The 144179-nt window shown below is 43.8% G+C and overlaps 1 protein-coding gene across 1 annotated transcript; it reads left to right on the top strand.

The window, feature by feature from the left end:
• Positions 1–81527: 81527 nt before the first annotated feature.
• LOC133348457 (transmembrane protein 132E-like) lies at positions 81528–138810 on the top strand. The gene is made up of 9 exons (XM_061561273.1): positions 81528–82039; positions 86407–87325; positions 100489–100638; positions 101166–101352; positions 118923–119066; positions 130617–130813; positions 132835–133087; positions 135325–135516; positions 137381–138810. The coding sequence occupies exons 1-9, from the start codon at positions 81967–81969 to the stop codon at positions 138398–138400; spliced, it is 3135 nt and encodes a 1044-aa protein (XP_061417257.1). The 5' UTR covers positions 81528–81966; the 3' UTR covers positions 138401–138810.
• Positions 138811–144179: the final 5369 nt, after the last annotated feature.

The following is a 144179-nucleotide window of genomic DNA, read 5'->3' as shown; positions in this document are numbered from 1 at the left end:
AGGTTTCCAGGTATATTAATACAGGTGGAAACAACACAGAGTAACGTGAAGCAGCCAAATTATGAAAACACATCAAAAACAGACTATGTTTTGAACCTCTTTCACACCGTACGTAGTCAACCGTGCTAATAGGAGGTGCAGATGCATCACGTATATGCAAATGTTTTACGAGATTAGCAAATGCAATGGAGGCAAATGAGAATATGGAAAATGCAACCTTTATTTATAATTATCGAACAACCATTACACAATATTGCTCTTATTGAAAGGAAGAAATATAATATTTTGACTGGGTCAGAATCACCTTTTTAATAATGGATTCCCTAAAAAAACAAATGAACAGACAAGTGCATAAACACACTCCGATTAGCGCGTGTATGGTTTTTGTTTCACTGCTTTTTTGTTTCATGTCAGATGCGTTTCTGGTATACAGTAGAATGAAGTCTGATATATAATATGCTTATTACATTCGTCCTTGGTAAACCATTGGTAATATTGGAGAAAATCCTTTTTGATGTACACATTGATCTAAAATGGCAGCTTTCCACACAATGTATTGCGAAAGTATCGATCGAAGTAGACTTTCCTTTGGGAATGGCTGTTTTTGAGCATGGAGCAGTGCGGAATTCGGGAGAGGATTCCTTCCGAGCCCTTACCAGTGGTAACGAACGAGAACCTTAAATCCCACAAAAGGGCAATTTAAACTGTGGCTGAAATGGAATGTTAACTGTAGGACCCATTCGTTGTGACGGTGAACATGTTTACACTGAATGAAGTTGTTCCTTAAATCAACATCAGACAATGATGTACCTATGTTAAATCCTCATTTATTAGCATCCAATATATACAGTGATCCATCGATAGATACTCCCACTGAAATTAACATTTTGGTTTTTGTTCCTGATGTTGCATGTGCAGTATGTAACGTATGTATATTCTTTGGGTCTTTCGATAAAGTCGCGTAGATAGGTTCAAAGAAAATGACCAAAAAATAAGAAAAAACTATGACGTTTCGATCACAACACAAGTGTTCGTCATCAGGAGGCAAGAAAGAGGGGGGAAGCTGCTGAGGCAGACTGTTTTCAAGGTTTAAAATGGGTGTAGATCAAGGGTCATAAACGAAGTGGGTGGGGCTAGTGATGTTAATGTGAGCAATTTGCATGTTAATGTGAGAAATTAGCATGTTAATGTGAGATTGGAGGACGACCTCCAAGACGAGCGTGCGGAGGTGGCTATGTTAATGTGAGAAATTAGCATGTTCATGTAAGATCACAGAGCAGCAACGGTGAGCGAGGTGGCCATGTTAGTGTGGGAAATTTTACCTGTTAATGTAAAATGAAAGAGCCGAAAATAACAACTAACATCGGAAGGTGGTAGGATGGGAACATCACAGCTAGTTATGACTTAAACTGTTTGATAACGTCCTTCCAATCATTGCTCAGTTGAAACCCATCTTCTCAATTGAAGTTGTATGTGTCTGTATATGTGGATGGCTTCATGAACGAATCTTTGATGGCCAGTGGGTTTGCAAAGTACCTTCGTCTAAGAGAAATCAATTTCGTGTGAGCCCACCGCATTAAAACAATGATCAGTCACGGCCGAAGTATTGGTCCTACCGTGTTTCAGATCTGCCTTATGTTCACGAACACGGTCCGAGACATGTCGCTTAGTTTCCCAACGTAACTACTGCCACAGACACAGCTTAGTTTGTAGACGCCGGGGTATTGCATGTCCTTCACAGATGGGATCAGATCAACGTATGTATGTTTAACTTCTTTCGCACCGTACGTAGCCAACCGTGCTCATCGGAGGTGCGAGATCACATTCGGGTTATTTACACATTATGCAAGTGCATTAATTTCAAACCGATGACTTTATATTTTGACGTACGCGATTACTTTGTACGCCGTTTTACAAAAGCCCGCTGTGTACTTTATACAGGTTTGTTATTTGAATTGAAATCGGTTCAAGGTAAATATTTGAACGTCACCAGTCGAAATATAAATAGCAGCATATATCATTATTATATTTTGGTAAAAATACTTGTCGTATGGATTAAATAATGATCATTTAATAATTGCTGGCAATACTGAAAATGTTAACGGAAGAGAACACACACTGCCATTGTTCTTTGTGAAGTGCTTAGGGAACTGGCAGTGAGTTTCACTGTTGTTTTTATTGTGAAGACGTGCGCTTTGAAGTCTATAACAAAGCACATTATTTATGTTCGCATATTTAGACACGGACACCGCTATGTGACTATCCTTTTAAAAGGCACACAAACCCTCACAGCCAAAGTACTGCGCTGCCAATTATCAATTGTACAATCATCGTCCAATGATCAAAGCACGAAAGTATCTACAATTCTGAATGCGAGTTGCGGGTGTATGCAACGTTTAGTGTACAAATGCCCAAATGGCAAATGGATGAAAGTTACAAAATAATAATTCTTAACGCATGGGCCTGGTTTTCTAAATTCGTGTTATATTTAGAATATGGAGCCTCTCCATGCTGAGGTGTGCATTCGCAATTCTTCCATTTACTTTTTTGTGTGATCTCTCTCATCATTATATTAATGTTCAATCGACTATTAATGTTCAGCGCGCACACACACACACGCACAACTTTGATATCGCATGATTAAAGTCCACGCTGACCTTCCAAACGGCCGTGTAGATTCCCCTTCTCATTCTGTTCGCTTCATGACGCCGTGAAGCAAGTTGCAGAACACGACCAATCCACACCCGACGGCCATTTATTGTTAATAAAAATGAAACAAAAGCTTCACGGAGACGCGCACACTAAAGAGTTAAATGACAGACGGAAAAAAGGGACACTTGAATTAGAGAACATTCAATTAGAGACATCAAGCAAGTGGTATCCGAGGCAGGGGCGGCAGGCGGGATGAGACTGACGACAGACTGGTGATGGAATCCGCTCGTGTGCAGGTGCGATGTGGATCTCTTGCATCTCAGGACTGTGAGAGATCACGACAGGCTTTGGGAGACCTTCATTCGGCGATGCTTTAAACATCATACATTTGAACCATATGCTATGCACATATTGGCAGTCAATGGATTAATTCACTTTAATTTCCAAACATTTTCTGTGCATCCAATCAAATTAAGACCCCCTGAATTATGTATTTTTTGGAAGAGTGAGGAAGTGTGTTTCGATCATGATTGTGGTTGATGCGAAAATGTTTTGGGAAGTCGATGCCAATGTGTTCGAATCCCACGTGAATTGGTGATGAAATCCAGCTTCATAGTGCACGGTGTCGTTTTGTGCCCAAAGCTCAAATTTTATTGGGCGAGGGCTTTTTGAACTCTGCAACTCGCATTACTCTGCAACTCGCAATCGAAATGTAAATATGTGTCAATGTGCTTGTTATACTGCAAGAAACATAAATGATTTATCATCATCAGTCATGGCATATTCACTGCTGGATGGAAGCCTTTCCCACGTTGTCATCATCCCCCACACTCCATGGTGGTCATCCTCTTGGGCGTGTTCTGTACTTTGGCTGCCATTCCATTACCAGTCTTGCCCATTGGCCATTGACGCTGTTATCAATGTATCGTGCCCGAGCTTACTCACTTTTCTAAACAGTCAATGTGGTGTTTTCCTCTGCTTCCAAGTCTAATTCTCAGAGCACCTTTGCCGTGTTTTTTGCAGAATGTTTGTTTGCTATTCATATGCAAAAGCAGGCAAATGCGCATTGATTGGATACCTTCAACTTGAACACATTGGAATGCCGCTTCTCATTATCACATATCATTTTCTAAACGGCATCTTCCTGCTCTGACTGACATTTGTATTACATTCTTTGATTCTGAACAACCTTCAATAACTTCCCTTGATATGTACACTCTTTTATGTCTTCAAAATGTGTCCTTCCAATAATTATTTCATTTTTTCATCAAAATAAAATAGCTAACATGAATTTATTGTGACCTTTTAAAATTCCTGCCTCCACGATCATCATGATCCCAGTGTAATCATGATCCCGCACCTCCAATGAGCGCGGTTGGATACGCATGGTGCGAAAAAAGCGCAACGTACACAATGCATCGTACGTTCAGTTTTTCGTACATTTGGCCATTCATCAGATCCGTGCAATGTGCAATGTCAAATATATTTTCAAATAGAGATGGCTGACAAATGTGGAAAGACGCATGTATCTCATGGTCGGTTGGGTAAGAGTACATCACTTAAAAGGGATGATGGCTGATGGACAAGACCAGTAACAATATTCCTTTTGTTGTTTCGATGACTCGGGTCACTCGCCTGGTTGCACAACATAAACTTGAAACTCGATAATGGCGTGCGAAGGAAACTAACACATGAGAGGTTGACTACCACAACAAAGTGTTATAAAATCAGCACGTGCAAGAGGGAGATGGGATATGGCATCAATGTACAAAGTAATATATAGTATCGTAATTGTATAGTAAACATATAGCAGTGTAATACACATTAGGGTGGGTAGAATAATACATAGTGTTATATTAAAATGTATAAGGTATAGGGTGGTTTATAGCAATACAGTATATAATTTAATGTTGGGTTTGTCTATGGCAGTATATAGTACGGTGTAGACTCGTGTGATGTAAGAGAATAAAGTTTAGATGGAAGCATATTATATAATTTTTACGACGTAGAATTGTAATGTATTACTTACTGTTAGTAACTCAGCTTATTGTAGAGTATAGTAAGTATACTGATGATGCTATGTAGTTTATACTTTAGTTGTTTATGTTAGTTTATACTTTAGTTTTCTACGTGGTTGTTTAGTAACTGCAGCTACATACTATTAACATTCCTTTCCTTTGTTAATGCTACCCCCCTTCCCCCCCCCTCCCTTTGATGCTGCTAATCCTGCATAATGCACAGGCATAATATTAATTTGAAACCCCCCCCCGCCCACCTCCTACGCATTTTCCATATGCTAAATTCCTCTTGATATGCAATTTATTTTGTCAAGGCTCTCTTCTTCCCACCTCCCCCCCTCCAAACCAGCTTAAATATACGCTCCAAGCTTGGTGGTGTTTCATTCTTCACCTGAGGACGGCTGCTTGCGTTGTGGCCGAAACGTCGTGAGAATTATTTTATTATGTTTTATTTTTATTATTTTATTACTTCCCTTCTACGTGACATTACCGAAAGAACCAAGAAGATGAATCCCTGCAGTCACGAAAGTTTTAAATCGAGATATGTAACTGCTACGTAACTTTATGCTGTCGCAGACTCAGCGAGCAATATTCTTTCAAATGTACCACTTTGTTCCAATGAAACAAAGTTGCCTACGTTTTATTCGTTTTATTACAGCATTGTACAGTACGTGTATGTACTCATGAGTCTTCTACCCATTGTGTGTCTGTGAGATTTTTCCATTTAGGCGTCAAACAATCTATTGCCTTCTCTCGCTATTATAATTTACCGTGGCTTAACCAATACCAGTAACTTGGATGGACCTTTTGTGTTGGAAGTCCATGGCTTTGGCAAAGGCTGGCTTGCATAGTCAAATCGATTGTTAGTCCAAGAAGAATAAGTATAACCCATAAAAACAAAGTTTTTCACTCTAAATCTTTTATATGCGTGGCGGCTAGAGTCCTCTCGTCCTTTGGCTTGAGATGGCTGCCACCTATGGGTCAGATGATTGTCTGCAGTATTAAACAATTGGTAATTAAATATTTAATTAGTTTTCCCTAAAAAGTGTAAAATTTTGGAATAAATTTTCACGAACATTGTCTCGCACAACGAGTCTGTGTGCAAAATGTCAGCTTGATTGGATCACGGGAAGTGGGTTAAAAAACGACCGAAAGGTTTGCACGGTCGTAAGCAAGCAAGCAAGCACGCAAGCACGCAAGCGAACTTAATATAAAGGATTTAAAAAGGGCACCATTGCACGTCTGACACACTTCCAAGGGCAAATGTTATTTCTCAGCTAACAGCCTGCTCTTGCTTTCATGTTTTGTGACGGTAATGCACGTGGCAATTTGGGAATGTGATGTAAAATAGTATGGCAAGTGATGATGTTGACAATAATGATTACAATTACTAATACAGAAAAGCAAGCATACGCTCTCGGCTTAGACTTATGGTCTGAAATACATAAACACCTGTTTCAATTGCTCTCTGGTCTTGTTTTTTGTTACATGAATATTCACCTTTATTCTATTCGGGTTTTTTGTTGTATGTTTTTTTTTAAATACGGGTGTAAAATTGGAAGATGTGCTTTAAATATTACATATATATCAGATGTATTCAATAACACATTACGAAAAAATATCAAAGGATAAAACTGAACACGGGGGTGTGGCATGTTGGAAACAGGGTGGGTCGCACTATTTTGGACGTTTTTCCAGTTGAGCTCTCGGATATCCGACGTTTCGCTCCATATGATTGGGAGCATCTTTAGGAACTGAAGCTCGGGGAGGTGCCAGCACCTGGAGAGAATTGTCAGACATCATTCCCAACAAAATGCGTTACAAAGCCATAAACCCGCCAGAAGGGGGTACATTGTGAATGGAGCAGAAGGCAATCCTGGTGGGGAAATGATTGAGGGCTCATGCGAGCGTGGCAGTTGAGTGAGAGTGGTGATGATGATGATGATAAAAGTAGGGGTTCAAATGTTTTGTAAGTTATGGAAGGTAACGCATACACCCTGTTGGTCCAGGTATTTATTTAGAACGGTTGGTGATGATCACGTTTGCGGTGAGTTTCGCTGCCGTGCAATAGGTATGCAAGGGAATGTACTGGGGGTATGGTACGTTTTGCGTGGGAGGTGAGGCAAAGAAGATGCACCTGGGTGAAGGCCTCCCAAAGCCGTCACCACCCCTCACGATCGATGATGGAACAATCCTCCTACGAGCGCCTGCACGCGAGCCGATTACCTCTCTCTCCCCGGTGGACGTCACTCTCGGACATGTTACCTTTGGCTGCCACCTTCTGTCAATTATTCTTGACCATCGGTCACCATCTCCTTCGAGTGATGATGATGATGTGTGTCCTCCTTCCGGTCAGGTGGACGATGTGGCGTGAACGTAAAGCCACTTTTCAGTTGATTCCGCAAGGAAAATACTGAGTACGAAAGAAGCAGGGACTTGAACCCATTCATTACCAAATGTTGATGTACATGGTTTGTGATGCCCATACATGAATTATGTCCTAAGTTTTGCCTTGTGACAGAATGTGCTGACTGCAGCACAGAACTAAACAGAACCGTGGCAGAATTCATCACCTCTCATGTCTTTGCACTTCCCAATGCCTTTTGATCCTTAGCCAAGACTTAAAAAAAAAATTAAACTGTTATTCAGTGGCACAGTAAGTTTGCACACTGCCGTGAATCTGGCGAACTGAGTTGAATTCTCGGACATGGCTACCATGAGTCACAAGTGACATCACAACTGGTCCTCAGCTCCTGCTTCACGAACCCATACTGACCAGCATGGTGAAGTATGGACGAAACAACCCCCATGACCGATATTGGCATGGGGAGGCCTTTGTCCAGTAGTGGATTGACTAAGGGCAATACCTATTGTTGTGCTCGTTCCATTTATGAAACACAAACATTTACAGCATCCTTCATATGAACCTTATGGCGGGACCCCGGGGTCCCAAATAAAAATCGTAATTAAATCATTTATTTTTGGCGACTCCGTCTCACCACCCACATAAACGCCACGACCCACCTGGCGCGGAAAATTATGTTGTCATGTCGTCCAAGCGCAGCGAGGACGAATGCCGTAGTCATAAACAAAACTTTGATGAGCGCATCGTGTAGAGCTTGTCAAGAGGAATAGATTGCCGTGTCGTTCGCCTTCAACAGACGTATAATGACGTCTCAACACAGTTTATGCGAGTGCCGAGGGCTTGTGGGACCCCGGGGTCCCGCCATAAGGTTCATATATCGGTACAAGAGTCCGACGGGATTTGAAATATATAAGGCCAATGAGTCCAACAAGTATGCACATAAGATAATGTACAATGCTACTTGCAAGCAATGCATGAAGAGCTCACTTTATATCTTGCGTGGTGGCAGGGGTAATAACAGCAAAACAAACTACACTCACAAAAACCCATGCAACAGGAATAATATGCATTTTAAAGATGCGCTTTTAAAGCAGTGATTTGTGGTCCAATGGCTTATTTCTTTAAAAAAATATTTAACATTTGCAAAAGATGAAATTAGTTTAATAGGGCAACCACATATTATGCTGGTACTGATGTGATTTAAGAATACAGACTGAGTTTTGTTTAATGTTTTAGATTTTGCATCTTCAAAAGGGCTTGCTTCTGGGCAGCCAATTAAAAAAATGAAACACTCCTGCGGGAGTGAAAGTATTTCTGCCTCTTTGGCCTCTCTTTGTGCTATGAAGAAGGGTCAAAGACAAAAAACACAATGCCTACATATTTACCTTTCATTTTAAGGCAATGTTATTGACAAGTTTGTTGGGCACTAGGCTGGCGAGATGTTAACTACCTCGCCTAGTATACAGGAGGTTGTGGGTTTGAACCCTGACGCCTGTATATTTGGAGTTTGCATGTTCTTCCCGTGGTCGTGTGTTTTTTTCTGGTTCCTGCGGTTTTTCCCTCCACAATTAGAAACATGCGTTTAGTGTTTGTCTGCTATAAGCCACTTCGTTAAGCTATTAGTTGTAGCCAGGCTGCTTCCGAAAAAATACTATATAGCTTAGTGGCCCTTACCTGGTAAAATAAAAAAAATTATTGTTTAGTTTTAGTTTCATAGTTTTGAGTTTAAAGTATTATAGTCGTCTTTAAAAACACTAATTGTATTTTTCTTCGTGACAACATGGATATTCATGCAAATTGAAAAATGTGGATTTTTCATTATGTGGATTTTAATCAAACACATATTTGTTAATCGTGCGTGCAGGTGTGGAATCGTGTTTTGATAATTGATGGAACTGGGCTTTGTCACTTTCATAATTTACCAGATTTAAACTTTTTGATTTTTCGAGAAAAAAATCAAGCACTCTGTGACTAAGATAAGTACCCGTCTCTAACGGAGACCCAACACCTGTCACTGCCATACATGTTGGTAAACCATGGCCATGTTTTAATAACTTCACACTTTTGTGGGACCAATTTAACAGTCGAACAGTGAATCTGTTTGCCGCTTTTACATTTTCGCACACGTACAGCGTCATTGTGGAAATCCATAACACTGCATAAATGTCACAATCCAGTCGCATTGGATCAAACACCGTAGATTTCATATCTTGCAATTAAAATAATGCATGCCCTGCATTTACATGTGCGGGTGTACATGCATGTTTGTACATCATTATTCAGCTTAGCCTGGCCTTCCCGTAGGGTGACAAAAGATTCTAACAACATTAAAAAAAGTGAGCAGCCCTCCCTACGGACCAGGATAATTCCACACTCACCTCACGCTCACCGGAACCTCAATCACAAATTCACCATACACCTGACACTCGCTGCTCGTCAGCTGTCAACTCACCAAATTTATTTATGATGCACTATATCGTGGAAAGCCTGTCAAGATGGAACAGCTACATTCCTGTCCGTCAGCTTCACGGTGATAATGGGTCCTAAAATTAAGTCTTTCTACAATTTCCTACCTCGTACCAACTTTACAGCTTCGCTCATGTTTAAACGTTCGTACATATATGTTGAATGTGTATATAACCGTGTATGTTGTATGGAATGGGATCACGTAACCCCTGCAGTTGCTGCAGGCTGCTTATATTGACTTAAATATATTTTTTCAAAATCAATTTTTAAATTGAATCATGGCAATCTATCAAATTGCCTTGTTGGAAACAGATGATTGACGGGGGGGAGGGGGGGTGTGTGGGATACAGTGTGGGTACTCCTACCTCTTCCAAGAAACTTAGCCAGTGTGGGAAAAGTCGGCGAACAATATCGCCCAGACTAGAGAGAATCCTTGCAGAGCTACAAACCACACCCACCAGTTGGTGGAGGAGGCGCTGAGGCCGTTCTCTCCACAGTGGCGCGCGAAGGAGCCATTGCAGTCTTGCACCTTTGCCTTTTCCCCCGTACCTACATCCGCGCTGAGGTAACAAAGCATCCCAAACATGGCACGACAAATGCTCCCCCCTCCCCGAGTGTTACACCAGCACAAATATGTACCGTCTTGAATGCGCTTTCTGCAACATTTAATCAGGCCAAGTGGTGATTATGTGTTTGTTTATAAGAGTATTTTATTTCAACACACATTTTCTTAAAATACTGAACAGCTGCGCACATTCTTGAAAACAGATGCTGTGTTGAAGTGGAAATAAAGGCATTTGTAAGTGGTACATCCCTGCAATAGTTTTAGCCACAGTAATCAGTTTGTTAATCCCTTCGGCATGTTATTATTTAGCACTGAATATATAAGTGGTACGTCATTAATTTCATCGCCATATCAAGCACAATGCTCACGGAAAATCATCGCTGAACGCTGTTGAACGCTGTGCGTTGTTGAGGTGCACAAGCACAAATGATGTTAAACTCAACGCATTCGTCAGTAACACTGTCCTGAAGAGAGAGGAAAAAATTAACCCGTAAATCCAAAGTTTTTCACTATAAATCCTTTATATGCGTGGCGGCTAGAGTCCTCTCGTCCTCTGGCTTGAGATGGCTGCCACCTATGGGTCAGATGATTGCCTGCCACCATTAAGCAATTGGTAATTAAATATCTTTTTTTTTTCCTAAAAAGTGTAAAATTTTGGAACAAAAATTTCACGAAAATGTATTGTCACGCACAACGAGTCTGTGGGGAAAATGTCAGCTCGATTAGATCACGGGAAGTGGGTTAAAAAACGACCGAAAGATTTGCACGGTCGTAAGCGCGCAAGCAAGCAAGTGAACTTAATATAAAGGATTTAATAATAGGCGACGTTTTGGGAAAGTGACCTTCGCCATCGCAAATGTGAAGAAGGGAAGAATGCCCCTTCCATAGAAGAGTATTTTTCGTTTTATTCATCCACGACCCATGGGCAGATTTCGTCATTTGTTTTCACTTGTCCCCGTCTCGTGCCCATGTGCTAAAGTCGTGCACATGTTTTCGACACCAATCTCTCATGTCGTCGTCAAGCCATTCTCTGTGAGGTCTTCCTCTCTTTCCGGCTCCTTCGACATGTTTTTGAACAGCACACTCTTCAATTTGGTGTTCTTCATCCTACACATGTCTCCAAATAGTGCCAGTTTCCTTTTCATCACTGCCTGCGTCATCAGGTTTTCTTTTTAGATCTGCAACCTTTGTCTTACATTGGTCACTCCTTAGGTCCAGTTTAGATGCATAATCCTCTTGTAGGAATACATTTTGAATGCCAATATCTTATCTCTGCCAGTCTTCACCAATGTCCAAGTCTCGCAGGCATACAAAGCTGTCCTCAACACGCATGTTCTTAAAATGTACAGTTTGGTCTTACTTCTCCAGACGTTATTTAATAATGCCGTTACTCCGTTTGCCTTTGCGATCCTCGCTCTTATTTATTTCGTGAAATCGTTGTCCCATGTCAGTCGACTTCCCAAGTATACAAATCCCTTTACATTCACAATCTTGCCTGCTTTCTATTATTACGTATTTCTCAATGTCCTCCCTTCCGAAAACCATCGTCTTTGTCTTTTCCACGTTAATCCTCAGCCCTGCATCCTTTCCTTTGTTCAGCGTATATGAACACTTTCCTGCAGTACTATGCAGCTTTCTTCCATCAAATTGATTTTGTTTGGTGATAGTGGATCTCCCTTTCTCATACCTATTGTTGTTGGAATCATTCTCCAATATCCTGTCCAAACTTTACTGTTGACTTTGACCTTTCACCTAGATCCTGCAGAATCTCTCAGTCTTTTCTCCATATGATCTTAATGTTCCCCACGTAATATCTTACTTCGTCGAATCAAATGCTGTCTGGCATCTATGAAACAGCTGTAAACCAGCCGATGTATTTATCTTTGCTTTCTGTGCAATAAGGCTTCACATTAAGATTTGCTGGACTGTCTTCCTATCTTTCCTAAACCCTGCCTGTTCATTTGACAAATAATCATCAGTCTGAACTTTAATACACTTAATAGTACTATCATTAGTATCTTCCCCTTGTGGCTCATTAGTATGATGGTTCTGTAATTCATACAATCGGTGAGATCTCCTTTCTTGGGTATCGTCACAAGTATGTATTTGTCCACTCTGGTATTTTTCCTTCTCTCCATAATTGCTTGAATAGTTCATGGATTTATTTTACAAACTCCTTCCAGCTTGTATCATTTTTTTCGAAGGTTTTATTGCCTTTTCTACTTCTTCGTAGAAGATGTTATCATTTTCATCACCGTCGGTGGTGGGGATATCTTTTTAGAGTTCAACCAGCAGCTCTTTATGCTCTTGGTCCATATCCCTATACAAATCTCTGCAATACTCAGTCCATCTCTGTGTTGTCTCTTCTTTGTCCATCAAGATCTTACCCTCCTTGCCTTTTATCGCTGTTTGCCTTGGTTGCCACTTTCTATCTGTGCACTTGATTAGCTCATACACCTCCCTGGTCTTATATTCTCCAGCGTAGTATTCAATATCGCTACATTACTTTTCCAGCTATTTCTGTGTATCCTTTCTTGCTGATATCCTTCCTTGATTGCATGGCTTTTTGTACTTAGTCGTCATCTCATTTGATTGCTTTATATTTAGCCTTATGTTCTTTTTATTCCTGTGCTAGTTCCACGGTGTTCTCAGTTATCCATTTTCTTATGGGTTTTACTGCTAATGATTTTGTTGGTGCTACTGCTTGCTCCACTGTCTTCTTCAATGCTAATGCCTTGCTGCCTATGCTAAGGTGTTCTATTTTTGCTCCCCCCCCTGATTCTACTCGATATTTCCCTTTCATATTTCCTCCTCGTTCTCGAGTACCTCTATATTATTCTTCTCATATTGTGTTTGGGTAGATTCTAGATTTGAAGCTTTCGTGACTACAAGGATTCATATTCTTAGGTTTTTTTCGGTAAAGTCACGTAGGTAAAAAATTAAAATGCTTGATACAGCAATCGTGCTGTGACGGTTCCACCTGAAGACTGAGCTTGTGTTGCCTCCGAAACGTCGTGATTTTTATTTTACTTTTATTAATTTTAATTTTTTACCTACGTGACTTTACCGAAAACACCTAAGAATTCTGGGTAGATGTTTTCGTTTTAGTATCAAGCTGTGGTCCAAGGACAAAGCGGCTCCTCAGAATGTTGAGCATAGTCCAACTGATGTTTTCCAGCATCTGCTGATCAATAGCGGGTCTATCATATTGGTGTCTGCCATGTCCATTTTCTGTTTTGAAGCAAATTCTAGCAGTGTCTTGGCTCGTTCATTTCTTGCTCTATATCTATATCTTTGCATGATGCATTCCCCGTCCGATGTTATCCTTTCCACATTTTTCATTCCAGTCTACCACAATTATCTTGATTTCTTTCCTAAGCATTTACATTAATGTGTTTTTTAACATTCCATAAAATTATTCAATACACTCTTCTGCACTGATGTTGGTGCATATAATTTCGATGGCAGACATATTTATGGGTTGCCTATTAAATCTCACTCCAATTACTGCTGGGCTAAGCGGTATGTATCCCGATAATGATGCTTTGGCTTCTGCGCTCAACAAGAAATTCTACTCTTCTGGTGTGCACGTTATCTTCCCCTGAGCAGATCACTTCACCCCCCCCCATTGATCTCTCGCTTCCTGACCATCTCATTTCTGCCAGTCCGAGGATGTCGTACCTGTATCTTTCCATTTCCTTTCTTAGCAGCTCTAACTGTCCCATTGCCCATATTGTTCTCACTTTCCATGTCCCTGCTGTAATCCCATTCGCCATGCTCAGCCTCTTCGTTGTTGAAGAATTTGGCTGCTTTGTTTCCTAATGGTGTCGTAGCTGCTGTTGTTTTCAGGTAGCTAATTTTTTGACCCAATCCCGGTTACTCGATTGGGGACGCGGACCTTGTTGACCCGAGCGATGTCCGAGCCGGTATCCTTTTTCTTCTGTGGTCATCATGCGCATTGGATTTCTTTCGTCTTTTTTCTTCACGGCCGAAGTATCGGCACCCTTTCTCCCGACCCTCCTCCTCTCTATCCAGGCTTGGGACTGGCTGAGATATCCACTGGATTGTGGACCCGCAAGGCAGCGTTAGTTTTTCAGCTATTAAGAAGGTCCATTTCCCAAAGTGTAATCTATTTTAATGTGCACAGTATTCTCTCGTTATTCGTGAGGGATACGTTCCAGAAATGCTCGTGAATATAAAATGTTGCGGATAGAGACACTGGCTGACAGATATCTTAAATAAATATTCATCGTTTTAATGAATTACCTGAACTAAATACGTAACCAAGCTATTAAATACATTAAATAATATCATAATACAAGGGAAAATGTTGTTATAATAAATCTAAAGTAAATCTCAATTAATAATCATGGTATCCCATCACATTATCTTGCATCACATTCTCTCACTTTATTTTTTTCTCTCTCTCAGCGCAGTCGTGTAGGGTTCCAGATGCGATTCGCAGATCATCAAAATCGTGGTCAGCCAGTTCATGAATAACGAGGGAATACTGTATGCATATTTTTCCTCTTTAGAGCAGTGAATGTGTGTACATGTGTAATAAAAGGACTTGAGATGCCGTTTCACTTCTGACTCCAGTGTAATAAAAGGACTCAGACACTTCTTGCTGACTCCGTGTCCTTTATTTGGGGTTCGCGTTCTCCTTCCCACACGGCACTCCTCCTGAGACTCTCTCCCTGGCAGCCCCACATCTGCCTTCGCTCCCGTAGCCTTCCACGCTCCTGCAGCTCCGCTGCAGGCTCTTGGTACAGCCCTCTGGCTGCTCCCCCAGCAGCTCCATCTCTGCTCCCTGTTCCTCCGTGTGTGGCGATCTTGCCACCTCCCAATGTCAGCCCTTCGTGGCCTCTATGGCTATCTCGCCATTTCCTACCTCAGCCCTTCGTGGCCTCTGTGGCTATCTCGCCATTTCCTACCTCAGCCCTTCGTGGCCTCTGTGGCTATCTCGCCACTTCCTACCTCAATCCTCCACTCTCTCTTCCACCCCGCTGGCTGGCGCCGTCATGAGCCCCTCAGCCACCAGGCTGAGGCACGGCGACCACCCAACGCGTTCACCACCCTTCACTCCCCCGACTGACCCAGATAGCTTCCTGTCTCCCCGCTATAACTTCTCCCCCACGTCACCCTGACTCCTCCCTCTCGGATCGTCATATCCGCCCCGCCCATTTACGCCCGCATTACACATGCGACCGAGCATACTGCTCCTGAAGGTTCCAAAATAATAATTCTGCCATTTAATATTTTTGATTAAAAAAGGATACATTTTCATTGGTTTAAATGCACAAGAGGCTAATTTTTAATAATTTTTGATAGAAAAACTGAAATATCTCGTATTGAAAAGAAAAACGATTAAGCAAAATTCATTTTGTGCAACAAATAAAGCCATTACAGTACTGTATGAGTTATTTCACAATATAATTGTTTTGTTGTGGTTTAATGCAATTATCAAGATCATCGAATCTTGTAGGATGAAGCACATTTTCTTAATTTTGTTTTAATTCTGCCACATTGAAAGTGCTCTTAACTCAGCAGTAGAGATCTTGTCATTTGTTTTATCTAATCATTAATGTGCACATTAAAACGTACTTTTTTAATAATCCTTCAAATTTTCTATTTCTCATGGGTAAGGAAACACTTTTCATTAATACACCTGAATGCACGTTACACAATTAATAAAAAAAAATTCACATGTATGCCTGTGTATCAAACATAGATAGTAGAATTACACTCATCCGTGACCATAAAGCCCTTAAATCCGATTATTCGTGGGAAAATCGATTTATCCCCCATAATGAAAAGCTACATATGACTGCTATCTACAACTTAGTATGCAGATGTGCTTATTGTTTTTGTGACTATGATTTTTTTACAGCATTTAATAGGCCCCACATGTATTAACACAAAATGTATACCAACCATTATCTATTATGACATTGTAGAGCTGTATATAACTAAGCAAAGATGAACGTTCGTACAGCAAATTTAAATCAAGGGCACTCTGCTCCTGAGTACACCTGCTGAGGTTTATATGCATTGTCTACTTGCTAATGGAAATGTCTTGTATATGTGCCATGTAAAAAAAGACGAACAATACAGTATTAAATATAATACCATGAACCAAATCCTTGAAGTGCCTTCCCCAGATGAAGTAATGGAAATGTGAATAAACTTATTTCGGAGTCATTCAGTTCGAGGGCTAAAGGGGCGTGTAGCATTGTAGTATCCTAAGTACAAAGGCGTTGAATGGAAGACCAGTGATACGATTATGAGCGTGCATATTCCCGTCACTCCATCTTAGCACTAACACTCAGAAGCTATTGTTTTCTGGAGAGAAATCGCATTCCTGGTGATATACACTGGTGTGGAGTATTTAGAAAACCATTGGTGAACACACAACCATTGTTCCAAAGTGATTAGATATGATTGTAATTATTACCTACGGCCTCTATGCGAATACATGACCAGAATAGGACCTCCCCATTCTGTATCAGTCATGGAGGTTATTTAACTTACTTCACCAACACGGCCAGTGCAGCTTGGTGAAGGGGGAAGAGGCGCAGGACTGGCTGGGATTCAAACTCAGATCGCGGGATTCAAAGCACAGCAACACTAATTAGCACATCACTGCTCCCCAGGCCATCTTGCTGTAGCTGTTTGAGAAATAAATGATACAGCCGCAGCACAAGCACTGATCATAGGGGAGCACTGTAAATGTTACATTTTGAAGTGCCGACTCATTGCACCTGCTAGGTACGGACTTTGCATTAACTATATGTGAAGCTAAAAAACAAGTGTTTTTAGGTAAGACTTTACAGGCAGGAAAAGTAATATATTGTCAAGTTAAATGAGCAATGTCAGTACCATCAACAGTAGGTTAGAGATTTTGAAGGCTAATGAGTATTTTATGACATAAATGTTATGACTGTTGAAAAGTTCACATCTTTACGTGATAAAAAAAATCATCTTACATGAGTAATACATTTACATAAAAATAACATTGTAACATGATGGTGTAATATTCAAATAGATGCTTCGTGTACTGTATTAATATCCCTACATGATAATACATTTTACATGTCAGTGCAGGTTTCTCAGGCAGCGTAGTTTGAGAAAGGCCTGAGTGTGTGCTCACCTACACATCTCAATAGTCAGTTTTTAACACGCAGGCTTTCGCGACCAATATTTTCCATAATATAGGTTTTTTTGGGTTAGATTGCGTAAATATAAATTTGTTGTTAAACCCTCAACCACCTGACACAGTCAATTAGTAAGGTTTGTCATGTAAACAGAACATGCCAATTCGTTACTACAATTTACAATTACTCGAATTGTAAATGCTGTGGGTTTATTCTTCAACACACCGGTGTGCTGTACTAGTGTAATGTGAGAATATATCCTGGTGGTTGATGGATCACACCTCTTTACGATGATTGGCTCTACCGGTCCTGGCCCATAGCCAATGGGGGGAAGCCTAGGGGCGTGGCCCTGACGTAATGGAAAGGTGGCATCTGTATTTATAGGATTGGATCTGCTGGCTTTAGCCACAGCCAATGGGGGGACGAGCCAGGGGCGCGGTCCTGGGATTGCACGATGAAATCTAGAAGATTCCATGGAGGTTAACCAGGATTGGTGGAAAGGTACCACGTGACCCGGGTATTAAAAGGGGTGGAGACGGACAACACGTGGTCAGATCTGGAACGAACAGAGGGTGAGGCCACGCTGGAGCGGGGTCCAGGCTGCCACGTGGCAGCGCGTGTCTCTCTCTTTCACGCTGTCTGTTAGCAGCGTGAAGGAGTAAGATAGGAGTGTTGTGAACGAAAGACAAATAAAGACCGGATTCCAGAAGTCGCTTCCACGACCTTTATTACACTAGTAACGAATTGGCATGTTGTGTTTACGTGACAAACCTTACTAATTGGCTGTGTCGGGTGGTGGCGGGTTTAACGATAACACATTTATATTTATGCAATGTAACCCAAAAAACCTTATGGACATCTCAATCGTGTCGGCACGTCGCATTGTTTCGCCATTATGTGCATTTTGAGAGTTTTGTTTCTAACCAAAGGTCTCTACGATGCTAATGACACTCACTGCACGGACTCTTATAGTGCTTGACTCAAGATTCTTAGAATTGATAAATCTGTGGGTAAGTTCCTCACCATGCTCCATATGGTTGAAGTTCACATTTAAAAACGTGTTTCAATGTTGAGCATGTTTCTTCAATAAAGGATTCCGTGTTATGGAATAATATATTACTTTGCTGTGGGCTTTGCTACTGACATGACTGTCTTTTTTGTCAGTTAATGGTGAGAATTGCCGTGGGGCATCGCGAATATCTCTCAGCTGCTGGCATGGAGTTTCCGACTTTTGACCTTGGCAGGATTGGGGATTCATTCACATCTGTCATATCATGTGCTTATTTAGCAATGGGCTATGGTGAGCTACAATTGTTATATTTGTAAAAAAAAACGATTTGAAGCAGTCTAATGGTTCAGCCATAATGAAGAATTCCCTAAAATCGTACAAAGGAAGCTAAATCATTTTTAAAGGAGCCACAATATATAACGTAGAGATGACTTGTGTACATTTGCTTAGCGCATTTATCTCTCGAGTAGAAGTAATAGAAAATTAAATGTCACTCACACCATTGTTTAAATCCTACAAGACATAACCAATTAAGAAACAGTGGAGTGGAAACTAATCCTGGTTTGCCTTGTTTAAACAAATGCTGCTTAGATATATTTATCCCTTATGCTTGCTGGTCTAGAATTTAAATTATTTTTTGCCTTTTGCTTTATTGTAAGCACTAAAGGTCGTAAACAAAAATACGGAGTTAATCATCAATATACTGTACACATTCCAGTTGCGCTGCAACCCTCTTAGTAAGCCATTTAAAATGGATTCATGAACTCAGTGACCAGGGCATGCCGCCTGGCCAAGTGGCAAAAGTGGATTTTTCAACCCATGGAATGGTCCTGGGCCACTCCGGTACATTGTGAATCCTGTCCCAGTGCTTCGTGAGCCACACACAACTCGATGAACTCAGACTCTCCTCCATCTCCCTCACACCTCCCTTTCCCTTCCATTTGCAGCCAGCAAGAAGCGATTGCAAGAAAGCTATTCTTCAAAATGACACTTAGCACATGCTTCCGTGAGATTAGGCTACGCCAGCAAGAAGAGCAGGAAATACAGAAAATGAAAATAACACCGTCAAAATACAAAGCAGGCAGATTGTAGAGGGCGGAGAAGAGAGGGGAAGATAGAAGCACACAGCATAGCTATACCTCAGGAGACCTGAAAGCCATGCAGTGGCGAATTTAAGAGGGTATGGTGCCTCCAATTAAAATGTCCACCCAATGGTAAGACGTGATTTTCCTATGCGTTGTGCAATTGCCCTATGTTATTGCACAATTTATTACACAATTTATGTATGGTGATTCAAGCAAAATTCTTTATTTTACAACAAAAACACAGCAAAAAAAATGTGCACGCACGTGGGGATGAATGGGTGGCTTACGGAGCTTATCAGTGCCGTGTCGGACAGTGTGTCAGAACATCTGAGATCATAGCTTTAAGCCCTTGATCTGTATGTTCCCCATAGGGGCTTTATAATGGACCTGTCAGAGCATCATTTCAGCAGCACTAATATCCTAGGTTCAAGACCTGAGGGTGAGTGTCTCTCTCTTTGGAACGTTCATAATTGCTGTGTCAGAGCTCCATTTCAACAACTGATAACCCAAGTTCAGGCATTGGGGCTGGGTTTTTCTGTCGTATGAGGTCCATAATGGCAGAGTAATCACTCACCACCAATATCCTAGCCTAAAGCCCTGACAAAGGTGTGAGGACATAGGCAGCAAGAGTCAAAAGCTGCCCACCTAACTGTAGGCCTCCAAGGCCGGTCAACATAGGCCTCCATAAAATAATTGCCTCCTAGGACCAAAATAATTATTATCATCAGCAATACCAACACCACCACCACAAACACCACTATAATCAGCAGCACAACTACCTACATTCTCAACAACAGCCCTACAACTCTACCAATAGCACCATTACCAATAATCCACCACGTTAACCGACACCACCAGCGAAATGCATTTGTCTTTCTTCCTCTGTCTTTATGCACCTGGACTTTGCTTCTATCCTCGAATTCTAAAAATCCACGCTAAGTTCACGAAATGTGCTAGTTGTTATCAGCTCTGATATCTGCACTTAGTGGCCACTTTGCGTAGGTCTGTGGTGAGCAACTACGTACAACAAATACTACCACCGACAACACAATCATCACCACAACCATCACTTAGCACCAAGGCAACAGCCAAATAATTTGTTCCGCATGCACATATTTCTTCCAAGGTGCATTTTATGGGTTGTGACAAATTAATATACAGAATACAGAGTTTTGAACTATTATATTGCTTTTACAAAGTTGCTAAGTAGCTAATGTCCACGTTATATCACTGAGTGACTCTTTTCAGATCCTGGGCTCTAAATAAGCCAGGCATGAGGCATTAAACCAAATTCCCAAGAATAATGAGTTGACAATCTCAGCTCAGTCAGCGATGACTGCACAAAAGTAATTATATTACTCTGGCCAAGCCATGTGGCAAACCACTCTGTACAGCCTATGCAGGAATTGCGCATGATGGTGGGTAAGGGAGGCTTTTGGAGCAATGCTGGAAAGACTCCTGGAGCAGTATATTTTTCCAGGTTGGTTATTGTTGCATTTATGACCTCCCATACGTGATGTAAGATGTGAGGTGGCTGTGCTGGCTATGAGCAGTTCCAGAGTGCGACGTTCATATAATGAACGTTGCTCTCATATGCAGAGTGGTTTGGGAAAGTTGTTTAGGACCCAGAGGTCATGTGCAAATGGATTTCATCAGAAGGTGAGGCGCTTCCTCTAACGTCAAGGGGTTGCGCTGCTCTACGAGAGATTCAAGTGGATTTGCCCGTCTCGTGATACTTCATCTCGTGATGCCGATACTACGATTTGGATATAGAATTGTGATTTGTTTTCATATTAACATATAAACTTGTTTGTTTAAACATATAAACCTCCCGTGTATGACATGTTTCCACTAGTACATTGCCGATTCAAATATTCACTTTTCTCGTTGGACTGTTTTGGATATTGCTTTAGTGTAGATAGTTTTTTTTATATATAATGTATTGATCTGCAAAACGGTGTAATGTGGAATTGCCAGTGCCCTGTGAGTTAAGCCTGGAATGCAAATGAAGTTGATGGTAATCCATTATTATCGTCCCTATAGATGTCTGTTTTAATTTGAGTATAATACATGTTTAAAATGTGGGGGGGGGGGGGGGCTTTCCAAAACAATTAATGACTCCGTCTTTTTTTTAAATAACCGTTTCCAATAATTATTGTTTATTTTATCACTATAAATAGTGTGGGTGTGTTTGTTCAGTATTTCATTGTAGAGGCTTTTGGGTTAGATTACGTAAATATATCAATGTGTCGGTAAAACCCGCCACCACCCAAGACAGCCAACTAGTAAGGGTTGTCACGTAAACAGAACGTGACCAATTCGTCACTAGTACAGCACACCGGTGTGTTGGAGAGCCAAGCCACAACATTTACAATCTGAGTACGACGTTTCGCCAGTAATTACAACTAGCTTCATCAGGCGACAGACAGATTTGTGGAGAAGTCTTACTGTTTCGTTCCTTATATAGAGGCGTCGATGTGTTGACCACGCAGCTGCGCTCTTGCACAATGTTTCTCTAATCAGTCTTGGCCACATTATCAAAATCAATTGAGTGTCCTTGTTGGCACGCGTGTTCTGCTACTGCTGACAGTTGTATTTGGGGGAATTTAATACAGGGAGGAACAATGTTCCACACTGCCCACCAGGGATTATTTAGCTGTCTGTCTGTCTGACTGTCTGTTTGTCTGTCGTACATAATATATAATACACACAGCTCTTTGATTGGTGGAGACCTTACAAACAGCTCTTTGATTGGTGGAGACCTACTGCCGGGTATGGAGAGGGGAGGTGCCTAGGGGAGGAGGGTCAGGGGAGGGGCCTAAGGAAGGGGGGAGTCAGGTAAACAGCTCTTTGATTGGTGGAGACCTACTGCCGGGTACGGAGAGGGGAGGTGCCTAAGGGAGGAGGGTCAGGGGAGGGGCCTAAGGAAGGGAGGAGTCAGGAGAGGGGCCTGAGGGGGGGTCAGGGGAGGGGCCTGAGGTGGGGGTCAGCGGAGGGGCCTGAGGGAGAGGGGGTCAGGGGAGGGGCTTAAGGATATGGGGGGGGGGGGGTGCTCAGGGGAGGGGCCTAACAGAAGGGGGGTTAGGGGAGGGGCCTAAGGGAAGGAGGGTCAGGGGAGGGGCCTGAGGATATGAGGGGGGGGGGTGGTCAGGGGAGGGGCCTAAGGGAAAGGGGGTCAGGGGAGGGGCCTAAGGGGGGAGGGGCCTAAGGGAGGGGGGGGGGGGGCGATAGTTCAGGGGGCTGTCTGCCTAGCTACCTAAAGTCAAGTTATCTTGTATACATACAGGTAGGAACAACAGGTTCCACACTGCCCACCAGGGATTATTTGTCTGTCGGTCGTGCACGAATGCGCTGTCCAACCAAGTTCCTACCTGCCCACTCCGAAGGAACGTGTTATTTCTCTGATGTTCTTTTAGTCTCGTGCTGATCATTCGTCCTGTTTGCTCAACATAACATTTACCACACGTGCAGTTAATCCTGTACACACCTTCTGTTGATAGCTTCGGTAATACATCTTTTGTACCAGATATTAATTTCTGTACGTTATGTACCGTGCCAAATCTGACTCGGATGTTTTTCCAAACATCTGGCTAGTGTATCAGTTACTCCCGCAATGTACAATATGTTGATCGTTTTAATTACTTTGGCACTTCAATTCTCTTGTTATTTTATTTGGTTTTGGTATTCAATGTCCCGTTGATTTGTGCATCATTGTAACCGTTCACTTGCAGCGCTTCTTTAACGTGTTGAATTTCACTGCTCAGACAGTCACCATCTGACACTTTCTTAGCACGATGAATGAGCGTATTGATAAGAGCAGATTTCTGTGCGGGTGATGGTGTGACTCTGCATTCAGATAGGTGTCAGTATGCGTTTTCTTTCAGTAAACACTGTGTGCTATTTTACCATTTGTACCCCGTCCGAGCAGAATATCCAGAAATGGTAGAGTTCTGTCAGCTTCCACTTACATCGTGAACTGGATGGATGGGTTTCGCGAGTTGAGATGATTTAGAAATGCGTTCCGTGTATCTTTGCCGTGTGGCCAGACCACCAATGTGTCATCCACATATCTAAACCAAGCAGATGGTTTTAGTGTGCTTGAAGCTATTGCTTTTGTTTAAAAATCTTCCATGTACAAATTCGCTATCACAGGAGACAAAAGAAAGCCCATTGCTGCTCCTTCCTTTTGTTCATAGAAGTCATCTTGCCACAAGAAGTAGGTGTTCTTTAGACAGTGTTCAGCTAGTCTTGGGATATCTTTGGCTAAACCTTTGTTCGTTACCAGAGTGTCGAGTAATTTAATTGACTCGTTGACCGGAACCCTCGTGAACAGAGAGGTCACATCAAAACTTACGAGAATATCATTAGGGTTAAGCTCAATATCTTTAATTATGTTTACGAAATGTCCAGGAGTTTTTGATGAACGAAAAGGTCCTACCGATGTAGGGCTGTATTTGTTTCGTTACGTATTGTGCTAATTTGTACGTGGCAGAGCTTATTGTACTAACTATGGGTCTTAATTATTACCAACAACAATATTTGTATAACACCTCTCAGGATATAGACCTCAAAAACACCTCCAAAGTACACAAAGTCCCGGTTATTTATGCCATAGCTGGTTGTTCTTGTTGTGTTCTATAGAAGTATGTATTCGTAAATAATAATCAAATCAGTTGGTTACCATTACCCAAAACATCAATGTTGCTCGCTTTGTTATTTGTATTAGTGTGTATAATGATAACAGTATAATAACATTGAAAGTACACAGCTTTACTAAGATACACAATAACTGCTGCTTTTTTTTTAAAGCAACCGTTTAACAAGATAAATTGTACGTTTGTGGATCCGTATCATATTATAGCACTATGTAAGTAGACATCGGTTTTAGTTTCGCACTCTTTTGATAAGTTTTGGATTAAATTTGCATATAAATAACGCTGACGTAACTGCATCAACGGTGTGTTAAACTTTCTTTTACACTTTAGGCAAATAACATTGACAAATATGCTCATCTTCCTTGGTGTTTTAAAGTAAACATACATTATAGAGCAGATGTGAGTTTACCTAGAAAAAATGTATCTTACATAATTCATCATTCAACGGACATTCATTAACTGCAGCCTTAATTATGCTAACCTTTTACTACAGCACTGTTTAATTTAGCAAATCATGCATAATAATGTGCCTTCATAATTTTTATTCTTGCTATACCACGGCAATATATTACGGTGTACTTTGCAGAATTATATTTGTCAGCTATTTATATTTTATTTGTATTTTTAAGGATTGCCTCTGAGATAGTGTTTGTTATGTTCCACATATTAACTATGCCGAGCAAAGAGGACAAGGAAAATAATATTATTATTATTCTCTTCGAGACTTGGAGAAAGTATAGCTGATAAGAATATTTTATTGGCTCCATTTCATTCTTCAGAATGATTTTGTTACATTGATGTTTGTTTTTTTGCGATGTTTTGACTGTGCTATAATTAATCGTATTTTTTTGTTATTTTCTTTGAACCTGTCTACGTGACCTTACCGAAAGAACCAAGAAGATGAATCCCTGCAATCACGAAAGCTTAAAATCGAAAAATAATAAGACACTTAAGTAATACTCTATCGTGTCAAAAGCTATTGGTGGCTATTCATCATCAAGTCCTGTTCCATCTACTGTTGGACGATGGTCTTCCGATAGTTGTTGCTACTCCCCATGGTCCTACAATGTCCACATCTCATCGCTCCATCTCTACAGTGGAGGTCCTCTCAGGTTCAATCTCTCCACTGGATGCCATCAATCCTTCTGGTGATGTGTCCTGCCCACGCCCACTGTGTTCCCCTTTCTTTTTGTCAATGCAATTCCCAGAATGCATCTCTCCACGCTTCTTTGTGTATTTTTCAGCTTTTGTTCCATTTTGTCAGCGTCCAAGTTTATGATTAATGTCATAGCCGGCAGTACACGATAATTGAAAATGTTTTTCTTAAGCAATGCCGGTACGCTCCTTTTCATTATCAAATTCAATTTCTCAAAAAGCACTCCAACCTGCTCTTGTTCACCTCTTTATTTCATAATTTTGATCTTTGTCCACCTCATATAATTGCCCTAGAAACACATACTGTGTTTGGTTTTCCAGTTGGGTCTCTGCAAAATAAATTTATTTTGTTGAGAAAACTTGCAGATACTTTTTCACTTTGCTTGTATTCATGTTCAACTCAACTTTGCAGCCTTTTGTGTTCAGTTCTTCATTTATTTCCTGGGGTTCATTTCCATTTGTGGTGATAATAGCCATGCCATTGGCAAAGCTGAGATGATTCATACAGTGGGACAAGCTGTTGCATTAAGAGTAGCAGAACCTGTTTTATATTGCATTTTTACACAGAAATGAAAAATTTCGAAAATACTACTATGTTCTAACTATTTTTCTATGTAAAAAAAGGATGAAGAAACTGATTTGAAGAATGGCAGATCCATTCGCCTCATCACGTGATGATAAATTGGTCGCAAAGATCATAGCAAACTAAATAATTGACAATTTATATCCCAATCAAATACACGGGCAAAGCTGTATTTAGAAAAGATTGCTCTTCCATTGACAAAATGCTATCAATCATATTTTGAAAATGACATAAATATCACACACTACTATGTATAGCTTTGTCGACTAAAAAAAGGCATTTGATTCAGTACAAACTTTGTCAGTCATCCAAGCTCTGACAAACCGAGGCTTCAATTAAAATATATAAGAATTATCAAAACCATTGTAAAGGTTAGCTACACAGCTACGCTGAGATTTCAAGAAGAGAATAATAAAATGTAAATCAGAAAGGGAGGTATGCTCTCCACAAGACTTTGTCAGTGACTTAAGAAGATATTTTGCAAACATTTGAAAGGAGTAATATTGGCATGCACATAAATGGATATAAGCTTAACCCTACAAAGGGTGCTCATCGCATACAAATTAAACAAATGTTTTTATACTCAGAGCTGGAATCGCCTCCATTAGCTAATACACCAAATGTCATGTGTTGAGTTTTTTCAACAGTGTAGTCAGTCACAGCATGCCAAATCTATATATATAAAATCGTGCATGTCTGTCTGTCTGTGTATGTGTGTGTGGATTTCGGACCATACGCACTTTCATTGGACGGCGGTTGCCCCTGGCAACAGCTAACGACGCCTTCGCCGCTTTCATTGGACGGCGGTTGCCCCTGGCAACGAGTAGCAACTTTTCGCCGCGGGGTGGACGCCATTTTTAATAGCGCGGGGGGGGGGGGGGGGGGGGACCGGCACCCGTACCCAGCGTTCACCGGGTGGAAAAATCAGGCAAGGCGGGAGGCTCTGCACGGTGCTAGGCCTCGACACCCAACACGCCACTCTGAGGTAAATTCATACAAATTTCACGTCCTCTACAGAGTGGCGAGGGAGGCAGAGTGGCGAGGGAGGGACTCAGCCTCAAAACGAGTAACTGGTGTGGCGTATTAACATCGCCACTGGGGAGACAAAGGCGGCCGGGCGTGGTGGATACAAGTCCCGGGCAAAGCCGGGTCATGACTATGTGTGTATGTGTTTATGTGTATGTCTGTGTGTCTGTATGTATGTGTGTATGTATGTGTCTGTATGTGTTTGTGTGTATGTATGTGTGTGTCTCTATGTATGTGTGTGTGTATTGTGTATGTGTTTGTGTGTATGTATGTGTGTGTTTGTATGTATGTGTTGCCGGACAGTGTTGCCGGACGGGCAACACTGTCGTGGGCAGTGCTGTGGGGGGAGGGCCAATGCCCATTGGCCTCTCCCCTCATGGCGTCTGTGACCACCACAGTGGCTAAACGGGGGCTCTGGATGGGTGTGAGGGGCTGGTAACCCCTCCACCTTCAATTAACCACCACTAAACCACGAATTAAACATAAACCTGTAACAAATAAGCTTGTGCCGGAGGCCCCGGGGGGTCAGGCTTTTATGACGTCTCCTGGCCAAACCCCATTTGGCGGAGCCAGGAGATTGAATTTTCACCCTCGGGGCTCCTCCAGAAACAACAAAAAACCATTGCGGATGGCCACGTGGAATGTTCGAACGCTCACTGCGGAGGAGAGGCTGCCACTCCTCTGTCGGGAGCTGGACCGGTACCGCCTGGATCTCTGTGGCATTCAGGAGATCCGGTGGACCGGTTCTGGCTCCTGCCACCATGAGGGGTGGACAGTCCTCTACTCGGGGCAGGAGACTGCCAAACAACAGGGTGTGGCTCTTCTTCTGAACAAAAGAATGAAGGGGGCGTGGGAGCGTGGCGGTGAGGTGTGGGAAGCTGTAAGCCCCAGGATACTTTGGGCTCGCCTTCCTTTCAACCAGAGGCGAGGAGTGGTGGTCGTGGTTACTTATGCCCCCACCGAAGACGAACATCCGTGGAGGGATGCAGGCAAAACCGATGAGTCAGACTCTTTCTATGACCTCCTGTCACAGGTGCTGGCTAAAGTGGCCACTCGGGACAGAGTCATCTTGTTGGGTGACTTCAATGCCCGAGTTGGTCATGATGCTGATACCTGGTCTGGAGTGATTGGAAGGCATGGGCCAGATCAGCTCAATAATAACGGTAGGAGGCTGCTAGATTTTTGTGCAGCCCATGGGCTTGTAATTACCAACACGCTCTTCCGGCATCGGCGCATCCACACAACATCATGGATACATGCCGGGTCCAAGCAAGAACATCTGCTGGACTACATAGTGACGGACCAGCGGATGCGAACCCATGTCCTTGACACCAGGACCTACCGTGGAGCTGATCTCTCCTCTGACCATCGACTAGTCATCTGTAAGATGCGCCTGCCTTTCTTCCACTCCGGTGGTGGGTGTACACCCAGGATCCCATTCCAACCAAAAGTGGCCTGGTCTCAGTTAGCTGATGAAAGTTGCAAGCGAGAATTTCATCATCGCTTGCAGCTGGGGTTGGCATCGTCCCCCACTCCACCTGATGTCAAGGGGAAATGGGCGAGGTTTAAGACTGTGACTCATGCAGCTGCAATGGCTGCTTTGGGTACGCGGTCCAGACCTCCCCAGAAACCCTGGCTGACAGAGGAGGTGTTCAGGTTAATTGAGAAAAAGCGTCAGGCCCACTCTCATCGCCTACAGCATCCCACGTCAGAGAATGAGGAGGTTTACCGCAGCCTTCGCTCAGAAGTTCGGAGAGCCGTAAGGCGCTGTAAGGATGGGTGGTGGTCGCGGGTTGCTGAGGAGATGGAGTCTGCCTCAGTGGCCCGTGATCACAAATCACTATTTAACTCCATCAAAAAAGTAACCTGCAGCGCCACACCTATTACCATCATTAGAGGAAAAAACGGTGATCCAATCTCCGACCCCCAGGAACAGGTTTGCAGATTTGCTGAGCATTTCTGTGAGGTCCTGGGGGAGGGAAATTCTCTCAGCCAGGAAAACATCATGGCACAAAGTGGTGATAACCCTGCTGAGGCTGCGGTGCCTCAAATATTGGAAGAGGTCACCCCCTGTGAGTGGCTGGCTGAGGTGCCAGCTGTTGAGGAAGTACTGAGGGCGATCCGGAGTCTGAGACCAGGGAAGGCATCGGGCAGAGATGATCTCCCAAGCGAAATGCTGAGGGAGGGTGGCGTTTGTGCACAGACTGCCCTATATGACATCATAACAACAGTCTGGACCACTGGACGGGTTCCGCAGGACTGGAAGGATGCCCTGGTGGTTCCCCTCTTTAAGAAGGGGGACCGTACCGACTGTAACAACTACAGGGGCATCTCACTCCTCAGTGTGCCGGGTAAGGTCCTGGCAAGGATTATTCAACATCGCCTTGCTAGGCACGCTGAGGAGAGGCTTGCGGAGCCCCAATGCGGTTTCAGGAAAGGGCGGTCCTGCACAGATGCCATATTTTCTGTCCGTCTGCTACAGCAGAGGTGTAGGGAATTCCAAAAAGACCTACATCTCTGCTTTATTGACCTGGTCAAGGCCTATGATACCATCAGTAGGCCTGGGCTCTGGGTTGTTCTTCGTGCTTTCGGAGTCCCTGACCCTCTGCTCACGATCATTAAGGACCTTCATGATGGTGAGCGGGCCCGGGTAAAACTACGTGGCCGGGAGTCGGAGCCTTTCCCTGTACACCTTGGGGTGCGACAGGGATGTCCTCTGGCTCCCACATTATTTAACATCTATTTTGACCGCGTAGTTCGTGAAGCCTTCAATAGCTGTACCGGGGGAATTTCCATTTGGTACAGATATAATGGGAGGCTGATCGACGCCCGGGTGCGATCAAAGGATGGCTCCCTATTGGTCAACCACGTTATGTATGCCGATGATTTGGTAATAGCTGCTCACTCAGAGGAGGAGTTGGAGACGCTGCTGCTGAGACTGGAGCGTGCCACTAAGAGGTGGGGCCTTACCATCAGCCCCACCAAAACTAAGCACCTGCCTGGGTATTTTGTACCATCGGACACTCCACCCCCACAACTCCCAATTGGTGATGGGGCAGTTGTGGAGAGAGTGGAGAGTTTCCCATACCTGGGCAGTGTGCTTATGACCGGCTCCAGTCTATCAGCAGAAGTCTCACTCCGAATCAGTCGAGCGGCAATATCTTTTCATCGGTTGCGTAACGCTGTGTGGAAGCTACCTGGTCTGTCGCTCCGCACGAAGCTTCAGGTCTTCTCGGCCACGGTCATTCCCTCCCTTCTCTACGCTTGCGAGACGTGGACCCCCCTGGTGGAGCATCTTCGCCGGTTGGAAACATTTAGGCTGGCCTGCCTACGATCCATCCTGGGTTTAACCAGGCTGGATTGTGTGAGGAGCTCACAAATCCTTGAAAGATCTGGGCAAAGTCCCATCAGTGAGCTCCTCCGGCAGGCAAGGCTGCGTTGGCTGGGTCATGTAGCCCGCATGCCCAGCCACCGCATGCCTAAACAGCTTTTGTTCGGCCGGATCGAGGGGGCTAGACGGGCGCGGCACGGGCTGGAGAAGAGATGGAGTGATGTGGTACAGGAGGACGTGGAGCTGAGTGGACTTGCCGATGACTGGTACCAGCGGTGTCAAGATCGGCCTCAGTGGAGGAGGCTCGTGAAGGACGCTACTGGGCAGTTGGAGGCAGTCGCCCTCCAACAACAACGGAGGGCGGAGGAGCGACGCTCACAACAACGAGCGGAGCGCCGGGTGGCTAAAGCACAGCAAGTTGGCACAGTAGGGGGCACAGGTGGTGCATCAGCCAGTCATCTCGGTCATCTCGGTCAGTCGACCCGTGGCACCTGCTGGGTCTGCCCCGTGACCTCCTGCCAGCGGGCTTTCGACACTTCACGTGGCCTCAAGGTGCACTTGGCCTGGCACAAGCATCGTGGTGACGTCACCGCCACTTAGTGGCGAATGGCGGTTGTTGTTGTTGTTGTTGTGTGTGTGTGCGCGTGTGTTGTGTAGGGGGAACGGTAGTGTAGTGCTTAGCGTGCTGCCTGTGTGTGTGTGTCTGTGTGGTGTGTGGGGAGCGGTAGTGTAGTGGTTAGCGTGCTGTCTGTGTCTGTGTGTGTGTGTCTGTCTGTGTGTCTGTGTGTGTGTGTGTCTGTGTGTGTGTCTGTGTGTGTGCGCGTGTGTTGTGTAGGGGGAACGGTAGTGTAGTGCTTAGCGTGCTGCCTGTGTGTGTGTCTGTGTGTGTGGTGTGTGGGGAGCGGTAGTGTAGTGGTTAGCGTGCTGTCTGTGTCTGTGTGTGTGTGTCTGTGTGTGTGTCTGTGTGTGTGCGTGTGTGGTGTGTGGGGAGCGGTAGTGTAGTGGTTAGCGTGCTGTCTGTGTGTGTCTGTGTGTGTGTCTGTGTGTCTGTGTGTGTGTCTGTGTGTGTGTGTCTGTCTGTGTGTCTGTGTGTGTGTGTCTGTGTGTGTGCGCGTGTGTTGTGTAGGGGGAACGGTAGTGTAGTGCTTAGCGTGCTGCCTGTGTCTGTGTGTGTGTGTCTGTGTGTGTGTCTGTGTGTGTGCGTGTGTGGTGTGTAGGGGGAACGGTAGTGTAGTGCTTAGCGTGCTGCCTGTGTGTGTGTGTGTGTCTGTGTGTCTGTGTGTGTGTGTCTGTGTGTGTCTGTGTGTCTGTGTGTGTGTCTGTGTGTGCGTGTGGTGTGTAGGGGGAACGGTAGTGTAGTGCTTAGCGTGCTGCCTGTGTGTGTGTGTGTGTCTGTGTGTGTGTGTGTGTCTGTGTGTGTGGTGTGTGGGGAGCGGTAGTGTAGTGGTTAGCGTGCTGTCTGTGTGTCTGTGTGTGTGTGTCTGTGTGTGTGTCTGTCTGTGTGTCTGTGTGTGTGTGTGTGTGTCTGTGTGTGTGTCTGTGTGTGTGTGTGTCTGTGTGTGTGTCTGTGTGTGTGCGTGTGTGTTGTGTGGGGAGCGGTAGTGTAGTGGTTAGCGTGCTGTCTGTGTGTCTGTGTGTCTGTCTGTCTATGTGTGTCTGCGTGTGTCTGTGTGTGTGTCTGTGTGTGTGTCTGTGCGTCTGTGTGTGTGAGGAGCGGTGGGTGTAGTGGTTAACGCTACGCTGCGCTACCAACCCGGCGAACCGAGTTCGATTCCTGCTCATGGCCACCACCGGTCAAGATTATTTGAACCTCCCATAGGTCGACTCAGCCTCAAACGAGTAACTGGTGTGGCGTATTAACATCGCCACTGGGAGGACAAAGGCGGACGGCCGTGGTGGATACAAGTCCCGGGCGAAGCCGGGTAGTACAGCTAGTATCTTTATATTTGTAATGCGGGCGTGGACGACCTTCCGGAGGTGACGTCATGGGGGGAGGAGTTACGTCACGTGGGGGAGAGGGTTCAGGTCTATAAGGGGAGAAACCGGAAGCAGTAGGGGAGTGATCAGAGACTGGGAAAGTGTGAGGCCACGCAGGGCGGAGTGGGGAGGAGAGAGTGGCGAGATCGCCACACACACAGACCCCGAGGATTGGCACCGTCGACCAACGGTGACCGACCCCGGGGCTGGAGGAGCAGCGAGGAGACTGCAGAGAGAGCAGCGGGTCTGCAAGGGTGGAGTTGGGCAGCGGGGGTCTGCACGACGAGACAGCAGCGGGTCTGCAAGGAGGGAAGTGGGCTGCATGAGCGACAGCAGCCTGGGGCTGCAGAGCGAAGAGTATATAGGAGAGTGCTGTGAAGTGGGCTACGTGAGCGATAGCAGCCTGGGGCTGCAGAGCGAAGAGTAAGGGGGAGAGCCGTGAGGGAAAAGAGATCGAACCCAAATAAAGGACACAGGACAGAGAGAAGCGTCCGAGTCTTTTATTACACTGGTGTTGGAAGTGTAACGGCATGGCAAAACAACTGAGAAAAAAGAATATTCCATCTCCGGCATCGGCTTCTTCTTCCGACGACGAAGACCTTCCTCCTACGGTGGACCTGACTCCGGCAGAGGAGGAGATCCGTGCTGGGACGAGTGCCTGTCCGGGGGTCCAAGAGGTCGTCGCGTCGGCGGACCCGTCTGCACCAAAGGACGTGGATTTAAGATGGAGTCAGATGGCGGAGCAACTTGAAACTCTCAAGAACGTACTTGCACAGTTGTGTGAGCTCGTCACGCCGAGAACGGCGTCTGGAGGAGATGTTGGTGGTCCGCAGGAGCCCGGGTTGTCTTCGCTGTCGACGCCATCAGCCACGCGGCGTGAGGACGCCATCTTGGGCGTGGCGCACGAGGAAAGGCGGGAAGCCGCCATTTTGGGCTCTTCGCGGCGTAAGGCCGCCATCTTGTCGACACCACGTTGCGACGCCATGTTGAATCTGCCACCCGATGAGTCAGCGGCTGGAGGAAGCGCGCCAAGAGGTCGCAGTCGTCACTTGACGCCTGTAAAAGAATTCTCCATCGGGGGAGATTGGAGTGCGTTCGCCTGCAGATTTTTAGCAGCGGTACGCACGGCGAGGTGGACTGACGCCGAGGCATTAGAAGTTCTTCCGACTCTTCTCGATGACGAGTCTGTTAGATTCTTTCGCTCAATAAAAGCCTCGAAGAAGAAAACGTTGCGAGGTGTATTCGACGAAATGGCTGACGCTTACGAGCCACCGGACGATGCTCATCGCCGGTTTGTGCAACGACAGCGCGCACCCGAGGAGTCTCCGGTGGTGTATAGGGGCGCGGTGCTGGAACTGGCTATGGCTGCATACCCGGAGACGGAGCCTGACCTGCTGGAACCTCTCATCCTGGGGAAGATGCTGGAGCTGTCCCGGGATCTCGGCATTCCTATGCCGGTGTGTGGTCATGAGAAGCTCACCTCCCAGGCTGCGGCCAAATGTCTAGATGCCCAGTTTAACCTGCGCCGGTGGAAGCAGGTTACGGCGTGGACGGGGGGGCATATCGTCGAAGGGGGAGCCTTGGGTTGGGACCCCAAAAAGGCAGTTTATGTGCCAGACGACAGGGGCCCGCAGGAGCTGTCGGCTGCCGCGGCTCTGTGGACGGGCCGAGGGGGGCCGGGGCCACGGGCTGCGCCGCCGACACGGCCGCGTCGGGACGGGGTGTCCGCAGCGCGCCGTAACGACATCGACTGTTTCCGCTGCGGGCGTAAGGGCCATTACGCTCGGGACTGCTGGGCCCGCGTTCCGGGTCTGCCCCAGCAGGAGGCCTCGACTGCGGCCGCTCCAAGAACGGATTCGCCAGCACAGGCAAGTCGGTGCGCACCAGACACCCGGCAAGGCTTGACACCTCATTCATCACCGTTGTCATGCGATCCGGGTGTTGTTAAGAACGGGAGGCCATTGACTGCGCCTTGTCGCTCGGTGACGCAGTGGCGTAAGCTGGCTCGGCGGGTTGTCGCGGCCGCTACCGGTTCGTCCACCCTACCTGGGTCGATACAAGGGGTGGACGTACGGATTTTGGTAGATTCTGGAGCGTCCGCGACCATTATTTCTGATGTAATATTTCATCTCTTGAACATCCCACCAGAGGCCGTGAGTCCAGCTTACGCTTCCTGCGTCGCCGCGAACGGGGGTAGCATGGGCATTGTGGGCCAGGTGAACGCTAACATCGTTATCGGGGGAGTGTCGGCCTCGGGAATTGTGTTAATTTCGAGGTCTCTTGCGGTTCCTTGTTTGTTAGGGACCGATTTTCTGGCCAAAATGCCCATTCTGATTCGAATTAATGAGAACTGCATTGAACTACCGGAAGGCCGAAAAATTGCGTTTTTGCCGTCGCCCTGGGGGCGACCTGATCCTGTCGCCCAGGTGCAGGCGTTGTCCGAGGTGTCTGTCGATATTCCACCTGGCTCACAGATACTCATTCCCTTGCGTTATCGGAAGCCTGTACCTGGTCGTCAAGGAGCGATTGGTGTTTTGTTGTCGCCGTCCGCCGCTATTACGGGTGGATCGGCGCTGGTTGGGGCACAAACTATTGTCCGGCCAGACCAACAGCCGTTTTTGCAAGTGCTTAACGCGGGTACCGAAAGCGTGTGTGTGCCGGCGGCTACTGTTGTGGCACATGCCACTACTGCGTTTACAGCTCATGATAATCTGTCCAGCCGGGGGGTTGTCGGAGGTGTTTCGGGGGCCGGAGCTGCAGATGATCGCTGGATCGCTGAATTGTGTGCGGAGAATTCGGCTCTTTCCGGGGAACAACGTTGTGCGATTCGTAAATTATTATTGAGCTATTCTGATGTGTTTAGCTCTGACGATTTGGACTTGGGGCGCACCTCGTTGCTTTACCATCATATTGACACAGGGGACGCTGCCCCTATTCGGTTAAACTCGCACCGGATGAGTCCGGCGGAGCGCGAGCATGTTCGAGGGGCAGTGGATGACATGTTGGCTGCGGACATAATATCTCCGTCTAACAGCCCATGGGGCGCGCCTGTTGTTTTGGTCAAAAAGAAAGATGGCAAATTGCGATTTTGTGTAGATTTTCGTAAATTAAATAAAGTGTCGGTGGCAGATGCGTATCCCCTGCCGCGTATGGACGACTCTCTCGATGCCTTGTCGGGGGCGAAGTTCTTCTCAACGCTAGATCTCTCTTCGGGCTTCTGGCAGCTTCCCCTTGACGAGTCCTCGCGAGAAAAAACTGCTTTCCGTACGCCGCAGGGGTTATTCCAATTTAACTGCCTTCCGATGGGGCTGAATGCGGCTCCTGCCACTTTTCAGAGGTTAATGGAGTTGGTATTAACAGGGTTGCAGTGGGAGACGTGTCTTGTATATTTAGACGATGTTATCGTCTTCAGCCGCACATTTGACGAGCATTTATCGCGGTTGGAGGCTGTGTTCGCCAGGATGCGTTCTGCTAATTTGAAATTTAAGCCTAAGAAATGTCACCTACTGCAACACTCCGTGCGTTATCTGGGGCACATCGTCAGTGCGGATGGGGTGGCCACGGATCCGGACAAGACTGCGTGCGTCCGTGACTGGCCAACCCCTGCCACGGTGGGGGATGTGCGTCGGTTTTTGGGGTTCGCCTCATATTATCGGAGGTTTGTTCCAAATTTTGCTACGATCGCGAGGACTTTGCATCTCCTTACGGGAAAAGGACATAAATTTGCTTGGGGACCGCCAGAGGAGGCAGCGTTTCGAAGCCTACGTGATCTATTGGCTACGGCGCCGACGTTGGATTATCCGGATTTTGAACATCCCTTTATTCTGGATACGGACGCGAGTGACACGGGTATTGGGGCGGTGTTGTCTCAGTCCAAGGGTGGTGTGGAATGCGTGGTGGCGTATGGTAGCCGGGTTTTGTCTCCCGCTGAGACCCGCTACTGCGTCACACGCAGGGAACTTTTGGCTATTGTTTTTTTTCTCCGCCAATTTCGACCGTACCTGTACGGTCGTTCGTTTATTGTTCGCACGGATCATGCGGCCTTGCAGTATGCTCTTAAAATGGACCAACCATCCGGCCAGCTGGGGCGGTGGTTGGACACGCTGCAAGAATTTTCCTCCCAAATTCACCATCGGAAGGGAGTGCGTCACGCTAATGCGGACGCACTTTCTAGGCTGCCGCAGCGATCCCCTTGCGCGTGTGCGTCGGGGACGCATAGGTGTGGCCCGATTCAGCACCCCCCTCAGCCTGTCGCGTTGGCAGTCGAGGTGCCTGAAGCTCCGCTTGAGCCGGGGCCGGCTGATGGGGGACCGACTGATGGCATTTTACATCTTCTGAGGTCCGTGTGGATCCGAGAACAAATGTTGGATGATTCTTTGGTGACATTACGCTGGCGTCTTGTTGTACCGGCGTCATTGCGGTACGAATTGATTAGGACTCTGCATTGTGACACGCTTTTACATCTGGGGGTGCAAAAGACCCTATTGACGCTGCAGCGAGATTACTATTGGCACGGCATGACGACGGATGTCGTCGGACACGTTCGTGCGTGTCCCGATTGTGCCCACCGTAAGCCACCTAAACATCCATATGTGCCACCTATACAATCTATTCAAGTGTCTCGAGTTAATGAGTTGGTGGCGTTAGATATTTTGGGACCCTTTCCGCCATCCGCTAGGGGAAATAAATATTTGCTGGTAGGGGTGGAGTACCTCTCCCGCTGGCCGATGGCCTGGCCCTTGCCTGACCAGTCAGCGGCGTCTATCACAGACGCCTTTCTATTTGGGTATGTTATGGACAAGGGGGCGCCGGAGAGGCTTCTTACGGACCAAGGCCGGAATTTTTCGTCTAAATTGTTGGGGGAGGTGTGTGCGGCTCTTGGAACAAAGAAAATTCGGACATCTCCCTACCACCCGCAAACGGATGGTATGGTGGAACGGCTAAATCGGACTCTGTCCGCCATGTTGTGCCATACGGTTAGTGAAAAACAATCGGATTGGGATTTGCATATCCCTGGGGTGCTTTCTGCGTACCGAATGACGCCGCATGCGGCTACAGGATATTCGCCGTTTTTTCTTATGTACGGTCGTGAAAACGTACCGCCGATTAATGAACAGTTGGGAACCGGAGCGAGGGGACCTGCTAAGCCTCTTCCTGACTATATTCAGGACACCGTTCGCCGAGTCACTGTGGCGCGGGAAGGGGCCCGCATGGCTACGGCTCGGAATGAGAGGTGTGCACGACGTTCAAAAGGGGAATGCCCCTGGAAACCGGGGGACCTGGCCTGGCTTCATTGTCCACAGGTGCGGCCAGGTACCTCTCCTAAGTTACACAAACCATGGCAGGGGCCGGTTCGCCTCATTGAGGTTCCCAACCCACAGTCGGCGCGTGTTCGGTTTGGATCTCGGCGTTGGTTCGTCCACACATCTCAGTTGAAACCATACGTGGCCCCTCGACCTGATGCGTCATCTCCTGAGATTGCCTTGCCGGGGTCTGTTGCTGCCGACGCGCCTTCGCCTGTGCCTGCTGACCTTGCAAGAGCGCCTGTTGTGCCTTTTACAGACGAGCCGGCCGTAACGTGGCAGGGGAAAGAAGACTCAGCTCGGGGTGCGCCTAACACGGCTGCGGAACCTTTGAGACCCGCAGCCCTTCCAACCCCGCCGCGGACGCGATTGCGGGACGCCCCTGATGCTGCGCCGGCAAGATTGGGGGACCGGGACGTTGCCAGGCTTCCAATAGCGACAGACGAACTTCAACCTGTCGCTCTTGAAACCCTGCCACGTTCTCGTTCAGCGGGAGGGCCGCCGACCGTCCGGGACGGTCCGGCGACCCGCACCCGCTCAAAATCCCTCACATTTCGTTAATTATTGTGTTGTGTTCTTGTTCTTCGATATAATATTGTGTGTTCTGTGTCCTTTTTCGTATTCGGTCGTGTTCGCTCGCATTGTTGTTGGAGTTGTGTTCAGCCGAGGTCGGCTGGATTTTCTCTACAGGGGAGGGTGGTGTAATGCGGGCGTGGACGACCTTCCGGAGGTGACGTCATGGGGGGAGGAGTTACGTCACGTGGGGGAGAGGGTTCAGGTCTATAAGGGGAGAAACCGGAAGCAGTAGGGGAGTGATCAGAGACTGGTAAAGTGTGAGGCCACGCAGGGCGGAGTGGGGAGGAGAGAGAGTGGCGAGATCGCCACACACACAGACCCCGAGGATCGGCACCGTCGGCCAACGGTGACCGACCCCGGGGCTGGAGGAGCAGCGAGGAGACTGCAGAGAGAGCAGCGGGTCTGCAAGGGTGGAGTTGGGCAGCGGGGGTCTGCACGACGAGACAGCAGCGGGTCTGCAAGGAGGGAAGTGGGCTACGTGAGCGACAGCAGCCTGGGGCTGCAGAGCGAAGAGTATATAGGGGAGTGCTGTGAAGTGGGCTACGTGAGCAATAGCAGCCTGGGGCTGCAGAGCGAAGAGTAAGGGGGAGAGCCGTGAGGGAAAAGAGATCGAACCCAAATAAAGGACACAGGACAGAGAGAAGCGTCCGAGTCTTTTATTACATATTTACTAAAGCTGAAATTTCATTTTCACAACTCAAGGAAAAGTGCAACATTTTCACTAAGTACATTACGAAACATATCAGACATCTACGTATGTATGTTTATGAATGTATGTTTATCTTATGAGATATTTTATCAGACGCAATGTTTTATGACAGTAACATGAATTAACATTTCCTCACCCTCAAAGTTATGCACAGGTGAAATGATCGTCACTCTGGACTTGGAAATCCAGAGGTGTCAACGTTATTGAACTCCCAGTGAGGCAATTTAAACAATGGACGAGTTTATTAAATACCCCTGCATCCATCACCAGTTAGTTCATAACCACGTCGCATGTGGTATGGTCAAATGTGGGTACTCTTCCTAAACGTCTGCACAGAGTGATAGAGTAAGAACAAAATATCCCGCTGGAGGGGATCTCCGGAGCTTCCTCGAGTGGGGGGGCCTTTCCGCCAGCAACAGAGGTCACAAACGGGTTTTGATTCCTTACCCGTACCCGGCCGCACCAGGGTCGCAATCGGGTACCCGATACCCGTACCCTACCGGCTACCCGTACCCGGCCGGGTATCGGGTAGGGTACGGGTACCCGATTGCGACCTCTGGGATGAAGCAATGTTGAAGGCGCGGGTGGGTTGATTCTAGGAACTTGAATTGTGAGAAGAGACAAGACGTTGGGAAATGAGTGACAAACAGTTACTCACCAGTGACTCACGGCCTACCCGTACTCGTACCCGGCCGCACCAGGGTCGCAAACGGGTACCCGTACCCAGCCGGGTACGGGTAGCCGGGTATCGGGTAGGGTACGGGTATCGAGTACCCGGTTGCGACCTCTGGCCCAGCAATAACATGAGCAAGCTCTTGCAGGGACGTACCACTAACTTTGTACTTTTACAACAACAACTACAAAATTTATTTTTTGGCGTTAGTAAATAACTTGTGCTGTACACCATGCTGCATGTTCGGCTCGGTGTAAAGTGCTTCCGTGTTTTATTTTTGGCACAACCTCGTGCAATATTGTACGCGAAAGCCAACATAAATCAAAGCAATCATGAGCAGCGCAGTATCTTTTGTTGGAACTGATTTATGGGTCGGAGTGAGGATGATTAATTGTTCTGTCCATATAGATAACAGCTGCATTTTGTTTTTGCTCCATCCATTATGAAACACTTTGTGACTTCTAGGACAGGGAATAACTTATATATTAAAACGAGGTAAAAAAAAGTACAGACATGCTTTCCATAATCACTGCGTTGAATATATTTTTACGTCAAAAACCTCCCCCAAAGTAGAAAGTAAAAATATTTTCTGAATGGGAAATGTATACTACACCGCATAGATGTTTGCGGTTGTGCTGTCAATCGGCCCGATGAGTATGTAGCTTGTACTGTATGCTGTTGCACACAATGTCTGACGTTTCGCTCTATGTGCTGTGGGCAGCTTCCTCTTCTAGGTACTTAATTCAGGAACACTTCAAGAAGTAAAATTCCTAAAGAAGTTCCCAGTATGTGGAGTGAAACATTGGACATCATGCCGAGTAACACGCAGTACAATCATACAATGCATCGGAGAGCTATTGAAATGTATATATTTGTTATAAATATAATCATAAACTATTAATTATCATATCGATTAAAATAACAAATGGGATACGTCTTCAAATGTATGTTAACTCCCAATAAAGTGAAGCCAGTATTTGTGCAAATTGTTGATGACAAAAATATGTAGCAGTCCGTGTTTAACGTTTATAGGGGGGAGTGATGGTGCTAACATTCATGCTTTGTTGTTCAAAGTAATTTCAAAGTTTAGTCTTAAAAGGGTTAAGTAAGGCATTTCACATGATAATGATTAATTCACAATCAATCAGCCTCCTTCGCATTTAAGGGCATTTCATTTTTTACCGGCAACACTAACAACAATGGGCCGGAACAAGTCAAGTCAACAGTCATGCCTGCGTCAGGTGGTGGAGGGTTACGACACATCTAAACATTACGCGATTTAACCCAAAAACCTTTATTATGAATAATATTGGTCGCGAAAACGTACGTGTTTAAATTGTTAATATTGGACAGTCGCATAGCAATGTAGACCACATTACGTTTAACCATCCTCACTCACCCTGGTCTCCATAATTATCTCCCTGTTTGTCAGTAGATGCTTCATTTTCAAGCATTGTATTTTTCAATAGCTATCCTGATCTAGATGTCTCCATCACATCTTGCATCGCTGAACACTATACTTCCAGGATATATGAGCACAGTCACTTACACCACATTTTGTCCGTGCAATTTGATTATATATTTCTGGGTAAGCTTTGCCCTGCTTACAACTATCGTTTTTTTTTTATATTTTTACGTATCAAGCCTATCTTCTCACTCTATTGCTTGACGATATTCAACAGTCTATGCAATTTATCTTCGGATTATGTGAGCGGCATAGATTAGTAATGTTGGCAAATCTAGTTGCACCTGCTTCAGACTGGATTACTGTCGTGGCCACTTCCCCATGCAAAACAAACATTGCAGGATAAAGAATGCACCCTTGTGTGACTCCTCGACTAACACTGACCCACTCACTAGGCCGACAAACGAAAATCTATTTACATACGGAGACACAGAAAAGAGTAACGTAGAGTTTTGTATCTAAATGCTTTTTTTACCCATAATCCTCCGCAGAAATATCATTAGTTTGCATGCAAGATTATTTTTTGAATTGGACAGGACCACGTAGTTTATATTGGAGTGCTCATGCTTATAACATCGGGTAACCTCAAAACAGTTATGTGACCAGTCTGACTGTTGAGTAGACTTAGAAGGTTTAAATCGGTCCAGAGTGTGCTTGTTTATGTAATGGGTTCAATTTAGGCGTACACACTTCTTGGGAGGCAACACTCATTTATTAATTAACACAACGTTTACTCAACAGTTACTCTTACTCTACACATAGGGTGGTGACCACCGACCTACACTAGCTAACACACAATTGTATTTTAGCTACTCCAGCGTGACCCAGCCAGGTGGCTGCTGGCAGTCCGCTCACTGTAGGCCTTCTCTTCTTGGCATCTTCACGAGGTGTCTTCATTCTTCGCAGGAACAGCCCTGCTCTGCGTTCACACCACGCTTATATCTGCTTTGGCGTGGCCGGCTCCGCCCAGGCGTGGCTGGCTCTCTCCAGGCCACGCCTCCCTTCCCAGGACACGCCTCACTTCCCCCACCTCTGGGAAGGTCCGGATCCCTCCAGCACGTGACCCCCCAGGCACCCCCTTGGGGCCCCCAGCCCTCGTACGGGCCAACACAGTAGTGACCGTTCTGTCACTACATCACCCCCCCCTGTATAAACACACAGCCGTCCCCGGCTGTAACACAACTGTGCAACATCGAAAAGGTGTGCCTCCGAACCAGCAACATCAATAAATGACCGGCGACCGATAAGAAATACAATCACGTAATATATACAGAATCGACGAGGGTAAAAGGGAACCGCATAGAAAACGGGGAATTAACAACAAATATACATGAAAACTGGCTAACCCACTTATGCTCCAGCACAGCCCCCCCCCCCCCCCGTTAGAATCACGCATGCAATGACAGTCACCCGTTAGCACCCCCCCGCCTTTCCGACGTGGCGTCACAACCAGTAGCACGCGTCGGCCATATCGGGGGGGGGAATTTCCATGTTACCACCCCACCGCCTTTCCGACGCGGCGTCACAACCAGTAGCACACGTCGGCCATATCGGGGGGGGAATTTCCATGTTACCACCCCACCGCCTTTCCGACGCGGCGTCACAACCAGTAGCACACGTCGGCCATATCGGGGGGGGAATTTCCATGTTACCACCCCACCGCCTTTCCGACGCGGCGTCACAACCAGTAGCACACGTCGGCCATATCGGGGGGGGAATTTCCATGTTACCACCCCACCGCCTTTCCGACGCGGCATCACAACCAGCAGCACACGTCGGCCATATCGGTGGGATTTTAACCCAGTCTCTCTCCAAGACTCGCATCGCAGCATATAGCTGTACCGACCGAGCTGAGACGACCCATCGTTCACTCACTGCACAACATGCACCCTAACAACTGAGGGAAACCGTCTCAACGTAACAGGACAACTCCACCTGAACCTTACGAATCTCCAGCCCACTGTTTCAACGTGCCTCAGAGGGTCTCAACCTCCGAGCCATCAGGTCAAGCTGTCAGCCATAGCATGACGGGACCACCCTCCCTGAGCCATGTGAGCGCACAGCCCACAAGGCTAGACAAGCCACAGAGTGTCTCGATCTCCGGGCTGTCAGGTCAAGCCGTCAGACACAGCATGACGGGACCACACTCCCTGAGCCATGTGAGCACACAGCCCACTAGGCTAGACATACCACGGAGTGTTTCAATCTCCGGGCTGTCAGGTCAAGCCGTCAGACACAGCATGACGGGACCACACTCTCCGAGCCATGTGAGCGCACAGCCCACTAGGCTAGACAAGCCACGGAGTGTCTCGATCTCCGGGCTGTCAGGTCAAGCCGTCAGCCATTGCATGACGGGACCACACTCTCCGAGCCATGTGAGCACACAGCCCACTAGGCTAGACATGCCACGGAGTGTTTCAATCTCCGGGCTGTCAGGTCAAGCCGTCAGCCATTGCATGACGGGACCACAACGTTCATGTTAGACACGCAACACTCACTGGGCCATCCTGGTCAGGATCTGCGCCCCAAGATAAGTGACAGCCAGCACCACAATTCCAAATCCCTGGCAGCATGTCACCATCGCAATTTAACACCATCACAACACATACAATTTGAATTATGATCCCCCACAGAACTGATCCAATGCTGAACAGGTACGCACAATTTGTGACGATCCCGAATATTCAATGGTCACAACAATACACCTCACATCCCGTATCCGTACACATCATCTCCGAGACTCGCATTGCAGCATGCAGCTGTACCAACCGAGTGGAGAGAGCAACGCAATTTGACGGCAATTAACGGAAACGCACCCCCGATCCATGTAGAACACAAGGAGCATTCCCGCACAAAAGACATCATCTGTGCAACAACGGACAGGAACCAACCAGTGAGTTTGAAACAAACCGAACCTGTCATTTCAAAATCCCCTTCAACATTAACCATGGGACTCAGGGCATTCGAATTTTGAGAGCAAAAAAAAACTATACACAAATCTTAATTTTGGAGCTTTCGTGACTGCAGGAATTATTCTTTGGTTTTTTCGGTAAAGTCACGTATAAAAATAAAATAATAAATTAAATAATAGCATACGACGTTTCGATTGCAACACAAGCAATCATCATCAGGTATAATGAAATAGCGACATAGAATATAACCAGAAAACTATAGACAGACAACTAAGCAGACAGATATCACCAAGATACATAGAGAGAGCAACCCAGGTACAGAGAGAGGTGATCGTCTCTGTGGGGTGGCCTTAAATAGACAGAGGGGGGCGGAGGCAGAGAGAGGGAGGGGGTAGGGAAAACATTTACATGTCAATGAGTACGAAGGGAGGGGAGTAAGGTAAGCAGGCTTAGAGGGAGACAGAACACACTAAATTAAATAACCTAGCAAAGTATCGAAATGTTATGTAAAACGACACAGAGCGTCGGTCAACACACAATTAACGCATTGCCTGGTCGATTACGTATTTTAAAGATTGCTAAGTTAGAATTTAAGTGTGAAAATTCCAAAGAAAGACAAAACATAAAAAAAGAGGAACGGAGACACACAGACAGAGCAGAACCTAAGAACGATACAAAACGAGTGTAGACAGAGAAAATTACACTAAATATACAGGCAGAGAGAGAGAACAAGAAACCCAGAGAGAGAGAAAAAGGTTAACTTGGAACTTCCCCGTAGAAGTGGTTCAATCTTAATTTTGGAGCTTTCGTGACTGCAGGAATTATTCTTTGGTTTTTTCGGTAAAGTCACGTATAAAAATAAAATCATAAATTAAATAATAGCATACGACTTTTCGATTGCAACACAAGCAATCATCATCAGGTATAATGAAATAGCGTACCTGAAATACGTAATCGACCAGGCAATGCGTTAATTGTGTGTTGACCGACTCTCTGTGTCGTTTTACATAACATTTCGATACTTTGCTAGGTTATTTAATTTAGTGTGTTCTGTCTCCCTCTAAGCCTGCTTACCTTACTCCCCTCCCTTCGTACTCATTGACATGTAAATGTTTTCCCTACCCCCTCCCTCTCTCTGCCTCCGCCCCCCTCTGTCTATTTAAGGCCACCCCACAGAGACGATCACCTCTCTCTGTACCTGGGTTGCTCTCTCTATGTATCTTGGTGATATCTGTCTGCTTATATGTCTGTCTATAGTTTTCTGGTTATATTCTATGTCGCTATTTCATTATACCTGATGATGATTGCTTGTGTTGCAATCGAAACGTCGTATGCTATTATTTAATTTATTATTTTATTTTTATACGTGACTTTACCGAAAAAACCAAAGAATAATTCCTGCAGTCACGAAAGCTCCAAAATTAAGATTGAACCACTTCTACGGGGAAGTTCCAAGTTTACCTTTTTCTCTCTCTCTGGGTTTCTTGTTCTCTCTCTCTCTGCCTGTATATTTAGTGTAATTTTCTCTGTCTACACTCGTTTTGTATCGTTCTTAGGTTCTGTTCTGTCTGTGTGTCTCCGTTCCTCTTTTTTAATGTTTTGTCTTTCTTTGGAATTTTCACACTTAAATTCTAACTTAGCAATCTTTGAAATACGTAATCGACCAGGCAATGCGTTAATTGTGTGTTGACCGACTCTCTGTGTCGTTTTACATAGCATTTCGATACTTTGAAAGGTTATTTAATTTAGTGTGTTCTGTCTCCCTCTAAGCCTGCTTACCTTACTCCCCTCCCTTCGTACTCATTGACATGTAAATGTTTTCCCTACCCCCTCCCTCTCTCTGCCTCCGCCCCCCTCTGTCTATTTAAGGCCACCCCACAGAGACGATCACCTCTCTCTGTACCTGGGTTGCTCTCTCTATGTATCTTGGTGATATCTGTCTGCTTAGTTGTCTGTCTATAGTTTTCTGGTTATATTCTATGTCGCTATTTCATTATACCTGATGATGATTGCTTGTGTTGCAATCGAAACGTCGTATGCTATTATTTAATTTATTATTTTATTTTTATACGTGACTTTACCGAAAAAACCAAAGAAGAACTATACACAAACCCCAAGAATCGCCGAATTGATTAATACAGTATATGCAGTATACGAAGTTCGTACAGTCAATCATTTGGCGCAATGTTCCATCCAGTCCCCACATGGCAACACACACAATCAATACTCCAGACAATCCGTACATAGTAAATAGTCACCAGCAAGTACCCAACAGTCCATACACTGTTAACAATTTCAAGCAAATCTCCATACGGTCTGTACATTGGCAACAATGACGATCAAAGTTTCTGACAGTTACAAGTGACAATCACGAGCGAAACTCCATACAGTATACACAATAACAATGGCGATTTCGCAACACAACGATGTAACAACACGAGTTATTAACACGGCAACATACAGGATATCAACGGAGCTCGGGACACCAACAACGAATTAATCATTAACTACACCCAGAAGATACCGATCTCGACGCCGTAATTAACAACAAACACTGGTCGCCGCGTCAATTTCTCACGCACACAACCAGACGAACACGCTCCGCAACCCAGCAAGTTAAAAAAAAAACACACGCGATCGCAACCCGGCACACGCAAGATGGGTGAAGATTATTATTATTTTTCTTGGGGCCGGGTGCTTGTCATGTCACGACTCGCCTTGAAAACTGTGCATAGCGGAGGGCGGTAAGGTGGAGCACTGGGACGGCCCGAAGAATCTTTCATGGTGAACACGGCCTGCTCTTGCGAACGAACTCCCCCTCTGCAGGCGTTGATGTCGGCGGGAGCGGCATTTCGGCAGCAGGAGCGGCGTTTTGGCGGGAACAGCACACCGACCCGCCGCCGAAATGGCGGGAACGGCGTTTTGGCGGGAACAGCGCACCGACCAGCCGCCGAAATGGCGGGAACGGCGTTTTGGCGGGAACAGCGCACCGACCAGCCGCTGAAATGGCGGGAACGGCGTTTTGGCGGGAACAGCGCCCCGACCAGCCGCCGAAATGGCGGGCCCACCGCGTGGCCCGCATGCCCGGGCCTCCCCCGCCAGCCCCCGCAGCGACGATGGTGTCCTCTCGCCGCGGCTCCGTCGCTCCGTTCCCGATGGCGGCGAAACAGCAGTGTGATGCAAGTCCCGCCGCTCCGCGTGCAGCGCCATCTCTCTCTCTCTCTGTCACCGGGGCTGCCATCCCCGGGGCTGTCCGAAGGACGGTCGTCACACCATCCCCGTCGTACGAAGACGTCCAGATGAGTTTTGTATTTGTTTTTCGTGTGCCCATTTTACTTCCCTAGGATAACACCTAGCAATATTTATTTTTCCACAACTTCTGACACCAAATGTAATGGGTTCAATTTAGGCGTACACACTTCTTGGGAGGCAACACTCATTTTATTAATTAACACAACGTTTACTCAACAGTTACTCTTACTCTACACATAGGGTGGTGACCACCGACCTACACTAGCTAACACACAATTGTATTTTAGCTACTCCAGCGTGACCCAGCCAGGTGGCTGCTGGCAGTCCGCTCACTGTAGGCCTTCTCTTCTTGGCATCTTCACGAGGTGTCTTCATTCTTCGCAGGAACAGCCCTGCTCTGCGTTCACACCACGCTTATATCTGCTTTGGCGTGGCCGGCTCCGCCCAGGCGTGGCTGGCTCTCTCCAGGCCACGCCTCCCTTCCCAGGACACGCCTCACTTCCCCCACCTCTGGGAAGGTCCGGATCCCTCCAGCACGTGACCCCCCAGGCACCCCCTTGGGGCCCCCAGCCCTCGTACGGGCCAACACAGTAGTGACCGTTCTGTCACTACATTTAGACAAATACTGCCGAATAATATCAGTCTCGAATTGCCATAGGCTGAATGACTAAAACATACCTTTAATTATATATGGAATGAGACATTTGGTTTTGACAACTGTTTTAGATAGGGATTTTATATTGTACCATTTATTAGAAGTATTATTGGAGTTATCTTGTCACTGAAATTTGGGAATTAAATTATGAAAATAATAATATAACTGAAATTGAAATACTCTCTGGTTCTTTTGGTGAAGTCACGTAGATAGAAAATTAATAGATCACGACGTTTCGATCGCAACACACGCAACCGTCATCGGGTGAAACAAACACAGCAGGAGAATTGCTGACGTAGGAGAAAGAGCTGCTGCAACAAGAGGTTATATAGGCTTTTTGTGGGCCCAACCCAAGGGTAAGTGGGCGGAGCTAGAGAAGGAATTTGTACGTAAATGTAAGGATGGCAAGTTATCATTCTTCAATGTTTTGATCGAGAAGAGACCTGATGGCTCGTTGGGATATTCTGTCTACAGGAAAGCCACATACACGGATTCCTATCTAAAGCCCGACTCCCACCACCATCCAGCCCAGAAGAATTCCCTCATCAAAACACTACACCATAGGGTCCATTGCATCTCTAACCAGCACCACCTAGCCAGCCAGCTGGAGCACAGGATGAATGGATATTCTGACCGTACAATCCGCAAAGCTGTCTCCCCAGCCATAGGGAGACAACCATCTGAGTACCTAAACAAAACCATCACAGAGAGAGAGAGACACACACACACACAGAGACAACCACAAAGAGAGAGACACACATAGAGAGACACAAGCACATTGAGAGAGACACACACAGAGAGTGAAACATACCCCCAGAGACACACATAGAGAGAGACACACACAGAGAGACACACACGGAAGAGAGAGAGACACATAGGGAGACAACCCCACACAGAGAGAGACACACACATATAGAGAGACAAATACAGAGAGAGACACACACAGAGAGACAGACAAACAAACAAACAGAGAAACACAAACACAGAGAGAGACACATACACAGAAACATCACAGCCAGTGAAAAGTCTGTTTAAAAAACGAGAGCTCCCACCACATCGAGGGAAAGGGGCAACGGTAGCTGTGTTAGTGAGACACTTAATCCGTTAATGTAAATACATTTAACCTGGTGATGCACTCAAGAGTCGGAAATAACAGCTGACATGGGCAGGTAGGATGGAAACATCACAGTCAGTTAAGACTTTACTTGGTTAATAACGTCCTTCCAATGATTAGCTCAGTTTGTACCCATCTTCTCGGTTGAAGTTGTGTCTGTGTTTATATATCTGGATGGCTTCATGAACAAATCTTTGATGATAGCCGGTGAGTTTGCAGAGTACCTTCGTGTTGGAAAAATCTATTTCGTGTGAGCCCACAAAGTTAAAACAATGATCAGCAACGGCAGAGGTATTGGTCCTACCGTGTTTCAGATCTGCCTTGTGTTCACGAACATGGTCCGAGACATGTCGTTTCGTTTCCCCAATGTAACTGCTGCCACATCCACAACTTAGTTTGTAAACACCCGGGTATTTCATGTCAGGAATCACATCCTTTACAGATGGGATCAAATCACGGATTTTGTGTACTGTGTTGAAACTAAATTGGATCTTGTGTTTGTTTAAGATTTTGGAAATATTTTGGTAACCCCTGCTATGTATGGCAAGGTGATGGTTTTGATTAGGTGCTCAGATGGTTGTCTCCCCATGGCTGGGGAGACAGCTTTGCGGATTGTACGGTCAGAATATCCATTCATCCTGAGGGCTTGGTGTATGTGCTCCAGCTGGCTGGCTAGGTAGTGCTGGTTGGAGATGCAATGGACCCTATGGTGTAGTGTTTTGATGAGGGAATTCTTCTGGGCTGGATGGTGGTGGGAGTCGGGCTTTAGATAGGCATCCGTGTGGGTGGCTTTCCTGTAGACATCCTTACATTTACGTACAAATTCCTTCTCTAGCTCCACCCACTTACCCTTGGGTTGGGCCCACCAAAAGCCTATATAACCTCTTGTTGCAGCAGCTCTTTCTCCTACGTCAGCAGTTCTCCTGCTGTGTTTGTTTTACCCGATGACGGTTGCGTGTGTTGCTATCGAAACATCGTGATCTATTAATTTTCTATCTACGTGATTTTACCGAAAGAACCAAGACGTATGGATTCCTGCAGTCACGAAAGCTTCAAATCAAGATTGTCATTTAAATATCCAATTTTACCTAAAATCGGGTTCACAGTAAATATATAGGTATATTAGAGACTTTTAATAAATGCTATTCTACTCAATAGACAGATAAGTCAATACGTAAACATGAAAAGCTATTTGACATGTAAGAGCTGCAAATTTTTTACGTATATTCCTTTCAAATGTACGTACATTCTTTTCAAATTACAAACGTAGATATACTTCGCTCAGACAATTAGGGCACATTTTAATACAAACGTACACAGATCAAAGTTTTTTTGTCTTGATTAATATGCTTTGAGAGATTTGTAAATATCAATGTAGCACTCACATTTACATGTAAAGCTTTGAAATCTATAATGTTGACTTTAAAAATGTGCCATTATTACTACCTTTCTTTGTATAAATTGTCCTTAAACCAATGATATCCCATGCTATTGCCATAAAAGGTACAAAAAAATCAATGACAAAACAGCATTGCTTACAAGGTCAAGGCATCCACTCACAAGAGTGACACACGATGGCAGGACATAATGGATTAGGCTTTGATTGTCTTCAAGGAGAATCCAGGCTTTCTTCACTCAAGGCGTACATGCACGACAGGTCATCACAGACAAGGGGACACGTTGATCCACTTTCTGCTGACATTTATAAAGTATACTTAAGCAGTGGTATTGCCGCAGAGTGTAATTGGTCACAAAACCTTGATCAATACCGTGCCTTGTTTACAAACAAAACTGGTAACTCCAGTTGGAGATGTAGCCTTGCGATTAAAGGGCAGAGGATGCGGGCATTCATGGTACAATGGCCACGATTATTGTAATTATGGTCAGGATATGTGAAGTAGCATCAAATTCTGAGTTGATATTGATCAGACGCCACAATGTGCAGACAAAGAACGAGTTTCAAATACCCAGAAGTGTCCTGCCAATGAAATAAAAATCTGTGGCCTTGAAGGTGGTCCCAGCAATGCAACTGGAGAAAAGAAGAGGATGCACGATCAATCCAATAGATAACAGTCGTTGTGGAGTGGTGGGGCAGTGGTTAGGGCACCGGCGATATATAAACCCCAGTAAACCTGAGTCCTGTTCCAGGCCATGGCTAACATTGGTGGTGAATGATATCTGAACCGGTCCTTGGAGCCCCCTTAACCCACCCCCTGCACTGAGCAGCGTGGTAAAATATGGTAAAATCAGCTCTCTGACTGACACAGCATGGGGAGTGGATTGACAGAAGGGGTCAAAATTACAATGATTTCGAACCAATAATTATGGAATCAATGGCTTTTTCCATTATTTATGGGGGAAAAACATTATTACGTCACCACTGATGATTGCATGTGAGTGTTGCAGCAGTTGCCATTTGTTTATGAATATAAATACTATAATCGTATGTATATAAACGTACATAAATGTCGAATAAAGTACATTACTTTACAGTAAATTATTCACGAATCATTGGTAGCATTCGGGTGAGATAGAACACTAGATTATTATGAACACTTAATTATTATCACTATATATTATTCACACTATATTGTTAACACTGTATTATTATGACTATATATTATTAACACTACATGAGAACACTAGAGGTTGTTTTGGACTCGTTTCTTGCACGGGCGATAGAGTCACACGACATCACATCCACGTGCGCGTGATGATGGGGGGGCAGGGGGTGAAATTTGATTCCTCGCTTCCCGCCCCGTGCATGTAGCCAAAGTCCGAGTCGCACCAAGGTGTGAATTTGAATCGGGGAGGGGGGTCGGTCGCGTATGATCGGGTCTGCGTAATCTGAGACCTTACTGCGTTATTATATGTATATCTCTTTATTTATACAGCGTTATACATAATTTTCACACGGAGTCCTTTGACTCTTTGTCAAAAGGTCCCTGTGTTTGAATGTTGGGCCAATTTCATTGATGAGAAACCGGAAAAGAAACGTGGAGTATCCAGAGAACCCCCCCCCCCCCCCTATGAATTTGATGGAGAAACTTGCAAATCTCAGCACGACGAAATTCAATTAATTGACCACTTACATTTTCTTCCCTTTGCTTATTCATTTATGTTTTCACACCCATTGGTAGACAAAAATTAAGTTTTTGTGAAATAAATGTGGGTGTCTGGACCACCCTATACATTGCTGTGCTGCCTACAATTCACTGGCCACTTTGCAGCCCAAGCCGACAATGCCGAGTATTCGCCGGCAGTTTCGCATCCAAGATTAACCAAGCTTAGTCTTTCTTAGCATTAGAGATCTGAAAAGATGGTGTGCATTCATGGTGATCTCGGAAAAAAAGTTTTGATGGGGGGGGGGAATCCATATTATGAAAGTGAAATGTAATAAAATTGTTCATTCATTGGATTGAATGTCAAGCCACTGCATTTGGGTCAAGAAAGGAACACCTTAGATTATGTAATTATTTGGTAATGCTGTACTGCATTGGCAGTGGTGTACAAGAACAAATAATGAACTCAACACGGTAATCAATAGCAGCGCTTTAAAATTAAAATAAATATAATCGGTGATGCTTTGGGAAATGGCCCTTCTTCTATGTGCTACGACAAATAGAAATTGCCTGAAACGTCCCATCTTATATATAAAAGTCTCCGCGCACTCGCGCTTGCGGGGGATTTGGCTCTCGGACGGTGGCCTTAACGTAGAAAAAAATTTGCCGGGCGGCACGCCCTAAGCCCCGCGGTGGGAATAGGCTATTCCGTTTTCAAATCCGTAAACGTTAAAGCAGAGCCGGCCAAGCCACTAAGCGACCCTTGCAATTGCAAAGGGCCCCGTGGCCAGCAGAGGGCCCCCTAGAGTCACTGCTAGCTAGTATAATATGTATATGTTTTTTTCTTCAAAGCAGCGTTATTGATTAATGTGAGTTTTTCTCACTAAATCAGTATATAAGTTGTGCAATTATTAGCAAGATGCCTTGTGCTTAAATTTTACTGGGGTCACAGTCTGATGTTCATTCCTTTACAATTATAATTACTAGCCTGTAACCCATCCAAGGACGAGTGCATTGCAGTGAATCTGAAACTTGCAAGCGAAAAGCAGACCGTGACGTCATATTCATTGCATCCATTCTTGTGCAATTTGTAAGGGCGCGGTGACACAGACCTATTTAATTTAAATGTTATAATCCCTTGTTCATCATGATGTCCTCTTTACTTCTATGTCTCAACAGCGTTACGGAGATCGCGCGGTTCTGCCTTTGCAGTGTGGGTTGTAAGTTGATGCTGAGGAGGGGGGAGGAGGCGTCTCCCTCCCCCCCATGTGGAGTGACGTCACAACTCATGATGATTAATGAGGGGGGGGTCCATTTGGAGGACGTCACCTGTTCATGATTATTTATGAGGGGGGCTGTTAGATTTGGAGTGACGTCACCTGCTCATGATTATTAATGAGGGGGGGGGTGCTCCATGTGGAGTGACGTCACCCGCTCATGATTATTAATGAGGGGGGTTGGTCCACGTGGAGTGACGTCCGCGCTACACAGACATTCTTGGCTCATTATATTAGTGATTAAATCCAGCCCTTTTGTATACTCCAACGTGAAGAAAGAGCTGTTTAAATTAAATATTTGTAATTCTAATGATTATAAGTTATTGAATCCTGCAACAGGTCTGTTTATTTCTGTGTTGCAGATAGCACTGCGTCAGTCATGGGTGGGGGGGGATGCAGGGGCGGTTTCTTCATTAGGGCGATTGGGCGACGCACCACCAATGTCATTCAACCACAGAGTTACGCTAGCCGTTACTGTGCCTCTGGATATAGTCCAATCAGCGCCATGTCACGTTCTTTGGAGTACCGCCTCTTTTTGGGCGATTTCACTCTGGCTGAGAATCGCCCAGAGTGTTCCCATAGACTTACATTCAATGATGTTTTTTTCGAACGGCAGGCGCTCCAATGCATTCTCTATAGCTTCCGGGAGGGCTCGCACTAACGTGCTTACGTCATCATACGTAAGCACGTTTCAGTCAACAATATTATTTGTCGCCACCTAGTGGAATCTTTAATAAAAGAAACTGAGTGGATTGTAATAATAGTGAGAATAGAAACAAACAAGATGTATTGTAAGAATCACTTTATTTTTCATTAATATTAAAGAAGTGAAGTTGCCTTTACATGCTTAAGCTGTTAATTTATCCATTGCATGGGTGGACCTTATCCTTATCAATCATCCAGACATTTGCCCCCCCTGAGAGATTTTGCAGGAGCCGCCACTGCTTGGATGGGTGACCACCATGCATTAAACAGGTGTTGCAGGCTGCTGTAGGGCTACATCGTCAGCAGAGAGCAGTGTGGACAAAAATAAACTATTGTCCTGTAACTTTTATGCTCAAACATATATGCTCTCCACCTTCATCAACCCGCACAGAGCCAACGTTGATGGATTAGTCAAAATAGGTTCCATGACCCCCGCACGGCTATAGAGAAACCCTCGTCCAGCAAGGGATTGATGGACAAAAGCGATGTAACATGTACGTGGACTGTGCAAGACTGACCAATTTAAATACATCACGGTCCATATAAGCGTGTTAGAGAAGCGTACCGGCAGTCAGGACATTTTAATGGAAGGGATTTAACGAGGATTTCATTTTGGGGGGGGGGGGGAAGGGAACAATATGTTCACAGTGGGCAGCAGGAATGCGGGAGAGGCAAGAGGAGGATTAACGGAGTGAGGGGAACAAAAGCGAAGAAAAATGTTAGCAGGAGCCAGAGAGGTTAGTGTTTAAAAATATTACCAGTAGGATTAGGATTAATCAGAGAGCGTGCTGATTTGTAATGTAGAAGAGGGGGCACATGTTGAGAAGGAGGAGACAATCCGCACTGGTTTGGCTGAGCTGAATAGAAAATGTGCTTTGTGAATGAGAGAAGGGGATAACGTGTGTGTGTGTGCAGAAATAAGAGGCCCTGCACAGATTGCAGCTTGTGTATGGGTGCACATATAAGATGGAGATGTAGGTCAGCAGCCTTCATTATTAAAACAATATTATTTGTGTAGTTTTGTTATTTTGAGCAAGCATCACTTTTTCACTTTGTTTAAAGCACGTAACTCATAATTCCAGTCGAGGTTTCACTTCAACAATTGTTTTTAAATTTTAACAGGTAAGGCCCACTCAGCTATATAGTTTTTTTTCAGAAGCGACCTGGTCACAAATGATAGCTCAAGTGGCTTATCATGTGGACATTTATAGCAGCCAAATACTCTAAACACATGATTATAAATGTGGAGGCAGAACGTGCAAACTCCAAATATACAGCTGGCGTCAGGGTCTGGATCTAACCCACGACCTTCTGTATACCAGGCTAGGTATTTTACATCTCACCATTACTTTATCAGAAGTCAGCAGTGATTGTCGATTTTAGAATCCAGCACCCACCATGGGGACGCGGAAAATCCGTCACTGACTTAGGGTTGCCAATGGCAATGATCGCCAATTGAAAGGGATACATTTTGACTTTGATTCTTGTACAACAAAAGGAATCATCTCAGTCCCAAACATATGTCCCCATCACTTTGTTAATCCACTTCTAGATGAAGCCCTCCCAATGCCAAGTCGGTCATTGGAGATTGTTTGATCATACTCCATCATGCTAGTGAGCGTGGGTTGGTAAAGGGGCGGCCAATACTGGTCCAGATGTCACTCACCACGAATATTCGGCCAGGACTGGAAATTAAACTTGGGTAGCAGGTTCATCGCGCAGGCATTCCATCCCAAATCAAATCAATGAACATTCCTCCATCACACGAAACAAAATATAATTACCGGGTGGTATATCTGAGCTATGGAGTGGATGTTTGGAGTTTTGAAAGCTTTCACAAGCTTCAGTGTTGAAAGGTTTTAATCAAATTGAGCACTCGTGAATTGTCGTACTCATTGATTTGTTTCCAAGTTTTAATTAATCTGCTTTAAATTTGGAATAGTTGAGGCAATTGTGATTAGATTGTGAAATACGTTTGGCTGACTTATACGCTATTAATTCGCATTTGATATGCATTGCCGTATTCTTTCCCTGTTCCGTGTTATGTGTAATAAAACAATATTTATAGTGCTGATTTGTTGCCTCATTCTGTTGAGATGCTTATTTGTACTGGGTCGAGGACACGTAGTGTTATTGATATAGTCTATATTTTAAACTTTAATACAACAACATTCGCCTCTGACCAGATATCATAGTAGAGGTACCGTTCTGAGGGAAAGTTACAACAGATATCTGAACATGTTTTCTCATGTTTAGTCAAATATTAGTTTGGTAACATGTATCTGAAAATGAGCAACCAATATTAAAGTAATAAATATCTGCAGTTTCATCAGTGGCAAGGCAAGTAGACCTATATATTTGAACTACTTATCCATGTTTCTCTTTTAAAGAACAAATTCCAAGTGGCAAGCCACACACATCAATATTTTTGCTATGCCTGCTGAAATATTACTTTACATTTTTAAAGGTTTAGTAAAATTACGATAAAAAAAAATATATGTAATGGCATAGTATGGCATATTTTTTCTCTTTCTTGCTTTAGTTAGATGTAACAAATTGGGGTCAATAACATTTCAATATTGCTCAAAATTAGCAGCGAATATTGATTTTGGTATGTCATGTATTTGTTATATATTAGTACCGTATTTAGTATTCTTGTCGTGTTGCCTCAAAATATTTATTTAAAAACATATTTGTATTTTCTCATTACATTTTCCAAAGGGGTTATTTTTTTCAGTGCAGCATTAATATATATTTAATTACAAGCATCACTAAAGCAATTCAGGATTTAGTATTCATGAAATTTCAGAGTGCAGTCATGCTTTTATCTGAGTATATTTAAGAAGTCACTCACTTTACAGACTTAAGGATAATTATATTTTACCATGTTTTATTATTACCATTAAAGGAACACAAATAGCCCATTTATAAATAAAAAATATGTCATGCTTTTGCAATGTTCTTGTGGATTTTGATTAATCACAAATTTAGAATTGTCATTTAACATATATTGCTTATCTAACTGTACATACCAATTATAATAACATAGTGAGGCAGCTTTTTATATTAATTAACTGGGTTTTGAAGAATGTACTGAACAATTTGGAGAAAAAATTGGTACAGGGTTGTAATCCAAAATCGTATATAATTTACAGCCTTTTGTCCAATCCACTACTGGAATAAAGCCTCCCCAATCAATGGCAGTCGTAGGCTACACTTGACCACACTAGTCAGTGTGGGATGGTGAATAACGGGTCCAGAAACAGTTTGTGAATTGCTCACCACTGGTGTTATCCGTGGCCAGCAATATATCTCGGTTTTGCTGGGTTAATAGCATAGCGCGTGAACCATGGCTACGCCGCTCTACCGCAGACTTCTGAAATACCATTGCCCTACAGGCATTGGGCTGTACCGCACAGAGCAGACCAGAAAGCCGGTCTAAATTGTTTATGCCACTGTTCCTGCAGAAATACACAGACAGCTGAGATGAGCTTGCCCCGCAGTTAGGCAGTATGAGTGTACAAAAAACTCAACACGTTCGTAGTTAATAATAACGCGTGTATGTGCTATGAAGAAGAGCCATTTACCAAAACGTTGCCTATTATAAATGTTACCATTGATATCGACAGTGTTATTGGCAAACGTATTGGGTTTTTTTGTGCTTGTGTGCCATAGCAACGCAGTATCACAATTATGCATTTAATATGGGCAGTATATGTTTTGTTTATATTTTAACACAAACATTTTCTGTGCAATGGTGTTCATAATCATCATCAGCCATAATCAATTCACTGCTGATGAAGGCGTCCCCATCCATCACCATTTCTCATGGTGATGGCTTGGGGTGCTGTTGTATGTGTTGGGTTATGAAATTTTGATAAAAATAATAAAAATTAATACTTTTCCAAAAAATGCGCAAATCGCATTAATTATGATAGTGTGTGTATTAACGTGCATAAGTTATGATAATGCATGTAATTATATGCATAAATTATGATAATCGTAGAGATAATCGTAGTAATTTATGCGGATGCTTGCGGTTATGTTAATGTGTGCAGTTGTGATAATTAGGCTCAGCTTCGTTTATCCAGAGTTATATCAATCAGGATAACACGATTATCATCGATTAAACGTTTACCGATTATCTTAGTGTGTTTGTTATTTTTAGGTCTCCAGGTTCAGATCTCATCACAGGATACAGTTATCAAGAATAAGATAGTTCTGCATGGACTTGGAAAGAAGCACTCGAACAGTTGGTGTTAAGCAATTTTAATTCTAAACAAGCACATGACACTCTAGTATGCGAAAGCGAGTATACGTCAATAAATTCATGGGCAATCTTATGCAATTAACGAAATTGAATGACTAAAAATACTTCTTCATTGGCGAAATTATGCAGTTAACGAAAATGAATGACTAAAACATTTCTTATTCATGTAACTCGACGGCAGCAACTGCTTTGCACGATCAGTTGATATTGAACGCACCACCTCGAAATGGCAACCCTTTTTGAAACGCAAAGACAGTTTTCTTTTAAAGTCTTATTCGTGTGCGTGCTGTGTGTGCGTTGTCCCCTTGTAATATTAATTGTGTCTTAGAGTCGGGAGTTGTGTCGTTAGCTTGTGTGGTGTGGGAGGATACGAACAGCGGCCAGCTTCCTCTGGGTGGGGCGTGGCCGCATCGAGTCGTGCTGCTCCCTCGCTCGGCGTGTCGCTCGGCTTTTGCTCTCTCTCTCTCTCTCCACTGCTCGATGACGAGTTGGCACGATGCTGTCCTTGAAGATGCTCGGTCGCTCGTGTCGCTCGGTGTCGCTCGGTGTCGCTCGGTGGCGCACGGTGGCGCCCGGTGGCGCCCGGTGGCGCACGGTGTCGCTCGGTGGCGCACGGTGGCGCACAGTGGCGCACGGTCGCGCACGGTGGCGCAAGGTGGCGCACGGTGGCGCACGTTGGCGCTCGTTCAGCGATCTCCGCCTTTCCTGCGGGTTGTTCGCTGGTCGTCACTCTGACGAGGAGCGATGCTTCGTTCGTGACAGGGTGGACGTTGGCGTCTTTGTTGGCTTCACTCGCAGCTCTGCGACTCGGGGTAGCGATTCTTCTCAGGTGGTGCAGACCTCGGCTTGTAGCTACGCGTCGCTACTCCGCGAACCTCGTCATTCTGAATGACGAAAACTTCTTGACGATCTGTGGTGGAGTCGAAGCCCTGGCGACGAGTTGGGGCTCAGAGCCCTGGCGATCTGAGTTGAATGGATTTTTCCCCGGCTTATATTCAGAAAATCCACTCAATCTTCCCGAGTTGTTTGAAGGCCGTCATATATCTTTCTGTGGGTTGAACACATCTGCGTTCGTGTGTTTCGTGTGTCGTGTGCGTGTTTATTAGTAAAGACCCAGCGGTGTAACCATTCTGGGAGGAGGGGTGGGGAATGTTATTTTGCTTGCGTGTGCAAATCTTGCTGTTTGTGCTCAAAACGTGATCACCCTCCTCTCTCTTTTGCGAGAGAAAAACAAACTAAAACAGAGCGAGAATAAGCAGACATCACCGCGTCCCCTCCTCGCGACCTTCCTAACCCTCCAAGTATTCATGGGCCATTTGTTTGTGCTGCGGGGAGACAAAGGCGGCCGTGTTTAACTCAAGCGTGAGCACCCTCTCGTTTCTCCGCGTCTCTTGCGAGAGAAAACAAACCATGTCAGCACAAACCCCCCCCCCCTCCGCCCTTTGTGACCTTTTTACTCCCTCTTTGCTTGTCAGGCCCTGCTGGAAGACAAAGGTGGCTGAGGAGATGTTTGCAATACATTTATGTGGTCCTGTGTGTTACATTTATTCTTGAATTATATTTTATGAGTTCCTTCGGTCTTGGTATCGGGGTTATCATTCGTCTATGTTTAATGAATATTCGCCATGATCCTCGTCACATTATTATTTTGGGCTTCGCCAAGTTTAGTTCTCCAGAGATTGGTGCTTTATTCTGAGTTAATTTTTTTTATGTCCTGAGGTTAAGTGCACATGCACTTGTAACGGGTTCCGGAGACACTTGTAGATGTAACTTCTTTATTACAATACAACACTCCAACAGTCCTGATACTCTGTTACAGCCTAGGTACACAGCCTAGCTACACAGCCTAGATACACTAGATACTCTACTCTGGCTACGCTCTGGACTCGCCCTCACAAGGTCGTAGCGTCGGGAGTTCCAGAGTCCCAGCGCTGGCTCTCGCAGCATCCCAGGGTCTTCAGATGGCTGGTCGTGGGTCTTGGGTCTTGGGTTACAACTGGGCCCGATCGTCCAGGGAGCTCCGGTTATATGCCCAGTCCCCAACGAGGGGTGGGGCCGTGTGCGCCATCAGACATCCCACAGAGCACACACAGCCCCCCCCGTTGGTGGCGCCCAGAGGCTTAAGCGTCTGGACCCCCTGGGAACCCAGCGCCTGGCGCCCAGGGGATTACGCGTCTGGACCCACCTGGGAACCCAGAGCCTACAGCAGCCCCTCCCTTCTTATGTCACTACATTACCCCCCTCTATGTAGCCTCCAGCCGTCCCGGCTGTCAATAATTAGAAAGTTTAAATTAACGAAAGGGAGAGAGAGAAGAAAAAAAAATACGCGAGCTTCAACAGGAAAAGAAAAGAGAACAACAAAGCAACCATAAATACCATAACCAACCTGTACAACTCTACACTATATACAAGCATCAATCAACAAAAAGGTGAAGCAATGACACGTGAACAAACGACCCGCGGCCCACCTAGCCCTCCTCGGGATCCGCATAGAAAACGGGGAATTAACAACAACAAATATATAGATTCCGACGCGTTGGATGCCCAACCAACACCGGTAATCGAACCGAAATCACACAATCACCGCATGGATGGCAGGGATCCACACCACCCTGCCAGCCTCCCATCCGTCAGGTGGAGAGAAGGCGAAGACCAACATGTCGAGCATCCCTCTACACGCACTTATCCGGACGTCTGTCTACGTCCCGGGTCGAGAAGTCGTACTTCAGGGCCGACCCATGTACTGGGCAAAGAAGTCGTACTTCAGGGCTGCTCCAGTATCTACATTTTAAAAATATATATATATAAAATTTACATGACACAAACAAAATAAATCTGCCTGCTCCTGTCCATAAATGGTGGCCGCACGCATGAACCGCATCTCCAAAAGGCATCCCGTGCTTGCGTCCCAGCAGCCCTCAATGAGGACCACCACCCACATTACATGTCAACCGTTTGCACCCCCCGCCTTTCCAACGTGGCGTCTCCATCCTAAAACCGCGCACGTCGGCCATATCGGGGGGGACTTCAACCCAGTCTCTCTCCAAGACTCGCATCGCAGCATATAGCTGTACCGACCGATCTGAGACCCAACCTCTCTCCAAGACTCGCATCGCAGCATATAGCTGTACCGACCGATCTGAGACCTAACCTCTCTCCAAGACTCGCATCGCAGCATATAGCTGTACCGACCGATCTGAGACCCAACCTCTCTCCAAGACTCGCATCGCAGCATATAGCTGTACCGACCGATCTGAGACCCAACCTCTCTCCAAGACTCGCATCGCAGCATATAGCTGTACCGACCGATCTGAGACCCAATCTCTCTCCAAGACTCGCATCGCAGCATATAGCTGTACCGACCGATCTGAGACGACCCATTGTTCACTCCCTGCACAACATGCACCCTAACAACTGAGGGATACAGTCCCAACGTAACGGGACAACTACACCTGAACACCACGAATCTCCAGCCCACTGTTTCAACGCGCCTCGGAGTGTTTCAATCTCCGGGCCGTCAGGGTGAGCCTACTGCTCCAGACGTACCACGGAGGGTCTCAACCTCCGGGCCGTCAGGTCAAGCCGTCAGCTATTCCATGACGGGACCACACTCTCCGAGCCATGTGAGCGCACAGCCCACTAGGCTAGACATGCCACGGAGTGTTTCAATCTCCGGGCTGTCAGGTCAAGCCGTCAGCTATAGCATGACGGGACCACACTCTCCGAGCCATGTGAGCACACAGCCCACTAGGCTAGACATGCCACGGAGTGTCTATCTCCGGGCTGTCAGGTCAAGCCGTCAGCCATAGCATGACGGGACCACAACTCTCGTGTTAGACACGCAACACCCGCTGGGACATCCTGGTCAGGATCTGCACCCCAAGATATTTGAGAGCCAGCATGACAATTCCAAATCCTTGGCAGCATGTCACCATCTCAAGATAAATGCCCCATACAGTATATACATCGTTAACAATGACAGCACAAGCTATACATTAACAATCACGAACAAAGCTCAATATAAACCATACATTGTTAACAATCACAAGCAAAGTTTCGCACACACATTGACAACACTCACGGGCGAAGCTCCACACAGTTTACCCAACAACAGTCACGACTCCCCGACGACAACGAAGAAAATATCAACAAAAAAATCATTAATCCGGAGCGCGTAAAATGTACGAAGTGTCAGGGGCCTGGTCTCCCGACCTCCAACCTTTGGCCAGAGCAGCAAAGGCGGCGAGCAGCGAGTCGGTCCATGTGCCGGCCCCGGCGCTGGTTACAGTAAGAATGGCGCCCTCACTGTCCGGTCGCAGCGCTGATGACGCGGTATGCTAGGTTGCCAACAGCTGTCACCCGGCGGTGAGGGACGCAGCGCTGATGACGCGGCGTCGTCGGGTTGGCACACGCTGGGCCCGGAAGTGACGTCGCTCCCAGCGGTCACTGCTCCTCTGGTGGAAGTGACGACACACCCGGAAGTATCTCTCACATCCGTGGGGGGAATGGCGGCGGCGGGCTCGGGCGAGCGCCGCGCCGCCTCTCTCCCTCCCGCCGCCATCGGCCGCGAGCACCGCAGCTCGCCCAGGAGGGAGGCGGTGGCGCAGAGCAGCTCTGCGAGGCGAAGCAGCGCCTCCATCTCTGCTCCCGACGCTGGAGAGGGGACGGTCGGCGGAGCAGACAGCTGCTCAGCCGGCGGTGCGGCGTTGTTGTCGGCCGGCGGTGCAGCGTCGCTGTCGGCCGGCGTTGGCCGCCCCATCGCTGCCTGCTCCTCTTCATCGCCGTCAGGACTGAAGGTACGTGGCTTACTCTTGTCTCCATAGCCACTTCTAACACCAAATGTAACGGGTTCCGGAGACACTTGTAGATGTAACTTCTTTATTACAATACAACACTCCAACAGTCCTGATACTCTGTTACAGCCTAGGTACACAGCCTAGCTACACAGCCTAGATACACTAGATACTCTACTCTGGCTACGCTCTGGACTCGCCCTCACAAGGTCGTAGCGTCGGGAGTTCCAGAGTCCCAGCGCTGGCTCTCGCAGCATCCCAGGGTCTTCAGATGGCTGGTCGTGGGTCTTGGGTCTTGGGTTACAACTGGGCCCGATCGTCCAGGGAGCTCCGGTTATATGCCCAGTCCCCAACGAGGGGTGGGGCCGTGTGCGCCACCAGACATCCCACAGAGCACACACAGCCCCCCCCGTTGGTGGCGCCCAGAGGCTTAAGCGTCTGGACCCCCTGGGAACCCAGCGCCTGGCGCCCAGGGGATTACGCGTCTGGACCCACCTGGGAACCCAGAGCCTACAGCAGCCCCTCCCTTCTTATGTCACTACACACTTAAGCTTTCTGGAATTCGTACTCTTTAGTTTTTCGGAAGGTCGTGTAGATAGGAAACATATACTTCTAAATAATATGTATGCGGTGAATATAAGGGAATTACTAATAATAATATTATTGTTTGTTGGTTAATTATCTATGTTAAGTTTCTACTTTTCGGTAAGGAAAACGTTAAGAAAACGCGAGTTTCAACCGTTGTTTGCTCTGCACCTTATCTGTGCATCTCCAGATGTCTTTGGGAGGTTAGTCCATACATCTTTTGTCCATCTGGATGTCTATGACCTCTCTGTCACCGACTTCTTACCAGTTTAATGGCCGTTTCACAGATTCCTGGTGTGTTTGTAGTGGGTTGTTTTCAATTTTTAATTAAAAGGTATATATAGATATAATAAAAAGAGAAATAGTTTTTTTTTCTTAATTATTCTTAATATTAATAACGGAAAACAGGGCATAGATCCAACAGTGCCACGGTGGCAATATGTTAACTATCTCGCCAGGCATGGAGGAGGTTGTGGGTTCGACCCCGACCCTGTCACCTGTATGTTTGGAGTTGGCGTGTTCTCCTTGTGGTCGCGTAGATTTTTCTCCGGGTTCTCCGATTTAGAAACATGCGTTTAGAGTATTTGGCTGCTATAAATGTCCACGCGATAAGCCACTTCGTTGAGCTATCATTTGTGGCCAGGTCGCTTCTGAAAAAGAGCTGTATAGCTCAGTGGGCCTTACCTGGTAAGATAAAAAAAAATTGTTTAGTTTTAATTTAGTTCTATGATCCTGCAATGTTATAATCCTCATAAATCCTTGCGCACGAGCTGATTTCATTGCTCCATCTGCTCAGTAGATGCTCTTTCTAAAAAGTTGTATTTCTTGTCTCTGTATTTTTTATATGAAAATATGTTTCTCCATATCCTGTCTCACATGTGACAGTTCAGCAGGCAACCACACAAAGTAAAGTCACACTATCACAGCCTCACAAAATCATCCTAAGGAAGAGGTGTGATATATGTAATCTTACTTGGCCATACATCCTCATAGACACAATTTCAACCGAGAGGATGGTTATGAACTCGGCAATCATTGGAAAGATGTCATCAACCACTTTGGGTCATCACTTGATTTGTGTTTTCTTGTCAACCTCCACCATCAGCAGTGTGGGTGTGTGGAGCGAGGCGCAATGATTGACTGGAGGCTCTTTTGGTGGAGACCCACTGCCGGCCTACATGAGCTGCCCCGCCCATGCTGCTGACACACTTGAGCTACGCCCATCTCTAAACCTTTATAAACACTTTGCCTTTAGAGGCTAACCCCCTTTACCTGATGACAACTGCTGGTGTTGCAATCGAAACGTTCGTGGTTTTTGTTTTTATTTAATTTTTATTCACTTTATTTTCTTATTATTTTCCTATCTACGTGACTTTACTGGAAGAACCAAAGAATATGAATTCCTGCAGTCAAGAAAGTTTTAAATAAAAATTTACATCCTCAAAGGTTAACAGGTAAATCTTGACTTAAAGCTTTCGTAACTGCAGGAATTCATATTTATAAAAGCAACACAAGCGGTCGTCTTTAGATGACCGCTTGTGTTGCGATCAAAACGTCGTAGTTATTTTCTTTGAACCTAACTACGTGACTTTACCGAAAGACCCAAGAAAATGTTAACAGGTAACACAAGGAATGACAGCTCTCCTGGCATTTGCATATAAGAAAATAATTTTAAAGAGAATTGTGATTCAATAAAAAAAAATGCTGTGCATTAGCTCCCAAGCTTAAAATTTGTGTTTAATAACACATTTTGTTGAAAGAAAACGGGCTTTCAGAAAGAGTCCGAGAAATAAATACCCTAAAGCTTCATGCGCTGTGTGGAAAAAGTTAACGCCTCATGTCATAAATTCACGTCATGGTTGCTAAGAGCATTAGTTAGTTGAATGGCAACATTATCAACAGAGAGAATATGGATTTGTGTTGCATTACACCATAATCAAATGCAAGTAGTTAATTAATCCTGTTATAATATGATTATTGTTGGGATGCCACAGGGACACTATTATGAACAATTGAAATTGCAAAGCAGTACATATTACACTCTAACAATCGTAGAATATGGTCTTAAAATAATCCCACGGCTCATATATGAGCTCACTATATGAGCCGTGCACCGCTACTAAAGAAGATAATGCATGGTTTCAATGGCATGCAAATTAACGTTGTGTCGTGCATGCTTCTCGTTTTAAATTTAAGAAATTGTAATTAAATATTGAAATTAACACTCCTATAAAAGCACATGGTGGTTATACAGCGGGTTTTTTTTAAAGTAATATTTCAGGATAAGTGCTCATGAGGAAAGGTGCATGGCCTAGTTTGTTATGTACCCTGTCACTTCCTTATTAAAATATAGCAAACCACTATTAATTTCCCAGTCATGGAGTCAAATAATTAGTAATACTTAATTGGAGCTTCCATGTCTGGGTAATTTATATTGAGCACTTCAATTCCCATAGCAGGCAGTGAAAGGGTCTGCATGCAATCTCCTTTGCCCCAATAGTTAACCCTTCCTGCTCTCCTTTACCACTTACCACCACGAACTGCGGTGTAGAGTACGTCAACCGCAATTGCAGTTCGGATTTATATATAGCGTCTGAATAAGACCACATCTCATTATGCTGTGGAGAAATGGTGGTTATATAATGTGTCTAGAGAGAGCGAGAGGCAGTCGGGCATGTGCAAACGAAAAAACGACGAACTTAAATGGGAACAGTTGGATTGCACAACACTGAAAGCCGGGCAAGGGAGTTCCAGACTGTGGGGGATTTAGAGCCTGCTGGACAACTTGATGTCTGTTTAGTTGCTTCACTCTTACCTTTTGCGATGCTGTTAGTGCTGATTGTTGCTGGCCAATGGACGTTTTGGACCGTTGGGTCTGTGCTCAGCACAATCTATTGATTTATCTACTGACTTGGTGGTTGTGTTTCTGTTCTATATACATATTACATATACTATATATGAACAGGGATGGCAAAACAGAGCACGGAACGACAAAAAAAGAATGTTATGGAATGTCTAAAATTCGTGTAATTGAATATGACATGGAAAGGCAAAATAAATTAGGTTGTAACAAAATAGAGACGAGAAAACTGGAAATTGATTTCAAAGCGTTCCAAAGACATGTTATTGTGGCAATTGGGAACATTCCAAATATATTAATAAAAATGTACACGTCTTAATTTTAATTTTTGCATCACCAAGGCACTTTTCTTCAATCATCATTTTGGAGATTCTACAAGAACAAGATGAAACAAGAAAGAAGGTTGTAATTCCCCCAAAATCTTATTATGCTCAGCACACCGTATTTGACATGTTTAGTTGATGATAATAAAAGTAGATTCAAAATAAGGAATCATAAAAAATTTTTCGATAGATTCAGAATCTTAAAATGTGTGGAGGAATTGTATGCAGTTCTTTATAACAAAAGTGTACAAATTCCCAGAAATGCTTTTTTTACATGACAGAGAGGAAGTTCCAGATGTCAACAATGCCCTTTGCAGCATTAAAACATGGATAACTGCTGGACTAGTCTAACTATGGATGTCATCAAAGCAGTGGGACCAATCACTGGAACAAAACTATCAGGCGGTTTTCCCTAAATGTTTAAACGTAAATTAAATACTATAATTAATGGAATGATCTCTCAAACATTTTTGTACTGAATAGGGTGATTAAAACTGACTTGAAGAATTATACACCAATTTTCCCCTTGGCACATATATATGATGTATTCACATAGATGATTGAGAACAGAATAACAGAAGATTTAGAGGCCATTATTATTTGGTTCTTTCGGTAAAGTCACGTATAAAGATAAAATAATAAATTAAAGAATAGCATACGACGTTTCGATTGCAACACAAGCAATCATCATCAGGTATAAATGAAATAGCAACAAAAAATCTAACCAGAAAACTATAGACAGACATATAAGCAGACAGATATCACCAAGAAACATAGAGAGAGTAACACAGGTACAGAGAGGGAGATCGTCTCTGTGGGGTGGCCTTAAATAGACAGAGGAGGCGGAGGCAGAGAGAGGGAGGGGTTAGAGAAAACATTTACATGTCAATGAGTACGAAGAACGCGTAGTAAAGTACGCAGGCTTGAACATTAGGAGAGAGGGAGAAAGAACACACTAAATTTAATAACCTAGCAAAATATCGAAATGTTATGTAATACAACACAGAGTCGGTCAACACACAATTAACGCATAGCCTGGTCGATTACGTATTTCAAAGATTGCTAAGTTAGAATTTAAGTGTAAAAATTCCAAAGAAAGACAAAACATAAAAACAAGAGGAACGGAGACACACAGACAGAGCAGAACATAAGAATGACAAAAAACGAGTGTAGACAGAAAAAAGTACACTAAATATACAGGCAGAGAGAGAGAACAAAAAACCCAGAGAGAGAGAAAAAGGTAAACTTGGAACTTCCCTGTAGAAGTGTATCTTGGTGATATCTGTCTGCTTATATGTCTGTCTATAGTTTTCTGGTTAGATTTTTTGTTGCTATTTCATTTATACCTGATGATGATTGCTTGTGTTGCAATCGAAACGTCGTATGCTATTATTTAATTTATTATTTTATCTTTATACGTGACTTTACCGAAAGAACCAAATAATAATTCCTGCAGTCACGAAAGCTCCAAAATTAAAATTAAGATTTAGAGGCCAGCCAATCAACATGAGGATGCTGTTTTTAGAAAAGGTTTTTCTGGAATTGATTATATTAGTACTAATTCATATAAAAAATGTAAATGACGAATTGATATCAAATACATCTGCTTGACTTTTATAGGTAAGATAAAAAACATTTCATTCAGTAAAAACTTTTATGCAGTCATCAAAGCTCTCTCAAACCCCTCCCCATGTAACATTCATTATACTCATTGACTTATTTAAGGTCTTCATGGGTAAGTAAAATACATTATTATTGTTATTAACATAGAAGTACAGTCCTAACGTTACATCCCAAACACTTACAGTTTTATCAGAATATTTACTTTTCATTTCCTTACATAACATGCTGACATAACAAAGAAATATACGTTTGGATTGAAGAAATAGATGTATGTAATTTCCTGGCATCAGAAATACATTATTAAGCATCTTTTTGAGCTTTTACTCTGAGACCCAATTAATAAAAGAGTGGGGGTAGGGGATTTGTTATAATTAAGCCCTATTTTGGTAGAATTATGGCCGTTTATAATAAAAGACAAACTGGTAATTATTCTGAAACGGTTGTTCATTAGCTGCTTTTACACTACTCATGGAACTCTCGTTACCAAGCCTCAGTCTCTGCCTAATCTCTCCCATCAACATAATTCTAATCTCCCATTAACACTGCTGTTGTGCGCATATGCGGGGGCGATACTCTTATGCGGCGACGGAAGCTCATTTCATGCTAATCTCTCTCCCTTAATCTCTCTGCCATTAACACAACTGACGTGCTTGCATGCGGGGATGGAATTCCTTTCCAGCTCAGACCCCGCCTGCTTGCCCTTCGCCACGTATATAACGTCTTGTTGTAACAGCTCTCTCGCTGTGTTCTTCCTGGTTCAGCAGTTCCACTGCTGGATAATTTTTTTCCGCCTGAGGACGACCGCTTGTGTTGCGATCGAAACATCGTGATGTATATGTTTTTCTTTTTCTACCCACGTGACTTAACCGAAAGAACCACAGAGTAAGCCTCAGTCCACACGGTGGAATGAGTGGGACGCCGGAATCGCAACATTGTCGAAACCATTCTGCAATTAAGTTTTTTGTACCTTGCAAAATTAGTAGTAAACTAACAACCTAAGGGTATATCTCAGCTAAAAGTCTGCATCGAAGGCGGCATTTTTCGCCGAGTTAGCTTCCGAAGCAGTCTTGCCCAGAGCTTTGCAGGAGCAAAAAACAATTACTACACTTTTTACGATCAATATATGCACGGAGCCTGCCTGATGGGAAAAGGACGAGTTGTTCTGTGTTCTGTGTTTAAACTTAAATCGGGTTTCTCGACTTGGCTCCCCAGAATCTTAACTTGTTTATTTATCCTTAAATCTACCCTGGTTCCAAAACCATGCATTTATGGTAATTTCCTACCTTAATGAAGACACATTTAGAAGGTTACCTGATGGTGAACCCGCACAACATGAAGTGGCCACATATAGTTGGAAACAGCCTATGCTCCAGACCTGATGGTCACCCTCCCCTTCAACAAGGAATAACAAACGTGAGGTTATATGGGTGCGATCTCAAAGACATTGGAGTTGCATATAGTTATACAACGAAGATGCCCAGTCCTAATGGTCACTCACTTCTACAGTTAACCAGCATGAGGTCATGTGGGCATGGAACTCACAGTTGTGTTCCATAATCATCAAAAAGACAACCATCACAATGCTAATATATGGAAATTGCACGCATACAACATCAAGAAGAGAGAATCTGCAGGTAGGTGTAATGTCGTTTTGCATAAATCATAACATAAACTACTTTATAAGGGAATACCATTTAAAGCTTTCGTGACTGCAGGGATTCATCTTCTTGGTTCTTTCGGTAACTGCAGCTCCCTTTGATGCTGTTAATCCTGCATAATGCACATGCATATGTAGTACTAATCACATTCCTGCATTTCCCATAAATATGCTAAATTCCTCTTGATATGCAAATTCTTTTGTCAAGGCGCCCAGCTTACATATATATGCTCCAAGCTCGTGTGCTGTTTCATTCAGACTCTGTCGCCTCGACGGACCTGGTTTTCACCTGAGGACGGCTGCTTGCGTTGTGGCCGAAACGTCGTGAGAATAATTTTATTATGTTTTATTTTTATTATTTTATTACTTCCCTTCTACGTGACTTTACCGAAAGAACCAAGAAGAAGGGAATACCAGTCAACCTCGGTGTTCTTAAACAGGCGTCTGAGACTGAATGGAAGCTTGTTGTTACGTATGGGTCAGAGAGATGTGCTTTAACAATGCAGGGTGCATAGGATTGCATGCTATTAGGATATAACTACTTAAAGGTGAGGCTTGAAAAGTTAGGGCCATTGTGAGTGGCGTTTGACAAGGAAGCATTGTTTGATATAAGCAGGGAAGAGGAGGTTGTGATGTGCGCATCACGTGTGACGGATGGCAAATGGCAAGTTACTGGGAAATGAATCGCGGTGGTTTGCCTCTGGTCATTGACGGGGTGGGGGGGTGGCAGGCTTGAAGACAGTTTGTTACTGTACAGGCAAACCTTGTAGGGCAGGTGAGGACCTTGTATTGTGTGTGGTACCTTGCAGAAGGCAAGTAGTCGTGGCAGATATGCGTCTCGATCAACAGTAGTGGCTGTCCACTTCGACCTTGATAAGGAACATGCGCAAAGCACAAATGTACATTTGATGAATGCGAGCAGCACAACAACAACACCCTCCCATGACGTGAAATTAAGGTCCCTTAGCAATAATTCTCCACGCGTTCAAGATTTTGAACATGTCACTCTACAGAGGGCATTCGGCACTCTTTACCTTTTGCAGAATGATTCTGTGATGATTGCAGAACCATTCAAACTCTGTGGAACTTTTGTTGTTGTGTAACAACAAGAAAAACTCAACACCTTCGCCAACAATACTGTCTTGAAAAGAATATGCATATAAAGAGGTGTTCTGGACAATGACCCTTCTTCACAGCACATACAGATGCCAGAGAAGTAAGTTAGACCCCAATTTTTAAGACAGTGTTGTTGATAAATATGTTGAATTGTTTTTAGCTGTGCTTGTGCACCACTGCCAACTGAGAAGCAGCATCAACAATTCGTTTTTTTATACAAAGCAAACGAGACGCGCACCTGCACGAGTAGGTTCGTGCGTCTTTGTGTGCCAAACTGATTGAGTCGCTGATTGGTCATCTCTTTCTCTGTCTGTGTGGGTGGTGATTATGTCACGAGGCAACGATGCTTCAGCAGAATTACCCTCACTTTACACCTAACTTTGCCTTAGTGGGTGATTGTGGAGCAGATGTCTGTGCCACCTTTTTTTCAGCAAAGGTGTCATTATAAAGACTACCCTTGATTACCAGAACATTGGCTGTGGGGAAAGCTGTTGCCAGTGGAATGTTCATCAAGGCCCCATTTAATCCAACAAAGTAAACAGAAGTAGCCATCCACGTAAGGTGGAGCGCATCCATTAGATATGCGTTGCATTCAACTATCTACATTATAAACATAGCTTTCATTTAAAATACCCCCCAAAAAAACCTGCCATGCATTCACAGGCACATCAGTTCAAAGGGGAATACCATCAAATACATTTACTATTATCTGAACAAAAATGCCTAAGCCTTCACAGACATATTATGAGCAGAGAAGTGTTTCGTTAAATGGTTTTACCAATGTTGTCCATAAACTTCGTTAAACTTTGCATAAGCATAACACATACCGTGAAATTATACCGCATCAGTAAGTTCTTGTTTTAAATTCCCCCCGTTTTTTTCTCTTGGTGCACAATGGTAGCTGTACTTCTCAGAGTACCTTCAAATAAAATAAAAACATTAAAAGCCACTTTTCCATCAATTTACGTTACACTTTTGCCCAGGGTCTATACCATGTAATATTTAAATCCCCAATGTGCATGAACATAACATTCATATTCAAGCCTCAAGGAGGAATAAAACCAAATACCTGTAAGAAATCCTCCCCAACATTTTTAAAGCATTTTGCATAAATCAGCTGCTTCGGACTTATATATATCTATCGATAACGTGCATTAAATATGGTAATAATTGTGATTCTGCGGAGGCGTAATAGCAAGCCCTTTTATTCTGATTATTTTTACATGCTTTTTATTAACTCACTCTGTTGTTGTATCCTCAAATCTTCTAACTCAATTTTTACCCACTTCCCAATGTGGTATCGACTGCAAACTTGGTATACGTATGTCATACTGATGACAATATTATATTCTATCATAAAAAACATATTTAAAAATATATTTTTTATAAGTTATGTTTCGGCTTGGCTCTAATTGTCCACGGTCAACTGACGTTGGCTGTCATTGACCACGCTTCCTTACGTTATGGCAAGCTTCGGGGCCACGTCCTGAATTCGTGGGGTTCTTCCATTGCTAGTACGGTACATTTCATTAAAGCGTGTTTAAAAAAAAATGTGCTTATTCAATTGAGAAGTCGCCACAAACATTCGATCACTCGGCGCAGCAGTCGAAACGATGGGGCACGTTTCTGAATCTCCCCCCCAACCCCTTCCCCCCTTCCCCTCCCACCCCGCCACCTCTGTTCATCATCATCATCACGATCCATGGGCAGATAGCCCGCAGGCGTCCACTGCACATTTCTTTATTAGTTTCCACTTTCCTCTGTCTTGTGCCAATATGCTCAAGCAGTGCCACATCTTTCAGGCACCAATCTCGTGATGTCGTCGTCAAGCCACTACTCGGCGAGGTCTCGCTCTCTTTCCGGTTACTTTAAATTTTTCCGAACAACGACACTTCTAATTGTCCTGTTGTTGTGCATCCCACACGTGTGTCAAAATTGTGCCAGTTTTCTTTCCATCACTGCCTGCATCATCAGGTCTGCCTCTATGTGCAACCTCTGTTCACCCAGCAAGACGTCCGGTCAGCGTGGAAGAGTAGGCCAAATACCCTCGAGAGAAGTTCTCTAGAGCTCCCTCCGGTGGATGCCCTTCCGTCAGCCGTGACGTAAGCAAGCGGTTGCAGGGCTGCACCTTTATACATTATATATACGGCTATATTTGAAATGTATTACCAAATTTTTCATGAGGATGCTTGCATGTTGGAGGAAACTAATGCCTATGAATAAAACAATTGCATATAAGAGTGTAATACTGCCTGTTTGAAGGGTATCTCATGTAGATGATGATGATGGAGATGATGTATCTGCTACATTGTAGGTATGTGCCACGACGCCTTTTTGGGTGAAGGATACTGTGCAAATTTTAAACTGCATAAAAGCAAAGTGAACTTGTATATTACAGTTATACCGTGTGAAAAATAAACTGAATGCATTCACACTTCCAATGACAAAAGCACCTTACAAATACAATATCGAGAAATAAGAACTGCTTATACGTACAGTATTGTATTTCTTTAATTGAGCAGCTGATGTTTCACAGGCTCAATGGCTCTTTAAACACCATATCTACTTAATTGAAACTACTGAGGTGGCAATAGTGGTGCTAATGCTGCAATGGTTGTCACACTGCACGATGAAACAGCACAACCCGAGTTTGATTCCTGGCTACGGCTAGGCATCAGTCATGAGTGGTATGTAAACTGGTGCTGGGAACCCCCACTTTGCCTAACCTGCGCAGACTAGCATGGTGAAGTATGATCAAACAAACCCCATAGCTAACCTGCGCAGACAAGCATGGTGAAGTATTGTCAAACAAACCCCATAGCTAACCTGCGCAGACTAGCATGGTGAAGTATGATCAAACAAACCCCATAGCTAACCTGCGCAGACTAGCATGGTGACGTATGATCAAACAAACCCCATAGCTAACCTGCGCAGACTAGCATGGTGAAGTATGATCAAACAAACCCCATAGCTAACCTGCGCAGACTAGCATGGTGACGTATGATCAAACAAACCCCATAGCTAACCTGCGCAGACTAGCATGGTGAAGTATGATCAAACAAACCCCATAGCTAACCTGCGCAGACAAGCATGGTGAAGTATGATCAAACAAACCCTATAGCTAACCTGCGCAGACAAGCATGGTGAAGTATGATCAAACAAACCCCATAGCTAACCTGCGCAGACTAGCATGGTGAAGTATTGTCAAACAAACCCCATAGCTAACCTGCGCAGACTAGCATGGTGAAGTATTGTCAAACAAACCCCATAGCTAACCTGCGCAGACTAGCATGGTGAAGTATGATCAAACAAACCCCATAGCTAACCTGCGCAGACTAGCATGGTGAAGTATTGTCAAACAAACCCCATATTTAACCTGCGCAGACTAGCATGGTGAAGTATGATCAAACAAACCCCATAGCTAACCTGCACAGACTAGCATGGTGAAGTATTGTCAAACAAACCCCATATTTAACCTGCGCAGACTAGCATGGTGAAGTATGATCAAACAAACACCATAGCTAACCTGCGCAGACTAGCATGGTGAAGTATGATCAAACAAACCCCATAGCTAACCTGCGCAGACTAGCATGGTGAAGTATGATCAAACAAACCCCATAGCTAACCTGCGCAGACAAGCATGGTGAAGTATGATCAAACAAACCCCATAGCTAACCTGCGCAGACTAGCATGGTGAAGTATGATCAAACAAACCCCATAGCTAACCTGCGCAGACTAGCATGGTGAAGTATGATCAAACAAACCCTATAGCTAACCTGCGCAGACAAGCATGGTGAAGTATTGTCAAACAAACCCCATAGCTAACCTGCGCAGACAAGCATGGTGAAATATGATCAAACAAACCCCATAGCTAACCTGCGCAGACTAGCATGGTGAAGTATGATCAAACAAACCCCATAGCTAACCTGCGCAGACTAGCATGGTGAAGTATGATCAAACAAACCCCATAGCTAACCTGCGCAGACTAGCATGGTGAAGTATGATCAAACAAACCCCATAGCTAACCTGCGCAGACTAGCATGGTGAAGTATGATCAAACAAACCCCATAGCTAACCTGCGCAGACTAGCATGGTGAAATATTGTCAAACAAACCCCATATTTAACCTGCGCGGACAAGCATGGTGAAGTATGATCAAACAAACCCCATAGCTAACCTGCGCAGACTAGCATGGTGAAGTATGATCAAACAAACCCCATATTTAACCTGCGCGGACAAGCATGGTGAAGTATGATCAAACAAACCCCATAGCTAACCTGCGCAGACAAGCATGGTGAAGTATGATCAAACAAACCCCATATTTAACCTGCGCAGACTAGCATGGTGAAGTATGATCAAACAAACCCCATAGCTAACCTGCGCAGACTAGCATGGTGACGTATGATCAAACAAACCCCATAGCTAACCTGCGCAGACTAGCATGGTGAAGTATGATCAAACAAACCCCATAGCTAACCTGCGCAGACTAGCATGGTGACGTATGATCAAACAAACCCCATAGCTAACCTGCGCAGACTAGCATGGTGAAGTATGATCAAACAAACCCCATAGCTAACCTGCGCAGACAAGCATGGTGAAGTATGATCAAACAAACCCTATAGCTAACCTGCGCAGACAAGCATGGTGAAGTATGATCAAACAAACCCCATAGCTAACCTGCGCAGACTAGCATGGTGAAGTATTGTCAAACAAACCCCATAGCTAACCTGCGCAGACTAGCATGGTGAAGTATTGTCAAACAAACCCCATAGCTAACCTGCGCAGACTAGCATGGTGAAGTATGATCAAACAAACCCCATAGCTAACCTGCGCAGACTAGCATGGTGAAGTATTGTCAAACAAACCCCATATTTAACCTGCGCAGACTAGCATGGTGAAGTATGATCAAACAAACCCCATAGCTAACCTGCACAGACTAGCATGGTGAAGTATTGTCAAACAAACCCCATATTTAACCTGCGCAGACTAGCATGGTGAAGTATGATCAAACAAACACCATAGCTAACCTGCGCAGACTAGCATGGTGAAGTATGATCAAACAAACCCCATAGCTAACCTGCGCAGACTAGCATGGTGAAGTATGATCAAACAAACCCCATAGCTAACCTGCGCAGACAAGCATGGTGAAGTATGATCAAACAAACCCCATAGCTAACCTGCGCAGACTAGCATGGTGAAGTATGATCAAACAAACCCCATAGCTAACCTGCGCAGACTAGCATGGTGAAGTATGATCAAACAAACCCTATAGCTAACCTGCGCAGACAAGCATGGTGAAGTATTGTCAAACAAACCCCATAGCTAACCTGCGCAGACAAGCATGGTGAAGTATGATCAAACAAACCCCATAGCTAACCTGCGCAGACTAGCATGGTGAAGTATGATCAAACAAACCCCATAGCTAACCTGCGCAGACTAGCATGGTGAAGTATGATCAAACAAACCCCATAGCTAACCTGCGCAGACTAGCATGGTGAAGTATGATCAAACAAACCCCATAGCTAACCTGCGCAGACTAGCATGGTGAAGTATGATCAAACAAACCCCATAGCTAACCTGCGCAGACTAGCATGGTGAAGTATTGTCAAACAAACCCCATATTTAACCTGCGCGGACAAGCATGGTGAAGTATGATCAAACAAACCCCATAGCTAACCTGCGCAGACTAGCATGGTGAAGTATGATCAAACAAACCCCATATTTAACCTGCGCGGACAAGCATGGTGAAGTATGATCAAACAAACCCCATAGCTAACCTGCGCAGACAAGCATGGTGAAGTATGATCAAACAAACCCCATATTTAACCTGCGCAGACTAGCATGGTGAAGTATGATCAAACAAACCCCATAGCTAACCTGCGCAGACTAGCATGGTGAAGTATGATCAAACAAACCCCATAGCTAACCTGCGCAGACTAGCATGGTGAAGTATGATCAAACAAACCCCATAGCTAACCTGCGCAGACTAGCATGGTGAAGTATTGTCAAACAAGCCCCATATTTAACCTGCGCAGACAAGCATGGTGAAGTATGATCAAACAAACCCCATAGCTGAAATGGCGTGGAGAGGTTTTCATCCAGTAGTAGATTGACAAAGAGGGGTAAATAGATTTAAAAAGGTAATCAACTCGGAATGCATTATTTTCTTTGCTGTTATTGTACGTTTATGTAATGTGTGTTTACATGATGAACCTGGAAATAAATCATTGTTTATTTATTTGTTTTTAGGAAGATTCTGCATTGCATTTTTGTATTCAGATGTTTCTGCCTATTTACAAGAGTTTATACATTTTAGAGGAAACATGATAAGAACACTTGACACTGTGGCAATGGAATTCAAAGAAACGAACAAATATGTGTATGTACAGGGTGGACACGCAATCCCATTGCATGAAAAAACAACAATGTACCTCTCTATTCGAACAGCTCCGCGTGTTTCCTTCCATTCTCAGCACACAGCTGGATTCGTGCCAAAGTTCTCCTTGACAGATTCTTCCGAGTGGATGGCCGTATACAGTACCGTAAAGACAGTTCCGGAGAAGCTTTTTTGAGTTCCTCAATAATCGTCAATCGTAAGGGTAAGAGTGAAATATTCTCATTGATAATTTCCCCAAGGGAATCATAATTTACCAATGGGATCATTCCGGACAGCTGTTTTGAGTTCCTCAATATTTGTCAATCGTAAGGGTAAGGGTGAAATATTCCCCTGGGGAATTTTTTATGATCATGTGTTGTTGTCAGATCTGGGCTCCGGGCAGACACATCATATCCAACTCTCTCCCAATGAATCGTCCACTGAATCCCTGATTCAAGTATTCCTGAAATATTCCTGCAATTGCGAAGGCATAATGCGCCGGAGAACATTAATATTCCAAGCACTATGTCCTTATCATAGTTAAATGTCACAGGAATAAGCTGTCAGATCTTGCCTTCAATCAATCTGCCACAAGGTACTGCATATGGACAATGATAACCTCTGATCAGCACGGTTGGTTACGTACGGTGCGAAAGAAGTTCAACATATATATAGTACATAACCAAGGAACTTGAAAATGAATACAGCATCAGGAAAGAGCAATGATAAATACAACTCCATTCTGTGTCACCGAATATAAGTAAACATGCATTAGTCCATCAAATATGATCAAGCATCATATGTTTTAGCAGAAATATTATGAACCGTTTTGGACCTTCTGAATCTCGTTACCAGAGCCAGACTAAATATGTTATTGGCAAGAGCACTCCGTATAAAACATAGAACCCTGATCAATACAAGGAGTAATGTAGTACACAAAGTCATTATGTGTTGCTGTGGAGCGTCATGGGTAAAAACAAATATGAACATAATCCCATTCTGTTTCCACATGTAAAAAAAAAGTACTTCATCACATTCTCAGGGTAGTATTTCAATATCTCATTATCGAAACTTATTGATACATAAATGCATATGCTTTCCAAAGCTAGAAACTCGTGGGCTCATATTGCAGGTTTTGCCTTTGAGCCAAACAGCTGCACCAATGTTTTATGTATGAATTTTGATTGATGCTTATAATATTTCCTCTCCAAAACCATTCAATGTCCAGAACATCTATTCACAAATGGCAACAAATAATAAAATACATATTTTTATTGTGCCTTCAAGAACTTGTCATACCAGTCTAATTATGTTTGTTTATTATTCTAATTAAAATCAGGAAATTTCACATTCAAACATATTCCTTCTTGTAATCCTTTGGGCTTTTGCTGAAAATTGGGATTTAGCAAGATTAATACCCAGTACATGCCTAGAAAATTAATTCTGCACAGAATATATTGGCCAACAGCATTGACTCAAGGTTGCTCTTTGCATGGTGTGTGTGCTATTCCTGTGCATGGATGGGAGTAACATGGCAAAGATAGCAGCATTGTTTGGCTTTTTAGAAAAATATATATAAACAAACAGACACGACACGCAGAGTTTGCCTGCTTAAAGAAATGCTGCTGTAAAACATTGGCCTTAAATGATCAGGGGCTGATGCACTAACCATTTATTTTGACATGGAGAGGATGGCCTATTGTTTGATGATGTGTTTTTGTCACAATGGCCGAGCACAAAGGTGCAAAATTATGTTGTTGTTGTTGCTGCAATTTTTTTTATTTTGGGGTGGATGGGATCCACAGCATAGGTGGAGAGGGCTCTTGATAAGAATGTCAGGCAACCCAACGGCATCTGCGAAACAGGCCTGACTGCTGAATAAACTCAAAACTGGTCCAGAGTTTGCCTTCTCTAATGTTTTATGCTGTAGATCCCTGTTAACCGTGATCCTTAATGACATCCCATAATAAATATTACATTTTTGTCACGACTAGCATTCATTGTACAGCATTATGGTTGCCATGACAATTACACGAAAGTACGTGGAGCCTGCACACAGAGAAAAGGTCCTCATAAGTATTATCATCACTGCCATCTCTGTGTGAAGGCAATTTGGAGATAAAGGAGTTGATTACTCCCAAAAATGTACCATTATTCTATTTCATTGAGTGCACTTGATTTGGAGAAAGTGCGCGTTTTCCTTTAACCGAACAAATACACATTTCAAACGGACATATACATTTGGAGAGGTCTATACAGAAATAACAAAAGCCAAGCCATTCAAAAACAAGAAAGCATAAGTTGGCCCTAATCACGTTGTCCTGATTGTGTCCCAAACAGAGCTTAGAAGGAGTCGAATTCTTCGTTTGCAGTACGACGTTGATGCAGCACGATAACACATTTCACTGTGGCAATGAGAGCGTCGCCAAAAAACCTCTACCGTGGAAACAGCTCCTATTTGTGATGATTACGATGAGTGTAAAATTAATATGCATGGATGTGCGGCATCAGTAATGTAAAACGGAATAGAAATTATGCAATTTTCAAAAATGAAACCATTTAATAATGGTGATCACTATCACGTGTCTAAATTACTTAGCCTTAAAAACACACAGGCGGAGACAGCGCATTTAAGTGCAATACAGCACGCCTATCCTTGGTTTTGTCATGAATTCAAGAATGTTTCTAATTAGCTGTTTTCCAATAGTAGATCATAATGTTAATTTTCCATGACTATTAAAAGGACATTCATGAAAATGATTCACATTAACTCAATACCTTCGTGTATGGTTTTGGACATACATACATACATCCATACAAAAAAAGATCCCCCGTATAGCCTAAACAGACTGTTGGGGCAGGTGCTGTTAGCGAGCACGCAAGGGGGTGGGTGGCCAGCACCACGCTCGGCCGCCTTTGTCTCCCTAGTGGTAATGTTTAAATATCGCACCAGGTACTCATTTGAGGCTGAGTCGACCGAGGGAGGCCCAGGACCGGTTCAGATAATCGTCACTGATGTTGGCTATGAGCTGCAATCGAACTCAGATGGCCAGGTTCGTAGTGCAGTGCACTAACCGCGACTACACTACCAATCCACAGACACACAAACTTAATACATTCTTACAAATTCAACTAACAGTACTCACATTATGTTTCATTTTGCAATTTATAATATGTTATCTACCTAGAAATATAAATTTATTTAAATACCAGTTAGTCACGTTCCACGTCATATTTTCAAATTACAAATTGGTATTCCAATGTCAAGGATAATAGATTTTGCATTGTTACAAAGTAACCGTTATTGACAAAAAGGAGCATCTTAGAGGAATATATACGATTTGCTTGTAATTCTAAGTAATGTAGTAATATAAAATTGCAGCCCTCTTTAAATCTACTGCTAGATGAAGGCTCCCTCACACTGGATCATTCATGGGGGTTATTTGACTATTTCACCAGAGGACGATTTTTTGCGCCTTTTGGCGTCCTCTGTTCTAACACCGTTTGAGACGAGGCTCAAAAGAAAGCTGTCTCTGGCGTGGACCAATCAGTTTCAAAGACAATGCCTTTATTATCAGAGTATGTTTTTTGTTTGCAGTATTGTGGTTAATGCAGACATGATTCCTTGTAAAGGGTTTCAGTTTGGTGTTTTAACATCTTAACACCTGTTGTGTTGCCAGAAAAAAGGGGAAAACCTATTCTCACAGTACATGCAATGTATTTGTAATTGTGCATCCTTTACATTGCGACTATGGATGATAGGCATATTTATTTTTGCCAGTGCCTTCATCTACAAAGCCAATATAATCCGTATACCAGGATTGTATCACATTCGAATTGGATTCCGTCACTTCGTGTGTCGCCTACAATTGTATTATTTACATGCTTGAATTTTTTATATATAGATATATACGACTAAGCAATGTCAAAAGTACTGCTATCAGAGGAAGCGACCATTCACTGCAGAGCATTCCCCCCGACCGAGCATTGAGGACTGCCGAGCGTACTATCCTGCCATTGAAAGCTGCTGGTGCACCGTAAACTGTTAACCGAACGCTAGAGAGCAGCCTACAAAAATGCACTGCACGATTTCCCCCATGCGCCACCCCCCCCCCCCTTTATTCCTTAAGCATTTTTAGGTCGTGCATATTCAGGCAGACACGCGCGTCCTGTTCTCGGGCTGCCCGTCAAGAGCGTCGAATGGACCCAGACGGCAAAGCATTTTTTTTTTTGCGCGCTCCGAGTTGTCACACGCAGCGTTACTCGGGCCGTGCGTGTCTCGCCGTTGCGTCTCGACGTGCCGGTTTGATTGCGTCCCGTGCGACTAGTTTTGAAGACACGCTCCGGTGAGCGGTCATTGCCTTTCTGCGCGCAAGAGAGAGAGAGAGGAACGAGCGTGCGTCCTCCGAGAAGAGCTTTCGCTGTTTTTCCCGTGGCTGTTAGTCTGTAGTGGATTTTTTTTGGAAGGGGGGGGGATTATCCTTTTTTCTTCTGGGGAAGCTATCCAAGCTGCATCTTCACCGGGTGCAATAAAACAAAAAGGGTGGGTTTTATTTATTAACTTTGGACATTTATACACGGGGGGGGGGGCTGGGGGAGATTAGCGCAGCTACCTTAAACATGAGAAGTGTACGCGTGTGGTCGTCTCTTTTTTGTTGCAGTCACCTACTGCTCTGCGTGCTCCTTTGCAATGGTAAGTAGCTTTGATCTCCGTTTAGCATTTCACATACGTCGTTACAGTTTTTTGGTTTGATTAATTGTCACGGCAAGCATGTCTGTTATATACGGGGGTTTTTTTTTCTTTTTTCCCTAAAGTTCGATCTCATTTAATGTTGCAATGACAAATTTAATTAAATGTTACAATGTCAAAAGCAGACACGGCATGCCCAATTAGATGAAGAGAGACGCATGAAGCAGGGGGTTCAATTTTTGACACCAATATTAACCGTGAACATCAGGCTTGTGGGTTGTCTCCAGCAATGATAGTTCCATAAATAAGCCTGGAATTAGCTCGCTCATTGCGTTCCTTCCACTGCAATGCAATAACGAGACATAACGAGAGCAATCCTCAAGTAGGACTGACCAGAGCAAAGGGTAAAAGGCAATCGAAGGTAAACGTTCTATTTCTTTTTTCTCCATTCGTCCATTGAACCTATTTTTAGCGAAACAAACGTTCGCCCCATAAAGAAAGCAAAGGGCGTATTGCGTCATGTTGAGTATAAATCATCGGTCTTGTTTTTAAAGTGTGTATCGATTTTATTATAGCGTACACTATTTGTCACTTGACACACGGCGAACATAATTGTTTCACGCGGTTGTTTTTACTAATGTATTATTTCACGTTTCAGAGCTCAATGGTTAAATACATTTAGGGGACTGATGTATTAATAAGACCTCTTCAAATGGGATTATAATGGCATGTAATTTGCATTATTAAACTGTCGGTGTGCGCTGAATGTGTGTTAAAGTAGGGCTTTAATCAATTATCATGAAAGCACTATTGGCAGACACATTATAAACAGTGTAAAGCCCTGTCGTACATGACTAATGCAGGACAACGATAGGATATGGTAGTATGTCATGAAACTTTTTGATGATCACCTAATTGACATACTGTAATTTGCTAGTGCAAAACAGGTTATCGTGGTGGTTTAATTAACGGTAACCGTGAAATATCAAGGGGTCCACCTAGTTAGTAGTCAACAAAGAGATTTGATCTTTTCACGTGTCTGCAAAGAGTAGTGTCACGCTAAGGCCATTTCGCTTTTCCACATTGAAAAGTAAATTATACGAACATTTAAAACTTCATTATTTTGACAGCAGAAAAAATGTTTTTTTCCGGTGCCAAATTGAAGAAAAATCGTAAAAAAAATGCTTTAAATCGCCTTTACCCGTCACTGTCCTTAAATCTTGCAGCAGCGGAATATCACGTGCAAAAGAATTTCATTAAAATGCAATTGTGAGATATGCATCATAAGTTGAGACTTGTCAAAATGTGAGTTTTAATCATCAACTTTTATTCCAACCACGAGTGTGTAATGTGCAGCCCTGTTCAATCCACTGCTGGATGAAGGCCTCCCATATATCATGTTGGTTATGAAGATTGTTTAATCCTACTTCGCGCGCACTCAGGTGCGCTTCTGTGACCGTCTGGAACGCTCTTCCGTCAAAAAATTAGGAAGCCGCTGGAGTTATGCACTTTTAAATCTCGATTGAAACATCATTGCTTTAGCACTGCGTTTTGTATTTCATGTGTTGTCCTTCCCCCTCACCTATGATGTAACACGGTTGGCTACGTATAGTGCAAAAGAAGTTCAACGCATATACTACACAATGCCCTCGCAAGTGTGGGTTTAAAAGGGGTCGGGGGGACCCAGAACCGGCTGAGATATGTACAGTATGTATGTATGAGGATATCACTAGCCACTGATGTTAGCCGTGGCTGGGAATTAAACTCGGGCAGCTGCAACTCTTTCTCCTCTCGTTTTAATTATATTTTCATATTTTTGTTACGTATGTTTTACACATACATTATACCAGTTTGCAAGTGTGGAAATGATTTACTTAGTATTGTATGATTATGTAAAACCTTTAATAGTTCGAAAACTTAATATTTATTTGTTAATTGCGTCACATACACAGGCATATATTGTACGTACGTGGATTTGTTTGTCCACGTATGCTTGGGAACAGTGGCAGTGATTAGTGCTCTGTGCTACAATTCTGATAACCCACGGTCGATATCTGGAGATGCACATCGTTGGCAATTGGTATCCGAATCCTCCCAGAACTATCTTCGAGGCTGCTTGATTCTGTGGATATGCACCTGGTATGATGTAAGACTATAGGCAATGTGACCAGGAATTGTGCTGTCCACAACACCCCTTTTAATGAGTGCTAGCTATCAGCACTTTCTCTCTGTGATAACTGCCGATGAAACTGTTTGTCATTTAGCATGACAGTGGATGTGTATGAATTTTACACTGCATTTATGTAAACTAGCATTTATCCAGGTCGCACATTAGCTAGTGAGTCGATCCCAGGAGGAAAGTTGTAAATGAAAATCTCAATTGGGAGCCAAGTCAGTGCTTAATCTCTCTGGGGCAAATGTAATGAGGACGACTTCATTGATAGTATAGTCACACCCACTCCCCAAATATGACATGTGAAATTTTCCACATCTGGTTTGAGCTGTGACCACCAACCGATGTTTGTTAGAATGAGACGCTGCTTTTACCTTTTTTTCTACTTGGTTCATATTGTTAATAAACTCTCCACTGCTGCAAATGTGATGTGGGACACGCATCGAATGCAGCGGTTGTAACGCTATCTCATTTTTAGAGATGGTCTATGCCTCATTAACTTGTATATAAGACTAGGCCATTATGTGTTGATACCGTGACAGAGAGTAAGCATGTAAGAGGACGCCAAATGCCCCCTTCGAATGGCTCTCTCGAGCTCCCTTCAGTGGAGAGCCTTCTGCCAGCAGTGGCAATGAGCAAGTAATGTCAGGGTTGCACCTTTACCTTTTTAAATCTTGACGATATGTTTAAAATTACTTACAATAGTATCTCTCCAAAATGCATTTTGGGGGCTTGATGTATCTATATTGAGCCTTTTGTTACGTACCTGCGTTATAATCGTGTAAGACAATATTTAGGATGAGCGCGATGATGATAATGATAAATCATATTTTATTATACGTATATTTTTTGGTCAAAATATGTTTAATTGGCCTGACACATAGCTTTCTGGAGAAAAAAAATATATAAAACGCTCGCTGCCGCCATCAGCTTCACTTGTTAGAAAAAGAGAGAAGCCCAGTTGTGTTTTCCCAAACAGATGCCTAATTACAAATAAATTGAGTTCAAATCAAATGGTCTAGTGATGCGTGTAATTGTGGCGAGAAACTTTCCGAAGTCGGCCTTCCATTTCACTGGCAGTTGAGCGCCTTCTATCCAAGTCGCATGAAAAAGATAAAAAAAACATTGAACACCACCCCAGCTAAAGGTCCAGTTTCTGTTCAACAAAATGAAGCCACGTGGTTTTTTTCTCTCTCTCTCTCAGTTCAAACAGGGTCCAATATAAATTGTGCCAGAGATACAGTTCTTCCCTTTAAGTTGGATCTGCAAAGTGGTTATCAAAGGAACACTGTGCACACATGAGCAGTCATTATCTACTCTCGCCCCCATACCCCTATGGCAAGTGCTTTATACAATTAAATATTGCTGTGATTATAAATGAATCAAGCTAGAAAGGTGATTGATTCTCTAAAAGGAGATAACTTTAAGAAATAGAGTTTTAATTAAAGCGATCTAGGTGATATTTACAAGTCGGCTCGCGTCTTCAAACGCACATTAAGCCCCCCCACTTTATTAACAGTGATTATGATCAATCATTGTGACTATTTCACGCAGCTGAATTAACGTGTGCTCAATGTAATTTCCATGCATAAATAAGTGGGTTTAGTGTGCTTTATGTGCACTTAATCTTCAATGTGCGTTATTACTTATCTGTGCTGCGCATTGGCGTTATTACAGAAGTCATTGAGCAAAGTGTGCCTTGAGCCACGCGTGTGTTATTTTAACATTTCAAGGCATTCCTTTTTTGATTTTGTGAAATGCTTAATTTCTCACTCATACTCATTACTGCATCTGGAATAGCCAACTAATATGACAGAGTGGACGTATAATTTTACACAACCGTGACATAATAAAGACACACTTATCATATGTAATTACCTCGACATTGTTACGCATAATAGTTTTTTTTATGAAAGTAAAACAATATAGGAATACAGTAGAAGTAATAATAGTACGGAAATATAGTGCAGCGTTTTGATACACTTTTCAAACGTACCCGTGAGCTGAAGTGAGTGCATAACACATCTGTTGCCATTTTCTTCTTCATATTTGGAAAACTGCTGCTCAATCCCTGGATTGACAGGAATGACAAGAGTTCGTTTTGTATGCAAGTTGATAAAATTGCCTATTTGCGCGATTATCTGAAGCGTGTAAGATCGTTTAACGTTTTAATAAAAAATGCCTTGTATCATTTCAGGTCCTTTGGAAAAATGTGCTGCTGGAAATAACAATGAACATTCATTTACAGAATACCCGCTAAACTACAAACTGATAGGTTTGGAGTCTGCATTCTTAGTCAAGGACTTGAGGGGACATGATACAGCGTTCAATTTCAGCCAAAAGTCGTTGACCCAACCGTTTCTACTTCTTGGCACGACAAATGCCAATTGTGGAATAGGTGTCAGCCATGGTGCACTTTCGTCCTGGCAAAGTCTGCACGAAGACAACATCGGAGCCGGCGGCCCCACGCCGCTGCTGTCACAAATCCCGAATGCAAAGTGGAGGGTTGAAGCCTTCGTAGCCGAAAAGGACAAAATGTCCGACGCACCAAATGTCCAAGTTTTGTTTTACGTGACTGGGATCGATTGGAATGACAAAGACGCGACAAACAAACTTCCCTGTGTTAGACTTTACGCGGTTTATGGCACTCAAGAGGTGAGGGCGTCATGTCATCTCCAGGGTGAACTAGGAATGTGCTTGGCTGAGGCAGAGCTGCCTTCAAATTGGTTTAACCTGACGGATCAAGCAAATAGCAATACCGGTGATGAAGATTTAATTACGCGGCCCTTGGTTAAGTCTCCGATGTTTCCTTTCGACTCTTCTCTTGTTAATTTGTATTACACCCTTCATCCGGCCATAAAGCAATACGCCTGCACTACTGAAAATAATTATGATGAAGGATCAAGAACAGCAAATGGTGAATGGAAAAATAGTCATCGTAATTGGATAACCACCATTAAGCTGTATTCCTCGTCGTCGCACAGAGCAAGGCTTGAAGTGAGGCTCGATTCGAATCTGCTTATTTATTTGCCAACCAAAGCCATCACACACGGACAACACATCAACATTCCACTGCTCCTCATGAGAAATTCCACAGTGAAGGACTTTGTTCTCAGGTACGATTTTTTTAACACTTATTAACTGTAATCTGTAATGTTAATCGTGTTTTTTAATGCACATATTTGGCACTGCAAGCTACAGGTAAAAACACTTTTGTTGAAGCAGGTGCCTGACCTAGCCATCATCATTCACAATAACAATTACGAATCACATTACGGAGAATATTTGCACGTAGTGATGTACCTTTCAAGTGCATTCAAACACTCTGAAAGCAAATAATGGATTTAGAACATTTACCATGAAATGTAAAATACGCAGCTTCATGAATATTTTAAAGGGCATTTGAAGTCATGATTGCAATGTTGTCTTAATTGTTGAGAATGACAGCACCATAAGTATTTACCTGAGAGAATTATTGTAATATATATATGCCATTGTGTGCATGTGTATGCTTAACTGTATAGGTAAAGGTGCAGCCCTGCAATTTCTTGCTGGGCAGAAGGGCGTCCGTTAGAGGAAGATCTAGAGTGCCTCTAGAGGATAGTTTGACTTACTCTTCCACACTGGCGAGATGGTTTAGAAGAGGTGGAAGTATTGACATTTTACCCCACCAATACTCGACTGACCAATCAACTGCCTCAACTCTATATGTTTTGAAATTTCAGTGCTGCCATTTTCTTGGCCACTCATAGCAATGATTGGAAATTCACTGTGAATTAATCTGCTTTTAAGTTGGACTTTGGTATCTGCTCAATTTTTATAAAATAGTCATGTACGTGTCTACTTCCCACCATGCAGGACTTCCGACGATGCATACTTGTGCGTACACTGTATGTGTAAGTTAATTAATATGCACGATGGCTAATTCGAGACGGTTGGTGCTGTGGCAAAATGCCTGATATGCAATCATATCAGGCCCATCATCTCCCTGGGGTCAATGCAATGATTAACACTGTGTGAGAAGTTTTCCTGCGAGGAGACCGATCGTCTGTAATATGAAGATGAAACGTTCACTACCGCTTAGGGCTGCCAACGGAGACGACCACTCCACAAGCCTCACTTCAGCAGTGGAGGCTGTGATGATGATGGGTGCCTTGGTGGAGAGATGTTAACTCCCTCGCCTGGTATACAGAAGGTCGTGGGTTCGATCCCGACCATTAAGCCTGCTGTATATTTGGATTTTGCATGTTCTCCCCGTGGTCGCGGGGATTTTTATCCTCTGGTTTTTCCCTCCAGATTTAGAAACATGCGTTTAGAGTATTTGACTCCAGTACATTTCCATGTGATAAACCACTTTGTTGAGCTATCAGTTGTGGCCAGGTCACTTCTGAAAAAATAACCCGTAAAAACAAAGTTTTTCACTATAAATCCTTTATATGCGTGGCGGCTAGAGTCCTCTCGTCCTCTGGCTTGAGATGGCTGCCACCTATGGGTCAGATGATTGCCTGCCACCATTAAGCAATTGGTAATTAAATATAAAAAAAAATCCCCTAAAAAGTGTAAAAATTTTTTTAAAAAATTTCACGAACATTAATTGTCACGCACAACGAGTCTGTGTGGAAAATGTCAGCTCGATTGGATCACGGGAAGTGGGTTAAAAAACGACCGAAAGATTTGCACGGTCCTAAGAAAGCAAGCGAACTTAATATAAAGGATTTAAAAAGAGTAAAGTTTTTGTTTACATTATAATATGTTTATGCGAGGGGCCGGGGGCTCCCGCCATAAGCTTCATATACAGGTTAAAGGCATAAGTCAAACTGTAAAATATATGTGAGAGCAGGACAGGACGCATCGCTCAGAGGTTTGGTGGCTGATGGTCAAGTATAAGGATGGAGTGGCATATTCTTAGGTTTTTTCACTAAAGTCACGAAGGTAAAAAATTTTAATTAATAAAAGTAAAATAAAAATGACGACGTTTCGGAGGCAACACAAGCTTCCGTCTTCAGATGGAACCGTCACAGCACGATAGCTGTATCAAGTGAGAGAAATTCCAAGAACACAGTATTTGTATATATACTGGTTGAGGGTGGGAGGAGCCAAGGTAGGCCCTCAATATTATTTTTGTGAGGTTCGGTGCGGCTGAAGCACGCTGTTAGGAATGAGCCTTTATTGTGTGGAGTGGCAGTCGTGAAATCAGCTCGTTGCGCCGGTGCTGGGTGATTTATCACAAACCAGGATCATGAGGGCTACAGTCGGCTTCGGGAGCCCTTCATCCAGCAGTGGATAGATTATTGCTGCTGAGCATGACAATAGATTATTTAGATATTTTTTGCTGCTCGACATTTAAGCCACTTCATTGGGCTATCATTTGTGGCCAGGTAGTGTCGGAAAAAGAAGCTAATAACTCAGTGGGCTTTATCTGGTAAGATAAAACAAATAGTTTTGTGTATTTGTATATTTTTTCAGTGATTTGTTTACGTTTCCTATACTTTGCACTCCTATTGTGTTTTTGTATAGTTTTTTGTTGTCACGTTCTTACCCCGTCCCTCAACTGGACATCTGTGAAAAGAGCTTCATAGCTCATCAGATTCCTCCAGTATAAATACAGGTTCTGTTTCTGATTAATAATGCATAGTAATTAATGTACAGAATACAAATTCACCCTCCAAACCAAATACCATTGATACAGTGTATAATCTTTGATTGACTTTTATTTACTTGTCAGCTGTCAGTGCTTAAAAAATTTTCGTAAACATCTTTGTTAAATATGCACATTGCACAATGGTAAACATTACTTAGGACATACTGTGTATGTGTCTATTGTGTTTATTTTACGTAATGCAAAAGTGTTATATGATTATTAATATTAATTTTTTAATACTTATTGTAAAGCCGTTCATAGAAACCTGAGAAAAAGTATAGCATGTAAAATATATAATACATTTTAAATTGTATTGCCATGTAACACTTACAATGATGCATTACTAAATTCACACTGTGTCAGCATGATGCATGGACTTTTTAAATTGTGCGCATCATTATTTTTCAAGTAAGCCATATCTTTCAGCTACACATAGCTTTGGTGGGGCTTTTTTGTAATTTGCATTTTATTCAATCATCAAACCAAACCTGGTGTGTTCCAGAGATTATAATGTGCTTTTTAAAAATTCACAACTTGAAGGATTACTGCATTTCATGGCCAGGATTTTAAAGCAACAGAACCATAATCTAATTGTGCAATTTGTTACACCTGCCGCCTATGCGATGCCATTTGATGCATGGGTCTTTTTAAGGGCCTCCCTGAAAGTTAATTGGCACAGTAATTTAAACATTTAATACTTTAACATGCAACGATGGCTCTGTGACTTAATCAGTGATTACTTAACATCAGGGGCACACACAGGGGCTCCACGTCATTTAGGGATGCATTATCAGGATTATCTACGGACACATGTTGGAGGTATCCTATTATGAAAGTTTAAGGTACAGCCCTGTAATTGCTTGCTAATGCCACTGCTGGCAGAAGTGCCTCTATTAGAGAGCCCCTCTAGAGGGTAATTTCACCGACTCTTCATTATACCCCATTACACACGACAGTAGTGATCGGCTGTGTTATACCCATTTATAGTGCTGGGTGGACAGAGGCAAGACGATTTATGAAATGTGTTCAATGTTTCAACTGTCGCACTGAAATATCAAATCGGTGACGTCTGCTGATTTCCCTCCCTTGTTTTTAATTCTCCCAGCACCATCCCAACTTGTTCTTATTATATCGGACCCAAAACTTGATGGGGCCGCCACACCGTGGCAAACAGGAGCCTGAGAAAACACTAAGACCTTGTGGAGAAAAGATGAATAAATTGATGAAAATATTATTAAAATAGGGGCCTAATTTATTTTCTAACACACCAGAAGCCTGCTGATTTATATGTTGCCAGAAAATAAGATAAAGTTTTCGCTAATTTTTGATGAGGTGAAAATGGCCAAATCAGCAGGGAATTTGCACAAACTTGGCCATTGTTTTATGCACAATTCACAGTGGAAACCACCCCTCTACCAAAAAAATAATTGGGATCTAAGTGTTTTGTCTTCCTGAGGATTTTTAGGGAAATGCTTGGGCAAACGACAGATTGTGCTCTTGTGAATCATTTATGGCGTTATTACCGTGGCATCTACAGTTACTTTACCTTCATTATTGCTAAATAAATAAAAATGATTCAACAGAAAATAAATAGAATAATTACGTGATTTTGTACACGTAAACATTTTTTAAATTAGCATAGCAGTGGCAATTAATTTTGGCTGTCGTAAAGGTCACGGCCAAAGCTACTGTTATAATGCAGCACTCTCCGCTGCATATACGTTTTCTCTGAAATGCAAGCTACAAATAACTGATTTTGCAATGCGCCCAGCAGCATTTAAATAACCCAGTTTATCCTCCAGCACAGATAACCTGGCAACGATCTGGCTACATCATTTATGTAGAATTTTAATTGTTTACACAGATATCTTAAATAAGAAAATGTGAATTCAGAATGTGTTTCCCTCCTATTTATAATAAAATACATTACCGTGTGTTCTGACATTATAGTTTTGTGACAACGCATATGTGTAATATATGTGTGATATATATTTTTAAAGTGTGACATCTACACATCAAATTTCCATGTCGCAATTAGACATATTTCTCTTTGTAAGGCTCATTCAACCATTTAGCGAGTTCTAGAGATGACAAACTGGCTTGTGACACCACCATGGAGGAGCAATTACAAATAAGAGTTCAACAATGAAAGTGACAGCAAAGGAAGTGAAATATTTCCCACTAAGGAGATGGAGCAATGAAATCAGCTCGTGTGCAGGTGCTGGGTGGGTTATGACATCACAGATTCATGGGAAATGACAGTGACTTGGGGAGGCCTTCATTCAGCGGTGGGTGCCACGGTGACAAGATGTTAACTCCCTCACCTGGTATGCAGGAGTTCGTGAGTTTGATCCTGACCCTAATGCCTGTATATTTAGAATTTGCATGTTCTCACCGTGGTTGCATGGATTTTTCTTCCACATTGAGAAACGTGCTTTGGGAGTATTTGGCTGCTATATATTTTCCACGTGATAAGCCACTTTGTTGAGCTATCATTTGTGGCCAGGTCACTTCTGAAAAAGAGCTATATAGCTCAGTGGGCCTTACCTGGTAAAATATATTTATATATGTATATAAATAGTTTACTTTATAGGATCGACCATATATAGTGATGCTGATTATCATCATCATCGTGATGACTTCATTAACCATTTCACCAATTTAGAGATGACAATCTGCCTTGTGACGCTACCCTGTAAGGGGAATTAAAAATATGGGTCGACTCAAGCTTTCCTGGGTGAACAAGTGTAATTGCAAACAAATAAGTACAAATACGATGTAGTTCAAAAAGGTCCAAGCGTATTTCCACATTCAAACAACCATTGAGTGACATGTTGCATCGATAGTCCCAATGCCAATTGTTTTAATTACGGCTACTTGTAATTAATCAGGTATATATGCATTGCGATTTTATGGCTGTATCAAATTGATAGTCATTGATAACGTGGAAATTTAAAGCACATTTTAGAAAAGCATTGTTGTGCTTGCCATACAAATGGTAATTGTGATTTGCAACCTTATTTGCTCATACATTGGGAAAAAGTAAATAATGTTTTAAAGCAGCATTCTGTCTCTTAAAGCTCCGTTAGCATTGCTTGGTTTTACAAAATGAATGCAATTAATAGCTATAACCCAGATCACAGATCAGTGTCTAATTCAGTTCATTAACAATGGAAAATGTATTAACTTGTTGAAGTTGTCATGAATGTACTATAAAGCTACTTTTAAAGGATGATTCGATCACCTAACAATAAAGTTTAACACGTAGGCTTTCGCGACCAATATCATCCGTAATACAGGTATTTTTTTGGGTTAGATCGCGTAAATATAAATGTGTCGTTATACCCGCCACCACCCAACACAGCCAATTAGTAAAGTTTTACGTAGACAGTGCATGCCAATTCGTTACTAGTACAGCACACCGGTGTGTTGGAGAGCAAATCCACAACATTTGCTCTTTTGCTCTCCAACACACCGGTGTGCTGTACTAGTCATGAATTGGCATGTTCTGTTTACGTGACAAACCTTACTAATTGGCTGTGTCGAGTGGTGGCGGGTTTAACAACACATTTATATTTAGGCTATCTAACCCACAAATCCCTGTATTATGGCCCTAACAATATGTACATCAGATATCTTAAAGTTAATTAAGCTTATTGTAAAGGTGGTGCACTCAGATAAATGTACATTAAGGTCATGCTAAACCCATTATAGCATGAGAATGTGGGTTAAAACCCACATTCACCTACTGACCCTGTGGGTTTTTTTTATTCGTGAAAGGTCACCAGAAGTAAAGCTTAGCATAGCAATTTGCATTTACATTGGATAACCTAATTTATTAATTTACAAGTAAGTGCCTTTATCATGCACTCCAAAATGTTCAGCTATTGCTACTTTAAAAATAACCACTTGAGTGTATGATAAACATTGCATGTGTCATTCTTAATTAATATGGCCGATACATTGGTTGCAGGGGTCCATTGTTATTCTTTGCAGAATGGAACAATGCTTTTATCCTGGGACAAAGTAAACACAGCAGAATTTAGCATAAAACTACTTCATTCTATCTCCCGGCGTGACAATTGAAGAAATGGGCTTCTCTGTTTCTTAACCCCCCCCGCCCGCCCCCCTGCAAGCTCTGCCCAGTCAGCAGTTTCAATGGGTACACCACAGTGAGTCAATCGGCAGGTCCGGGTAAAGTGCGGGTACTCTTCTTCCAAGATGTCTTGCCAGCGTGGAAGAGTGGGCCAAATGCCCTCTGAAGGAGATTCTCCAGAGCTCCCTCGAGTGGAAGCCCTTCCACTGGCAGTGGAGCGAGCGAGCAGTTGCAAGGGTGGCACACTTCTTCTTGGTTCTTTCGGTAAAGTCACGTAGAAGGGAAATAATAAAATTATAAAAATAAAACATAATAAAATATTCTTTTAAATTTCAATTTAAAGCTTTCGTGATTGCAGGGATTCATCTTCTTGGTTCTTTCGGTAAAATCACGTAGAAGGGAAATAATAAAATAATAAAAACAAAACAATAAAATAATTCTCACGACGTTTCGGCCACAACGCAAGCAGCCGTCCTCAGGTGAAGACCAGGTCTGTCGGGGAGACAGCGTCTGAATGACCTGGTCTTCACCTGAGGACGGCTGCTTGCTTTGTGGCCGAAACGTCGTGAGAATTATTTTATTATGTTTTATTTTTATTATTTTATTATTTCCCTTCTACGTGACTTTACCGAAAGAACCAAGAAGATGAATCCCTGCAATCACGGTGGCACACTTCTACAATCTAAGTTAGACATTGGTTCCAGATGGTAGGGACTGCCGTAATCACTTAATGCCGTTGTTTGTTCATCTTGTTTTCTGAGAAACTTGTTTGCATGAAAAAAAAGAATCATCATGGAAATAACAGCGAGTGACCCTCAAAATCAGTCAGAATGCAAAGCAAAAATACAAACGCATGTTTTGAGTTGTAACCGCCAACCACTACTGCTGTTTTAGTTTTGTTTGTGTGGGACGCGCAAAACCCCAGCAAATAACATCATGCATTTGCCGAGGAAAACTGCTTAAGATAGATCACGACTAAACTAATGAAATAAATAAAAGCAGTGCTCTTGGAAGAAAAAAAAATCTAATTATGTCACGAGGAGCAAATGCCACCGTGAAAATAAAAACCAAGAGAAATAATTGCAGGTAAAGGAATGCGAACCAAAGTGAGGGGGGTTTGATAGAATCGGGACATATGTGAGACTGAGATGGGTTGCACACATCCTGGACTGTGGGCAGCAGCCAGCAGCAGCAGCATCGTTTCTCTCTCGCAACGCATCTGATAAATCATTACTTTTATGGTTTCATTTTCTGCCATTGCCACGTTAGGTTCCCAATTGATGCCAATTTCATATTAAGCAAAATAGAATATGCTTTGTGTCAATGAACCAACAAACCACATTGACATACAGTGTACATTGCTGCAGAGGGAAAATATCAAAAGTTGCTAATGCCTATGCCAAGGTCTCGTTGAATGGTAGCAATTGGGGATGATAAAGCCATATAATCCCACCCGATGAAAAGAATGCGCATATGTCACAGTGAAAGCAAGCATAGTTGGAGGTAGAGCACAATATTATGCCAGTGGCCTGTTTTTATTTTTGCCCAAAGGCAACCATAATTTCCAGTTGACATTGCAGCCCACTTTCATATCAGGAATGCAATATAATTTGACTATCCTGAGAAAGCATGTTTGGCATTTCTGTTACGAAAAGTGTTTAATCTCGACAGCAAGACATTTAGATTGCCTTTTCATTTCCCTTTTATGTCCAGTGAGTTCGTTCCACAGGACATGGCTAAAACGTGACTGATATACATATTTTATTGTTGGACATTCCTTCTGCACCTTGTTACCCAATTATAAAATATACATAAATTGTCTTTGAGTGGACTGCTAATATATAATATATGCAAAACCGTCTGAATGTAAAATGTGTTTTGTTTAAATTATGCAGAGCAGTGAGCTTTCTATCTAAATGACAAAGGTGCTGTCCAGCTGGCCTCTCCTGACCTGCAGATAACGGTTATAAATGTAGATAAATCTGTGTACAACGCAAAAGGTGAATTTGGGCGCATTCCTACTTTGAAGAAATGAAAATCAATGTGTATTTTCGAACTGCCCTGCTTCCTTTTTAAATACAGTATTTGCTTGGTCATGTATGTTCGATGTAAGCTATTTATAAATACATAGTTGTGCTTTGCTGAAACGAAATGGTATTTCCCAAGAAAGTTGCAAAGCGTGTTCTGAAAGGGTATTCATTAAAACATAACTAAGAAATTGCAACGGCAACAATGCCGTATACAGCGTGAATATTTGACTTGTTATATGGAACTTTTATTCTCAACACGGACTTCTGAGAGAATATATTTGAAAGCATTGTTACACAGCATTACCATCTACATTCGCATGTCTATTCCTATGGGGCCACCATTAAACACTCCCTTCCATCGCCCGTGCCAGCAAGGATGGTTTGTGCGCTTGAGTGCATTTCCCTCCATAAGCATATTTCGCTAAGGATGTTTTTGTCTTCAATCAACAGTTTCAAATGGCATAAATTAAACTCCCATCGTCTTTGTGATGCACTGTGCTGTACATAGCTTATTTTTATATATATATGTGTGTGTGTGTTTTATAACTCTTAAAATATAATTGGACAGCCTCTGTGCGCAGTTGACTTCCAAGTATGGCTGTTCATGTCTTCAAACCAGTGCTGCTAAGGGTAGGTTGTTGAGACACTCATCCCGCCATATTATAGTTCCTTCATGGCTGCTACCGCCTTTCAGTGTACTGTGGTTGTGTGCCAATATAGAGGACTTTTAAGGCAGATATGAATGTCCACGAATGATAAACTAGATTACCAGAGTCTGGTGGTTTTAATGTTAATTCTTGAACATGTTCGGCCCACGTGTTAATCCACTCCTGGATGTGGGCCTCCCTATGCTTCTCTATGTCGTGCAGGCAGAGAGGGGTTATTTGACCATACTTCACCATGCCCGTCAAATTGGGTTGATAAAAGTGCGAGGAGTTCAGAGCAACAATGGATTTTGTTGGTTGCTATATTAACAAATATGCCTTATTCTTGTGAAGCCATCAATAAGGATTTTGTTTATGTGTAATGAGTCCAACTGAGTCGCAGACGTTGGTCCTTTTAGAGGCAACACATTTATTGTAACACCGTGACACAAAGGGGTAACTGCCCCTTTACCAGATACAGCTTAGGGTGGGGACCACCCAGCTAACTACCCTATACAGAGGAGTTACTGCTACGAAGGGTCGGACACTCACTCGGGTCTCCGGTTGCCTCGTAGGACGAAGAGCTTCAGCTTGTAGATGTAGTGCTTCCCGCTTGTAGATGTAGAGCTTCCCGCTTGTAGATGTTGAGCTTCCAGCTTGTAGATGTAGAGCTTCCAGCTTGTAGGTGTATGCTTCCCGCTTGTAGATGTTGAGCTTCCAGCTTGTAGACGTGGAGCTTCCAGCTTGTAGGTGTAGAGCTTCCCGCTTGTAGATGTTGAGCTTCCCGCTTGTAGATGTTGAGCTTCCCGCTTGTAGATGTTGAGCTTCCCGCTTGTAGAATGCAGCGACCCCGGTCCCTCTCAGGGACCCGCCTTATATCCCTCTCCGGTCAGGGTGGCTCCGCCCTCGGCCCCGCCCACCTTCTCGAGCATTCTCGTTCCCTCTCGATCCTTCTCAAGAGCTCTCCCCGGACACGTGATCACCCACTAGTCCCCCCACCTGGGACCTTCTTTGTGTGGACATTCCAGATCACGTGTCTACGGGGTCAACCAGAGTGCCACGGCCCGGGGCAACCCTGCCCCTGGGCTGACACTCACCCCCTCCCCCTCGGGGGAGCCCCCACCACACGCTGTGCGTGGTGCCCGCACTATCCCAGTTCTTGCCAAGCCCCGCTGGGGCTGGTATTACACACAGCCACCCACACGGTGCTGTCCACGATGTAGGAACATCGAACGGCACGACCCTTCTGGGCCGGCACCATACAGTGACTTCCCCGATGGCACTACAGTTGCACAAGGCATTGTACACAAATGTCATTGTTGAACAAAATACGTATAGGTACAGATATATGCATTTCCCCAATTTGAAATGCAATATTGTGCTGGACTGACATGTGTGTTTTAAATCGATGACTTCTTTTAGTTGATGAGAACTCCTGCTGCCTTGTTTATAAACTAATATCATAAATGGCAGGAAAAGTTTTGATATTTTATTGAAACGAAAAAAAACAAGTATAGTTTTTTTTTACGTAAGCACATGGTGATATTTTGGAGTGCGCGAAGTAGCCCAGTAGATTTATTTCATGTGCATGTATTTATCGCGTTTATTTTCATGCTGTGTGTATTAACAGTAGGAGTTGTAAAATTGGCATGCAGTGCAATTCACAGCATCAAAATATATCTGCGATCTCTAACGGGTTTTTTTTTATGCTGAGACGAATCAATCAAGACTTTGTCTGCGTTTTTCGACAATACTGTGGTTGAGCCAGTCAAGCCAGCTCTTCAGCTGCTAATCTGCATTGTTGTGTTTTTGTTTGACAACCTGGCAACGATGAGCTCGAATTGGTGACCGCCATGCTCAAGAGGTGCCACAGGCTGCCGTGGGACTATGTTGTCAGCAGATAGTAGCTCAGCAAAATTCACAATTGCAATTGTATTATGCTCCCAACCCACACTGTCCAGTGTGGTGAAGTATGGTCATATAACCCCCAATGACTTTTGAGAAAGTCTTCATCTAGCATGAAAAAAGGGGCTATACACATGCGTGCTGTTATAATGATCCACAGGGTTGAGTTGTACGAATGATCATGGAAAAGTTTATATTCTCAGTGTATATGATTTTAAAAAAAACATCGTTGGACATTACAAATGTTTACTCATGCAGCAGGCACAGACATGTGTGTGCATTCTATGTCACATACATTCGTATTGCACACACAGACAAAGCACAGCGAGTGTTGGTGAAGGTCGTGAGCAGAGTGCAGGACATTCACAATACATTTAAAAGTATGCACATATGGTGGTTCTTTCCTTATTAAGAAACAAATAACTAACATTTGCAAGCAATTGTAAAACGAATTGTAAGATATTCTTAGGTTTTTTCGGTAAAGTCACGTAGGTTAAAATTTTAAATTAATAAAAGTAAAATTAAAATAAAATGAAAATCACGACGTTTCGGAGGCAACACAAGCTTCCGTCTTCAGGTGGAACCGTCACAGCACGGTAGCTGTATCAAGTAAGAGAAATTCCAAGAAAATAGTCCTTGTATATATACTGGTTGACGGTGGGAGGAGCCAATGTAGGCCCTAGATATTATAATTTGTGTTGTCTCCGAAACGTCGTGATTTTTATTTAATTTTAATTTTACTTTTATTAATTTAAATTTTTTACCTACGTGACTTTACCGAAAAACCCTAAGAATATGAATCCTTGCAGTCACGAAAGCTTCAAATCAAGAAATTATAAGATGTATATGTAGAATATTGTATATATTTCACTGGGGGATAAACGGTAATGGTAATTGACAGTAGTTTGTCATGCATTGTGGTGCTTTCATTCAGCCCTTTCTGCAGGGCTCGGCATACCGAGTAAATGTCAATACTACACATTTGGACACCGTTGTTTACATTCGCCATTTCACTGTCATGTCATTTGTGCTGTCAAATTACATTAACTGGTCTCATTTCATGCCAATTTCCATTTCACCAAAAGTCAATAGGATCTGTATTTATCTTTTTTATAATTCTGTGTTATTTAAAAACAATTTGCAGTAAGAGTTGTGGTTTTTGTGTGTTTCAGTCTTAATAGGAAAGTTACAATGAGCATTGTACGAGTATATGTTAGCTCTAATCAACAATTCTACATTTAAACAAAACGTTCAAATAGAAAAACAAAGCGGCAATGCACAATTGAATAAATAATCGCTGAATACTGTGTATTTCCCAATGTGAATATCAGTCCATTCTCCTTCACGGTTATTGCAGAAATGTTTGAAATGTATCATTTATTCTGGCATGTCAGCCCTGAAACGGTGACATCAATCTGCAGTAAATGAAATGGAATTTGTGCAAAAACAATATTTCCTTCGGAATAGGAAAAATGTTAAACGTGGTCCATGGAACACATTACTGGATTTATGCTCTGCAATGTGCAAACATGAGTTGTAAAATATTGGCACAAGCTGCTCAGCATTACATCCGATTGCAGGTTAATGGCGATTAAAACTTCAATCTGCGTATCATACACACTTTTAAAGGCCTGTGTTATTGTGTACGTTACATCAATCGTTGTATGCTTGAGTCCACGTAAAAATAGTGTTCAACACACATGGCTAAAGGGGTAAACATTGGAGAAAATACGACACCCTTTTATCGTGTTCAAAGCAGAAACACTCATGGAGTACGGTAGAATGGCTTCGCTGAAGGAAATAAAGAAAGAGTGAATTTTCAAAACCATATGTCTCAAAGCCAATGCCAAAAACTTGTTACTGGCCATGATACACGTTGATTAAAATGTGGGAGACAGATTTTGATTGCTTCAAATGTGGCAGATAAAAAAAAAATCAAGATTACTTGTTGTATGCCTTGCAGAGTGAAAGGGAAGAAAGGGATGACCCTGCAAGCGGTTGAATCGAGCAACCCTGGTGTCTGGGATGCAGCTATGGACGACGATGGGGGAAACAAACACACGACGATCAGGATTCAGCTCCACAAGAGAGGGAGCCCGACGGAAACCAACAGGTACATTTCCAACGTTTCACATTTGCACGCCACCGTTTTTTTTTTTCGCGTGAGATTTGATGGGTTTCAGAAAAAGACTGAGCATTTGGGTGTGATTGATATCGATTTGTTTGCAATGCACAGTGACATTGTGGATGCGGTGGGGGGGGGGGCGAAAGTGGTTCAAAGCACACTGGCATGAAAACATCCAACTGTCAATGACTCCCATGAAATTATTACTGCTGTGTTACTTTGAATTTACTGGAAGTTTTAATCCGCAAAATATACATGCTGCTCTGTGTACTGTGCCATAAACATTTGTGGGAGGGGGAGAAGGGGCATTCGAGTATTTTTTGTGAAAATATTTCTTTACGCATTACAAATCTTAATTGTCAGCTGAAATTACATAATCTCAAAGCCACTCGCTGTTGGGTTAAGCCAAATCGGCAAACAAATGGTACAGGTGTGATATTTGAATGCCGGGTAAATTTCAACTCGGGAGCATTTGTGTAATGTTTGACCTATCTTCATTTCCTATGTTTGTGCAGCACGGGAGCAGAGGAGATTGCACAGCTGATGTTTGAGATCAGTAGTGTGAGCAGCCTATCCGCCACACGCCGAATCCTCTGGCAGGTGGACTACGTTGACAAGTCCGTGACAACGGGACAAGTCTATGTCACAACTGAGCTCACAGTGACTCAGAAAGACATTTTTGCCATCTTGCCTATTGCAGAGGTAAAGTATGGCCTGGTTTCTTGCATATGTACAAAATCAACGGTATTACGCGAAGGGCAACAACATGGTATAGGCCTTGGCATGATCTACACGTGTCCATAGAACACCTAAAGTTGCCCCAATGTACAGCCATCGGAATGTAAAAATGTCCCAAATGTGTCTGTGATCATATTAAACGTGCGAGAGTAATATCTACCACACATCTAATGCCTACCTAATTGTGTCACATGTGCTACATCTTTTCTTATGTATTCTGTTCAATGCTGAACTTTTAAGTGAAGTACAAAGATGTGTGCTCTGAATGGAGGGACATTGTAATGTGAGCATGATGACATGTAACATCAACAAGAAAAGGGGTTGCGCAGCATCAGTGAGAGATATTCACCTTTACACTGGTGTATCATTCATGAAAGCTAGATATTGTACCACTGACCTCTATCTCTGTTTAGCAACACTGCTCCCGTTATTTGTTACGATGAGACCAGCGCGCATCAGAACCTGGGGACTTTATCTACTGCTCGTTATATATACAGTATAGGCCTGTCCCTTCATTTAAATATAAAACCATTATCTCGTCATCTGCTTTTAAATAATTGCTTCAATAGTGAGCTATCGTATAACCAACGAGGATCTTTATCAACACTAAGGGCTAGTGTTTTTTGTTTTACAGAGAAGATATGCAACAACATGAGCGTTAGTTTTTCTTATTGCGTTGCTTCACGTACTGTAATTGACTTTTTTTGGACAATGGTTCTGGAATTCAGTAATGTATTACAGCTCGTAATAAATGTTTTGTATGGGGTTAGATCGCGTAAATATAAATGTGTCGTTAACCCACTACCACCGAACACGGCCGGTTAGTAAGGTTTGTTACTAAACAAAATGTGCAAATTAGTTACTACTTCGTGTGTTGGAGAGTAAACCCACAACATTTACAATTTGAGTGCGGCGTTTCTCTGGTGATTAGAATCAGCCTCATAAAGAGAGTAATTTGCCGGATGATGCTGGATGTAATTGCCAGCGAAACGTCGTACTCAAATTGTAAATGTTGTGCATTTGTAATAAAGGACTCGACCACGAAGTCTGGCTTGGTGTCCTTTATTCGGTTCTTCCTCGTAACCCACACGGCTGTCCTTCTATAAGGCTTCCATACCGATACTGATACTGCTGTTAACCCCGTCACGCCAACAGCTCCTCTGTTGGTCTCCCGTTGTTCTCGTAGCCTTGCTGGCTGTTACCCTCACGCAGCCCCCCCACTGGCTGCTCTCGCTGCAGTTTCTCCTCTCGTCGCTCTCGTAGCCTCTCTCTCCTCTCGTCGCTCTCGTAGCCTCTCCCACACACAGCCTCGCCGGCTGTGTTAACTGCAGCTCCTCAACCGCCTTCTCTCCAGCAGCCCCACTGCTGTCTTCTCTCGCAGCTCCGCTGGCTGCTCCCTTAGCTGGCCACCGCTGGCCGCCCGTGCCACTCTTCCTGGCTTCGCCCAACGTGGCCTTACTCTTGTCCAGTCTCTCACTCTCCCCCCTCCTCTTCCGGTCTCATCCCTTAAGAACCTTAACCTTGCTCCCACGTCACCTAACTCCACCTCTCCGTGACGTCACATCCGGGAGGTCGCCCGCGCCCGCATTACACCACCCTCCCCCGTGGAGAAAAACCCAGCCGACCTCGGCTGAACAACACCAACAGTAATGCGGGCGAAACCGACCCTGACACACCAAGGGACACCAAGCATGCAATATAACAGTAAGAACAATCAACACAACATACTAATAAAGTAACGTAGCAGAAGCAGGCAATAAATACACAGTAAGAGGAATAATGCAACGTAACAATCAACGAAACACAAGGGATTTAGAACGTGTGCGGGTCGCCGGCCCGTCCCGGACGGTCGGCGGCCCACCCGCGGAACGGGAACGTGATGGAGTTTGAGGAGTGACAGGGTGAAATCCCCCTGTCGCTGTTGGAAGTCCACCAACGTCCCGTGTCCCTGAAGGATCAGTCTCGGGCGTGTCCCGCGGATGTGTCTGCAGCGGGGTCGGAAGGGCTGCAGGGCTCGAAGTTTCCGCAGATCTGGCAGGCACCCTCCGAGCAGGGCGCCTCGTCCCCTGCGGTGTCAAGGCCGGCCTGCCTGGAACAGGTATGACAGGCGCTCTAGCAAGATCAATAGACGCAGGCGGGGGAGAGTCGGCAGCAACAGACCCCGGCAAGGCAACATTGGGAGATGACGCATCATGTAGGGGAGCAACATACGGTTTCAAGCGCGACGTGTGAACAACCCAACGGCGAGAACCAAACTGAACACGCGCCGACTGAGGGTTAGGAACCTCAATGAGGCGGACGGGCCCTTGCCAAGGTTTGTGAAATTTGGGAGAGGTACCCGGCCGCACCTGCGGGCAATGGAGCCAGGCCAGGTCCCCAACCTTCCAGGGGCATTCCCCCTTGGAATGCCGCGCATACCTCTCATTCCGGGCTTGAGCTTTGGCCGTAGCCACGCGGGCACTCTCCCGCGCCTCCGAGACCCGGCGAACAGTGTCCCGAATGTAGTCAGGGAGTGGTTTACAAGGTCCCCTTACACCGGTTCCCATCTGCACATCCATCGGCGGCACGTTTTCCCGACCATACATAAGGTAAAACGGCGAATAACCCGTAGCCGCATGAGGAGTCATCCTGTACGCCGAAAGCACCCCCGGGATGTGCAGGTCCCAATCCGATTGTTGCTCACTCACCGTATGGCACAGCATGGCAGACAATGTCCGGTTTAGCCGCTCAACCATACCATCCGTTTGCGGATGGTATGGGGATGTCCGGACCTTCCTAGTCCCTAGGCCCGCACACACTTCCGCCAATAATTTAGACGAGAAATTTCGGCCCTGGTCCGTGAGGAGTCTCTCCGGTGCACCCTTGTCCATAACGTATCCGAACAAAAAGGCATCGGTAATGGCCGCGGCCGATTGGTCGGGCAATGGCCAGGCCATCGGCCAACGGGAGAGGTACTCAACCCCAACCAGCAAATATTTATTACCCCTCGCCGATGGTGGGAAAGGTCCCAAAATATCCAGTGCCACCAATTCATTAACCCGCGACACCTGAATTGACTGTAAAGGCGGCACATAAGGATGTTTAGGTGGCTTACGTCGGGCGCAGTCAGGGCACGCGCGGACGTGCCCCACGACATCCGTCGCCATGCCGTGCCAAAAATAATGACGTTGCAACGTCAACAAGGTCTTCTGCACACCCAGATGTAATAGCGTGTCACAATGGAGAGTTCTAATCAACTCGTATCGCAGGGACGCAGGCACTACCAGACGCCAGCGTTCCTGGAGACCTTCCCTCCACATGAGCAGACCATCTCGGACCGCGGTTTCCGGCGCACCCTCCGTAACCGGACCCCCAATCTCCACTTTGGATCGCTTCCGCAAGGACACTAACGACTCATCCATCATCTGCTCCCTTATCCAAACAGACCGTGGCAGATTCAAAACCCCATCAGTCGGCCCCGGTTCCACAGGAGCATCCGACTCCTCAACAGCCAACACCACCGGTTGAGGGGGGGGTAGGCTGGGCACACATCTCTGCGTCCCCGATGCACATTTGCAAGGGGAGCGCTGCGGTAATCTAGAAAGTGCGTCTGCGTTCGCATGGCGTACCCCTTTACGATGGTGAATTTGAAATGAAAATTCCTGTAGCGTGTCCAACCAACGCGCCAGCTGGCCGGAAGGTTGATCCATTTTAAGGGCATATTGCAAGGCCGCATGATCCGTACGTACAATAAAGGAACGGCCGTACAGGTACGGTCGAAACTGACGTAGGAAAAAAACAACGGCTAGGAGTTCCCTGCGAGTGACACAGTAGCGGGTTTCCGCGGGAGACAAGACCCGGCTACCATACGCCACGACACGCTCTACGCCCCCTCTAGACTGGGATAATACCGCGCCAATACCTGTGTCACTCGCGTCCGTATCAAGAATGAATGGGCGATCGAAATCGGGATAATCCAATGTTGGGGCCGTAGCCAACAGATCGCGCAGACTCTGAAAGGCCGCTTCCTCCGGCGGTCCCCACGCAAACTTACGTCCCTTACCCGTAAGGAGGTGCAAGGGCCTCGCGATCGTCGCAAAATTCGGCACAAACCTCCGATAATATGAGGCAAATCCCAAAAATCGACGTACATCCCCCACGGTGGCCGGAGTAGGCCAATCCCGGACGCACGCCGTTTTTTCCGGGTCCGTGGACACCCCCTCAGCACTCACGATGTGTCCCAAATAACGGACGGACCGTTGCAGTAGGTGACATTTCTTTGGTTTGAATTTCAAATTGGCGGAGCGCATCCTCGTGAACACCGTCTCCAGCCGCCTTAAATGTTCGTCAAATGTGCGGCTGAAGACAATAATATCATCCAAATATATGAGACATGTCTCCCACTGCAAGCCCGTCAACACGAGCTCCATAAGCCTTTGAAATGTGGCAGGGGCCGCATTCAGCCCCATCGGAAGGCAGTTGAATTGAAACAACCCCTGTGGCGTACGGAATGCGGTTTTCTCCCGCGAGGGCTCGTCAAGGGGAAGCTGCCAAAATCCCGAAGAGAGGTCCAGTGTGGAAAAAAACTTGGCCCCCGACAATGCATCGAGGGAGTCGTCCATACGCGGCAGGGGATACGCATCTGCCACTGAAATCTTATTCAATTTGCGAAAATCAACACAATCGCAATGTGCCATCCTTTTTCTTGACCAAAACCACAGGCGCACCCCAAGGGCTGTTAGATGGCGATATAATGTCCGCAGCCAACATGTCCTCCACCGCCCCCCGAACGTGGTCTCGCTCGGCGGGACTCATTCGGTGCGAATTCAACCGAATAGGGGCAGCGTTGCCTGTATCAATATGATGGTGAAACAACGAGGTGCGCCCCAAATCCAAATCATCGGAGCTAAATACATCCGAAAACGTCAACAACAATTTATGAAGCGCACCACGTTGATCGACGGACAGGGAAGAGTTTCCGTCACACAATTTAGCAATCCAGCGATTATCTGAAGGCACCGGCTCAGAAACCCCAGCAACCACCCCCTGGCTACGCAAACAATCCTGAGCCGTAAATGCCGTCGTGGCATGTGCCACGACCGTACCAGCCAGAACGCAGACGGTTTCCGCACCCGCATTGAGCACCTGTAAAAAAGGTAATTGGTCCGGCCGGACGATGGTCTGTGCCCCAACCAGCGCCAATCCGGTCGTTATCGAGGCTGACGAAGACAACAAAACCCCAATCGCTCCTAGCCGATCAGGCAGGGGCTTCCGATACCGCAAGGGAATAAGCATCTGTGAGCCAGGTGGGATGTCAACAGATGCCACGGACAGCGCCTGCACTTGTACGGCTGAAGCAGGTCGCCCCCAGGGCGAGGGCAGAAAGAAAATTTGACGGCCACCTGGCAGTTCAATACAATTCTCATTAATTTTGATCAAAATAGGCATCTTAGCCAGGAAATCAGTGCCCAATAAACATGGAACCGCCAAGGACCTTGAAATCAACACCATGCCCGAGGCCGACACCTCCCCAATAGTTATTTTAGCGTCCACCTGGCCCACGATGCCCATGCTACCCCCGTTCGCAGCGACGCATGACCCGTAAACCGGACGCACGGCCCCGGGTGGGATGCCCAACAGATGGAAAATGACATCCGAAATGATAGTGGCGGACGCGCCGGAATCGACTAGAATGCGCACGTCCACCCCTTGTATAGATCCCGGTACGGTGGACGAACCCGTAGCAGCCGCGACAACCCTCCATGCCAACTTGCGCCACTGCGTCACCGAGCGACAAGGCCCCGTCGCTGGCCTCTCATCAACAATAACATTCGGATCGCACAACGAAGGTGATGGGTGAGGTGCAAAGCCTTGCCGGGTGTCTGGTGAATGCCGACTTGCCTGGTTCGGTGGTTCCTTGGTCCGCTTGGTCGTTGATGAGGCCTCCTGTTGCGGCGGACCCGGGATGCGGGCCCAGCAGTCCTTCGCGTAGTGGCCCCTCCGTCCGCAGCGGAAACAATCGGCGTCATTGCGCCGAAGCGCAGGCCTTGCATCCCGCCGGCCTCGTACCGGTGGTGCAGCGCGAGAGGCCGGTCCACCGCGGCCTGACCATGGCCCCGAGGCGGCCGTCAGCTCCTGAGGGCCCCCCCCATCCGGCACGTATACCGACTTCGTAGGGTCCCAACCCAGAGCGCCACCCTCTGCGACGGGCCCCCCTGTCCACGCCGCGACTTGTTTCCACCGTCGGAGGTTGAATTGTGCATCCAGACATTTTGCCGCCGCCCGGGAAGTGAGCTTCTCATGCCCGCACACCGGCATGGGAATCCCAAGATCCCGCGACAGCTCGAGCATCTTGCCCAAGATGAAAGGCTCGAGCAGGTCAGGTCTTGTGTCTGGATACGCGGCCATAGCCAAATCGAGCACCGCACCCCTGTATGCCACGGGCGACTCCTCGGGCGCTCGTTGTCGTTGAGCGAATCGCCGATGTGCGTCGTCAGGTGGCTCGTAGGCGTCGGCCATTTCTTGAAAAACTCCATATAATGTCCTCTTCTTCTCGGCCTTATTGGAACAAAAAAATCGAACAGATTCGTCGTCCAGAAGAGTCGGCAACACTTCTAAGGCCTCAGCATCGGTCCATCTCGCAGAACGGACCGCCGCCAAAAATCTGCAGGCGAAAGCGCTCCAGTCGCCCCCAATGGCGAATTCTTTGACCGTGGTGAGATGGCGACTCCGACTTCGCTTTACTCTGCCCTCCGCCGATGGCTCCTCTGGTGGCAAATTCAAAATGGCATCGAACCGCGGCGTGGTCAAGATGGCGGTTTCCCGCCGCGGAACGCGCAAGATGGCGGCCTCCTGCCGCGTGGCCGATGGCGCCGGGAGCGAAGATACTGTGGCGGCCTGTGGAGCACTCTCCGCTCTCTCCGTCGCCGTCCTTGGGGTGACGAGATGACACAATTGGCCCAGGACGTCCTTGAGAGTCTCCAGTTGCTCCGCCACCTGCAGCCATCGCGGATCAGCGTCTGATGTTGTCGGCGGCCCTGACACTGCAGCTACATCTTCAACCCCCGTCCCCGCACTCGTTTCAGCAGGGCTCTCCTCCACCACCCCGGCAGGATCCATGTTTGGAGGGAAGTCGTCGTCTTCGGATGAAGAAGCCGATGCTGGTGCTGGAACATTTTTCTTTCTCACTTGTTTCGACATGCCGTTGCACTTCCAACACCAATGTAATAAAGGACTCGACCACGAAGTCTGGCTTGGTGTCCTTTATTCGGTTCTTCCTCGTAACCCACACGGCTGTCCTTCTATAAGGCTTCCATACCGATACTGATACTGCTGTTAACCCCGTCACGCCAACAGCTCCTCTGTTGGTCTCCCGTTGTTCTCGTAGCCTTGCTGGCTGTTACCCTCACGCAGCCCCCCCACTGGCTGCTCTCGCTGCAGTTTCTCCTCTCGTCGCTCTCGTAGCCTCTCTCTCCTCTCGTCGCTCTCGTAGCCTCTCCCACACACAGCCTCGCCGGCTGTGTTTACTGCAGCTCCTCAACCGCCTTCTCTCCAGCAGCCCCACTGCTGTCTTCTCTCGCAGCTCCGCTGGCTGCTCCCTTAGCTGGCCACCGCTGGCCGCCCGTGCCACTCTTCCTGGCTTCGCCCAACGTGGCCTTACTCTTGTCCAGTCTCTCACTCTCCCCCCTCCTCTTCCGGTCTCATCCCTTAAGAACCTTAACCTTGCTCCCACGTCACCTAACTCCACCTCTCCGTGACGTCACATCCGGGAGGTCGCCCGCGCCCGCATTATACATTTACTTTCCAACACACCGGTGGGCTGAAGTAGTGACGAATTGGCACGTTTCGTTTACGTGACAAACCTTACTGGCTGCGTCGGGTGGTGGAGGGTTACGGCAATTTTTACTTACGTGATCTAACCCAAAACCCTTTATTATTAATAATATTGGTCGCGAAAGCCTACGTGTTACACAGAGTAAGGTGATGTCATCATCGTGATCCTATCGGGTGCGAAGATCAGAGGTGGGTCAATGGTCACTAAAGCCTCCGTGTTAAAATGTATTACAAGTTTATCTCATCTGTGGTAGAACCCTCACCATCGATTACTTGTAAAGTACCACTCGAGAGATACACACGATATCCACTAGGTCTCTCTATACATACACGGATATCTGAACTAACGGCTTCACAGTCTGAAGAAAAAAAGCACCAAACACAAGTTGCGTTTGGGTCTATTCCAAACATTGGTGAGCTTCACCAGTGCGAAGACACAACAGCAGATTCAAATGTTACTCTTTAAGTTAAAATTTTTAATTGGCGAAAGAAGCAGCAGGGGTTACCACAAATCTCTAAGCCCAGTGACATGAGTGTTATTGTCAGCCAAGGCTAATATTCGTGGTGGGTGATATCTAAACCAGTACTGGGCTGCCTTCACCAACCAGCACTGACATGCGTGGGTCAATTAAATCCCATGACTCACACGATATGGGGATGCCTTTATCCAGCATTGGAGTGACAAAGGCCTGTAAATGATTGCTGTTCTGGTTAAGTATTCAATAAATTACATTTATCTTAATTTATCGTGCCAAAAATATTAGCGTTAAATTATCACTGTATGCGGTAATGTACTTTGTTAGATTTCTGCAATATCAGCTGTGAAATATTTAGCATAATTTAACGGACAATCGGCTGGATAAACAGGCAGGTCCAGAAATAGAATTTCAGTACATAATTCCGTTCGTGAATTGCCAAAGGGATAATCATTATGGCTTGCGGGACTACATTGATCTTCTCAGGAGTGTATCAAATGAAAATGATGGATAATGTCAGTAACTAATTAAAAATGATGTGGTTCACATTCTATGGTAACCTTTAATAGAGCCATTTTAAACGTTCTTTTTGCCAGGCAGCAACTCATGATTGAAGCAAGTGCCAGAAGATGATTAATAGGCGACTGCTCCAGTGTCTTGACCTACTCCCTCCCCTGCCTCCTTTAAGTGCTATTTTAGTGGTGGTCACAAACTGACGCTTTTCAATAGACCATGTTCAATTGTCTCTTCAAATTCCCTAACTGGGTTAAATTTGATAAATTAACATTCTATCCTTAGACTATTCAATTAACGTGTAACTATTGTTATGGCAAGAGTTGTGTTTTCATTCAAAGCCTCACTTTTTGCAGCATGTGCGCAGATATTTGTGTCCAAAAAATTGGGACTGCGTTGAAGATAGAGTGAAATAAGTAGTAATAATAATATAATAACATTTATTCTACAAAGCACCTGTGGGCGCACATACAGAGTGTTTATCTTGTGCATCATCCTGGCCCGGGCAGCCCAGCGCGTCGGACGCATCAATCACCGGCCATTCCGGAAGTGGGGATGAATCAACAGAGCGAGGTGGAACATGTCTTTTCAGCCTAGACGGGTGTACTATCCAGTGCCGGCGACAGAAGCGAATGCGAACACATTGCGAGCGTCGGACCTCCACGACCTCAACAGGGCCCTGCCAAGGACGATGCAATTTAGGGAAAGTACCGACAGGCACTTGGGGACAATGAAGCCATGCTATTTGCCCCTTTTCCCATGGAAGCCCGGAACCTTGGTACCTCGGAAAGCGCTCGTTGGCTGCTTCTCGGCTGGTAGAATTGTCAACGGCCGCTTGCCGTGCCTCACACAGCCTTTCGAGCGCGACTTTCATAGGGGAAAGCACTGCGGATCCCTTTTTCGAGGAACCCAGGTCCATTTGGACCTGAATCGGGGGTTCCGGTTCTCTGCCATACATTAAATAAAGGGGCGAGAACCCCGTCGAGGCGTGAGGTGCCAGCCTGTACACGGCCAGGACCCCTGGGATGAACAGGTCCCAGTCCGACTGGGACGTGCTCACATGGTGGCACAACATAGATGTGAGGGTGCGGTTCAACCATTCAACCATCCCATCGGACTGAGGGTGATAGGGTGAGGTGCGAATTTTCACAGACCTCCTTGAGCAGTTGAGAAGATAAATTACGTCCCTGGTCAGTTAATAGTTGTTCCGGAGCACCCTTGTCAAGAACATACCCCTGTACAAATGTCTCGGTGATGGACGAGGCCGATTGGTCCACCAAAAGGCCACGCCATAGGCCAATGCGTGAGGTACTCAACACCCACAAAGAGGTACTTGTGGCCCCGTTGGGATGTTGGGAAGGGCCCCAAAATGGCAAGTGCCATTAACACGAAAAACCCGGATAGACTGCAGCGGCGCCCGATCACGGCCAACCCGGGCCTTCCGCCACGCACAATCGTGGCAACCCTTCAATAACAGTGCCACGTCACTCTCCACACCTGGCCAGTAGTAATCCCGTTTAAGGGTCAGCAAAGTCTTATGGTAACCAAGATGCACGAGTTTCTCGTGAATCGCTCGGGTCAATTTTTCTCGCAGGGCAGTGGGCACGACCACACAATATCGCTCCAGTTCCGTATCCCAATGCATAAGGAGGCCGTCGTGCACAGCGACAACCGGGGCAGCCATGGTGGTGGGAATCAGGTTTCAAGTAGGAAGATTCTCACTTGAAACCTGATTCCCACCACCACCCATCTCAAAAGAATTATCTCATCAAAACGCTATACCACAGAGCTCATGGCATTTTTGACCAACACCACCTGGCCAGTGAATTAAGACATGTACATCGAGCCCTCAGGATGAACGGATACTCTGACTGCACCATCCGCCAAGCTGTTTCTTCCACCATACAGAAACAGCCACTTGAAACTCCGATCAAAACTATCACGTTGCCATACATAGCAGGCGTGACCAAAAAGATCTCCAAAATTCTAAACAAACGTAAGATCCAAGTCCGATTCAGTACAGTACATAAACTCCGTGATCTAATTCCAGCTGTGAAAGATGTCATTCCTGACTTACAATACCCTGGAGTCTACAAACTGAGTTGCAGCTGTGGTGATTGTTACATTGGAGAAACGAAACGTCAGATCTCTGATCGTGTCCGCGAGCACAAGTCAGATTTGAAACACGGCAAAATTGAGTCTTCTGCCATTGCCGATCATTGCTACAACGCTGTGGGCTCTCATGAGATTGTCTTTTCCGAGACCAAGGTACTCTGCAAACCTCCTGGCTACCATCAAAGGTTTGTACACGAAGCCATCCAGATATACAAACACGGACATAATTTCAACCGTGATGATGGGTACAAACTGAGTAATCATTGGAAAGATGTTATTAACCATGAAAAAAAGATTTAACTACACATATTTGGACCATCTTATTTGACAGACAACTATTCTTTAGTTACTGTACAGTTTACTGATAGACAGCCAGTTTTGTTTTATCATGTTTAGCTTCTTTTTTCACACGCTGGTTTCCTGCTTTAAGTTTTACCCACCAAGCAACATAGCAAGAGGCTGTTTCTTCCTGACCTGGTTTCTTGCTTCTACCATCTACATAACAAAGGCTCAGTCCCATTAGCAGCAGCCGCACATTAACAACTCTGGCACCTCCCCCTCTCAACCAGTCTACATAACAAAGGCTCAGTCCTTTGTTATGTAGACTAGCCGTAGCTTCAGCCGCACCAACCTTATCATAATAATTTAAAAAACTCCTATCCAGGGGCCTACCCTGGCTCCTCCCCCCTCAACCAGCATATATACAAGGTCGGGTATCTTGGAATTTCTCATTTACTTGATACAGCAAGCGTGCTGTGACGGTTCCACCTGAAGACGGAAGCTTGTGTTGCCTCCGAAACGTCGTGATTTTTATTTTACTTTTATTAATTTTAATTAAATTTTTATTTTTTACCTAAGAGTATGAATCCTTGCAGTCACGAAAGCTTCGAATCTAGAATTATATATATAGACTTGCTCTTTGAGAGTCAATTTGCTATACATGGTTTAACTTCCAAACAATGATTATATATACGTGGAACAAAAAAAAAATGATGGGGAGTAAGTGTTCTTTTATCATTTGTTTTGCCTCAAAAGTACAGAAAATGGCTATTATTCCCCACAAACTTTGCTTTTGAAATTTACCTATTTTCAATGAGAAAACGTGTGCATTTGTGTCATTCCTTCACATAAAGTCCTGGTCACAAAAACAAAGTTTATGGGGAATAACAGCCATTTTCTATACTTTTGAGGCATAAGCAATTAGAAAATTACATTTACTACTCAGGAACAAAAAGGTGGCACGTATGTATTACTTTATGGACTCTTCGCATGCACCATGGATGGAATTAATGACATTAGCACTATTCTTTTGAAGTTATTAAAGTTGTTATATGAACAAAACAGTTTTCAAACTAAAATGACAATTAATTTTTGTACACTCATCAATATAAAAATGTTTTCCATTGGTCTTATGGAAATGAGCTTTAAAATTTGCTGTATGTATTTACGAAGTGTTATCTTAGGTGCCAATTATAAAGTTGAAAATGGTGTTGTGAAAAAACTATAAAACCAAGAATGTGTGTTCCTTCTTTCTATTGCACCCAATTATATTGCAATTGTGCTATAGACTTCATGTCATGCCATGAAAACAAATCAATTGTCGACCCCCAACCAGTATATTTGCAAGCAGTGTGTCTTGCTATGTCTTAAAACAAGCCTGGAAAATTAATGTCACAGAACTATTTGTGAAGTCCTTTAAATTGGCCTGTAATCCATACCAGCTGGTGCACTTTTCCATTTCTCTGCAAAGAGTGTTTGTCAGATGGAACCCAAGCTAAGAGTAGTCATCTTCAGAATGGGAATACTGTGTATGGTATGGATTGTGATGTTTTTTGTACAGTCAATGATGACTGGGCTGAAACGATCAACCTGAGAATCCGGTTTAATTCACGGACCATTGCCTGGATTCAAACTCTGAATCTCAGCTTCACAGGCTTTGTGTTTTGACGTGGTATTATCTCCCTGAAGCCACTCAACCACCTCCAGCCAAAAATATATCTCGATTGTGTCACTCCAATATGTTCCCTAAAACTTTTCCTCTCCACTCGTCTTGTATGTTGTGCACATTCAAAGATGACAATTTCAGACATGGTTGTGATTAAATTAACATTACTACCTCTATTCACAATGTCCTCTTCATATTTATATTTACATATATATCTAAAAGGGACATTTGTGAATTTGTGTTTGTTCAAAATGTTTAGCATACTTCCCGACATGCAACAAACTTGAAATTTGGAATGTGGGTACTTTCCAGACTGTACACCATGCAAAAAATGCATATATTTTGCACGGCAAGTGAGCTGTGACGTCACATCTGTCATGTCACCCGCATGCGGAAGCGTAACGCAGTGTGCCTGCTGATGCCACGCATCCCCCCCCCCCCAACTCACTGCGAGTAAAGTGCCATACAAATGTGTTGCATGTCTAAGGCGTTCTTCGCGCAGCATCGCTTTATTATTTCAGTCGTTCACTGCCGTACGCACCCTGAAAGTTGTGTGTGTCTGCTGCAAGTGCGTGTATGTGTACCATTGGACGCACGTGTGTGTGGGGGGAGCGGTAGTGTAATGGTTAGCGCGCTGCGCTACGGAACCCGGTGACCCGAGTTTGATTCCCGTTCACGGCCAATACTGGTGACAATTATTTGAACCGGTCCTGGGCCTCCCCTAGGTCGACTCAGCATCAAACGAGTAACTCGTGTGGTGTGTGAACATCGCCATTGGGGGGACAAAGGCATGGTGAATCCCAGTCCCGGGCAAAGCCAGGTAGTAAATAAAGCTAGTCTATATATATATTTATAAAAGGGAAGTTTGTGAATGTGTGTCTGTTCTAATTTTTTAGCATACTTCCCGACATGCAACAAACTTGAAATTTGGCATGTGGGTAGTTTCCAGACTGTACACAATGCAAAAAGTATAAAAATAGACTTTTGTATTTTGGGGGGGGGGGGCGCAATAATGGATATATTTTGCACGGCAAGTGAGCGGTGACGTCACATATGTGATGTCACCAGCGCTACGCAGTGTGCCTGCTGACGTCACGCAGTGTGCCTGCTGACGTCACGCATCCCCCCCTCCAACCCTCCACGTAGGCCGTGTATCCCGCACAAATGCGTGGCATAGCTAGTCTGCAATAAAGATGTCACAACCCCATTGCAACAGGAGGAGACGTAAGACCAGATGGTGGGATACTGTTAGGGCAGATCTTAGGGGTCGCTTGTCTGTTGCGCAGCAGCTGCGGTATCTGGCAGAGGGTATAAAGTGTTGGCAAGGTGTGGTGATGTAAGCAGTGGCTTTGGCATTAAGAATAAAAATTAGCATGTAGAAAGTGCCATTCACAAAAAAAGATATCTTGAATCTCAATCCTAATCACTGTTCGTGTTTGTTTTAACGAAGCTCACCTTAAGGCCTCATTGTTTAAAACGTAACTACAATCCCACAATAAAGGTCTGAGCTAACCCACATGCTCCACGTTCATCGGTTGCAATTGACTAATTGTCGTTAATGGTAAAAATATGTAAGCAGGAACTCCTTTCCGTATTTCCATATGTAAATAAAATAAATGTTTAATCCATGGACTTACTGGCTTTTGAGACCACTATTATTCAGCAACTCTGGACCTGTTCTTTGGGTTTACTTCTGTTCCCACCCCATCCGTGGTTTTAGTGAACGCAGAGGTGATCGCAACAATGAAGATAGAAAACACATTAAATGAACATGGTTGAAATTGTTATTGGTCAATGATCCTTGACATATCCGAGCAGAACGCTGACGCAACGAGATGTTGTTGTACTGTGCTTCGACAGTGATGTGCACAATACAGTCAGTTGTGAGAAGGAAATGAAGTCGTACTATGGAAATGCGAAGTACTGTATAATTGACACATAACAATAGACGGTATGTGTTAATACATGAAACATTGTTTACAGCTACCTGCAACAGGCATCCCTCTAAATTTTCTCAATTTCATGACGCTGCAAAGAACAATTCTCGTTATTGTCAGTAGCCACCAACTGAAAATGGGAAGCCTCAAAATCATGGATGAGATAACTGATACTCTCATTTGCCTTTAACGATACTCCTGCATTGTTTGTGTAATTTGGTTTCTATACAGATTTTTACTAGCTAAGAGGGAAAAGGCTAATGCCAGATAATAGTTTTTTTCTGGAGTGTATAGTGACAAAAAGGTGCTCTTTCACAATTACCATTTGCAATTATGAATGCTATTACAGCCTTTGTTAAACAAACCAGATGAAATTAATCCCTGGACTGAGGTATACTGCGTAAAGAAAAAATTATCCAAACCATAAAGGGTGCCTGAAATGGAATATGATTTAGTGTTCACTTGGCTTGGTAAACATAATTATTGTTTTATGCTCGTTTACCTGGTAGTCTCAACACGCGTTTTCAGGAGGGTGCTGCCAATGGAAGACATGTTGCTGTGTGCAATTCAAATTGCGTAAATTGCAGGTAATATTTTAGCATTGGGATGTTTGGCCAATTCCAGCCACGTTGCATGATTTTAACTTATAGAAACCCATGCAGAACAGGGAGAGAACATGCAAACTACACACAGGAATGCATCTGGGTTGGGAATTGAACCCAGGTACTTCTTACTGTGCGGCACAAGTGTAAGGAAGGGGTGTAACGGTGGTGAGATGTTAACGCCCTCGCCTGGTATGCAGGAGGTCGTGGGTTTCGATCCCTATCCCAACCCTGACGCTTGTATATTTGGAGTTTGCATTTTCTCCCAGTGGTTGCAGGTCCTCCGGTTTTTCCCTCCACATTTAGAAACTTGCGTTTAGAGTATTTGCAATACATTTCCACATGATAAGCCACTTCGTTGAGCTATCATTTGTGGCCAGGTCGCTTCTGATAAAGAGCTATATAGCTCACTAGGTCTCACCTGGTAAAAAATAAAAAAAAGTTGTTTTGTTTAGTCTTTTTTTATAACCACTGCTACCACCCTGCTTCTTAGTTTACTAACAACTGCGATTAAAACCAAATAACCACTGTGGAATGATCATTTGCATCAATGCCACTATTAAATCGATTCCCATTTGGTATAAAAATCATGCATATGCATGGTTTACGCAAAGCTTGCCAACATGTGTGTGTCCTGAGAAGGAGTACTTCTTGATAATGTCACGTTTCGCCCTGCAAAACGAGGTGATGTCACAAGTAATTACGTCATTGGGAGGGGGAGGGGAGGTGCCTTCACGTGGTGACGTCGCAAGATGACGTCACATGGAACAGCATCTATATTACTTGGTTCTTTCGGAAAAGTCAAGTAGAAAATAATAATAAAATGACTAAAAAAGAAAATAATAAAAAAGCAAAAAACACTCATTTGTTTCACTTTGACACCATTGGAACCTCATTTGCCAGTAAAAAATATGATAATTGTTTTTTTACCCTTCTATCTGGCAACAAAACTGACACGTTTTTTTACAAGGAGTCATGTTAGCATAGACCACAATACCTGCAGCCATAATGCAAACTCTGATAATATATGCACTGTCCTTGAAGTTGATTGGTCCACACCCGAGACAGCTTTCCTTAGAGCCTAGTCTCACATGGGTTGGACCAGATGACGCCAAAATATTAAAAAATATATATATATAATTGCTATGCTATGTAAATAAAAACAACAATTTGCACCTGGCCAAGGTTTCTATCGACGTGACTTTACCGAAAGAACCAAATAATATGAATTCCTGCAGTCACAAAAGTTTTAAGTCAATATGTAACAGCATCATTCGTGGGGGAGAAGAGGCATGTGCTTCCTTTGAGCACTAATTACAAAAAAAATCGCAATTATCTTTTTATCTCCATGTTTGGAGAAACTCTTTGATTAATTTCGCCAGTTTCTACAGCATAAGTCCTTATTAGTGAAGCAACCTCAAAATTAAGTTCAATTAACAATAAATCATCTTTACAATGGAAATTGTCCCCCCCCCCCCGCCACCTCCTCCGTTCCAGACTGACACGCGGAAATAGATCATCTATTAGCACTTTAAACCTTTGTTTGAAAGTGTTTTTTAAAAAAGGTAATTTATATTGGAAGCTACAATAGCTTCACTTTTATAAGGCACACCGTACATACCGAGTGAATTGAAAACAAAGAAGATAATTGAACAGGAATTTTAACATTAATTTTAAGTCTTCCTCAAAAAAAATTAAACTTGCCAAGATTTTTCTTCATAATTGGCACTTGTTCATCGGGTATAAAATGGAATAATTGTTTAGCTTTTTTCCATGTCGAAAGTAAAATAGGTTACTGCATAGTTATTTTCATAATGCACTGCTATTTATTACACTGAAGCACGCTGAAAACAGTTGAAACGGTTTTCTTTTGTGCGTTTAATGAACAAATACATTTGGAATCTATTACACATATGTCGAGCATTTAGGGTAGTGTGGGCAATAAAAAAGCAGCGCAAGTCACGTGTGTTATGTGGGCGGGATAATAAATTGCTGTAAACCGAGCGTCTTAAAAAGAAAATGTAAAAAAAGTAATATTGGTTGAGTGACATTGCAATGCCTTCAGCCAGGTGCCATGGTTTTATCATTAAAACATGTCCCTTTGCTCTATTTCTATTTTTCCCATCCGTCGCAGTCCCCTGAGCTGGTGAATACTGCACTCCTGACAGGTCGCCCGGTGACGATCCCTTTAAGAGTTGTTGCCGTTGAAGCCAATGGACAGGTGTCAGACGTTTCCCAGCGAGCTCGCTGCCATTCAGGTGACGTTGACGTCATTAAGGTACGTGCCCCCCCCCCCCCCCATTGTGATTGCAAAGGAAACAAATAAAACGCGGAAGCCAAGGCCGTAGCCATGGAGTCAACATTGGGGAGACCAAATCTTCCAGGGTGTCTAGGGGTCCCCCCCCCCCCCAGAAAAAAAAATTTTGAAAACGAATTTCCTACCTAAAATATTTACAAAAATCACTAACACATGCGATGGACTTTTCATTAATTTTTTACAATAATGTCTAATAGTGTATTGTATTACATTGCTGTTTTTTTACCTTTTCTTGTTTCGATGTATGTAATGGCAGAGATTAGGCATTCATAAAGTACAACCATAACCACAACCATATAACCAGAAATCGATGCATTGTTATATGAAGACAAGTCCAGATATTGTGGCCAAGGTTTAGCAAATTTTGGTTTTTATTTACATAGCAATTTTTTTGTATATTGTTGATAGCAATATATTGGGGGGGGGGGGGACATTTTGAGCATATTTGGTGGCAACTGTCGTGGATTCCTAAGTTGGCTGCGCTTCCGCGTTAGAGTACGTTTCCCGTGGAATGAAGATTGTAAATACTTCAGCATTGTGTTCGCTCCTTGTTGATGTTATTCCGTAAATGTTTGTTTACACCGTAATGTGTCGAGCACAAACATTTAATTTGCCGTTGTAGCTGTGACAGTAGCTTCGAAATAAAGCTGAAATAGTTTTAATTATGTATGCTCAAATTAATTTGAAGCTTTCGTCACAAGGAATTACTCTTTAGTTATTTCGGTAAAGTCACGTTGAAAGAAAATAAATTAAATAATAGAATACGACGTTTCGATTGCAACACAAGCAGTCGTCGTCAGGTAGAACTAAATTTGTGTTATCTCTCTCTCTCTCTGCTTGTGTGTCTGTCTGTGTGTCTCCGTGTCTGTGTTTTGTGTCTCTCTCAAATTTAGTTCTACCTGATGATGACTGCTTGTGTTGCAATCGAAACGTTGTATTCTATTATTTAATTTATTTTCTTTCTACGAGACTTTACCGAAAGAACCAAAGAGTATGTTCAACTTATTTTACACTGTTACGTAGCCAACCGTGCTAATCAATACATTTTCTAAATTAAAATATGGTGCAAGAATAGTTGACATTATATGCTGTGTTTAGTGACACGTATTTTTCTCTGGTAGCTGTGTATATTCGGAACTTAAATGTACTGTGTTTGTGCTCATTGTACGGACGATTTTTCATCAGGAACTTTTCTTTATGTTCATTTCTTGTTTTGGTAATTTTTCAGAACGCCGTTGAAATATAAACAATCATTTTTCACGCAGGCACGAGCAATCCGTAATATAGCCCAACACGTAATGAATTTAGTATTAAAGTGCAGCTGTGAAGGTGACTGATTAAAACAAGCAATGCCTACCTCTATATAGGTACACTGCCAAGCATTCTGTTGCCCAGTTTAGCATAAGTTTAAAACATATTTTGTATTGGTGATATGCGCACAAAACATTCCTATTTTTTTAATTGTCAGTATTTGTTTTAGATTCGTATCATAATAATTTTATTTTGCTCTACTTCAAGGGAGTTTTACCACCCTTCTCCATATGTTTAAGTCTATTGTAATTTTTTATCAAAGAATGTTACGATCATCACTATCTATCCTACATATGACATCAATGCCATGTATAGTGCATTGGCGCAGTGGTCAGCGTACTGCACTACAAAGTTGGTGATCCGAGCCGAGATAAATTCATGGCCACGGTTAACGTGGGGTGCAAAGTGATATTAGCACCGAGTTCTGAGCACCACCTTCATCAGCAAACCCACACTGACCAGCGTGATGACATATAGCCAAACAACCCCTATGACTAACATTGCATGGATAGGCCTTTTTTCCAGGAGTATGCATTCACACGCTCCAAAGAATACATGAAATGAATATAGAATGTTATTTTTTGTTAATTGCAACTACATTTTAAAAAACCCAAGTAAGCTCATGATTTCTATTACTCGAATTATTGTTAAACACTTAACGTGTCTCCATGGATAATAATGTTAAATGGGGCATTACCGTACAGAACATTCTGCCTTGCCTTTAGACACTGGCTGTTATGAATTATAAGTTTAGACTGACTGACATACAAGTTCACCGAGCGTGTGTAGTTTTTAACAAAACATTTTTTTCCAGGAATAAAACAAATGACAACCTTTCAGCCAACCGACCTCCACTGTAAATATCCGTGCTACAAAGACTGTACCAATGAGTGCCAAAAGCCCAAAGTGGAAATCCATTGTGAGGCTGTTGCAGTCTATAATTAGGCATGCAAATCAAATACAGACATGTCACTCACTATTAAAGAATTATAATTTCCAGTTTGAGCTATGCCCATCAAACTAAATACACACAAATACTTGGTAGCGTTGATTGTATGAGTTTCATTTATCTCAGCCTTCACCATGGTATTAGCGGAACACATCGCATTTCAGTGTCCCCAGATGTTTGTCACCACCTCAGCTGTGGTTGTTCAGAACGCTGCTGTTATCTGCTTTTGAAGATCCCTCAAGGTTGTAGGAATTGTTTTTTTTGCTGAATACTTACACTTTTCGCAAAACCAACTGTTCCACCACGCGGTTCAAACCGTTGGTTGATTGCAGCCATTTAATAACTGTTAGACGTCTGCGTACACCATGTATATGGGTGTTATTACCGGCAGAACGTTGTACTTGAATTGTAAATGTTGTGGGTTTACTCTCCAACACACCGGTGTGCTGAACAAGTAACAAATTGGCATGTTTTGTTTACGTTACAAACCTTACTAATTGGTTGTGTCAGGTGGTGGCGGGTTTAACGGCACGTTTATGTTTATATTCCAGGCTCGATTTAACATAGTGCATAAAATTCGTGATCCGATCCCATCTGTGAAGGATATGATCCCTGACATACAATACCCTGGCGTCTACAAACTAAGCGGTGTCTGCGACAGTAGTTTCATTGGGGAAACTAAGCGACATGTCTCAGACCGTGTTCGTGAGCATAAGGCAGATTTTAAACACGGTAGGACCAACACGTCGGATGTGGCTGATCATTGTTTTAATGCGGTTGGCTCACACGAAATACATTTTTCAAGACGAAGGTACTTTGTAAGCCCACTGGCTATCAACAAAGATTCGTTCATGAAGCCATCCATATATACAGACACAGACACAATTTCAACCGAGAGGGTGGGTACAAACTCAGCAATCATTGGAAAGAAGTCATCAACCAGTTTAAGTCATAACTGGCTGTGATGTTCCCATCCTGCCACCTTCCAATGTTAGTTTTTTCCCCGTGGCTTCGGCTCTCCGATTTCACATTAACAGGTTGAATTTCTCGTGCCAACGTGACCACCTCCAGACGCCGACCTCTACGTCACGGTGGCTCTGCGATCTCCCATTAACACGCAAATCTCTCCCATTAACATGCTAATCTCTCCCATTAACATGCTAATCTCGCACATTAACATGCTAATCTCTCACATTAACATGACTAGCCCCGCCCACTTCGAATATGACCCTCGAACTACACCCAATAAAACAGTCTGCATTCAGCGGCTTTCCTCCTCTTTCCTCCTGATGACGATCGCTTGTGTTGTGATCGAAACCTCGTAGTTTTTTGTTTATTTTATATTTATTATTTGTATGAATTTGTACCTATCTACGTGACTTTACTGAAAGACCCAAAGAATATGAATTCCTGCAGTCGCGAAAGCTTTAAGTCAACATTTATACCATTGGAATCTCATTTGCCAGTCAAAAATATGATAATTGTTTTTTTATTGTTTTTTTTCTGGTCCAACCCATGTGAGACTAGGCTCAAGGAAAGCTGTCTCGGGTGTGGACCAATCAACTTCAAGGACAGTGCATATATTATCAGAGTTATGTTTTTTGTTTGCATTATGGCTGCAGGTATTGTGGTATATGCAAACATGACTCCTTGTAAAAAAAAAAGGTGTCAGTTTTGTTTGCCAGATATAAGGGTAAAAAAACAATTATCAACATCTATATTTACGCAATCTAACCAAAACAAACCTCTATTATGGACAAGTAGTGAGGGATAAGTACATACAAAGATATATTATTAATTACGGTACATGTACATTATACATTCGCAAAATACCACGACTGGTGGCACTAAAGCACAAACAATGTGTTTATATTACATCACTGCCAAATACTGCCTGCTCACATAAAAACTTTTAAAAATGTCAAAAAGAGACATGTTTTCTTCATAAGTGTTTTTCAGTCAGGACTCGGTATTCTAGTTCTGACTTAATGCAATGACCCCAGTTCATGACCTACATTCAGAAAAATAAACCATCCAGTGCATGGGCTACAACAAAGAAGAATGCTAAGTGTGTTGTTTCAAACCCACGAAGAGCCACTATGCTTATAGTAATGCTGCTGGAGAAACCTCACTCCAATGCGAGAATAAAGCTTCAAAATGCGTTTTGGTCACTTTATTTTAGCTGGTCAACACGGGTTGGTGAAGAGTTTCCCACAAAATGGTTCAGATAATCACTCGCAACCAATGTTAACCACGGCTGGAAATTAAACTCGGGTCACCAGGTTTACAGCGCCATGCTTTACCCACTGCACCATCACTCAACGCCCCCATTTTTACTCCAATGCACTCTATCTATTTTTCATAATTGAGATATAATAGCTTAATCTATTTTCATTCAATTTGCATCTGTTTCAAAAACACATCTCTCAGTTCTCGAATGTTTTTTTGTAATGCTATTATTGTTAATTCATCTATTCTACCTGATGGCAATTTTCTCATACCACGGGCACGTGTGTATCGTGAAAGTGGATACAAGAATTGGGCATTCAAAGCACATCCCAAGAAATGCAAATAATTTTGTGTCACGCTTGAAATAGCGCTTGGAGCAATAGGAATTCATGAGAAGGCTCTTCTTACCGCCTTGCAGTTGAATACAGCACCAGAAAGTCAACAGAGATATATATTTTTCAGCATTTATTGAAATCTACCACAGCACTGCCTTTAATCTAATAAAATGAAATGCTGAAACTGTGGGGGCTTGACTCCATGGTGCATTTTAACCCAACTCTTATGAGGAAATGCTTTGACAATGAAATCAACTTTTTATTGTTTTAAGCGATTGTATTTTTTTTGTTACAATGGTAAAAAAATTTAAAGTTTTTCCAACTATTTTATTCCAATTAAACAAACGCCATCAGACCATGAGATGAAATATACATTCAGGTTTCTCACAAGTCGGTAGTATATCACACTGCGTTATAGAACGGCCTGCAGAAGGTATTATCATGTAAATGCTTATGAAATCCATGCAAACCGATCCAATTTACCCACATTGTGGGTGCTGCACATACACACACACCCGATTTACAGACAAATGTTCGCACAGCATTCAAACTAACAATTATAATTCTCAACGTTGACATATTTGCCAATTTGAGCGACAAATAAAATGCAGTGCAAATTGGTGTAATAATTTACTTGGCAGGCTGAGACCACCGACTCACTGGACTTGAGAAATTAATCGGATTGTGGGTGGCTATCTGGATGAGAGCTGGCGCTTAGAGTAAGTGACCATCAGCATACAAACGCAGATCTGACACCTATGGGTGGACTTTGATTCAAAGCCAGGTTTTCTCAGTGGTGCCACCTCAGTGCCCTTGATGTGTGAGCAACCCGGCCTCCTCAAAAAAATTCACTTTTTTTATTACATTGGTCTTATTATGGCGTCATTAAAAAAATTACTGTCATTTAAAAGTGTTGATTGCTTGCATTGTATGCCACAGTTGCAGTCCAAGGTTTGTGCAAATATGATAATGGAACTAATTTTTATCAACGCAATGTTTTGCCTTACTGAAAAGACTGGCCAAAACCTTAGATTTGTGTAATTTTCACCATTGTCTCAGAGCCGGTAGCGTTCTGAGCTCGTAAGAAGAGCGAAAGCAAACCTAATATAATTTTAGATTTTGCCTTTCATCATACATGTATTTACTGCCATCTTGGCAATCCACTGCTAGATAATGGTCCATGTTGTATAAAGGGGTTATCTGACCATACTTCACCATGCTGGGCAGTGCAGGCTGGTGACGGTGGAAAGCAAAAACATGGGAGCTTAGAAGTACAGAACAACAATGGGTTTTGCTTCACTGACCACTGCATGTTCTGAATGTAGCCCCCATTGCCTAATGACAGGTAGTGGTAATCCGGCCCTGTGGAGGCAGCAGGGATTGTTGGTGGATCGCACAAATGCTGTGAAACTCCATTCCCTTGGGTGCCAAGGTGCCATATCCTGACTCGCCAGGAAGGGGCAGCACAGCAAGTGGACGAATCACCATTTGTTTCCATCTAAGTGGGGGACAGAGTGTTGTCCTTTCGCATGTATAGGTTTTATACTCGGGTACTGTGGTTTCCTCCCACATAAAATAAAATGCAGAGCCCTCCTGAAAAAAAATCATACGACTCGGTGTGGCTTTCCTCGATTATGAATTAATTATAGGAGATATGTGTGTGTTCACGGTAGTCACTCATAGAAGCAGGCTCAAAAACCTGCTTAGATTTTGATATCCAATGGTAAGATCTGACGATCATGTGCATTGAGGGAGATTTGGTCAAAGGCTCGTTGCCATATATATTCTTATATTTCATTTTCAAGAGCGTCAATAAAACAAAGATATGATCCTGTGCTTGTTTTAGAATTTTTCTATCACTCCATATATGAAGGAAACCGATGCTAATATTTAGAAATATGCCACACATGTTGTTACGTCAACATTTTAAATTAAATAACACCTCAATTGTTTAGAAATAACTGTATCCAGTGACTGGTATGCACTGATATGTTTTATTCCTCCTCCGTCACTGGAGGCACTGTATAGCCATGCTATCAATCGATTGTTAAATCTGATTAAATATTACAAAAAAAACAGATTAAACTCACAGCCAGACATGTATGATTTTTTTATATATTTATCTAATGATACATTTCCCACCAACGTAGACTGCTCCATAAATGGAAGTGATAGAATTTCATCCACATAAAATGCATATCCAGATGCTGCACAGAAATTGGAAACATTTATTTTTTATAGACAAAAAGAGGCATTCAGTCATCGGTAGAAGAAAACAAGAAGGTCTTGAGCCCAGACTTATACAAGGTGCAGGGAGTTGATAGCATCGATGGCTAGGGGAAGGAAGTTCCAGACTATAAGGGCAGCAGAAGAGTAGTGCTGGGGGTTTTGTGACAACAAGTCACGAAGATTGCCGGGAGCAGAGAGTCCAAGAGAAGAGAGGTAGGCAGGGGTGAGTTTATGGGGAGTCTCAACGATGGTGAATGAGATCTTGACATTGATCTGGGATTAGTTTGGGTGGGCAAATCGAGGGATTGGACCACTGCAGTGGTGTGGTCACGTTTAGAAGTGGAGGTGAGGAGCCTGGCAGCATCATGTTGGGTCCTCAAAATGTGTATCCAAAAATGCAAATCAAACGTTAAAATCCATCAGAATGACCGTGAAGAAAAGTCAGACCGCTTGGAATGTTGATGGTGAATGGAAGAGACCCAGCGGGCCCATGGGAAGTCGTGATGGATATGTGGGACCTTCATCCAGCAGTGGATAGAACATGATTGATGACAATGCCTTTTATATATATATAGCCAATGCATATAATGCATAGGAATATGCAACGTGACGTAATACACTATGCTATTATTAAATACTCAAGGATATTTCAAATAGTTGCACATGTGCGTGTACAATGATGTGCTAATCTATTTGACTGGCATGCTTATTTCACTTTCATTTCCTTAAAAGTTTTGAGTCTTAAAACATTCCTGTGATTAATTTGACAGTATTCTCAATTCAAGGTTTTGAACTCTGCCAAAGTGTAATTATGGATGGCTTCGGTTAGATAAATGTTACATAAATGTGTCAGTGTTTAACAAAAGCTGTTAGGAACTCGTCATTTTGAGCATGAAGGCTCTAGTCTTTAACAAAGAGCAAATGCATCATGCGTGTCTATGGTACTTACATTACGGTGCGTCTAAGAGGTGAATTGTCCCTAACAGTCGGAGTATCTCAATGTACAGGGTGATCCATTTACAGATACCACACTGATTTATAAATAACCCTCAGCGTATGCGTCATTCCATATTGTAAGTATATCAGGCCGGCTCTCTCGTACAAATTGTGCCAGGAGAGAGTTGAAAAAGACTTAACCAATGTTTCGAGATTGGTCGGAGACACGTAGACGCTTTGGGAGAAAATTACGTTTTCTGTATAATGTTCGGCCGATTATTTTCGTGGTGTGTGTAGACAATTGACCTTGTATAACATCTCAAAACAACACAATTAATGAATTTTTTAAATAAAGGTTTGATTGTGGTAATGCATGTCATAGGCATTTCCACCAAATTCTCTAGAAATACACCCAATCGTTTTTAAAAGCCAAGTGATGTGAGTGGAGTTGCCAATGTTACAGATTGCCATATTGGATTTTTTCGAGTCAAAATTACAGCTTTCGACTTCCAAAATTGCAGTTTACCGAATATACTTTCCGTTACTCTGACAATATTTAGTTGAGCAATAATAGATTTTAGTCCAGTAATAACCTTTCCTACCCAATAATAAACAAGACATCACAGTCCATTAACTCGTATACAATGCTTAGCCAAGATATAGTGTGTGCATAACAAGCAAATAAATGCACAAAAAAAGACATTCAAGCAAACACATGTACAACAAATACGCTGTACAAAAATGTGTTTACAGTTTAAATACGATGTGTTTTCGAGTGTAACCGAATATTGTTCGCACGATGTCCCTTACGTCTTGCTCAATGTGCTGCGAGCAACTCGGTAAACTGATATTCTTAGGTTTTTTCGGTAAAGTCACGTAGGTAAAACATTAAAATTAATAAAAGTAAAATAAAATAAAATAACTGAATTTCCGAATTGATCCCAGAAGGTTGAGCAATGTCCGACATTTCAAAAAACGCTGCCGGGTGCACGCCGACGAAACAACACACGGTACAACCCGAAAACACGTTGGAGCACTTCCTCAAGAAGCTGCCAGCAGATGGAGCGAACCGTCGGACGTTGTTCCGAACAGCACGCGGTACAACCCGAAAACACGTCGGAGCGTTGTGCAGCATCAGAACCGCAAAAAGTGGCACGCAGGTAGTAGACAGTGTACATCTTCTTCGCGAAATTATAATGAGCGTTTGGATTGTACGTGGGTGAAGTAGCCACAAATTGGTGCAGGCACTCATCAATAAAGACTCGTGCATAATTTGTCGAGAAGACTTCGCGCTTTATCACTTGCAGAATCCATCACCTCCAGTCACATTTTATCTCTTTGTTAATTAAACTTAAGAACTGCACTAAAAAAAAGCATGTTTTTTTTTCCATTCCACTCTTCACTCTTTACACATAGCTATCTATAGTTGCTCAGGGATTCCAGTAATGAATGGGAAGCGTAGGCCCAATTATAGCACATATTGTCAAGATGTTTTTTTGGAAAATATGCAATCTAAATGTGAAGGGAACTACAAAGGTTAAAGAAGATTGGTAAACTTGGTTTTTTTTACCGTTGTTTAAATTAAACAGACAAAACATATATCATAATATTCGTCGCGACAGCCTACGTGTTAAACTGATTAACCTCTATGGGGAAGATACTTTTCTTCACACATGAAAATTGGAGAAACTCTGAATCAAGCGAATAAAGCGGATGTATACGCTCTATTTAAGACCAAAACAGGATGAGGATTTCTTCTCCACAACTCTGGCTGTCGCCCGATGATGAGGGTTGTAATTAACGGTGAAACGTCGTACTCGAATTGTCGATGTTGTGGGTTTACTCTCCAATACACAACCAGTGTGCTGAACGAGTAACACATTGGGACGTTTCGATTTAAAACTTTCGTGACTGCAAGGATTCATTTTCTTGGTTCTTTCGGTAAAGTCACGTAGAATGGAAATAATAAAATAATAAAAATAAAACATAATAAAACAATTCTCACGACGTTTCAGCCACAACGCAAGCAGCCGTCCTCATGTGGAGAACAGGTCTGTCGAGAAGACAGACTCTGTCTTTATTTGTATTATTTTATTATTTCCATTCTACGTGACTTTACCGAAAGAACCAAGAAGAAGACATTGGGACGTTTTGTTTACGTGATAAACCTTTACTAATTGGCTATGTTGGGTGGTGGTGGTGGCGGGTTTAACGACACATTTATATTTACGCGATCTAACTCTAAACGATAACATACCACGCAAAGTGTCTATTATTAACTGTGCATCTGGAAACCCATTTTTTCCCCGCTCGCTTGCACTTACACTTGAGAAGCAATGAGAATCATATCTCACACACGGTACACGCAATCACTCTCCTGCAAAAGATGAAACAAACGTCAAAATAAAAGGTATGCATATTTCAGAGTAAAGGATTCCCCAGAAGTTTGTGATTTATTGATACACATAGACCTTTGATGCGCACTACGCGCGCACACACACACACACAGGTGTTGGTGAAATTTCGTATTGCCATTTTGTTAGGTCGATAAGATGCATATTGTACTTTTAAACGTAGATTGAACCTCCGATTAGCACGGTTGGCTACGTACGGTGCGAAATAATTTAAACATACATACAACATACATGTTTATCCATGGTTATCATAAAAACACAGCACTCTATTAACATCCTAATCAAACATACTTTAAAAATACAAATGTAATGTTGTCTTTTGCCTTTCCACCAGCTAATGAGATGATTAAAACATAATTACACGTGTCATGTTTGAGCCTGATTTTTATTAACTTTTTTCATTAACATTGCATTCACTTTCTACAAATATTTTTTTTTGTCGTTGGTATACGTGCATTTGATGTGTGTTGTACTTTGATATTGTACTCTGCCGATGCATCTTGTCACTATAACCTACAATGTGCACAAATATCAATTACTATTCACCGTGAATATTTACGACCAAATCAGCCGTAAATGTGTCCAATCTTTGAAAATCTTGGAAAGCCGGAGAGTGCCTTAATGAGTGACCAACCATGCGCATCAAAGGCGTTGCAAGCTGCCACTGTGCTACGTTGTCAACAGAGGGCAGTGCAGCAAAATTATTAGTTGTACTGTACCATGCACCTATCTCTATGCTCCCCACATTCAGTCCACACTGACTTCACAACCTGCCCGGCATGGGGGGGGGGGGGTCCTCATCCAGCAGTGGAGACAAAAAAAGGCGCTGCTGATGTACACGTCAATATTTCACAGATTCAAGTGCATCTTATAAACTGAAAACTGTTTTATTTTGAAACACAGCAAAACAAAATGTTTACAAAGATGTTCAAACCCATCGGTTGATACAATTGCCTGCAATGTTCTTGTGGTTGATCAGTTCGTGTACACAGTAATGATATCGCATCTGTCAAAAGAATGGGGTGAATGCGTCAACAACAAATCACACTTTTGGGGGGGGGGGGTGATGGCAAGCATTTATTGCGCGCACCTTTACATTTTTTCCCAGGTTTCCCCAGCCTGCCAGTACGTGTACGTGCAGGGAAACGAGAGCAGAGGCTCAGTGCGGGCTCGAATCCAAGTCAGTTACGAGCACCTGCGCTCCTCCATAGATCTTGCAGTGTGGCTTCCCAGGCTGCCTTTGCGAATACAGCTCTCCGACACCGAGCTTAGCCTCGTAAGGGGCTGGAATATACCACTGTCCAGGTACTGCACACCCCCCCCCCCCCCCCCACCACAACGTGCACGTTGTATACAAAATATATACTCTTAGTTCTTTCGGTAAAGTCACGTAGGTAACAAATTAAATTAAAATTAATAAAGACGGAAGCTTGTGTTGCCTCCGAAACGTCGTGATTTTTATTGTTTATTTTTATTAATTTTAATTTCATTTTTTACCTACGTGACTTTACCGAAAGAACTAAGAGTATGAATCCTTGCAGTCACGAAAGCTTCAAATCTAGAATAAAAAAATATATATCCGCACTGAATTTTTAGATGGAGAGAAAAGAAAAAGCACGTCTTAATCGAGGAACAACGAGGATGGGTCATTTATTTCTGTTCATTCTTGGCTGGAGGTTGCGCGTATGAAGACCGCGGTGCGTGGAAAAATAAAATGTTTCGCGTTAATGCGCCCACGTTTCTATTCTCTCCACTTTCACCAACCCACACTGACCCGCGTGGTAATGTTACGGTTAAATAACACGCGTGACCCGCACCACGTGGGGAGAGTGCCTTCGTCCAGAAGTGGATCGGCAAACATGATTACATGTCTACGTACATGTCTGCGTACGCATATACGTACGTATCTGCGTACACGTCTACGTACACTTCTGCGAATTAATCTCGCAACAAACCTGCCTCGAATACAAATTTTGAATTGTATTCAACTGTGAATAACCCAAATAATTTTAATAGATATGTCCATTGCAATTTATATGACGACATTAACCCCGCCCCTCTGGACTTCGCACCTGATTTGCTGACAAGTGACGACATCACTTTCATACCCCCTCTACGTAAGACCGAAACAGGAGGAGGATTTCTCCACAATTCTGGCTATCGCCCGATGAGATTGTTTGTAATATGCCGGCGAAACGTCATACTAGAATTGTACATGTTGTGGGTTTACTCTCCGACACACCGGTGTGCTGAACTAGTAGCTAATTGGCTAAATGTTTTGTTGACGTGACAAACCTTACTAATTGGCTGTGTCGAATGGTGGTGGTTTTAACGACGCATTTATATCCACGCGATCTAACCCAAAACCCTTTATTATGGATATTGGTCGCGAAAGCTTACGTGTGAAAAAATACAGCAGGCGGACTGCTGAGGCAGGAAGAAATATGCGATCTTACATTCACTTGCAAATTCCATCTCTAGCCCCGCTCACTTACCCTTGGGTTGTACCCATCTAAAACCTAGAAACCTTTGGCTGCAGTAGCTCTCTCGCTAAATTTCTTCCTGCCTCAGCAGACCGCCTGCTGTATTTTTTCAACTGAAGACGATTGCTTGTGTTGTGATTTTTTTTCTATCTACGTGACTTAACCGAAAGACCCAAAGAGTATTAGTAGTACCATTAAGTTATATAAAATGGATTACAAATAAGGTAAACGACTGAACGGACGATAAACGAAATTAGGCTCACAGAATAAGCCCTTCTGGATAATACCCTTTGGTCAAAGTTAATTTGGTTATTAAATTTCAATATTTGCTGCATAATTCGTATGTCCTATGTTAACAATTGGCTATAATTGTAAACATAGAAAATATAATTAAACCACCCCAAACATGCAATTAAAAGTTGCATCTTTAAATGTAATTATATTACAATATAAATAGAATGCAGTGCAACTAATGCTTCTTACATCTTGGAAAGGATTAAAAAACATTGTCATCACAACGAAGAAGAATGCTTTCTCAGCACGTATCTGCATACACGCAACGCTTGTCACACATTCCGTAGATGTAAAAATCACGATATTTATGTCCTGTTATATTTATCTGGACACATCACATACAGCCAGTACCCGAGATACGAACGTTTGTGACTTACGAACACCAGCCCTTACGAAGGAACCTCCGCAGGATGTTCTCATTTTTTAAACCATCCGACTTGCGAACGTTCAGTCGCACTTACGAGCCGAACCGCGGAACTCCTCCGCGGGATTTAATGAGTCCCAGCATCCCGCTGCAAAAGAGGTGCCAGTGATATTTTCTTTCAACAGACATTTAAAGGGTGGCACTCAAGGGCAGGCGTGCACCCCACAGCGCCAGCACGCCTCCGTGCGGGTGTTGACGCGGTTCTACACGGAGAGTGCCGATGACACGGATCATGTGTCCACGTTGCCTGGAGCCGATTGGCTGGCCGACGTAACCCACCTGGTGCGCAACAACCTGTGGGTGCTCGACGGACGAGTGGCCAAGCTGCGCGAAGGCACGGTGCTGAAGGGCCTCGAACCCGGCTCAACCATCATTCAGGTGAGCGCATTTGACGTTGCGGGTATTTTAATTTGTACCTGGACGCAAGCCGTGGTGTAACGGTTAGCACACTGGACTTGCAATGCAGAGGTCGCCTGTTTTATTTGCCGGAGCGGCCGTTGAAATATCCGTGCAAGTTTCTGAAATCTCCTCCGTCCCTGTCCACCCGGAGGTGTAAATGGGCACACCAAAGTCAGTCCATCAGGAGGTCGCGGTTGGTGGTGGGGTCAAATGTGAGTACTCCCGACTCTTCCTAAATGTTCAGCCAGCGTGGAAGAGTAGGACAAATACCCTCTCGAGAGGCCCTCCAGAGCTTCCTCTCTTGGAGGCCCCTCCACCAGCATTGGCATGAAGCAAGTAAATCACAAATGAAATGCAAAAGAGCCAACCAAAAATTCATCAATTTCTTGGATTGTGACTACTAATTGAATTGCTGGGAGGTAAATCATTACTCACCTAAATGATACTGTAATTTTGGTTTTTGATCATCTAAATGTCATTGTCTATATATATAAAACTAGCAAATACGATTATGTATGTTCACGTTCAAGCTTCATAACCAATCACATTAACAGCAGATGCAGGTGAACATTGCAAACTAAGATCATCCTTTCTCCGTAAAAGAAGCAAAAAAACCTGGTATTGAAAAGTAAATCACATTTAATTTTTGTTTTATCACCGTCCTATGTGGAATAGATTATATTGGATGGATAATGTCTTTTTTACACAAATGGCTCCATTCCCACAACAGTCGAGAGTTTGAGGCCAACTGCAATGGCTATAAACAACCTGATGCCTGTGCGATGACAACACGGTGCACTTATATGTATCTGGCAGCTCTCTTTATTCTCCAATCAAGCACCATGCCAAGCAACGTGTGGAAATATTAAACTAAATGCCAGACAGTAGATGATCCTCTCAGAGCCTGTTTAGATGAGAGTGAAAGTGTTCATGGAGGCCCATACTTCCGAATTAACCCCCGAGGTGCCTTTTGCATCACCATCAATTTCCTTAGTCTGACATGTACCTTGACATTTAGTCAGAAAACTGTTCCTACACTTAAACCAGAGGGCAGCAACCCCTTTGTTCCATGGGAGTTAAGAGAGGAAAAAAGGCCACTGCTTCAACTGCTGTGCCGGGAGATCAACCAGGGCGACCTATGAATCGCAAGTGCGGTGCGCTGACCTTTTAAACCACGACAGCAAAGAGTTTCATCTGAGTTCTGAGAAAATCCATAGAACAAGAGGGAACCTTGACTTTTGAGGCAGGCAGTGTGATGCAGGTTTGCATCATGTATATATTTTGCGTGCAATGTAAAGTTTAAAAGGAAATTAAAAACATCAATCTTACTGCATATACCAACGTGTTTACACGACAATGGCTCTGCAAGCTTTGCGAACATGAATAGATGCAGGTTGTTTTGCCTGGAGAAAATGTATAGATTGCAAATTGATTTTTTTTACATTTGCTTTGCAGGGAGTGATTCATTAGTTGCTGTAATGACCTAAGCTTATGCAATAACCACGTTTTCTTTGCAAAATCTGTTCAATTAGATGACGTTACCACCGGCTTAACGTGATCATGCAATAGAACGTGCATTTGCTAATGTGCTGTCTAAATTACCCTGCATCTGAAGAGAGCTGTACATAATAGCGAACGTATTTTTATTTAATAGAAAGAAACGGTCATCGGCAGAGGAAATTAGAAAGGTCTCGAGTGTGGACTTGAATTGTGACAAGGGAATCCTTCTTTGCTCGGCTGAGTTTGGAGGGATGGGAGACCGTAACCCTCTCGAGGATGCTACCGAGGAAAGGGAGGTTTTTGCGATGGGACGGATGGTTGCTTGGGTGTTGGGGGGGGGTGTTTTGCGAGGGTTTGTTCAGGATGTGAGGGAGGGCAGCTGTGTGGAGAGCTAAATTAATGATGCCAGATGAGATGGAGGCATTGACAAAGCTGGTGAAGAAAGGGGGCCAGGGTGGGTTGGCGGTGTTGTTCGGCATGATGTCCGTTTCCACGTTCTGCTTGACTGATTATTCAGAAACTAAAGCTCCTGGCACGTGGAGAAAAAACAATCAGGCAGAATGCCAAACAACAACAACAACACGCTGTACAACCCGAAAACACATACAAACACTGCATTACAACCGCGGAAAATCGCATTCAGCAGAATTAATATTATCTATTGATCCCCCCCCCCCCCACCACCACCTTCCAATTCCTGTCTTCTGTTGTGCCAGGTTCTGTCACCTGTGTCTGGCGGCGTGCTGGGGGAGCACGCGGTGACGGTGAGCGAGGAGAAGGTCTCCGTGAGCGGGCTGCACGTGACGCTGCTCTCGGGCCTCTCCCTGTCTCTGCGGCCCAGCAGCAGCGAGCCGGGCGTCGTCGTCGCCAGCACCACCGCGCAACACGGCCTGCACTCGCTCAAGCAGGTGAGAGGCTTTGGGTGTCCGGGCCAAAGGAAGCGAGGGGGCAAAAGCTGCTGCCCTCTTCTTGGTTCTTTCGGTAAAGTCACGTAGAAGGGAAATAATAAAATAATACAAATAAAACATCATAAAATAATTCTCACGACGTTTCGGCCACAACGCAAGCAGCCGTCCTCAGGTGAAGAACAGGTCTGTCGGAAAGACAGCGTCTGAATGAACACCACCAGGCTTGGCAGCGTATATTTAAGCTGGGTTGGAGGGGGAAGAGCGCCTTGACAAAGGAATTTGCATATCAAGAGGAATTTAGCATATTTATTGGAAATGCAGATTAGTCACTGCAGCACAGTAGTTATCACAGCTGCTGCCCTGTGCTCACAGCATTGTATGTATGTGTGTATGTTGAACTTCTTTTGCACCGTACGTAACCAACCGTGCGAAGGTAAAGGCTACCCCCAGGTACCACGGGCCGTGCATGCAAGCCACATTACTTCCCCTTTTGAATGCTTTCCAACGAAGGTGGGAAGGTATTCTATGTATGTAGGTTGAACTTCTTTCGCAACGTACAGAGCCAACCATGCTAATCAGAGGTGCGGGAATTAATTGGATTTCTCCGTCTGTCTCTGTCTGTCTGTATGTCCGTCTATCCATCTACAACACGGGGTCACGACAACTCTCGTAAAAGGTTATCTAACCTGAACGAACCCGTCATGTACAGCCTGCGTCGCTATTAGGGACTTAACGTCGAGGAAATTGACCACGTTGATCAAGGGGTTGCCCAAAACATGGAGACAACACGCAAACGAAAAGGTCAATTTGCTCTCTTGGCAAATTCGTTTCACCCTGAAAGCTTCCCCATCTGCCTCCATACCGCAAATTTAATTCTTCCAAAAACAAACAATAATCGTGCACCACGATTTTTGTTCTAACTTTACTACAGGGGATGTATGTACACGTTATGTGTAAACTGACATACGTAGCTATAAAGTTGTCCTGCTGTTTTTGAATTATAATACCACAATCTTGGCTCTTTTAAAGCGAGTCTGCAGAACATGTGCAATGATGGCGATGTCTTCGAGACAGGCAAAGCATGGTTGTTATGTTTACTGTTGAAGATATATCTCTACAGATATAACCAACGTAGCGTTGCCATTAGTGTTCGTGGTGATGCTCGTGTGGACCCTGTATTTTTTCTAGTCGCGTAGTATTAATGACCATTGATGCACTGTGTGAACATTGGCACATTGATGGTTCAGCACAGCCAGCACCCAAGAGGGCTGCCACAATAGGCATGGCTCGCCGACAATTGATGGACAAGTTCAACGTAACGAGTGCGCAAATTCTGGTGCACGAGCCAAAGGTGGTGGCAATTTGAGCTTCATGTTTGTCATCTAGGAGAGCGGCAGCACAGTAGTTACCACAATCGGTGCAATTCGCTGCTGAGATCAGCGCCATTCCACATCAGAACCAATCCTGGCTTTCCCTCCACCCTATTCACCAACGTGCACTGACCAGCACGGTGAAGTATGATCATACAGCCTCCATGACTGATACAGTGTGGGAAGGCCTTTATTCAGCAGTGGACTGACAAAAGCCTATAAATAATTGTGTTATTTACTATTGTATACCGTATAATATGCATACACATAACTCATTAATTTTAGTTATGGACTATAACAAAAGAAAGGGCAGGCATGCAGGGCCATTATTCACGAATGATGTGCAAAGTTATTTATTATGTTATGAAACTGGTAATTGAGTTTTTAACATATATATAATTGCCTTATACAAGTATAATATGTGCTTTGGATTTCATGAAAAATTGGTGCTTTCCTCACTCGTAAAAACACAAAAATATTCCGTTTTCTTGCAGAAAGCATCTCTGCTCATCTGGGTAGAATTTGAAGACAACACGATGGTGCCACTGAGCCTCTTCAGCACAAAGGACTATAATCTTACCATCAACAACGTAGACAGACGAGCAGCATCTATCAATGCAGAAAATCTGTCTTGGGAACCAATTTTCCAAGCCAAATGGGATGGAAATGAAAAACCGATTCAAGTGGTGCTGCAAAATCCACAGCCCTGTTGGGATGACGATGCTGAATCCGCTATGTTCTCGACGTCTGTCGAAGTCCTCGTGAAATTTGGTCAAAAGAGAGAAGAGGGGGAGGAAGGAGGTGCGAGCAAAACTCCAGACGCCGGCAAAAATCAATACGTTAAGAACGTCAGCCAAATCAGCGCGTCCTCCACGGCGATTGGAGCGAAGACTCAAACGGAGATTGTGAAAGCGGCCAGGGACGGCTCGCGGCACACGGCAGGTCCCAGGGGACATGGAGGGAAGGAGAGCGTCAGCGACGGAGGTGCTATCGGCCCGGCACAACACGGCAGCAATGGCTCATCTGAGAAAAAGCCGAGAGGCCTCTCCGATATCCAGATTGGAATGTACACCTTACTGACAGTATTCTGCATCGCCATCCTGATGTTTCTGATCAACTGCTTAATATACGCGGTGAAGTACAGGCGCAAGCGTGTCCACCTGGGGAGTCAAGAGGTCGCTCACAGCCACGAATGGATCTGCCTCAGGGACAGCCAGGAATCGGCCGTCAGTACTCTAAACAAGGACACCGACTCACAGCTTGCCAAGCAGAAGCATAAATACGTGGGGGGTCCACAGGTGTACCTCCAGGCCAGCGAGAAAGTGTCGACCGAGGCGTACGTGATGCAGGGGGAATGCAGGAGCGGCATACCTCGTACTTCTCCTCTTCGGAAGAATTCCATATTTACAACAATCTGGGTGACGAGCAACAGCAGTAAGGCACAGGCGACTGCTAGCCCTTCTCGTTCTGCCAGAGATGAGAGCGCGTTATCATATTCCCGTGACGTTTGTTGATAGTAACAAATATATCTGTAGGATACAACCGAACAAAAATACGTGACGTGGCATGAGAGAACTTTTGGATTTTTTGGTGATGTATCATAATCAGCTTGTAAAATAGTAAGATAATGGGCAACATTAACCAGCTGTTGTAGTATGTGTATAAAATTACAATTTGCAAAAGTAACATTGTCATCTGTGATAAGCTTCTCTAAACTCTACAAATGATATCAAGGATTACTACGTACAAATCTCGGCACACAGTTAAACATGCACATTTATCCGTAAAGGTGTGTAATGTACATCGCTATTTGCACGAATTTAAGCTTTAATGATCCGTTTTTTTGAAGTAAATGCTGTTTTCATTGATGTTGATTTTAGTTTAGCATACTGAAATAAATGTTTGCCTGTTACATTCCTTTACACCAACGCGTCGTTGCCATTAATAGGTGTGGACATACCATCCGAGATTGTTTAAGGTGATGTTTTTAAACAACACATTAACGTAACTTTAATAATCTAAATCAACCTTCCTTCACGTCTCCCAGAGCATTCGCATTCAGTGCGGCCAGTTCGCTTAATGGAATGATTTATGGCTCTCTCTTTAATTGGTATTTGTCTATCAAAGGGGTTGGGGGGGTGTTAATTAATTCCCTCGTAGACTGAGTATACAATTTTATTTTCTACCACGTTGTCGAGAGAATAGATGAGATTGAAAACTTAAATAGGGTGTTTAACTATAAATGTTTCTAAGGAGGCTTGGGCAGGGCCACCAGAGAACAGGAGCGAGTGCTGTGAGCAGGTAATAACGAAGATTACAGTGTTCCTCAAACGTGATGTAGCCGTTGCAATTTCGGCAGGAACCAGGAGAGCAAGGCAATTTAAGGGTACCGACATCCAGTCAGCAACGCATTCGTAAATCACCATCATAAGCAGCCATGTTCTATCCACTGCTGGAGGAAGGCCCCCCCCCCCCCCGCCCGCCTCATACTATTGCTATCCCCTCGCGGTTCTACGATGCCCACAATCCATCTCGCTCCCATCTCCATGGTGGTTCTCTCCCCTGGGTGCATTCCCTCGCTATTTGGCTGTCTTTCTGTCACCAGCGTCATCCATCGGCCCTCATCGTCCCTTCTTGTCACGCGTCTTGCTCCTTAATCTCGAATAACTGTCCACTGCAGTCATTATGTTGTCTCTGAATTTGATTTTGTTCACTGATCGATGTGTCCCTCTTTCTCTTTCTCGGTGTAATTCCCAGAATGGATCTCTCGATGCTTCTTTATGTCACTTCTTGAGGATTTGTTTAATGTTATTTTGCGGTGTTCCGTGCTTCTGATACGTTTGTAATCGCTGGCAATGTGCTAATTTAAAATCTTCTTGGTATGTGGCATTTCATTTTCGGGTTCAGCTTTTATCAAGATCTCCATCCTCACATATTCACCTCTTTTTTAAGAACTTGATTCTCACCTGCATTAATTGTTTGCCCGAGTTATACACCCACACTCTACTGTTTTCAAGTTTCAAACTTGTTGTACATGATGTACATGATGTACAACATGGCACCTTTAGAAGAACATCAAAATTGCATGGTAATTCGGGAAACTGCTTTTAAAATGTATTCAGAACACAGTTTACTCCCAAGACCATGTTTAATATATGGTGTGCATTAAAATCCAACTTAAGCAAGTGCAATATTTTTGTTTTCTCTCACACATCTGTCTTTAGTTTCCAAAAGATTGACTTCATTTCCAGAGAACAGATGTCCTTGGGTAAATGTGTTCTTCTATCAAAGATAATTAAGCAAAAATAAGGTGAGTGTAAACGTGTGCAATTAAACGCCTGCATATAAAATGTGTTTGCATCAAGGGGCAGCGCAGCATTAATTGGTTTTACCAACTAGAATCGCCAACACAACTCGCCAAGGACAGCAATGATCAATCCACTGCTGGACGTAAGGGCCTCTCCTAAACCATCACAAACCTTTCACCTGCAACTGTGATGAGTACAGGGACTCCTCTGCTTACGAACGAGTTAGGTTCCAGAGGTCTGTTCATGAGTCGATTTGTCCAACTTTCCTCCTCCTGTCGATTCCAAACATGTTGTACATTATACACGGGAAATGAGTTTTAAAGTTGTATCATCTCCTATAGATATAGATGCCACTGGCTCTTCATGTTCTGCAAATGTAGATGCCACTGGTTCTTCACGTTCTGCAGATGTAGATGCCACTGGTTCTTCACGTTCTGCAGATGTAGATGCCACTGGTTCTTCACATTCTGCAGATGTAGATGACACTGGTTATTCATGTTCTGCAGATGTAGCTGACACTGGTTCTTCACGTTCTGCAGATGTAGATGCCACTGGCTCTTCATGTTCTGCAAATGTAGATGCCACTGGTTTTTCACGTTCTGCAGATGTAGATGCCACTGGTTCTTCACGTTCTGCAGATGTAGATGCTACTGGTTCTTCACGTTCTGCAGATGTAGATGACACTGGTTATTCATGTTCTGCAGATGTAGCTGACACTGGTTCTTCGCGTTCTGCAGATGTAGATGCCACTGGTTCTTCATGTTCTGCAGATGAAGATACCACTCGTTCTTCATGTTCTGCAGATGTAGATGCCACTGGTTCTTCATGTTCTACAGATGTAGATGCCACTGGTTCTTCATGTCTTGCAGATGTAGATGCCACTGGTTCTTCGTGTTCTGCAGATGTAGATGCCACTGGTTCTTCATGTTCTGCAGATGTATATGCCACTGGGTTTTCTTGTTTTGCAGATGTAGATCCCACTGGTTTTTCACGTTCTGCAAATGTAGATGTCACTGGTTTTTCACGTTCTGCAGATGGAGATGCTACTGGTTCCTCACGTTCTGCAGATGTAGATGCTACTGGTTCTCTGTGTTCTGCAGATGTAGATTACACTGGTTCTTCATGTTCTGCAAATGTAGATGCCACTGGTTCTTCATGTTCTGCAGATGTAGATGCCACTGGTTCTTTGTGTTCTGCAGATGTAGATGCCACTGGTTCTTCACGTTCTGCAGATGTAGATGCCACTGGTTCTTCACGTTCTGTAGATGTAGATGCCACTGGTTCTTCACGTTCTGTAGATACTCATTTCCTTTGGTGCTCGTGTTTCCTCTCTACTCTCTTGAAAAACTCACCAATAGATATCTGCACAGTGATCGCTTCTTCTCTTCATGAATCAACTTGTAACAGGCAATAGCATCGTAAATAGCTACAACTGGACATGCGGAGAGCTTTTTATCATAACTCTGAAAGTTCATAAGTCGAATGTTCGTAAGGAGAGCAGTCCCTGTTACTATCCATGGAGCCACCTGCACATGAGCTGATGCTATCCGCTTACCTCTGTGGCAGATGCCCTCTTTGGTCGCGTCCCCTTTATCTGCCATCATCCCTTCCAGTGACACATCCAGCCACCCCCATTGCGTTTACTATTATCACCCGTCTAGGATAGTAAGTGTATTTACCCGTCTAGGGTAAACAGGGTATTCTTACCCTAGATGGGTTTACGTTGAAAATATTTCTTCAGAACTGTTTTTTGTGTTTAGTGTGTTGCCCTTCCCCCCGCACATCCAATTAGCGCGGTTGGCTATGTAAGGTGCGAAAGAAGTTCAACATACATACTTCATACTTCTATATGATACCCACGTGATCCTCTTTCTGTCTCTCAATGTGATTCCGAGCATGCATCTCTCCGCGCTTCTATGCAATTTTTTTTTTACGTTGTATTCTCTAAGTCAATGTCCTTGTTTCTGATTCACGTGTCATAGTTAAAAGCTCTCTTCTTTCTGAACATTGGTTTAGGTTGCATTTCATTTTAAGTTGTCTTCTGCCCAAATAGAAGTGGAGCCTGAAACGTTCAGCTCATAGTTCCCATATTATGCTTTCATTGCTTTCTAGCTTCATCAGTCAACATCAATTTATATTTAATTCCATAGTATTTTGGCCAAAAAATGCTCAGGTCATTTGTTCTCGTGTGAAATCCAGATTAATCTTCTCTGCCAATGCGATTATATTATAATTTTCCACACATTTGGTCCCATTTGAAAACACATCTTTTCCTCTAACCAATGTGTAATTTGCTGCGTACTTTTAAAATATTTAACGTATATAATACGAAAGGAAGGTTTTGAACGTCGTCTACTTATGTATAACGTGTAGCAGTAATATTTGTATATTAAAAGTTCAATGGTGTCCTGCGCATTGGTACGTTATTGCAAATTGTGCCAGTTGAATTTGTTCCCTTCCCATTGCTGTGGTCCTATTAAGTTAATATGGCAGCTTGAGCCTTTTGTTTTTTTACAAAAAAAATTCAAGCTGCTAAAATATAAACTCTGGCTTACGTATGCTATCGTCAACAATAAAGTGTGACTCTAAGGTTCTTTGTTGCATAACATTTTCTAAAAACTTTTTAATCATGTTAAAATAAAAAATGTAAGGACTATTTTTGCATTGATGTAGACAGAGAGAGAAAATGAACTTCACCGCATTGTCATTAAATAAAAAGTTTGGTTGCCTAAATGATAAATGAAATCCATAATAGAGGTTTTTTTGGGGGGGTTAGATCGCATCAATATATAAATGTGTCGTTAGAACCCGCCACCACCCAACACAGTCAATTAGTAAGAGTTGTCACGTAAACAGAACATGCCAATTCGTCACTAGTACAGCACACCGGTGTGTTGGAGAGCCAAGCCACAACATAAATGAAATGCTGGTAAAAAAATGTCCAAAAATATGTTAAATGTTGCATTTTATTGTGTGGGGAGGGAAGGGAAGAGGGAATGAGGGGGAGATGGAAGGAGGTGGTAAGGGAAGGAGGGAGTGAGGGAAGGAGAGGGAGAGGGAGGGGGAGAGGGAGCCGGCGAGACATTGGCACTCAAAGTCGTTTCAATAAAAGAGTCATTCTGGATATTCTCGTAAGTAATAGTGAACATCACTCAATGGTGCAATGCTTGTTCCACAGCAGGAGACATCGCCTGAGCCGAACACCACAAATGCACGGAGAGTGCGTGTCACGCTGCTATAAGTATTTGCAATACCAAACAAAACTCTGCGACCCCAAAGAGAGAGCGCTCTGCACGGCACCTTTGATGTGCGCGGCCTGAGCAACACTTCACCTGCAAACTTTGACGCGTTATAATTGCGTGACCAGAGCGGCAATTGATCTCACGTTAGCGCATCCTCCAGGATTTATACGATGCCGTTGGAGAGTAATGAAGAGCCCACGACTTGTGCCTTTGGTGTCAATAAAGTTACACGGATATGCTCGTATGCACACACACAGCTACGAGATCATACATGTACGCTGAACTTATTTCGCACCATACATAGCCAACCGTGCCAATCGGAAGTTAAGATGCACCCAAAATTTCGATTTAAAGCTTTCGTGACTGCAGGGATTCATCTTCTTGGTTCTTTCGGTAAAGTCACGTAGAAGGAAAATAATAAAATAATAAAAATAAAACATAATAAAATAATTCTCACGACGTTTCGGCACAACGCAAGCAGCCGTCTTCAGGTGGAGAGACCTGTTCTCCACCTGAAGACAGCTGCTTGCGTTGTGGCCGAAACGTCGTGAGAATTATTTTATTATGTTTTATTTTTATTATTTTATTAGTTTCCTTCTACGTGACTTTACCGAAAGAACCAAGAAGATGCACCCAAAAGTTTGTTTCTGTTCAGAATACGGTATGAGAGTGGAGGGATGGGGGGCGAATTCATCTTATAATATATTTACGGTGAACACATGGATAAAAAAATATATGGAGCG

This window comes from Lethenteron reissneri, chromosome 27 (genome assembly GCF_015708825.2).
Source record: "Lethenteron reissneri isolate LAM-NWPU_2019-01 chromosome 27, ASM1570882v1, whole genome shotgun sequence".
NCBI lineage: Eukaryota > Metazoa > Chordata > Hyperoartia > Petromyzontiformes > Petromyzontidae > Lethenteron > Lethenteron reissneri.
Note: the sequence above shows the minus strand (reverse complement) of the source record. Positions and strands in the feature narration are given on the sequence as shown.

Coding starts and splice junctions, on each gene's coding strand:
- LOC133348457 (XM_061561273.1), top strand. CDS start 81,967: ATGAGAAGTGTACGCGTGTGGTCGTCTCTTTTTTGTTGCAGTCACCTA. Junction 101,353..118,922: donor CCATCTTGCCTATTGCAGAG/GTAAAGTATGGC, acceptor CATCCGTCGCAG/TCCCCTGAGCTGGTGAATAC. Junction 119,067..130,616: donor GTGACGTTGACGTCATTAAG/GTACGTGCCCCC, acceptor ATTTTTTCCCAG/GTTTCCCCAGCCTGCCAGTA.